Source organism: Cimex lectularius, unplaced genomic scaffold (assembly GCF_000648675.2).
Source record: "Cimex lectularius strain Harlan isolate CLEC.00 unplaced genomic scaffold, Clec_2.1 scaffold122, whole genome shotgun sequence".
Lineage (NCBI taxonomy): Eukaryota > Metazoa > Arthropoda > Insecta > Hemiptera > Cimicidae > Cimex > Cimex lectularius.
In genome coordinates this window covers 37,669-181,847 of record NW_019392735.1, presented here as the reverse complement: position 1 = coordinate 181,847, position 144,179 = coordinate 37,669, and the positions used below count along the sequence as shown (strand labels likewise).

At 36.0% G+C, this 144,179-nt stretch overlaps 2 protein-coding genes across 5 annotated transcripts in view; one reads left to right on the top strand and one right to left on the bottom strand.

The window, feature by feature from the left end:
* Nucleotides 1-35,687, top strand: part of LOC106662279 (rap1 GTPase-activating protein 1) — a 378,158-nt gene extending 342,471 nt beyond the window's left edge. For all 4 annotated transcript variants that reach the window (XM_014386258.2, XM_014386257.2, XM_014386256.2 and 1 more), the window contains 10 exons: nt 10,170-10,376; nt 19,542-19,706; nt 21,879-22,117; nt 26,256-26,407; nt 29,594-29,720; nt 32,042-32,207; nt 32,703-32,963; nt 33,073-33,173; nt 34,378-34,570; nt 34,646-35,687. In XM_014386258.2, coding sequence (XP_014241744.1) covers nt 10,170-10,376; nt 19,542-19,706; nt 21,879-22,117; nt 26,256-26,407; nt 29,594-29,720; nt 32,042-32,207; nt 32,703-32,963; nt 33,073-33,173; nt 34,378-34,570; nt 34,646-34,786 — 1,752 coding nt within the window. In that variant the 3' untranslated portion in view covers nt 34,787-35,687. The remainder of the gene's footprint in view (nt 1-10,169; nt 10,377-19,541; nt 19,707-21,878; nt 22,118-26,255; nt 26,408-29,593; nt 29,721-32,041; nt 32,208-32,702; nt 32,964-33,072; nt 33,174-34,377; nt 34,571-34,645) is intronic.
* Nucleotides 35,688-42,470: 6,783 nt separating this feature from the next.
* On the bottom strand, nt 42,471-138,374 carry LOC106662224 (cGMP-dependent protein kinase, isozyme 2 forms cD5/T2). Its single transcript, XM_014386124.2, has 14 exons — nt 137,947-138,374; nt 57,152-57,265; nt 56,912-57,017; nt 56,341-56,404; nt 55,731-55,808; nt 55,568-55,662; nt 55,349-55,495; nt 52,319-52,466; nt 52,098-52,261; nt 51,849-52,026; nt 48,222-48,351; nt 43,640-43,766; nt 43,502-43,564; nt 42,471-42,919 (listed from the first exon to the last, which is right to left on the bottom strand). Exons 1-14 carry the CDS (start codon nt 138,296-138,298, stop codon nt 42,754-42,756), a joined length of 1,932 nt encoding a protein of 643 aa, XP_014241610.1. The 5' UTR covers nt 138,299-138,374; the 3' UTR covers nt 42,471-42,753.
* Between the last annotated feature and the right edge of the window lie 5,805 nt (nt 138,375-144,179).

The window sequence follows — 144,179 nt, the reverse complement described above, 5'->3', positions numbered from 1 at the left end:
TTTTTATGCAAATTTCAGCACTCGATGAATCGTCAAAAGTTAAAAAGTCAAATCTGAGCCTTCGGGCATATTCAGACCTTTGAAGTGTCAAACCCACGAGTTGTAACATTTTTGACTGAGAATTATTTCTTTTTTAAACTTTTTCTCCAGGAGAATTCCATTTCGAATTTTCATGGCCAGCGATTCTCCTCGGTGCTATCATTTAGAATTGGAAAAAAATCGTAATTGCAGGGGTGTCGCCGAGCCGAATTGAGAACAATTTTGGATCGGTCCTTCGTCCTGTGCAGAATCCTTTAATGGAGAACCGTCAAAATAATGCCAATTGACACATGCAGTCAATTGTTCACTTATTGGACTGGCGGCGGTTTTCAAATACATGTCACCACGAGGCTTCGCAGGATGCTCTAATTACACAAATCTATTCGCCGAGACGGTTTCCTTCGGTATGCGCATTGTTACGAGAGAAAGCAGGCCGTTGCCTCATTTCTAATTACAAAATCAAAACAAATTACTCGAACAATTGAAACAGCCGGCGAAAAGTTTCTAGACCCGATTTAGCTGTCAGCATTTCAAGCAGAATTGTCGGCTGTTATTCTGCTCATTTCTTCAGGGCATTGCTTTAAATCATGGCGAACTGAGGGCGAACAGCGATAACAGGCGGACCAGAAATTGCCAATTTTGACTAACGGCGTATCGATTTCATCCATCGTGATTTCCCTCAACCTATCATCACATTAATCGCCAAAGGTAATTATTGAAACGCAAATTATTAAATGTACCTATTTTTATCTTGGATCGGTTGGATGAACAGTGAAAAGCGATCGGTTTGGATCAGTTTAATATGCAATGTTGCAAAGTAGTTAATTAAATAAATCATTACAGTGAAAAAAATTAAACGTCATAACCGACAATCAAGGATTAGTCATGTCTAACACAGGGCAAATGATTAGAACCAATCTTTATACAATGACTTAATAAAAAAAAAGTAAAGCTTATATAATACCAGATTAACAATATCTAACGAGTGAAGTGTAAAATGCCTTAAAAAAATAAAAATCGTTTACTGGAGTAATTAAAATCAATGCTATAGAGTGTTTATGTTGGTAATAAGGATTTCGCAGTTATAAGGAAGTAATTTATAAGAATTTATAGTTTTTTAAATAGATTTTATCCAAATCCATATTTATATCAATAATACTTCATTATTGTAGACCTGAAATTTTGTTATTACCGATTATTTTAGTCTGTATTTCGCCGTGTTCAGTGTGTTTTATTGTTTCGGTTTTTTATTTTTAATTAGTTTAATGTTTTGAATGATTTAAACTATGTATACAAGCTGTTGTTAATTGCATGTTTATGAGCTTTTTAATGTTTTGCATTTGTCACGATTATATATTTCCAAGTGTGGTAGTATCGTCATTTTTCGTCCTTTTTGTACCCTTTGCAGTATTTGTCCCTACCTGTGTTGTTGAGGGTTTGTGATGTTTTTTTGTGAGGTGAGTTGCGTAGTCCGATTTTACTCATGTACACAAAGGATCTGTGACCTTTTTATATTACTTTTATTTTTCGACCTAACTGCCCGTTGTATTTGTATATTTTTATGAAATGGGTTCCTTTTGTCAATCTTTCTCTCGGAAGTTTTCCAACAGTGTATATGTGGCGTCAGGGTTATAAACAGGGCGAGGCAAGGCGCTCCATTTTGACGAAATCGGCCGTTGTCCAATAAGTGTTGTTGTGTCATGTGAACAAACACATGAGGTTAACAAAATAAAGTTGCCCTAACATCAAGAAATAAAATTGTACGTAGGTTTCAAAGTGCCGTTCTTTTAATATTAAATACAACACGGCGTCAGGGTATAAACGGGGCGAGGCAAGGCGTTTCATTTCGACGAAATTGCCGTGCGCCCAACGCGAACACAGGTTGAAATTATAAAGTTGCTCCATCAAGAACTTGAATTGTGAAATGTTTTGAGTGTATAGTTTTTTCAATATTAAATACACCGCGGCGTCTGGGTTATAAGCAAGGAGATTCATGACGACGGAATTATCTCTGTTGTAACGAAGTTCAAATTCTGACTGGAAATTAATTAGTGCGGCTTTTTCAATGTCCTTTTTTCAAAATAGCTGTCATTGACCGTAAAAATTCATAGATGGTGCGACTTTAGGGTGTTAAGCCGGGCGAGGCGAGACTCCATTTTTTTTATTTCTTGCAAAGTGTACCATTGTCAAACATGAACAGAGCGACGGTGTTTTAATGAAAAGTTAAGAATTATTAAAGTAATAAGAATTAATATTGTGCAGTATAACGAGATATCAAATAGTCAGAAAGTTATCATATTAGCTGGAAGTAGTTTTGAATCTTCAGTGTAAATGTTGGAAATAAATTTATCTATTCTGTCACAAATGCTGTGAACAATCACTATTTAGTGGGAAATGAAATTCGCAAAATCTTATTACACCTTACCACTAAGAAAAACTAACGAACCTCTATCGGGAGTTCCGTATGGAGATTGGCTATTGCTAAGTAGGACGATATTTCTTTGTTATAGTCATGACCCAGATAAGACCACGCCTATGTGTCGTGACCCATAGTTGGATTGCCTTGTTAACAAGGGGGTGAGTTCGGCCAGGGGTTGAAATGTGAGGGGAGGCACGAAGAAACCGGCCGTGATTACGGCTTGCGGCCTAAGCAAAAAGACGTTGGCCGAGATAACCGATAGCCTCGCCTGTCATCCCGTCCTCCCGACTTTTATTTTCACCTCATGACATGATTCCATTCAATTAAGCAATAAAGCAATGAAGAAGAGCAATTTCATGCCTTGATGAATTAGCCCGAGCCGATTTTAACCGTCCAATAGGACATTTTTTAATCATTTTTTATTTATGATATAAAATGTTTCTTTCATTTCCTATCAACCTTCTTAATAAAACAGAAGCAAAAATGTTGTGAAAAACTACTAAATAAGTACCAAAGTACCACAGTTTGATCGTTCATCATTCCGACCGATTTTAGTCCGCTAATCCGTTTTGGTATGTCCAGAACACTGGCTAGAAAAGTCTTCCTATTATTTCACTTGAGCGAAAAAAGGACAAACCCCGTACACACTACGCAGACATCTCATGGAGAGTCACATTCTGTTCGGTTTGAAAGACCTCCAGTCAACAACGGTTGAAAAAAAAAAAAGGTTGGCCAATCATGTCGATCGGCCGACTTTTATTTCAACACAGGACAAATTTGCTTTCATTCTTTCTGCCTGTTAAATTAAGAGTGAGATCCAGGGGCCATGGCTATTTTGTTCAGACCGGTTTTTATCTGAACTTTCAGCTTACTGTACCCATTAAGGCTTCAAAACATTTAAAATACTAATTGTCATTATTTTAATACAAATTGGCATTCCAACACGTCAAAAATCAATTTAACATTCAAATCTATGAAAACTCTGACGCCCTCTCTCTCTTTCTCTCTCTCTCTCTCTCTCTCTCTCTCTCTCTCTCTCTCTCTCTTTCTCTCTCACCTCCTCTTTATCATCCTCTATCTATAAAATTTCTTTTTCACTTTCTGTTTGGCTGGATGTCTATCATTTTCTCTCTCTACCCCTCTCTCCTTAAGTTTCTCTCTATATTTATATATCTACCTCTTCCCATTCTCTTTCACTTTCTGTCTACCATTATTTTTCTTTCTCTCTTTCTCTCACACACATGCACACCCACACACACTCTCTCTCTTATACTCGCTCTCTCACTCCCTGTTCACCACCTTCTCTCTTACGTCTCTATTTCTTTCATTTTTTGTCCGCCTGACTGTCTACCATTCTCTCTCTCTCTCTCTCTCTCTCTCTCTCTCGTTTATCATCCTATATCTACAATTTCTTTCTTTCGAACTCTGGCTGACTGAAAAAAGTATAATTAATTAAAATAATTAGTAGGGACAATTATGACTACTAAATACACTTATGGATTATAATTAAACTTGTTATATACATTTCTTCTTACTCACTTACACAACAAGCTTTGGTTTCATTTGAATAAGCCAATTTATTCTCTTTTCATAATATTTCTGTACAGTGGAAAAGGTCGGGAGGCCGTTATAATCAAGGGTGGATTGCCGCGTTTGAATACATATCTAATAATATAACACACACCTAACGACTTGTCGTCAACCGTATTTGGAAGCAAGGAAGAAAAAACATCCAATGATGCATGCCGACTGTTTTAAAAAATACATAACCATTTATTATTGAGCTGGTTGGTCGTTGGAATTCATTGATTTGATGTACTACAAGTGGCCTATATAATTTATGCAAGAAAAAATCTTCAACGTAACGGTATACTATGGACATCCAGTAGTTAAATTTTATAGAAAGATAAACTTCAAAATAAATTTTTGTTTAATTTAAGTGTACACATAGATATATGGTGGTTTGGACTTTTTATAGCCTAAAGGGTAAAAGTTTTTTAACATGACGATGAGTAAGATAGTCATCATAGCTTAGATCATCAATTTGCATAACTTTCTTCACTTCCATTTAACCAGGACGAAACCGCAAGGCACTCAATTCTTGACGATTAACTGCCGTCCGGTGTGCCTCTCATTTGTCCTTTTTTTATTTAGACCAGAGTTTCTCTCCAGTCCCGCGTCACATTAATGAGATTTCGATCACGGAAAAGACTTATGAAATCGTAAGACACGAAAACCCAGCGAGGGAACAAAGGCTCAACCCAGAAACGGGAACTAAAAAAAGGACTAGAATTTTAAAAATTACCCTGGAATCTGTTTAAAAAAGAAACGTGACTTCTGACAACAATGCAAAGAGCGCTGCTTGTTATAAATAAAATGTGCGAATGCTGAGGAGAACGGGCTCGTGATGTGAGCCGAACGTGTCGAGACCTTTCAGAAAACTTTCACTGGAACGAAGGCCGAGTCGGTCAACCTGCGATGTAAACCGTTTCGGTTTTCTCTCCTGCAAGACAAAATCGAAACGCCGATTCAACTTTTCAATTACTTTTATCCGTCCGTTAACTTGGATTTCCTGTCGGGCTGACTGCTGTTCGAACAAAATTCGTTGGAGACTTTTGCCAAAATGCCATAATTTCAATGTTGTGTCAAAGCATCAATGACGTAACGGCTGTAACTTTTGCCAATAAAGGAATACCTAAGTACAATTGTTCACTTACACTGCTGAGTTTTTGGATCTTATGTGGGCAGAACAAAGGTTTTTGTCGTCCCGTTAACTGCTTAAGAAAAGAATAGCGTCCGGGTGTTGCATGGCATCCCACGCTTTTTAATGCTCTTTTTGGATCATAGCCTCATACGAAGCTGAATGGAAAATGTTCATGACTTTCCAAGGTTATGAATAAGAAAGTGCGTCAATATTAAAAAGTCCAATTTGGAACTTACAGGTCATCTCTGTTAGGAAATCAATCTGAAATGTTCTGTACCTGTCGGCAGAACCTTTTGGGGAAAAATAATGTAACGCGAAACCAATTTTCAAAAGCGTGAATAAAAAAAATTCAAGTATCCAGATGTTACTGACCGAGTGATAGTACGTCCGACTCGTGTTTCCACGCTAGTGGTTCTGGGTTCGAATCCCGGCATAGCCCAAGATTTTTTATAGAAAAAAATATGAAATACGTATTGTAAATGGTTTGACCTGTCGTCAGCGGCCCCCAACGGGTAGTTGGACATTAAACCCTCCTATATAAGAGAAATTGTTAGAAATATTTTATATTAGGTATAATATATTTAGAACCCATTGTGAAACTACAGATTTGATTATCTCCGACCATGCCGGTTATTTTCATCACATTGTTTTTCAGAATTTCTCCATATTCAGTGGCCACCACTGGCCAATAGACAAGTTGGTAGATAATAATATATTTTAGGAAAATTAATAATCCTAACTAAGAAATTAAATGGTTCTCTGTGATTTTAAGTTACCGTAAGTTGTGAGATGCTGTACGCCGGGGTTTAGAAAAGACGATTGTAAAGGCTTACCAATTAAATAATTTAATGACACCAATAATTACAGCCGTGTTACAAATTTGCAGAAATGCTTCGGTAGACCACTGTCGAGACTACAAGCTCGTTAAACCAGAATCGTATTTTCTTTTTGCGTTACCGCTCGAATAAAGATAACGATCCGTTTCTCGGGCAAGGGATGAAAATTGCATTCTCTGGCCTGTGTTAGTGAATAGAAATGGACCTGATTTTTCCTCTATGACAATGCAAGGCATCGTATTTCCCCGAGTGAGTGGCAAAAGGTGGCACTTGGGCTGGGATGTTATCTCACCCTCCATAATTCCATATTCGTCGGGATTATCGGCTTCGGATCAATATTCCGGCTGAGATAAATTATTTAAATAAAAATCGACAAGGGTAGTCCGCGTGGTTGATTATCTCCGTTCGTTTTGCCTGGACTTATCCGTAACCACCCGTCCTAGTCCTTCAGATTGCCTCCGGATAAAATGAAAATAAATAAATGACGCCGAAAGATTAAAAACTCAATCTACGCCTTATTTTACAAACGAAAGACCCTGAAGATGGTGCACAAAGTCCTGGCAGAAAAGGTCGAAGAGAATCAACTAAGGCACCCTGGGAAAATTTTATTGACAGTTTCTCACGATAACATGAATTCGAAACGCGTCCGAGATGATAATTATGCTGAAGGGGTTAACACTATCGAAACGTCTGAACCAGTCAAAAGTGTTCCTCAAATAAATAAACAGTGTCAATAAATGCTGATGACCTCTTGTTTCTCAGTCCTTAGTCTACTTCATAAAAATGATTCCAGCAATTCTTCTGGCACCTTTTTTTGTTTTTGGCATAGTAAAATGTCTTCCACATTCCGATCAAACGCCGTGATTGTTGGTTGTTGGTTTAGGCTGTATAGGTTGGTGACACCTTCTGTGGTAACTAGATAACAGATGATCAGGCATCAATTTGACCTTTTAAAACCTGATTGGCTATAACTAAAGAACTAGATAATGATATGCGAATGTAAAAATCTAAAACCTTTTCGCATAAGCAGAGATGATCATGATGATGATGCTAAGAGGATAGCGGGAGTTTGGCATTATCCAAGGACTACAGCCTTCTGGCTTATTGTAGTTTTCGTAGTATAAGTTCCATAGTCTAGTTCAATCGAATCGATCTTTCTTTAAAGAAGAAGATACCATTGACTGTCATTATTACCATTTTCCCTCCGAGTCTTCTTGCTACTCAAGGTTATGTCTACATTGAGCTGATGCTTCGCATTCGAACATGCTGTATATTCAGGGATTTAAATTACTCAACTTTAGTTTTAGCAATTTAGCCCTGAACCCACAACATCGTTGGGAATGCCTGAACGAAGGAGTTTCCCCGCAAAACCACCTCAACCCTCGACAAAACTTTAAAATTGTTGGTGGCACTTTCTCAGATACTATTTATTGATCGGTGTCCTTAATACTTTCAGTTTTTACCCAGTCTAACCGTAGAAATGTGCTTGCCTGGTTTGGTTAGGTTTAATCATGATTTTACTATGTCTGGCGCCTATTAGTTTTTGTAGACCCATTCTGAGATGGAGTATGTTTCATGTTGTTTCAATTATAGGTTCAGCGGCTATTATGACCTTCCAGTCCCTTCTCGGGCCAGTTCGTTGGCTCGTCCATTACCCGAAATTCTTTTGTGCCTGACCAAAATGTCTGGTTGTTATCCCAGGACATGGAGATTTTGAATGCATTCACTGACTATTATGGTGTAACGTTTTATAAGCTGATGCAATTTAGGGCTGCGTGGCTGTCTGTTCGCATAAGGATTTTTGACCATATAACCTCCTGTAAGATTAAGGCGCAAGCAATGATGTATTTTTTGAAAGACAGACATGTATTTTCCTACTGAGTTTGGTTGCTCTTGTATTGGGGCTTGCGCAGGATGATTTCCCCCTGACTAGTATGACAATAACAACTGCTTCCAGATTCCACTTCTAAATATTAGCATATCTAGCCATCCACAATACGTATGAGAGAAACAAATGGCAAACAATCAATTCAAAATGTGTTTATCAAAACTCAATTTATTTTAGGTGTTGTGTTTGTATTCTTCAGGACAAAATAGAAGACTAAATTCACGGTAATACTTTGTAACTTTATGGTAGTTTTCCCGGTTCCATACTACAGGTTAATCACCTCGCAGTCCCCTAAGAGTAAGCTTACATTTGATCAAGATTAGTTTATAATACTGTCAGATTTCCATTTGATCTTTAACATGTGTTTGTAAAGTTCTAAATGAAGACCTTAAGATATGTATATATGGTAATTTCACGTGTTTTCTACTAAAGCACACGTTATTTCACACTAATTCTGATTTTTTAGAGTATACTGCTGAATACCTCCATTGTATTTAATCCTTATAGCGTAGAAAATTGCCAAGGAAAACAATGGTGGTTTGGTTTCATTAGGCCTCGAACTACAACATACCGACCCTTGTTTAAATTTGAATAATTATAAAAGGTTCTCAACTAGTCAGAAAAACCCCAGTTAAACGACATACGGTGGCTTATAATGTCGACTCATTCGTACCTGAGGATGTGAATTCAAATAAACCCACTTTCCGCCAGCCCTGTGTATTTTCATCCGGTGGAAAATGAGGGGGTAAGAAATCCTATTATTCGGCTTTAAAGTCCCTTTCCCTTCATTTAGAAATAAAAGTGACGCCGGGGGCATAGCTTTTTCCGTGCATAAAACTTTCCTTTTCCTTCCCTTTTTTCTCCCAGTACCGAGGAATATTTTTATACGATTAATTCAAGAAGAAAAATTGAACTATATAAACTTTACTGTTTCATGTTTCATCAAAAATTGAAATGAAAATTACTAATGGTGTTAATAAATTTTCTTTTTTATTTTAAGTGATTAGTTTTCTTTCGCGTGACACTTAGGGTAGAAATGAGCCTGAGATTCGCAACATTTTCTATGTAATAAAAATTACACATTTACAACCGTCTATTATGACCACTGTGTTGGTAAACAATCACATTTTCGAATCGTAAGTGGGTCAGGTGCACGAGTAAAATCCGTCCAAAGGAAAGTGTTCCCTTCTAGGCACACGAATGATGGATTAGTAAGTAACGGTGAGAGCGAGTGCAGTCAGAGCAACAATAAATAGCCTAATATTAGCCCGGGCGGTTTTAAAAGAGAAACCAGAAGTTTTATTTTTGAAAGCGGGCACTCGGCCAAAAACGCCGCGATGTCAAGAACTTTTTCCGGGTTGAGGGCGCGCATCTTGGCCACATAAAAAAACACCATCGAGAGTAACCTTTGAAATGAATGAACTCCTAAAAATCTATAATGAAATTCTTTTTACGTTTTAAATGTAATTCATGCGTCACGCACGCAAATGGAGGAACAAAAGATATACACAACCGTGATTAATTTGCCCATCGCGATGTTCTTGAAGTGGTCGTTCATCCTGTAAACAGCCTCCTTTTAAGGCCATCGTCGATCGGCTCATTGAATATCCTTGAATTTGTTTAAAACTAAAATGGAATTTAAATAAAATGCGCTGAATGAGCAAAGAATAAAATTACGTTAAATAACTTATACACCATATTTGGACCGCGGAGTGTTTAGGGCGATTGATTCTTATTTGCCAAGCTAACGGTTCTGGGTTCGAATCCTGGCATAGCCTTTTAATTGAGAATAAAATAGAAAAAAACCGTTGTGAAGAACCTTTCTTCCGCGACACCCAGTGGTAGTTGTAGCTGGAAGTAGATGGTATGACAGGAGTTACTTTTACTTTTCTAAATTATTATTGGGTAATCCTATTTTTATTGTTGATGCCATGTCACTCATTATGATCATGATATAGACAAATAATTCCTGAATAGAACTAAATTTGGGATGATAAAAAAAATTACTGAACCAAACTTTAATCAATTCTAAAAATGAAATATAAAACATGTGATACTAGTTGCCTAAGTAGAAATTAATTGAAGTGCCATACCGTTCTTGTTGAGGGGGCATCGACATGAAAGAAAAACCAGTACGTGAAGGAACGCGGAATGAAACTATCTTAAAGATGGTAGTCAGATTGTGCTAGATATGCAACCTGAAAGTTTATAACACACCTATTTACAAGCAACAATTGAATAAAAAAAATGGTTTTAATTTATTTTATCTGTTTTATGTTTTAGAGTTGCAGATCGGAAGAACGTCGGGAAAGGACGACAGAGGGGAGCAGGGAGTTGCTCGAGAGGGTCCTGGAAGGTCCTGGCCCTTATCCTTCCGTGGTCCTTCCGAACGGGGGTGGCTACTGGGTAGATTCCGGAGACACCCCTCAGACGTTACCACCTTCGACAGACCACCAACCTAAATATTACAGGCACCACTTCCTAGGCCAGGTAAGAACTAGTAATTTTCTCATTTGTACCAAGGTGATGACTGTTGTCTGAAATGTCAAGAGGGTGAAGAGAATTGACCTTCAACATGTAAATCTATTATCTGTTTCTTTAATGTCAGGAGGGGCCGGAAATTAAAAAACAAATTTCAGACTCTTCGTTTCGGTACGAAATACCACCAAGTTTTAACAACAATCGATTGACTAGTAAGGCTTGTAACAACTGCTTTTCCCCCACCGGACATCGAGTTCGTTGAGAAGCCATAACGGTTGCGGTGTGCTGAAGCCAATTTTGGAAGTAGCAAGCACCACTGACCACAGCAAAACAATGCTAGCATTTTTAGGTTTAGTGTGATATCGAATTACTTTAATGGTCAATGTGTTAATTATATTTTATATGGCGGAGTAATAAAAATAATACCGAGTTCAAATCCTCCAATTCTTCAATGTTTTATTTATTACGTAAGGCGATTAGAAGTATTGTCTAATCACCACATAATAATAATAATTTGTATTGTTAACAAACTTTACCTTAGCGTCCACTAATCGTTTAAGAACTTTATAAATTGTATTTTGTTAAAATTGCCAGAGGGTAATTTTTTATACTTATATATATTTATGTGAGACATTCAATGATTGATCTGTAAATCGCCAAAATTCGACTGCTGTTATAGTAATTAAACTAAAGAATTTGAAAAGTCCTAAATCTAAACATTCAAAATATTAGTAGATATTGAGTGTAGTATTATTTAAAGCTAGATTTTTTTATATAATAATACACAAAACGTAAAAACTTGTTTCCCCATCCACTATACCGATGCCGCTGTTCTGCTAGGCTACATCCTTGGCGCCATTCTTTATTCAATATACATTACATACATTCAATTCCAGTCAATTCTTATATCAACTCCTCACATACGTAGATGATATGGACACATATGTAGATGATATCCTCTCAGCTAATGCAGATCCAGTAATAGCCTATAGAACCTCCAGGGCCATCTCTGAAGAATGGTTCAAGAAATTAAAGATCAAAGTGACTAAAACCAAATCCCAGCAAATTACCTTTGCACTTATCTACCCCAGTTTACTACAATTATGTTCCTCTCCCAGTGATCAATTTCGTTCACTGTTTCGGATTTTATTAAATTGACAAAAGACTTACTTGGACCTCATATTTGACTCAAAAAAGTAAAACTAAACCGAAGATATAAATTATTCAAAAGACTAATTGATAACGGTTTCAAATACTTATGGCAAAATAACCTCTTCTTTGCGCATTACTATAACCAATCTGGACAGAATTGAACTGTGGTGTTCAACCAAGCATTCGAACCTCCAAAGAACCGAGTTCCAACCTCTTCACATGATATGTGGACGATACCGCCATCCTCTCAGGTAACCGCACCCAACAGTGGCCTTCATAAAGCTCCAGGACAATGGATCAGACTCAGTGAAACCTAATCCTAGCAAATCACTTCCCTTTCGCCGTGTCACTTCTTTTCCTAACTATTACAACTTAGTTGCTCTCCCAGCCACCAATATCATCCGCCATTACAACCAACCAACCGCCCTTTCCTACATCCAACAAATCCAGTCGTTCTTTCAATTTCACACATATTATGTGGACGTAACGCCTTTCTCTTAGCTATCCGATACCTTCAGAAATCTCAACGACCATCTCTACTGTTAGGCAGAATGGTTATAAAATGGAGGATCAAAATGAACGAAACTTAATCCCAGTTCACCCCTAGCTGTATCGCCTTCAATCTATTACAACTCTGTTCTCTTCCAAGGGGCTAATGTTGTCCGCTATTACATCCAATCTGTTTGTATGGAAGTGGTTACTCTTAGCTGTTCAATTTTTACGTAATAATTAAATATTATATGCAATAACATGAAAAAATAGCAAACATAAAACTTAAGTTAAAACTGTAGAAAAACCGGTAATGAATAAAAAAATGGTCAACATTATTCGTCAACTACTTCTTTTATGGTGTATAAATATGCTTAAATATTAATGCCCTCCTGTTCATTCAGTGATTTACAAATCTGTCACACCAATAAGTATTTTACGTAAGGAAACAAAATATAAAATTGTTGAACATTTTAATATGAGTATAGGGATGGGTGTTCACGTTTTTAGTCCAGCTTAAACAACTTTGCTCTGCCTCGCTTGTTTTGTAACTCTTATTGTTCTCCCGTTGGGCAAGAGTGTGCTTTAATAATTCATTGTTATTCAGAGCAACTGAAGAGCTGAGGGCTTTTAGGGAAATGCAAACTGGGCCAATCCGCCAACCTACATCGCAACGACGATCCGCTTGAACGAAACTGGGCCAATTTGTAACAAAAGTAACATAATAAATACCGGAGCGATTTCATCTTAAAACCTTTTTCCAATCGTAGGTTTTACAACAAAATATATTGTGCATACTATTTATGTTGGTGTTGAATTATATCGCAGGCTCTAGGACTAAAAGCAATTTAAACTATTTTATCTAGGACAGTCTACAAACATGGAATCAAGGATAATAGTAAAACTTTTTTTGTGATTATGGATTAAAATATTAGACAAGTGTCTCGGACCCTGAGTTGAGATATTTTTTAGCTAATTTACGTATATATTTTTTCTAAATGTGGGTTTCTGTCTGTGTGTATTTCCACGTTACTATATACTAATCAATTCTTTTTTTTAAAATTATTTAGAGAATCGTAACTATATCAATAAACTTTGGGGGAGGGGAAGCATTAGCGAATGCACGGTGCAGCGATGGTTTCAGTGATTTCGTCTTGGAGATTTTGATCTAGGTCGCGGTAGGTCTTCTGTTGGGGAGGACGACCAACTCAAAACTCTGATTGAAGAAAATTCACGTTAGACAACACGGGGAATTGCGAAAGAGGTTCACCGTTCAACCTTCGTTGATTGTTGTTGACCAAATTGTTAAAAAAAAGAAGCTCGACAAGTGGGGACCGAACGAACTAATAGAAGCCCACAGAAATCGTCGCTTTGAAAACTGCACGTCTCCTCTGTTGCGCCACCAAAATGATACATTTCTGGAGAGAAGAGAAATAGATTCTGTACGATAACAGGAGGCGTACAGGTCAGTGGTTGGACAAGGGTGAAGCGCCAAAACACTTTCCGAAACCAAATGTACTCCCAAATAAGGTTATAGTGCCAGTTAAGTGTACTGGTGGGGTTGTTCACTGTAATTTCCTGAATTATGGTGAAACTATCACAGCAGAAATATTGCCAAGAAATTGACAAAATGCATGAGAAACTGCAACGTCTTTGTCGAGCATTGGTAAACCGTAAGGGGCCGATTCTTCATCTCGATAACGGCAGGCCACATGACGCACTGCCAGCCCTACGGAAACTTAAAGACTTAGGATATGAAACCTTACCGCACCCTCCATATATTCACCTGACCTCTCGCCTATTGACTTCCACTTTTTTGGGCATTTTCATCACTTGTTGAAGGATACAATTTTTGGAGAACGGGGAAAAGCCGAAAATGCCATCCAAGACTTTATTTTCAGTCGAAATAAGGGGGGCCACTTTGTTGTCGCCGATGAGCGGCGTTCCAATTAAAAATTCATAATACTCTGGATTGACTCTCCACGATATTGTAACTATCGGGTTGTCCGGAAAATAATGCAGGATTTTAAGTTTTCATTAAAAAAAATCTATATAAAATATTCTGTTTACGTTTACAGGATTACTCATTTGTATGAATGTNGATGTAGGTTTCAGAAAAACATTTTCTTTATCGTGCCAACGTTTCGATCTTTAATGAGATCATCTTCAGGGATCAAAGTGTTTGTCTTCTGTGTAATTGTGCCATTCTTGCGTGTCGTGTTGAGAGCACACTTTGATCCCTGAAGATGATCTCATTAAAGATCGAAACGTTGGCACGATAAAGAAAATGTTTTTCTGAAACCTACATCACACCAGACCGCATCTCACGATTTCGGAATAATTATCGATTAACGTTCACTAATAATCACTACACATTTCTACACGAGATATTATAACTGTTGGAAAGCTGCATTTTGCTTCTTTCAATCTTTGGGATTTTATATAATTATGAGAGAAAAAATAGGAACGTAATCAACAAAAAATTTTCCAAACGTTTTATTTTATATCTCCGGTTCTAAATTATTTACAAGGGCAAATTTATGCTATTATGTGCAGTTTATAAGTTAAAAACGCCATCAAATTGCCTGTAGATCAGCGGATGTTTTTTGCAAAATTATCACAGTTTTGTGATTTTTGAAAAACTTATAGACCTAAAGAGCACGAAAAATTGCAACGAAAAAAAAAGGATTTTTTTTATTTTCCCCAAAAACATGTATTCAGAGGTTTATATGTTGCAGAAAACGGCTCTTAATTGAATTGTTTGCTTAAAAGAATATTTTAACCTGCTTTGTTACTTCGCTCGGTCATTATGTATTGAATTTTAATAGATAGGTCGAATTTGTTTTCACAGATTGGTTAGATTCGTTTCGTGCTTTTGTAAAGTAGGTTTTTGACGTAGAATCACCAAACAAGATTTCATTGAAATCAGTGTTCCCACCTCCATAGCCTCTCCTTGTAAGTATTGCTTACTTACTATCTTGATCAAACTTGGACTACAGTAAAATATTATAAATTGTTCATAATAAAACTTTCTTGTGAGGAATGGGAGAATAGACTGGTCGAAGGCCATTGTGTAAAAAGTACAAATTTCAGAATCACGTTCTGAACTGTAAGTAAGAATGGGTTTAAATTACGGTGGACGTGAACTCCCTTCGTGATAAAATGTTCAACTTAAATTTTTCTAAATGGATTTTGAAGTTCTTTTATTTTTTCTGGACTGAAAACATTTTGATAACAAAATGATCCTGGTCAAAATATTCAAGTTGATGTTCTAAACAAAGTTGAATATTTTCGTTTTTGATGTTGATGTTGTAAACAAAGTTGGATTGTATTTAATCAACAAAAATAGATTTGTGTTTAATTTATTTTTCTTTGGGTAATTAAGAAGCACTAACCGTTTTTACAGACCTCCTTGGTTGAAGACTATTAATTCGGTTGAGACCCCATACCGTGACAACTGGTTTTATGTCTACCTCCTGCTTTGTTGTAAAATGCTTCTATAACAACTTGAACAGTGGTCACGTATGTAAGATTTTCAGAATGTAAAATTGACTGGACGTGGTAATAACTTTACTTCTTTAAATTTTGGATTGATGTGGAAAGATAATACATGGTTCTGAGAGAGAAAAAAATCATATGCTGCGATCAAGCGTTGGTGTTTGCTGGCATGCAATGTGATTTAAACCGCAAAGTCTAATTTCCAGTGTAAGTGCATATCAGATCTGATTGTTATCTTGTTCTCACAACGCACTAGTCAAAAGTTAAGATGGGCAAGCCAACTCGTTATGAATAACAGGCTGGAGAGAAAAATAAAAAAAGAAGATCCGGGCCATACTTAGATGTTGGTGCAATTGACCGTTCTTAGTCTAGAAATTGATCGCCACCTCGGCTGGGACTTCTCCCACAATTGTTCAGCCTGGATCTCGGTCCCACGAACGGTTTTATCTACGCCAGGATTGTTCTGGCGTTTCTCACCGGGTAACGAACCCGGCCTCTTCACGGGTGGGAACAGTTCCGCGTCTTGGCCAACGTTTGAATTTATGGAGAAGAGTAAGCCGGTGGTCTTTTACGGGGAGAAAGTCGGCCCGCTTTTGAAAACGAGGGGTATATTGGGGGTTGGGATTCATCCCAGGGATTAGTTCTAAGGTCTAATTTTAGAAATGCATTACAACCATAATGTAAAAACAGATGTCATTAGTGAAGACAAAGCTTTAAATTTTTTTAACTAGACTCTAGACTCTGTGCCAGTTTTGTCTATAAAAGAAAAAATAATATCAAGAATAATCTGAAAACCCGTATTTCATTTCTCTAACTTTCTATATCGCGCTATCTCATCTACCTAAAAGTTTCTATTTATGTGATTGTCTCTCCGCATTCTATCTTCTCTCATTTCTGCATGCTTCACATTACAATATTACATGAAAACACAGATTTGTACATTGTTTAATTTCACTATTTATATCTACTAGTGTACAATTATTGTACACAACTAGCAGAATGGATTGCTGAAAATGGTACACAATTCACATGTCACTCAATATAACACTTTTGTCTGGAGGACCCACCTGCCTTGGTGGGTATGCTTCTCGATAGAATATCTCGGAGAAAGAAGCTCATCTATTGTCAAAGAGTTCATACTGGAACAGGATTGCATGTCTGCCATTTTACACCATCAAATGGCAAACCGGATCCTGTAGTTTTGTAATCACGGGGATATACTCTGTTCCATCCATGGCCTAGTTCATGGGTCATCCTGTAGAACAAAATTGCACTTAATTATCGAGGCTAGGGGAAAAATGCCTTTGTGCGATGATGACCCCTTTCAGCAAGCGACCAACATCGTTCTCACCCCTTTAACTATCAAACAATGACAAAGCTGTCTTCAAATTAATTCAGTACCAATCTTTAGATATTGGTAGACTAATATCTTCAGAAGTTACTTGCGCTAGCATATGCGTTCAACTTACCCAAGAATATACTGCCACAAAACATGTTATCTGCAATTATGGTCAATTCCACGTCACTACCCTTATAATTGTATACCTTTTGTGTATTACTCCCATCTTTATCCCTACTGGAGGGATACTGGCAATAGCGCAGGGTCCCTTAGAACTAGATAATAAGATGCTGGGAAAAAGGAGAACTTTCTTTGTCATAGATGATACACTGGATATGAACTTAAGTCTGGTATGTTACACCAACACAAGAAAAAAATCCTGTAGTACTTTGAATCTATGAAGATATACTCGTTGCCGATTGAAGATATACCTGAATTCCCTGGTCTGAAAAACTTGGGACAAACAAGACACTTAATTCTGGAGGTTATGGTGAGGGAAAACTCTATTGCGTGTTGACATTTCAGCAAGCGACCACCATCGTCCCACCCCTGTCGCATCCATACGTCATCAAGACATCCCTAGTGGACTCCAGTTCAAATTCCTCGTCAATACAACTTGCTATACCGCACACTAACACGCCACTTGATCCGCAGACTGGGAATCCGTTGAATATTCTGAGAAAGAAGAGTCTCTGAACTCTGAGGATTAATTTCATATTGTCCTTTTTGTTTAGCCCATTGTACCAAACTGGAAGATTGTAAGCACTATCATATAATACGTGTAAAGCTTCATCTCTCACTCTCTCTCCCATCTCTCTTTCATCTCTTTTTTGTATCCCTTCAAGATCGTACACTCTCCATTTCTCTCTCTTTCTTTCTCTGACCCCCTCCCAATTCGTGTATGTGTGTATGTTGTTTTCGTTCTAATGAAACATGAAATTATACGAACTTTAACCGTATTTATTTACTTTAAAAATATATAACTGAATACTAATAAATTTTATTACTAACTAGGACTATTATTGACCCTACATACTGATACAACCATCGTGACACACCATATCGCCAGCTCTTTCCCCAGATTTATGTTAACTCTAGTAGGTAATGTGAAGTCATGGTAAATTGCAAAACTTATTTATAACTTAGACGTTGCAACAGACTTGTTGGAAATGACGGTAAATGAGTCTCACGCGAATATATAACATGAACCGGGTCATCAGCCTTCTAACCAGACACGACGGCAATCTTATTACTTTTCTGAGACAGAATACACAAGTCATCTTCTGTAATTATTTTTTTAAAGTTATATTTATTGTAGATATTCTAAAATAAGACAGATAAGCAACGATCTCAAATTTATATCGATTAACTAAGATATGAAGCTACTTTAAATCACAGAAACTGGCCAAGCAATTTTTACGCAACAAAGCTGTTATGAGGGAGTTCGTTGTTGACAAAAAAAATTCGTTTGATGGAGAAGTGGTGAAACAATCGGCAACTGGCCGTTTTGCTTCGGCCGGCACCTGCGATGGAGTGCAGCTGGTGATCGTTTAGCCAGGCTGTTTGAACCCAAGAAGGACAGATGGAGCCGAAAGCTAAAAAGCCCTAAATCGGGCGTCCCGAATTCAGAAAAAGGAGACAGGACAAATCGTGAACTACACCCCACCCCATTCCCTATTTCGTTTTCGATTTAACACTATTTGTGCAGCGGTTGCAAAAGGATTCGTGACGGGTGGGACAAACGCGGGTACGAAATCACAATTTCTCGGGTCGGTGTCGTTGCAATCTCGACACCCGGGAAATCGGTCACTGCTCGATTTCTATCTAATGGGTGGCTTGCCTTCGGTTTCATATGCTGGAAGCCTAAACCAATAAACGAGCGGTTGGAAAGATCCATCAGTTCTGGAAAACGAAGGCCGATTAATAAGAAAATTAGATCAATAAGTTTCAAATGTAGCTGAAGGTTAAAAGTTGTTTCTGTTAAAACTAGCTAGAACTAAAAAAAGTTAGTGGTTATTACGTAGGTTAACAGAACTTTATTTCCCAAGTAAATCGACTACGTGTTCGCAGTCCCATATAATATTTCCACATGTTGATAGGTTTTCAATTTATTTATATCCTTTCTGGCAGTTGGTCTTGTATGTTAATAAATATACTTTCAGAACAAATAACATTTAGATATAATACGGAACTGGCAAAGAATTTCGTTGAAATTTCGTTCCCAGTTCAGTATGGAAATATTTTATGCTTTAATGATTCAAGAGGTCCGAACTTAACACACTCCAACATAGAAAGAGTACTTAACATCTATTGAACAGCAGGGGAAACGGGATTAAAGGATGATAGCCAACTACTTCTATCGTGAGGTTATGTCCATAACAATGAAATTTAGCATTTAGTAAAAATTGAAAAGGGTTTTGAACGCAATGGTATCTTGAAAAAAAGAAGGTATCGTCTGTCACCAATGTTAAATTTAAATATAATTATTAAACTTCTTATAGACCTGGTAATGGTTATATTTAAGTATTTTAATGACAGTAGTTTTGATAATAAAACGATTTACATGCTTTATCCCATTATTTTCAAATCGGACAATTGTATATTTAACTTGTTCTTATATTTTCCATAATATATTGTCTTTTTTATTCCAATTTATATAATGTGGGTTGAATTTATAACGTTTTTTTTTCTTTCAGGAACATATTAACCTGACGGGATGGGATGACGTCCACGGTCCAGTATTGGTCTCGGTCAAATACGAGACCATCGAAGACCAGACAAGGATAGTTCTTAGGCTGAAGACCGGCACTGTCCAACACCTCCTATCGTCCACAAACTCACCACCTCTCAACGTCGTGAAGGTAAATTAAATTTAACCCGTTTTTCCTTTCATATGTGCGGTTTTTGTCCGGTTAAAATGAAAAATTTCATCCTTTTATTCGCCCTTGTAAATCAGGTGGTTTTAATACGGTACTACATTGTAGTACGAATGCCGTAAAAAGTTGGATGTTTCATTAGCTCGGCGTTATTAAGAAGAACAAAAATCGGCGAGGGCAAAATGAACCTTGGAGGAGAATAATTACGGCGTCGTTACGAAACGTTCTTGAAGGATATCTTGCATTCCGTGTCAAACAAGATCTTTTTACGATCCTCGACTCATAAACGATTGGGCTGTTTTGCAATTTGTCAACTGTACGATTTAAAACTCTGGAGGATACGCTGTGGTGGGTATTGGAAATTTTAAACAGCGTCTTGGGATTTCTTTCTCATAATGAAAAGCCGCCTGTCCAAACGAGCGTTCAAATACAGAAAAATTAAATAAAAGCGTGGGAAAAAGGTAATGGCGTAATCTTTAAACGAGCTTTATTTGAACAACTTTCTAGACAAAATATCTTCAGGCGGTTTAATGTGTACGTTTAAAGATACGTCAACAATGCTTTAAATTCTCTCAAGATTCTCAGTCTTTAGTTAATCAGTCGCATTTATATTGTGTTGGTGCAAAATTAATGCAGATTTTGAAAATTTGTTTTATTTTCGCAGGTTGTCAAATAAACAAAGCTAAATCATCAAATCTAATTTATGGATTATAATAAATACTTTTAACTGGTAGCTTTTATACAAAACATTTTAGTAAATATTGAATTTTATAAGAGTGAGGACCTGCGGAATTAAATTTGTCCTAAATTGATTTTCGTCAAATTTATTCGTACGAATTTAAGCTTGGTCAAATAAGTTTGGGAAGAGGAAAACATTAACGAATGCACAGTGCAGCGATGGTTTCAGAGATTTCGTCTTGGAGTTTGAATCTCGAAGACTGGGAAGGCCTTCCGTTGTGGACGACAACCAACTAAAAACGTTGATTGAAGAAAATTCACGTTAGACAACTCGGGGAATTGCGGAAGAGCTTAGTGTTGATCGCTCAACCGTTGTTCGCCATCTGGAGTAAATTGGTAAAGTAAAGAAGCACGAAAAGTGAGTACGGCACGAACGGACGGAAGCCCTAAGAAAGTGACGCTTTGAAATTTGCATCTCTTCTGTTGCGCCACCAAAATGATCCATATCTCGATCAAAACATCAGGTACGATGAGATATGGATTATGTACGATAGCAGGAGGCGTGCAGGTCAGTGGTTGGACATGGATAAAGCGCCAAAACACTGCCCGAAACCATATCTGCCCTCAAAAAAGGTTATGGTGGGGTTGTGCACTATAAATTCCTGAATTATGGTGAAACTATCACAGCAGAAAAATATCGTCAAGAAATTGACAAAATGCATGTGAAACTGCAACGTCTTTGACCAGCATTGGTAAACCGTAAGGGACCGATCCTTCTTCACGGTGACGATAAGTCACATGTCGCACTGCCAGACCTGCGGAAACTTAACGACTTAGGATTTGAAACCTTACGTACCCTACTTACTCACCTGACCTCTCGCCTATGGACTTTCACTTTTTTAGGCATTTTGATCACTTCTTGAGGGCTAAAATTTTTAGAGCGATAAAGCCGAAAACGCCTTTATTGTTTGCCGAAATAATGATTTTTATGTCGATTAAAAGAGCTAATTATACGTTAGCAAAGATGTATAGATTGTTATTGAAAATATTTCGAAAAAATTTTCTTTATTTTATAAAAATTAACAATACTTTTGACTGTTTTCAAAACCTGCATTATTTTTGCACCACCCCAATATCAAGAAAGAACACCACAGACCGCAAAATTACACATTGGAATTACAATTACATGTTAGATTTGATGATTCACTGTAATAGATAAGAATATTGCATCTATACTTTAGTCGTTTGTAATTATTTTGCCTTGTCAGACACGTTTCCTTACTGAAGTTGGTGTGCAGCAAAAAAAAGTATGGGCGAAAATAAATTCATATAGTTAAGAGATCGGATTCGAACAGACCAAAATTAGCCAATGTTAGATTTGAGATAGCTATTTGTGGATTCCAGAGAATTCTTATATTTTATTACATTCCTTGATATCTGACCAAGTTCTTGTCTCACATGTTCAACTTTTTTTTTCAGGCGGTAAACAGGGATTTGAGCCTGGCGTGCCTCGAGCCCGTAATGTGCCCAAGGGCATCCCACCTCATCGCCGCGTACGACGAACACGTCCTAGTCTCACAGTACAAGTTCGGTGTGCTATACCAAAGGTTCGGCCAGACGGCGGAGGAGCAGCTTTTCTCAAACAGGGCCTCCAGCCCGGCCTTCGACGAATTCCTCTCCTGCCTCGGGCATAGGATCAACCTCAAATACCACAAAGGGTAAGCGTTTCAGAATTCGCTTTGCATATTTCGATTCATAACTGGAATACCAGCCTACTTTACCTTATTTATTTCCAAATTAGTCTGTTTACAAAAGTAGATGAATTTTTAAATTCACTACATACTTTATTTATAAAACAAAATATCATAAAATAGACAAAAGGTAGAAAATTAAATGATCTTTGTGATATTACAATATTATAGGTAAACAGTGCTGTTTGTTGTACGTCGCGTTTCGTTTCAACCTTAACGAAATTGGGAAGATTTTACAGTAAACCCTCTCTCTTATCATAAGATCAATAATGACCACGTGATACCAGCGATAACCGAAAATATAAGCCACAGCAGTGCAGACACGAAAGTTGATTATTTATTTAACTATACCTTTTTAAACCTCAGCAGTTGAAATATTGCACAAGTATTGCAGTAAAATATTATGAATAATCAAGGATTTGTTAATTCATTTTAGCCATCGAGAGGAAAATATGGTGTTTTAGTATTATGACAGCATTATTTCCTTAAGGGGGATTATCTAATAATTCAATGATCTGGAGGGAATTTGGAGTAATGGCAAAACTCAACTCAGGAATTGCATTGCGTAATAATACAAAAAGGGTCTTGTTATTTTTTCTGTTTGAAGCAGTAAACTTTATTTCAATATCACAAAAAACTGTAAATGCTTAGATCTGATCACTACCTGGCTGATATGATATGACAGTTGTTTGTATGTACTCTCAGTTCAGATCCTATTGAGTTCCTTGAAGCTCCTTTACCTCCATACGTCCCAACTCCTACGATCCGACGATGTACCATCGTATTGTACCCCCTTTGACTGTGGGTTTTTTTTCACCATTCTTTCTGTTGCTTACGTTAGTCTGGATATAAGGAATGTATCTGACAAAAGCTACATGACATATATTTTAAACAAATAATAAAGTATTTTTTTTATTCGGTTAAGCAGAAAAATCCTGAATCTGTTCATTAAATTTGTAGAAAAAAATTCAGGATTTTATGTTTACTTGCTAAAGGTTCTCAGTTCTATCTGTGTTTTCCCTTACACGTGCGGTTTTTGTTTTTTTATATCCTTTATATTCTGAAACGTATTGAAAAGAGATAAATCGTACTGTCGAGGCAAGGGCCCATTTCCTCAATAGTGCACACGTTGTACGTTGTTACGTTAATAAAATATAAATTTACTAGAGGATCAATTTAAGGCTCTACCGGCAGGCTTATGTGGCAATAGCGGGGAACCCTTATTAACATTTCACTGTAAATAAACGCCCACCGTCTTAGAGGGCTTTTCTCATATGTCCTCAATGTGCCTTCACTAACTTCAGTTGGCTTTGTCGTTGAACAAACTTTTCCCGACGGGCTGGGAATATTTTAACCGTTTATACGAAAATTGCTTAATGGGAGGGAAAGGTGTTGCTCTTGACTTGTGTAAAACGAGTACGAAATTGTTTGAGTGTCTTCACCTAAGATTGATATAAGTACGAGGATCCTGTAAATAAATTTTCTTTAAACCGAATGAATCTACAAAAAACATTGTATTTATCGTGCCAACGTTTCGATCTTTATTGAGATCATCTTTAGGGCTCAAAGTGTTTGTCTTCTGTGTAATTGTGTCATTCTTGCGTGTCGTGTTGAGAGTGCGAATTCTGAATAATTATCGATTAACGGTCACTAATCACCACGGACTATAAAAAAACAGTTCGATTTTCACGTTTTCGAAAGCATTACTAGAGCTAAAACAATTTAAAACAACTTAGCATAGGATTTTTTAAAATAAATTATTTATTTGTAGAAGACATGCCGTCATTATTCCTGTACTAGTGAACGCGGAGGACACAGGTTAAGAGAAGCCAGCAAGCATTAATATGAGTTACTAAGGGGCGAGCAGATCTCATGGATGTCGTTTATTAAGGCTTGGGCAGTACGCTGAGTAGGAGTCCGCAAGCTTGCTGTATAACATTCGGAAGCGAAATCGGATCAGTTCATTGGCAGTGAAATATTGAAGTCATTATGAATCTAATGACATTTGATTGGAAGGTTTGATATATAATAGATATTTGATGATTTGGTGGAACCCCTCAATCCCCCCCTATCTGAAGTGCTCGCAGTAATGTCTTGTATAGGGTTAGTCGAGTTTTGATGGTCAAAACATATTTCGAGCCTTGGTCTTGTGGCTGTTCTTTGTAGTTGTCCAAGTCTTCTGTTAGGTTGTTGTCTTTCTCTCTTGTCTGCTGTCTAGTATAGTCCTAAGTATCTGACTTGAACAAAAGTCAGTAGCTCATTGTACTTAATGTACAATAGAGGGCAGGAATGTTTTTTAAATGTACAGGAATAACTGTATTCTTAGGAAGTTGGAAGGAATCTAGGAGGGTGGAGGGTGCAGTCGGGATATCAGAGATAAAGTTGAGGTATAAGAATTGCCTGAGCACACTGCCCTGTGGCACTCCCCCTCCCATATAGGGCAATATTCGGAATAGTCCGATCTTCTGCGAACTCGGATGAATCGTTCTGTAAAGAGGCGCGAAGAATTAGGTACAAGGTGGAAGGACATGTTTTAATTTGTATTGTACATCCTCATGTCACACGCGATCACACGTTTGTCTCACGTCAAAGCAGTATTGTTTACAAGGGTGATAATATGTGGTCCACCACGCGTTCACCTGCTAGGTTGTGGAATGTTGATGACGAAAGCCGAACCGGTGATCTAGGAGAATTCTGAGTTTAGTGTAGGGATCAATCTTTTCAAATATTTTTAAGAAAGGAAGTAGGCTGGACGTTAGGACAGGTTGGACTGTAGAAAGAAACTTTATGAATGGGTTTACCGGATTTTGGAAAAAGGATGGGATTGGAGTTCCAGAGGAAAGGGAAGTGAGTGAGTGGTGCGTAATATACTATTATAGAGATATGTTAGTAGGTTGATAGCATTTTTGGGGAATTCACGGAGGATTCGGGTCGTGATGATGCGTAATTTAATAACACCAAAAAATTATTAAAACAATAATGCAAATAGTAAGCCCTAACTAATTATTGATCTTATTTACAAATAGACGTGCCAGCAACTTTACAATTATGTTTACAATGGAAAAATATTATGATAACAGAATATTCACGGAATTAGTAAGGCCAAAAGTTTTCAGAACCTAGAAGAATTACCTAATCAAATGAGCATAAAAAACATGCTGTGAATAAATTATACGAGTATCCAGCAGCTAATAAAAGTTAATAATAAAGCTAGGAAATCAGGGATGAAGCTATGAAGGTTGTTGAAACTTGTTGGCTGATGTCGAGCGGTGTTTGTCGCCTTCCCCAGGACTTAGAAAACTTATTTCAAAAAACTTTATGATTAGCCCGGACATGTGGTCCGAGTAGAAGGTACCGGACAACTCAACCTTGGATCCCTGATCTCTCCTATCTTTATTTTTATCATTGAAGGCCTTTACTATACTCAACGATAATAAAAGTTAAAAGTTTACAAACAAAAACAAAATAAGTCGGAATTTTTGAGCGAATACATCTTAACAACAAAATTAGTAGGGCCAAAAGATAGCTAAAACCGAAAGAGGCACAGAATTGTGAGCCCAATGGTAGCCAAACTTGACCTGAAGCAGCTTTATATTCAGGTTTAAAAAGGAAAAATATTCTGCTTATTAAGGACCAAACGATTCTCAAGATGGACAAATCAGGAATGAATGAATATGAAAACATAAAATTAGTATAGCGAAAAGAGACTAACTGATGAATTATTCAACATTCCTAAAATCTGTTAAAATAGGATACACATTCTAATCACAAATATCTGCGGAATAAGTCTGGCTAAAAGTTTTTAAAAATTAAGTAGAGAGAACAAACTTAAAACAGCCAGCATTTTAACGAATATTCTTTTTGTTTCAATTATTCTTTGTCCTGATAAATGGTTGTGTCGTTTCTAAAACAACCAAGCAAGATTGTATAATGTTTTAAAGAGTCGTTACAAAATTCCAAGCCATGGCAATACAATGGGTGGGTTACGATGGCCGGGTTGCAAAGATCAATTACGAATTCCACAAATGGGACGACGCTGGATTCAAGATTGCGATTTTCTTTTCGTTCAAATTTTCTATATTACAATTGTATTTTTATATTTTAGATATCGAGGAGGTTTGGATACCCAGTTCGGACAAACGGGCGAAGAAGCCGTTTACCAAGTGTACAAAGAAAGCGAAATAATTTTTCACGTCTCAACCCTTCTTCCGTACACCGACAACGATCCTCAGCAACTCCAAAGAAAAAGGCATATCGGTGAGTAAACAATGATAAATATCGGTTCATGGGTTTTATTGGTTTGCAATAAAGCCTGGCAGTATTTATTTTTAAATAATATAACTTCAGAAACTTTATATTGCACCTGAGATCTCTTAAGAAAAGACATTTTAGAATTTAATATCCCAGAAATGAGATATGTGTTGTATGTCTTTTAAACTTATTAAAAAGTAAATTGCACTTTTTTTAACCTAATCAACGATTCCTGTTATTCAACAGGAGTATGTTCTTGCTTTTGTACACTACTCAAGATGTGAGATTTTTCCATTACGTCTCCGGGTTGTTGTGATCCTGCAGTTTTGCCGATCATTTTGGTTTGCCTATCCTTTCGCAGGTTTGGCCTGTCGTCTAACAAGTTTTGTTTGCAAAATGTTCGGGTGTTGGTTGAACAATGTTGAATAATCTCATCAAGCCTTACTTGAAATTTCGCCAATAGTCGTAGCCACATTTCAAAATTTGCAAGTTGTAAAGTAAAATTATCATGGGACAAACCGGCGTTTAAGCTATAGAGAAAATCAACTTAAATAAGTAACGTTCACTCACCGCTCTACGTCTTAAAATACGGCCCCTCAGAGACACGTATAGCTTGTCCCACGGCATTACTAAAATTGCACAATTTGCCGTTTATGGAAAAGCACGTTCGAAACATGCACAAAGTAGGGCAAAGGTCTTAAAAAAAACGAACACCAAAAACGACCAAATGTTCGATTTCTTTAATTACAAAAAAAATAAAGTCGTGTTTTTTTAATTATTCGACCAGTCAAATCTTGCCGAAGAAATACAGTAGAAAACGACTGAAGAAATAAGTCTTCTGAGGTGCTTGTTGAGGTTGCCTTTCACCTAGGAAGCGAGAGAGACAATAGCACTTTGACTTTTGCTCCAATGACAAAATACCAAATACCAAGGCCGCCACAGCCCCGATCTTAAAAGGGAACACTACTCCTTTCGCCTAGGGGGGTTTACATTTGATGAGTTAAAGGCCATGGTGTGTCGGCCGATCAAGACTTTTATAGACAATTGATAACACGTGCTCGAAAAGACCATAATCGCCTGAGGCTTCCTACTTGTTGAACCCTTCTGAGCTAAATAAACCTTTGCCCTTTCGAGTATTACAGACCCTATACGTTGGATGAATCAGTGAACCTATTGCTGAACAGAAACGATAATATTTTCAAACGTCAATTTTAAATAAGACAATGAAGGTGTAGAGAGGAAATAATAATACGCTCTTATCACAAAAATCAAAATGATTTCAAATATCTTACCGTAATCACTCCCTTCGTACTATGGTGCAAAACATGGCTCATAAGAATTGATGCAAATAAGTAATATGCCTGAAGTGGAAACCTACCAATACTTGTTTTGGTTTTTCAAGCACCTTTTGGAAAAGCAAACACTAGGACTTTGTGGGCAGAAGGAAAAAAGCACAAGGTATCTGTCGGCCGGCAACCCTTCCTTTGAGTTGATGATGAAGATGAAGATAAATACTCTATTATTTTTTTGGAATATGTAAAATTTATAGAAGTCAAAAAGTTCAGAAAGCTAGCACGTTAGCATAGAGTAAAAATAAATATTTTAAATTAATTTATATAAAAATATACCCAGGACCAGCATAATTTGCTGCATCGCATTTCGGATGGTTTAACAGAATGAGTTGAACCTTGTGATAAGAAAAGGGCCCGGGCGATAACCTGGAATGTAGTGTCGCACTACTAGACACCCGCTAGTCAGAATGCACCGCTCAGATATGGTACGGTCTCTTGACTTCCACACGAACCTAGGCTTCTTTCCTCAAAAAACGAACCACAATGATTCAACCCAAGATTGAGAAGAAACGAACGAAAATTTGACGACTACAATGTCTGAACCTGGAACATCTTTATGGAATGGCGCAATGAGGGGGTAAACCTGATTTTTTGAATTTGCAAATTGAAGGTGCAAACGAAAATCCACGTGACATAGAGAAAGGCTTGGTTACCACAGATGCATCAGGACGTACAAGTACAAAACGGGACTGTCATCACAGTTATAGTGCATACCCGAGGTTCTGCCAGTTCTGCGGCTACAGGGCGAGGCAAAAAAACACATGTACGAACAACTGCGAAACCAAATCCTCTGTTTTAAAAATGCTATTATTTCCTCCTCCTTGATAACATACAAAATTATGATTTTTTAATTTTTCTTCAAGATTATAAGACGTTCTTGGAAGGAAGACAAAAGATTCTTACCCAAATCAGTTTGACAATACTTCCGATTAACATATAACCCTTAAGCACACGAAGGGACTTTTATGTAAACTGCTATGGCCTAGTAGACAATCATCTTACCATTTTCAAGACCATTATCTGGACTTAGAGACTTGAAATTTAGAGTAGTGTAGAGCGATATAAATCGAAACATTTCAAAAACATTCAAAGCAGGGGGAAACTCAAATAAAGATTCCAACCTTTTCTCCACTGCTATCTATATACCCTCTACCTAGAAAAGTGCACTTTTTCCCACATTCCCCCTCATAGCTGCTGCTTGTGTCCATTGCTTGAGGTTTTTCTTTCTCAATGTTTTTCTAGCTCCAACTTTAGCACATGGTGCCTCTAGTTGTGGTTCCGGTTCAATGTGTAAGAGGTCTGCCTCTTTTTTGGTTATTTGATCAGCTTCTTGGTTTCCTCAAGGTAACCTTGTGCTTTTCTAGGGCTATTAAGCAATTTTAGCCTCCCCAGACTAGTTTGGCGATAAAAGCATATCCATTTTGGGAGCTGCCTGTCCAGAAGTATGTAAATCCGTCCACCTTTCATTTCCCTCTTTACAACTCCTGTGCACAGAGTTGGATTCGATGGACGTCGCTTGGTATATTGCTGGGACAAGTCCAAGTGGTTTTGATAAATAGTAACTTTAATAAGCTTTGATTTATCAGTATACTATATTACTTTCCTGAACCTAGGGTTGCCTTTCTTGGACTCTTTTTATCTCTATGACCCCTCGGAAAGGTTTCTCTAAGTTGAGATTCCTCTCATTATGTCAGGTACCGTTATACCGTTTTCATTTATTTAAATCTCTCCAGTATTATTTGATAGCTTCTCCCTAGATCTGGTTGTATTTCTTTGAAACTCACTTTCAATCAAAGCACTTCTTAATTTAATATTTAATTAAATGTTACTTTATTTACAGGCAACGACATAGTGGCGATAGTTTTCCAAGAGAAGAATACGCCGTTCTCGCCGGATATGATCGCATCCCATTTCCTCCACGCTTTCATCGTAGTACAAGCTATTGAGCCGAACACTCCTAACACGAGGTGAGTCAAACAACGTCTCATCCCGCCGGGAAAGTATTTAAGTGAAAATTTCCGCAGATTAAGTTTTAACGACGGACTTTTTTTAAAGACTTTTTTCTTCTAATTTTCAGACAGTAGCAATCGGCTCGGGAGATTAAACGTGGGAGAGGATCCCGTCCATTGATTAAAAACTTAATTAGGCTTTAAATGTCTCAATTAAGTCCCGATACGATTAATAATAATAACAAACGCGCTGGGCGATTTGAAAAGGGCGGAAGTCCCTGTACAATAAGCCGTCTGTTGCGGGCGAAATTGCTTTATTTTATGGAGTATTTCACCAGCTCCCTCTCGATACCGCCTTGGATTCTTTTCCCTCCCAACTATGTGCTCCTTGGTTTGGTTTCATTAGTGGAAATTAAATTCCTTCCTTGGAAGAGCATTGAATGAATTAAAACCAAGCGGGAAAAGGTTTTAAAATTAAAAAGTTTTCCCATCGTTATTTATTCCTTCCTGCTGTGGCTTTTCCCAGGGTGAAGGCGAGGCTTAGATAATTTACCAAGATTTTTTAAGATAAGTTAATAAATGTTATAGCCTCGTCTCATTCTGTACCATTTCAAACTGAAATTAATGCATGGTAAAAGAAAAAAATCAACCCTTAGGGCAATCAGATTTGTATTAAGTACCGCATATTTTCTGTCAGATGCGGAAAAACGCTTCTTCAAACGAGACGTTTTTGAGCTAATAATAAGTACGACGAGAAATAAAAACGTTGCAATAGACAAAATAATGAAATTCATATATGAATAAGTAAAGTACGTACAGAACAGGAGAAGCAATTCTTGAATGACGAAGTATGCTGTCAATGTTATACATAAAAGATAATAACACGAATGTAGTTCTGATAAATATTTGTCAGACGCGCTTCGGTGGCTGGTTTGTCTGTTATGTTCTCAATTGTCCAAGAAAGAATTGAAAATCCTCGGGGAAGGAGTCAGCCCCTTGCTTTTCCCTCCTTATAACCCCGATCATTTTTCCTACCTTACCAGCAATTGGTAAAATAACGCACAACTGGGAATAGCGAGAAGCCTAAACGAGCCTGACAGACCAAAACAGAGAGGTAAAATTACCAAACTACAGGATCTTCAGTCCTGTAGTCCACAGACTACAAAGATAAATGTTTGAATTTTGTTTATATATATCATTGGGTAAATTTTAAATATAACACGTCTACCACTGCAACTAAGAAATAATAAAGACAGGAATGAATTTTAACAACAAACAATAGAAAGAATATGAAAATTTGACGATTCTAACTTCTTCGTTGGGTCAGTTTTTCAGGCAGTTTTGGGCAAAAAGCTCACATTTTTAAAATAATTTTCTGTCTAAACATAACATGTCTACCATTGTGAAAAAAATATATTAAAGAGAGAATTTTAAGAAATGTCCCGACCCTCTTCATTGGGCCAGTAATTCTGACAATTTAGGTCAAAATAATCACATTTGTACTGCAAAACATGTTTTGAAATGGTTTTAACTATAAACATAACACGCCTACCACAGCTAAAAATTAATAATTAATAAAATAATGGAAAGAAGTGAATTTTAACAATTAAAAACTGAAGAGTACGATAAAATCTTTTAAGATAGTACTTAACCTCTTCGTTGTGTTATTATTTCTGACAATTTAGGTCAAAATAATCACATTTTCTTTGAAAACATTTCTGAAAGGTTTTTTTATCGTTAATTTATAAACTATTAAATCAAATGCTGAACTATTTCATAAAAACTGCAAATGAATAATAGGATTTTTTCTGTCAGTAATAGGACAACCTCAACAACCTTCAGGACATTGCTATTTCACATACAGATGGTATATTGTATATTAAATGTATCTCTCAAACTCAGAAAGAGTTGCCAGAAAGAGAGATTTTGTTGTTTTTGAATTGATACGCACTGGGGTTTCATGGTCCACTGTTCCTACAGTTCTTTGCCCTTCGTCCAACTTGCTTACTTATCGCAGATCGCTCAAGCAAAAATCGTTGATAGCAATTATCATCATCTATACGTTGAAGAATTGGAAATTTGTTTATTTTAACAGATTGCTTGAAACTTCGTTATGATACTGAAATATTCGATGAAAAATACCTGCAGTTGATCGTAAATTGCTTTCTAAGCAATCTTTATTGTAAGAAAGTAAATCATTTAAATATACTCTGCCTAAATTTATTTATCTACCTTAGATTCAGTACAGTTTTTATTTTATATAATATTGTCTTAATTAGACCAGTGCTCTTGTTGGATTTTTCGTAAATGAATCTTTTAAATATGCTTGTTTGTTCCAGGTATAAGATCAGCGTGACCGCAAGGGACGATGTGCCGATGTTCGGCCCTGTCCTTCCCAATCCCCCGATATTCCGGAAAGGGCCCGAAGTCAGGGAATTCCTCCTGGACAAGCTCATCGCCGCAGAATCAGCCTGTTACAAGGCGAACAAGTTCGCTCAGCTGGAGGTGGGTATTTTGATAAATCGGCATTCTTTCGAGTAAAAGTTTCGCCCGATAGCAACGACCATCCATTCCAATAAGTCTTATTAACGGAATTACTGGCCAAGAAACACCGTTTATACCAATTAGGGCTAAATCCCAAGCCTCAAATGGAATTAATGTCGCCGAGTCCCTTCTCCTGCAACTTTTGCCTTTTAATCTAATTTATGTAAGTTGGCCTGGATAAATTTGTTTATTCTACATGCTGGAGTGAAAGGAAGGAACAATCCTCAAGTCTATCCCACGGCTGAATGTATTTTTTTCATTAAATCCCAGCTTATAACTTAAAACTTGGTGATATAATACTTCAGAATGTTCATGCACTTAGAAAACCCGAGTGAATGTTGTTTCCCTAATTAAAAAAAAAAAAATCAAAACGGAAATGAAATTATCTCCCATAATAAAATAGCTATGTGATTTTTTTTTCATAATATATTAATCAAAATTAAATATTTCTTTCAGCTTCGCACTAGGTCAAGCTTGCTCGAGTCGCTGGTAACCGATCTCCGCGAGAAGTCGCGAGAATTTCTTGGATCAACGCCGGATTCTCCGACTGACTTTCCTGACACGCCCAAATCTGAGTCAGGCCCTGGATCCAGGTTCATAGACACCGTTAGGAAAGCGTTGATTGCTAGGGTGAGGAGCCAGGAGAGCAACAACAACAATAATAACAATAACAACAAAAAGCAAACGAATGGGCACTCTGACAATGAACCAAGCCAAGTAAGCACATCAATTTAAAAAAAAATATTGAAAACTAAGTAACTGTTAGTTGATTTATTAATTGACTATTGATCAATAAGCTAAAAATTAATGTATTTTTCTCTCTCAGGGAGGGAGTAACCCAGCTTCAAGGAGCAGCACTTTTGGCAAAAAGAGCTCACCTTCTTCTCCAGTATCCAGTCCAGACATTCATACACAAAGGATTACGAGGTAATAAGCTTATTAAAAAAACAAATAAATACGCCACAGGGAGTTTTAAGAGTGATCTCAATGATGTTTAAAAATAACATTCAAGAGGGAGGCAAAGAGAGTACAGCTTTTTGTAGCTTGATATATGGTCACTTCAAACCAAATGGCTCTTGATAGAAAGAAAAGAAAATTGCAGTTCAAATATATTTTATAACTTTTGAGATAATATCCAAGAACACCTTAAATTTAACAAATCCTAACCATCCCTAAACACAACAACCTCAACATCACGTATCAAGAATACTGTCGAAGGGTGGCCCTCAGAGGATCTGACTCATAAAAGAAGTTTCATCCTCAACCGATTAAGAATAGGGGGCTTCCTTTTGGGCCAAAGCCTATGAGTGCCTCACCTAATTGAACGGGGCAATTGCTTGGCTCCGTACAGAGAGTGCCGCACAGGAATGCCAGCTGATATGAGAATTGTGCTTGAGCATGGCAGCGATCTTTGGGTCCTCTGTTCTGATCCTTGAAGAAATGGGGTTGTTCTATTGTATATAGTAAATAATAGTTGTGTATACCTAGTTTGTGATGAGAGTGAATGTATTTATTAGCACGAGGTGTGATGTGAGAGGGTCGATGGCGGAATCACCCCATCAACCCTCAATTCGTATATATGTAAAGCTTGCATGAGAGTGATTGTATTTATTAGCATAAATGCATTATGTCGGTAAATGACAATGCTTCAAGACCTCACCTTAATCGGTCATAATTGTGTACGCTCTTATGAAATTGCTCAACCTTCTGATCTTTACCCCTAAATATAGAAGTATTGTGTTCAGTAATTTCTTACTCATTCATGTCTCCATTGTATGGAACCCCTTCCTTACTTGGTACCAAAGTTTTTTAATTGCCCCTTTAATTTAATATTGATAGTAGAACATTTTCACATTATAAATATATGTACTTTTGTGTATATACATCTTTGTATAGCCTTATTAGGCTGGAATCTGTGTAATGTGTTTTATTCATTTTTTCTTTCATATTGACGGCCAATGTTGGCTGATTTCTCTTAACATTTGTCCTTTGAGTACAGTGCTATAGTGACAGTGTGTTGTGTTGACCAAGAGCTAATAACAAAGAAATTAGTTATTTAAAAAAAAACTGATGATTAAGATTGTTAACAATTATATTGTTTAGTTATTTTTTGGTTTGTTTTTTATTTCAGTCGTGTATCAGAAAGTGATTGTTCGTCATTGAACAGTGTCGAGATGGAAAACGGAGGCGATAGTGACACAGGCCTTGAAAGCATGTCGTCATCAGAAAACAAAACATGTTCGCTTTGTCTTGAACCAGGAGATCTCACAGCTGAAGTAACAAGGCTGAAATGTGATAAACTTCACCTTTTACGGCAGAATGTGGTAAGTTTGTCTTCCATTTAGACAATAATTAAGTTCAATAAAAAGCACAGATTTAAACATTTTGTGTTGTTACAGACATGCCAGAGGGAGATAAAGAGGCTGCGAGAAAAGGAACTAGGACTTCAGTCGGAACTTGCTGCTGCGAGCAGAGAGATCCTTAGATTGCGGGAGCTCCTTAAAGACTACACTACTAAGGACAACACGTCGACAATTTGAAATGGGTCTCATCCAAAACCATTCTTTAACAACCTTCTTCTTGTAAATAGCTTAAATCCTCCTTCACCTCTGCAAGATATAAAATTATAGCAAAAAACAATAAAAGCCAAGAAAGTAGTAATTTTATTGAATAGAATGGATATGATAAAAAGACACGGTTAATGATTGAAGCATGAGGGAATTGATTGTACTGGGAAATTTTGTAAAATTTGCAACCTTTTGTTGTAAATGAGTGTCGTTACCATCTTGTAAATAGCAGTTTGGCTTTTCCCAGGTTTACAGGTTATTTGTAAAGTGTACATTTTTAAAAAATAATATTAAAATTTAAAAAAAATCACATATATCTTCACAGAAATCTGTCTAAAAAATATTTAAGCAAATAGAAGCTGTCTGTGATTCTAAAAAAATATAAAAACTAACATTAACAAGAAAGATGAATGAGCAATAATCGAAGAGTTGCGAAAGTTATTTTTCCTTTCTTTCTCTCTTCTATCTACCATGAGTATATTATATGTATTGTTAGATAGTATATTTAGAAAAAAAATATGTTAACAGTTAGTAATTAATATAGTTTATCTTCACTATTGATGTTATGCACAAAATTTACTGTAGTTATTTTCACAACACCCTTCCCCTGAAAAATCACAAACTCGTCTATACCAAAGTTATATATAATATTTGTTTAAAAGAGTTTTAATAACATTATTATTTGTTTTTGCTTGATGTAATGTATAAAGTATCAACTTAAAACTATTTTTTTATTAATTTCTCTTTATTTGTATTTTGTAAATATTTAATTTAACATTATTAGCTTATAAGTCAAAAAGAGAAAATTAGGTTTAATTTAGTGTTCATTTGCAAAGAATAATAGTAATAATTAAATAATTACTGTCAAGGCAACGTTGTATTCAATCAAAACCTTAAATCCTCTACGCTTGAATATATCAAAAAGCTTTTAAAAATAAGCCAACTTTAAACACTGAAACATTTCAATTCTATTGAGATCTACGAGGTGTAGCGAATTGGTCAATCATCTTAAATCATCCAGGTCTAACTATTCTCATTAGTTTTTATCCAAGAACAGGACCTGCAGCAATTTTCAATAATTCAATTTTATTCCCTTATGTGTTTTGAAGCAATGTTCATTTAGTCATTATTGTTTTACACGCTACAAAAACAATTAGTTGAGGCGTTTTTATTTGTCAGTTTTGTTTAAAATTTCATCCTTTTACTAGATGCCTTCCTAATTTAAAATGGAGGAAAATTAGCAACCAGAAATTGACATTTTTGAAGCCATCTTTAATCAATTCTGAAGGGCCGATTCTATTATACGACTCAGCTCCGTGTCTTACATGTGACAACATGAAAAATGTTTGATCTTGGTTGTTCAGCCTCACTCCTCCTATTCTACTGACCTCTTGCCTACCATTTTTTTCAGACACCTGGACAATGTTTTACAAGAATTTATTGATCAAAATTCATTTGAGACTCAAAATTCTATTCAGAGGGTAGAGAGAACTTGCTATCTCGGGAGAAATGTGTTGAGAGTGATGAAGGGTATTTTAATTTAAAAATGTTTAAAATCATTTATTTAATTTTTTTTATTTTATAACCATAAAGCTGCATTATTTCCTGGACAACCCAATACATAAACTGATCTAAACATTTATACTTTGAGTGCAGAAATTTACTGATTTTTAAAAATGCCTTGGTATATGAGGGTGTGGATAAGCATTAGCTGTGTGCATTAACCAATTATGGGACTTTCTTTTATGTAATTCATTTTAAAGGCAGAAATAAAGAATATTGTATGTGCCCAGGATGAGAGCTGAACATCAATGCCTAATTTGAAAAGTAAATAAGGAGACTCAATCTGACCATTCACAAGTTTATAAGGAAATTTAAGGTTGAGATAAACACTTCTCTTATCCAAAGTTAGGATATCAAAGGAATCAAAAATATTAAAGTAGTTTCTGTACAGGCCAGAAAATTTTCAGTTTGTAAGCTAATCTTAGAATTTATTCTAAATCAATGGTTGAATTTGTTTATCGAATAACACAGGAATAGCCAAGATCTAACATGGGAACAATAAAAAAATTTGAGGGTTTTTGTGTCGGCGAATTTACTGGTTAGCTGGATGATGCCCCCGAGAGCTCGACAGGATGGATTTGTGACACGGGGTGAGAATAGAAATTCAATTTACTATTGAAAATAATAGTGTATAACTAATACAAATAAATTTTTCTGTGGCTCATGGGCCCAGGAGCAAAATCACAACTTCAGATGGTACAAACAACCAAAACAATGTTAGAAATGATATCATGCATGCCATGGTTTTTACATAAAACAGGACTCCATTCTGACCTTAAAATGCCAACTATTACCATCCTAATCAAATAAGCCTATAAGAAGCATCACATTGTATTGACAAACCATGCTACACCTACATGAGGCAAGGCTGCAAATGGGCTTCCACCGCTGCTAGAAGGCTTAAAAAAACCTTTACTGGATAGCTAATCTCAAATAGAGTTTGAGCATTCAGTTTCTAATTCCTATAAATAAATATTTATTTAAAAATGTATGTTTGTGTAAAATTCTAGTTAGGGGCAGACATTGAGTTTGTACCCTAACATGAACACCATATTACTAGAGCCATCATTAGCTTCTAATGACATATCGTTATTGTAAGCTATATTTTGTTTCATTTTCGTAAATAAAAGTTATCTTGTTCATTAAAAAATTAAATATTATAAATTTAATTAGGTGAGATTAATAACAATATAAACCATAAAATAATGCTTACCCTAATAATGTTCAGTTTTTCACTTGAGAAGGCACCTGAGGATATGCAATACTACAAGAATTTTGAGATAATGGCCTAAGATTAACCTATATTCAGGACCATTGGCCAGCCTTTGCTGTGAGTGGCAGCCTAAACTTCAGAGAGAGAGTAGCTTACTGTGATTACCTATGGTGTGCTCCTCAAAATTTCCCAAAGGAATACCAAACCAAAACTCCACTATGTTCAAAATAAAAATTATTTTTAACTGAGAACGAATTAAGTTAAAGCGGGGCTTCCCATACTCTGGTCCGCTGACCCTAACTAAGGCATCTGTGGCGAACTTTGAGAAAAATTAATAATGAAAATAAACATAGAATGAATAAATAAAATTACAAAAACTAGTAACAATGAGTAGTGAAAACAAAAGTTTTTTATTTTGCAGCAGCAGTAATTGTGTTTTCCACAGACAAGCATTAGCTATTAAGCAAATGCCAGCCTCATTCAAAAAAGTTAAGGATGAGTCTTAATTATATCGTGGCATTGAAGACTTTTCTCAATACTGTGTCGATATGGGAAGCCTTCAACATCCCCTGCTACACCGCACAGAAGCGAAATGTCTGTCTTTGGGAAAGTATTGTCAAAATTACAGGAATTACATTCTGAATGAAGTCTCATCTTTGTTGATAGACCACAATGTCAAATTGACCAACGATTTCAATGATGAGAAATGGCAATGTATACTGTCGTATTTATCAGATATTTCCATTAAAATGAATGAGATGAGTCTATCTTTGCATGGGAAGAGTACCACAACTTTCGATGCTAATGGCAAAGTTCGCACCTTCAAAGAAAAATCCAGTCTTGGGTTGAGTCTTTTGAGAAGGAAGATGTGGAATGTTTTCCTGTGTTGAATCATTTTTATAAGCAAACAAACTGGAGCTTGTGAACAATTTTGATGGAAGAAATATGTGGACACCTTCGAAGTTTGGACATGTCCTTTGAGCGCTACTTCCCAACAGCTTGAGATACAATGCTGCAAGACACCATGAATGGGTGGTCGAACTGTTTTCAATTTCGACAAAGCCAACCAGTCTAACTTCGTGTGAATATGAATGTTTAAAAGCCATTACTTCAAAATTCACCTTGAAATCTACTTCCAAGTTCGAAACTTACCCACGTTTTTGACTCTGTCTGGGAGACAAAAAATTTCAATGCGCACTGTAAAAACAAAAAATTTTCTTCTTCAATTTGCCACCTATGCCAATGCAGAATTTATATCCGTACAGCAACCAAAACAAAATACCAAAGCCGTCTAGATGCTGGACCCGACATTGTCTCCAGCTATCAAAAATTAAACCCAACAGGCCCAAATTTTGCAGGCATAACCTCACTCTTCCAATTATTTTGTTGATCATTAATGTTAATAATTTTGAAATTGACTCGAGTTTTACATACCTATTGATTTCGTTCTGTCCGATATGGTTCCTGTGTTCCGGATTTTGTACATAAAGCTGAATATGTCAATCTAATCTTTTAATAGTGGTCATCTCCATCGCCTAATCTGGCTAATTTATAAAACTTTAATTTACTACTTACTACTTTGCTATAAGTATCTAATTGTAATTACTTGAATGCGAAATGCCCTGTAATTTGTATCTGTGAAAGGGTCTGCTAGTTTGGGAAGCCCTGAAGATGTGAGTAGGTCAAGTTATACAAAAACAAAACTATGAATAGAACCATCATTTACAAAAAGTTGTGGTGATTTATAAAGGATCGGGAAGCAAGTGTGTGGGTTGAGAAAAACTTGAGAGCTTATTATTACCATTTTACAAGGCTATTAGTAATTATATGTACAGGGTACTTATGTGGGACGACGGAAAAAATTCAAAGACTTCCTACCTTTCTGAGGGTGCCAGGTCGTCTCTCCGGGTCCTTAAGTCGAGTCGCCAAGAAAAACAAACAGCGTTTTCCATTATTTAGCACCAAAAAAGTCACAGTCAAAACAGTCAAGAGACGGAGAGCATCCGTCATTCTTCCCGGGCCTACATCCATTTCTCCCACTCCCGAGGGCTTGGGTTTCCATTGGCCGATCCAGCCGGGGAAGGGACACGCACAATGGATCGGCCGATTGTGGTGCTCTCTGGGTCACCACAGATTCTCCATCTAACGTGTGGTGAAATTCGGCCGGGTTTCTGGAAATCCTCCAGCAGTCCGCCCCCTAAAAAGGTGTACGAGCTGAATTTCCACAGGCCAGTGGGAGACCAGGGTCAATCCCGAAGCTGGATGTTCCGCATGCCACATGTCGCCAGGATCCGTTGACTGTCCTAGCCGAGACCTGAACACCGCCCCGGATATCTGCGAAACAGGAAAATCTCGGAAACCCGGGTCAGATCGGTATGTATGTTTATACGTAAAATTTCTAGCAACTCTATACACTACTAATATGCTATAGGGCTGGTGCAAAAATAATGCAGGTTTTGAAAAGGCAGGCAAAACTATTTTTAATTTTTATAAAATAAAGAAATATTTTTCATCACAAGCTAAACACCTTTTCCAACGTGTAATAAGCGCTCTTGACCCCCCCCCCCCTTGACATAAAACTCTTAATTTCGATTCTTGGAAGAAGTTTTCGATTTCACCACGTTCTCCAAAAATGTTACCCCTCAAGAAGTGATTAAAATACCTAAAAACGTGTAAGTCCGTCCGTAGGCGAAAGGTCCGATGAATTTGGAGGGTGCGGTAAGGTTTCATGTCTTAAGTCCTTAAATTTCCGCAGGGTTGAAATTGCGACATATGGCCCGGCGTTATCGTGATGAAGAATCTGCATCTTACGGTTTACCAATGCTGGACAAGACGTTGCAATTTCCCGCGCATTTTCTCAATTTCTTGGCAATATTTCTTTGCTGTGATAGTTTCACCATAATTCCGGAAATTATAGTGAACAACCTGAGCAGTACACCACCAAACAGTCACCATAACCTTTTTGGGCGGCAAATTTGGTGTCGAGAAGTATTTTGGCGCCCTTTAAAAGCTATTGTTTCCGTTCTGTACTTAAAGCATATCGGTAAGTCCTAGTTCTTGAAGGAACATGATTAGTAGGTCCGGTTTCAGTGGTTGAATCTCTTCTAAGGTTACGTTGTATGCCCCAAAATACTTCCTCCTGCGGGCAAGTGTAGCACCACAGTTTGCTAGTAGGTGTGTTAGTGTCTCCTCGGCAGAATCATCATGTGCCGTGTTGGGTTATGTCACGTCTTCAGATGACCATTTAGTTTGCAGTGTCCTGTTCAGAATCGTGTTACGATTCGTTGCTTTCTCTAATACATTCTGTTACCTCTTGCCTTTCAAAGTTTGTTAGGAAGTTCTTGGATTTTTAGTGTTCAATGGGTGAGTTCCATTGTGTTCCCTCATTTTCTTTTATCCTTCTGGTCATTGATAGTATGCATTCCTATGCCACATAAGAGCTCTAGTCCTATCAGCTGTATAGCAGCCCTTCTTCTTGCAAGGGCTTCCGCTTTCTCGTTGTCTTCTATTCCCTCATGTTCTGGGGCCCAATTTTTTTACTTTTGGTTTTGCACTTCAGCACCATCTTTGAACGCTTTGATCTATCTGACATGATAGCTACATTCTTTTTGTTTTTGTACCCTTTATTCAGATTAAATTGGGTGAATACTCTCGAAAGGTCCAGTGTAGAAGTCCCTAAGGACTAAGCTAACTTCTCCCGTTTGCTACTTCCGAGGGGATCGGTCGACATCGTATACCCGACCGTGTGCCGCATAGCATTGGACAACCAGTCACTACGGACTGAAATTCATCAGTCAGGTTTCCGGCTTACTACCTAGAGAGATAACTGGGAATGTGGAGGATAACGGCATCACCGAACAACATGGTCAACTCTAAGTGCCCGCCAGAAGTCTCCCCACTAAGCCACTAAGATTCCATTCCCACGTAGCGCGCTACCTGGCTTGTAACTTGGAACATTGCACTACCCCTTAGTTCAGTTGTTTATGCACCCCCCCCTTCTTTGCAGACAGAATCTGGTACCCTAACCCATCTGAGCTACCGATACCGCTCTGAGTACCCGCTGTCCGCCTGCTGACATATAGCCAACAAGCAAATACAGCTTGTGCTTTAGAGAGTTCACCAGCTACACCTTTCTGCTTTGCCTGGAAACCCCCTTGCATTCAGGGTCTTAAAGAAAAAAGCGATGGGACCTGGATTGAGAAAGGGAATGCCCGAGAACGCGAGGCTCACCTTTTCAGGTTGCGCCCCACGCCCCGGGCATAATATACCACCCTTTGGCGTCGTTCCTAATTAACAAAAGCCGTCTATATATCTTTCTCATAGACCGGTAATAATAAAGTAAAATTAAATTGATAAAACGTCTTCCACGTCTTAACCGCTAAAAAATGGCATCCAGAGTATATTCCTTAAAATCATGTGCGCCCATTCCACTATAGCACTATATTTTGTAATGACTACTATTTTTTTATATACGGTCCCTTCACCAAAACTCAATACCAGCCTGAAGAAGCCACTGTTAGCTCAGATTAGTTCAATGTTATATTCCTTAAAATTATTAACCCTCATTCCACTTTATCAATTTATTTATTTATTTTTTATATACGGTCCCTTCACCCTCAACGAAATACCAGCCTGAAGAAGCTACTGTTAGCTCAGATTAGGACAATGTTTCATATGAGGAAAATACAAGACTGCAACTTAATTTAAACAATATTTCATTTATTGAGAATGAATTTATTTCTTGTATAAATATACTTAGAATTTTATTTATAATCTAAATATTTTTACAATAATCATACAATTAGTCATGAAAAAATACTTTTTACAATTGTCAACTTATATCAAAAAACAATTTTTTTATTCATAACCTTTAACAATAATAAAATTGAAAAAATTGATAAGACAACAACATAAAATGGGCAAGACAAAAAAAGAAAAAAAAAAAAGAAAAAAAGAAGGGAGGTTTTACACGTATTATTTACAGGGAGGGGGAGAGGCTGAGGCTTAACAATCGGTGAAAATGGGAAATGTTTTAAACACTACTATTGATTCACAATTAAAAACAGTATAAAAAAATTATTTACAATATTCCTCGGGCGTTTTCAAACTTAATTTGAAAGGGGAAATTAATGTGATTAACGGGACGGTGTAAACACTTTTGTTTTTAAAAATCGGCATCCCATCCGGTGATGTCGTCTGGCGGTGGGCCATCAGCATCCGGAGGATAATCGTCAAAATTTGATGTGTCAGTGACACTCCTCACTTTAGGCGCGAGTGGAGGAGTCAAAGTTCTAGATCGCAATCCTTCCCAGTTAAAACCATCAAACCATCTAGAAAAAGTAATAATTATATAAGTTGGATCATAAGATATATGTGTAATGACTACTTGACTATCAAATAAATTACATTTTTCAATTAATATTTATGAAAGGTATTGGCTAAGATAAAAAACGTCAGTGTCACGAGCGGGATTCGAACCCACGACCTTCGGCTAAATACGCAGCTACTCTACCACTTGAGCTATCGTGACTTCGATCCGAGCCACTAAATTCCCTCTTCAACCCCACCTTTTGAATTTTCCCTTCTTTTTGCCATTTTTCAAATGTCGTGCAATCTATTTGATTCTCGGCGACAAATGAAATGGCCACGGAGAGCTTTAGTGAAGTATACTTCATTTTGCTCACTTCCATCCTCTCTCCGAAGTCACGATAGCTCAAATGGTAGAGTAGCAGCGTATTTAGCCGAAGGTCATGGGTTCGAATCCCGCTCGTGATACTGACTTTTTTATTTAAACCAATACCTTTCATAAATATTAATTAATTGAAAAATGTTAATTGGTCAAACGGACCATGAACTGTAATGGATAAATTACATTGTTAATATTATTTACATTTTCTTTAAAAAAAACTCACTTGTGTTTTTGAATTTCGCTTATGCCACCTTTCTGATATCCTAGTCGCTCTGCTGGGTTGTCCCTGAGAAAAATGAACCGTTCAATAAATATTTTAAACAATATAACTTCAATTTATTAGTAATAACAATTTTCTTACCTGCAAAGCTTTTTGATTAAAACATTCGCATTTCTCGTTATATTTCTAGGAAATTCTATGGCATCAATGCCCTTAAGAATTATGTTATAAGTTTTCATCGGATCAGCTCCAGTGAATGGAGGTGTACCTAAATTAACATAAAGAAAACCCAAAGTTAATAAATATTAATATATGTCAGTTATTGAATTTAGGATAATAGAAAGTTTAGAATGGCATAATTTCTAAACAAAAGAAATTTTTGTCATACAGCAGGGCTTGGACTTCCAACTACCATTAGGTGTCACCAACAAGTGATCAGAGCCATTTTCATATTATGGATTTTCAATTAAAAAGCTAAGCTGGGATTTGAACCCAGAACCGCCTGGGCCCCTACTATAAATTAAAAAAATATCCTTACATGATCATTAAAGATCATTAAAATGAAAAATCCTACTGTAATATAACAATGACATTGTAATGAGAATTAACAAGGTTTTACAAACTAATTTCCAGGTAGGTCATTGATGTTCCTCGGGGTGACTGGAGAAGAAACCCCTCTATTCATGCTAATAAATTACATTTGTAGACTTCGTTCGTACTGGCCCAGAGTGCTCCTCACATTTATTCCTCATGAGCTTTTACTCTGGCACTACTAAATTACATTTACAGTACATTGATAAAATAAGAACTGTTTCTCGTTCACTCTTTTCATTGTAGCAAATAAATGGATACAATACAGATCTCACTCGTTCCAGCCCGACTTCTCGATATTCCTCGAGGAACAAGTGGTCTGGACCCTCCATTCTGGCTAATAAATACATTTATTCTAATACGAGCAGACAATCATAGATAATACTATATATTTATGACCCCTCAGTATTGATTACATTCTTTGCAAATCAATTCTACAGGGTATCCTGTTTAGATGGCCCGGCTGAATTTTTCTTGAACCAATGACGCTATTTAAAAAAAAGTTTAATATTTTTAGTATAGTTTTAAATGTTTACCTTTTTTTGGAAAAAAATTATGCAGGCTACCTCAGGCCCATTACAAATTCAAAATTTCAGATACAACCCTATAAATCCTGACACATCATTTTACTGGATTTTTTAGACTGAAAACATGATACAATCGGATTTTAAAATGGCCAAAAAATGACTAAGTTGAGGCAAAAAGTTTGGGAAAAAAAGTTGTTTGGTTTGCTATTTATTAATCACATTTCATGTTCGAACTGTCTGTCTGCCTTGTGTAAAGTTTCAGTTTTGCTCTTTTTAACCACTCTTCACCGGTGCTCAGAGCGATAGAGTCTGGAGAGATGGATTGACAAGAATTTTCAACCCTTTGCCGCAGTTCTTCAACTGAGGATGCTGGGTTACGATTGGCGTAGATACTGTTTTTTTAAATGGCCACAACAGAAAATAGTAAAGTGGAGTTAAATCTAGTGACTGAGGAGGCCTACAGATCGGGCCTTGATATCCTATCCTCCCATCCTGGAAGGGAGGTTTCAAATAACGTCTCACCTGCAAAGAATTATGTGCTGGAGAATTTATGTATTTATTTTATAATTTTGCTCTAAAAAAAGGTAAAAATTTGAACTAGACTGAAAAATAGTAAACACACTTTTTTCTTTTTTTTAAACGTCATTGGCTCAAGAGAAATTAAGCCGGGCTATCTAAAAAGGACATAAAATTGCATGTAATTCGTTATATGAATCAATATATCCATATATGTATTTAGTTTTCATAATTGACCGAATGAGTTATTTTAATTAATTATACTTTTAATCTAAGGTCTTGGTTAAGATGAAAAAGCAAGTGTCACAAGCGGGATTCGAACCCTCGACCTTCGACTCAATTCACCGATGCTCTAACCACTTGAGCTATTGTGACTTCTTCCATCCATTGGGTTCGAATCCAGCTCGTGACACTTGCCTTTTCATCAAAACCTAGACCTTAGATTAAAAGGGCAATTAATTAAAATAATTAATATGGTTAATTATGACTACTAAATACACATATGGATTCATATAACAATTACAGAATTACTTCGCTAACAGCTTCAACAATACGTAAGTCGGTTTTTTGTTAGTAAAGCCGGCAAACCTATCGAATGATCCGATGTGCTAAGATTGCTCCAGTGAATTGATTGTTAAAGATTAATTGAATGTCAGGTTTCAGCTTAGCTTTTCTACGTTTCTTGTGTAAGGAGAAGTTGTTCACACTTAACGGTGGCAAACCCAATTCGTTTGACAGTTGAGCTTTTTGTAGGATCGGCCTCGATCACGTCTCTTAGAGGTCCTTTTTTCACTAGTTGTTCACCAATGAATGTTTTGTAATTTCTCTTCGGTGTCACCTGGACAAAACTGTAAACCGTTTTTCAGTATCTGATTTATTTTCAAAGCACGCTCCTTACCGCTCCTTAGAAGATGAAATAACTGTGGGAAAGCGACCGCATTTCTACTTTCAAAGTGGTAAGATAATGATCTTTTTTTTTGTAATGGATTTATCGTTTGTTCCGTACAACAATGAACTGAAGATAAATGAATGATCCATTAACAAACCTTTAAAGGGCAATGATTTTCTTCATATGAAGAGCGGAATTTTTGGGGGATAATCGAATTTTTCTGACAGGAAAAGTTGTTAAAATAGAAATTCCATGATTTTCTGTAATGTCAGTCAAAGCATCAGGTTTAGTTGGTGACGCGGCCAAATTTGTTCCTGTACTGGAACAACCTCACTATATTTACATGACAAGCCTTCAGATTATCCTCGGCTTCCTTCCCGTGTAAAATTAATTAAACAAAACCCTTAATTGTAGTAATTTTGGAAAAATACTCCAAAAGCTTTGTGAGGATGGTATATAGGTTAAAACAGTTGAGGGCATATACGACCGGCGTTTCTGATCGACTTTTCTATTTCCTCCTTTATTCTTCGATGTAAGAGTCTCGGGTCACGAAATAGTCGTAAAAGAGAACAAGTTTGGACCGAGCGACCATGAGTTGGTACAATAAAGCTAAAATTAAATCTCGCCTCACGACGTCATTGTGAGAAAACTTTGTAAAAACGTCCAGACGCAGCATAAATACGCGGATCCGTTGAAACATGGGATCGCATAAAACCGACGGACCTTGAAAAAGGTAAGCTACAGACAAGTTTCCCCACAAGTTCGCCTTGGTTTTGCAACACTTAAGCAAACATCAGGTCAATTTCATCAGATTGATTGTAATAATTTATATTTTTAGATTTCCTTTTGGGGCCTGCGGGGTTATGAGCTTATATTTTCGTTGTTTCCCGTCATTTTGGTCTATCTACAAGCCTATTTTGGCCTATCATACTTTTCTTTTCTAACAGACTTGTCGTTTAGCTGTCGGGTTTTCTACTGGGAGGTCTTCATGTTAAGGCATTGATCGGAGATATTAAAATTTGGCCAAACCGACACACAAAAATACCGCCGACAAACGCACCCCACGAACTTATAAATTTGTATAATTTGTCTGGTTTTTTGATTGGAACATGCGGTGGATGTTGGACTTTGGATTTAATCGAACACCACGGTTCTACTCCGGATGTCCAGAGCAGTGGCAGTAATGCCTTGTACAGAGTTAGTTAAGTTTTGACTGTCTTGATTGTTCTCTAAGTCTTTTATTATATTGTTTCTTAAGTCTTGCGGGATTCTGCGTCTTTCTGCTATCTAGGTTATTTATTATCAGACTGGACTGGTAGTTGGTAAATCTTTACCACAACACATACAATGGGGAGAAACACTGTGCACATTTTCCTCATTCATCAGTCTTCTCCTCCACTTCTGCACCAGTTTGATAAACTCAAGGTGTCCTTGGATGTTGGAAGTTGCTCGGATAGGATTCTATTTAGAAGAAAGGATTTCAATATCATCTGCATCGTTAGGTGATATTACGGTGTATAGGAAAAAGCATGAGACCAAGTGAGCTGCCGATTGTACAAAAATAATAACTGTGTGAGGCTCAATAATCAAGATCGTTCAGAAACGACGGCAGGTAGTTTTATTTCCCGAAAAATTTAAGATTTATAAGAATTCTATCGCCCGTATTTTGTTTTAGTCAATCCTGTCTAATACTAATTTAGCATTTAGGTTAGAAACAATTTAAAATCTGTGCTGTAAAATACATGTCGTTAACAATATAATAATCTATTAGTTTTATAATCATATATTAACAAAAAGAGGGTGGTTAATGTCTAACGGATAACAGAACAAAACTTTAATTTTTATGATTATTAGTTATCTACTACACCTACAGAAACTTTAAGTATTACATTAAATTTATCGATCTAGGTTACAATAACATGTACAGCACAGTCTGTTAACGAAGTAATATTGTATTTATAATTTATTCGGGATAAATTATATCCCAATCATAGTTGGGGGGGCATAATGGTTAGGGTGTTCTAGGTTCGAACCCAGGCGTAGCACAAGGAATTTTTATTAAAAAAAATTAAAATAGAATGTAAAAAGTTTCGTAGTTTTATGTCCCCTCATCCGCGTGGCTCAAAGGGTAGTTGGATGTTAAGCCTTCCTGTATCACATCAATTATTTTTTAAATTGTTGGTAAAAAAAGTTTACTCACCAGTAAGAAGTTCGAACATGAGTACTCCCAAAGACCAGTAATCTGCGCTAATATCGTGACCACGGTTCAAAATGACTTCAGGTGCGACGTATTCGGGCGTACCACAAAACGTCCACGTTTTTCGTCCGTGCTAAAAATAAAACAAGCAATAATAATATAATAACCCATTCTTGTGTGGCAAAAGTTATAATACAATAATTGATTGCTTAATAATATAAAAATAGTAGAACCTAGGGCCACACTGTGGCTGTCCCACGGCATATTACTAAGCCAACTCGTATTAATAATAATTAAAAGGAGCAATTAAAGCTTCGGGAGGAATACAAGCAAACAGGATTCTAGGGATGTTGACGCCACGAATATTGCAATATTCACATTTGATAAGAAATTTTAAATTAAAATACTGGATAGAGCAGAGAATGAGAAAGGTTTCCCCGTGCATTTCCTATGTAGTGCACATAAGTCATAATGTAACCGCACCACTCAACCAAATACGGAACCTTGCGTTCTGCTTGGACAGCTTACATGGAACCAACTCACTAAACTTAAAAAGACTCTCAACCAAATATACGGACAACTCAGACCTAAATAAAATAAGTGCGCACAACGAACTAACGTTAATAAAACCGATTTGGACATAACGAAGTCGAGCTTAGAGCTCACCTAGACCTTCCAACATTCAAAAAATCCAATCATTTTATTTAAAAGTCCTCCGTCGTATTCTCAATGCTACCTTCAATGTCATCAACCAAACCATCCGCACAGAAATAGACATTCGTTTCATTTCCACTCCAAACTCTTCTTTAACGCACCAAAATAGTCCTCTACGCCACCTAAGAAGCCAGTGGCATCTTGACCTAACACAACCCACAACGAACCATCCTAAATTCAAGGAGTTCCTGCAACTGCCAGCTCCTGGCAGATGTTTATTTCTATTGTTTTGTATTTGTGCAGAAAGCAATTTATAAATAGAATTTAAAAAATAGCTTATTATTGAACTTGAATTTTTACAATGGTCAATAATTTTAGCCAAACTTACAAGGGGACGACCAGGTTGGTGCGACACGGATTTGGACCAAACTTTTTTTTACACTCCAAAATATTGGACACGTATATCCGCCACTTCTTGTGAATAGGCTATGGTTTCGACAATAATTTTTTTGAAAGTTGAAATTTTCCTTTTTTAATATTTTTTATTTCGCTTTTCCACTTCATCAAATCTACTATCTGAATATAACATTTTGCAGAATTTTTTATCAATAACCAAACAATTTCTAACCACACAACACTACCATATTCAAGGGTTTTAAGAAGTCGTTACCGGAATATTTGTTTTAAGTAGATATAATTCTAAAAGGGTTAAAAGGATTTGAACGTTAAATATACCATTTGAAAGAAGAGAAGCGTAGCGTTTTAACAACGTATGTACCATAAAAATATATCAAAAATTTCTTAAGGAAATTCACAAAGTAGGAAAATTATTTGTCAGAAATTAACCTCGTTTTTGTAAATGGAAATAATAGTCCAATTTTAATGTTTGATACAGTTATAAAATATACTTGAAAATATTTTTAAAACGAATTATCAACCATGAAAATCGGTCTCTAGGTATTGAGAAAAATGATGTTAGATCTTGAACTAGGAATGTCAGTGAATGCAGTTCGTTGAAATTATCAGTCAAAAAATTAATTCACACTGATTTTCGCAAGTCGGTATTTAAGGATATTATAATACTAGAATCACGACAATGAGGTCAAATCAAAGATTTGACCATTTTCTGACCTACTTTGTTTAAAGAATATTTTTTAAAATCTTCAAAAAAGGAGTGTTTTGTTGATTTATCTTTTGAAATCATACCAAATTAGAATATTCTGCGTCATAAAACAGTTTTGTTTTTATGTTAACCAACAAGGACATAAATAATATTTTTTTAATCTATAAATAACCATTGCTGCTCATTTAATTAAATATATTTTATACTTATATTAATGACTGCTTATATTTATCATTTTTGTGAATTATTCAGAAATCGTGAGATGCGGTCTGGTGTGATCTAGGTTTCAGAAAAACATTTTCCTTTATCGTGCCAACGTTCGAAATTCAGAGATCATCTTCAGGGCCTGGGATTTACAAACATTGTTTAAATTTAACAAATACATGTAGGATGTAGAAAAAAGTGAATTTACACAATGCAAAAAATATATATTTTTTTGCATTGTATAAATTCACTTTTTCCCACATCCTACATGCATTTGTTAAATTTAAACTATGTTTGTAAATCCCAGGCCCAGAAGATGATCTCAATAAAGACTGAAACGTTGGCACGATAAATGAAAATGTTTTGCTGAAACCTGCATCTCACGATTTCTGAATAATTATCGACTAACGGTCACTAATCACCACACATTTTTGTTAATATTTTAATTTATACAGTACAAATAAATTCATTCAACAGAATTATATTTGGACCTTTCTGTTTCTGAATTATAGCTGTTTAAATCAGATATTCCTATAACGATTTCTTGAACTCGAAAAAAATTAGGAATAAAAAATAGATAAATTTAAATTCAAACAAAAATTTATATTTAGGGGTCTCTAGAGGTGCTAAAACATAATTTCATATTAATTTCACGAAAACAAAATTTTATGACCCAATTTACTTGAAAAAGATTTCGTTTTTATAGCTAGTTTTATAGCTTTTACTATATTTTTATTGTAATCTACATAAAAAAGCTGTAAAATGATATATTCCCATAGTTTATTTGAGTAATTATTGTAGAACGGCAAAACAAAAATATTAAAAAAAGGAAAATTTCAACTTTCAAATATTTTTTGGCGAAACTAGGACGTATTCACACAAGAAATGGCGGATAAGTGTCCAATATTTTGAAGTGTAAAATCACAAAAAAATCATCCATGTCACATCAACTTGGTTGTTAAAATAAATGTTAAAATAACATTGTCAATTTTAAATCTAAACTGAATTGTTATTATAAAAATATGAGTACGCATAAAAATGGAGATTGAAAAAAAAGCGTATGTGATAATAATCATAACATTATTACTAGTACAAAATGTCCAAGTTGAACTCTAAATCCTCGGGTTTTGTGAAATAGTATACACTTGTAACTTAACTTTTACTACACTTCCTGTTAAATTAAAGATAGCCGATTTGTTTGCTAACAAGACTGTGATAACTGTTATTGATTTCATTAACAAATTTTGTCGGAATCCATTTTGTACGATGTAAACAGCGAAAATTGCTTTACGTAATTAAACCAACAAGCTTCTTTAATAGGATTTCCGCTTTATCGCATAGGCGATAAAGACGAGATCTTGTGTTAATAAATTTCACTACTCAAATTTGGGCAGATTTTGCGATGACCAGTCAGGGGATAAATATACCACATCATCATCAATAAATCCATCCTTTCAGGCAGAGATCGGCGAACGTCCGATAAGAGGCTCCGATCCGGTTTTTCTCGAACGGTTCCCACCACGGCCGGGTGCAGGAAACCTCGGATAAACGAGATACGCATCAAATCTGTTAGGTGTAACGCGGGATAACGGGACCCGTCGACCCGACTAATCCAGCAGGTCGATAATTAACGCAAATTAACAACTTACGGTGAGTTTTTTTGCGAAGCCGAAATCAACTAGTTTCACGTATCCGCTAACGTCCAGCAACAGATTTTCAGGCTTGAGATCACGGTATATTATGTTCCGGGAATGTAGATAGTCGAACGCTTCGATGACACATGCCGTGTAGAAACGAGTTGTATGATCGTCGAAGAACCCCTTATCCCTGGAGGAGAAGATATATTATTATTTATCCAAAACAGAAGACCAAGCTAGTCATTTTACTTTACTACTCACCTAAGTATCGTCCAAAGTTCGCCTCCAAGGCAGGATTCCATCAACATGTAAAGATACTTGCGGTCCTTGAAAGTTTTATACAGTTTGACTATAAATTCACTGTTCGCCTCTCCCATTATTTCCTTCTCGGACATAATGTGCTGCTGTTGTCTCGTTTCGACAATCTGCAAAGTATTCCATGCTATATTTTCAACCGAAAGTAAAAAAGTTAATCCACTAACCTGACTCTTTTTCATTTGCTTCAACGCAAACGATCTCGTCGGATCATGTGCGATCTGTACAAGTTCGACTCTACCGAATCCACCGACGCCCAACGTGGCCAAAACTCTCAGTTCGCTCAGTCTCAGCCCCTCGAACTCCTCGTTGAGCCTGGCAGAAAAAAACACTATTTCTAAATCATATCGACAGAGAGTTAGCTTTGTACTAAATGAACACACGCATCCATAAAATACTCACTCCTTCCATAAAAATTTTACATAAATTCCAAATGAGTATGCATTGATTCTCAAGCAATTACAATTGCGAGACTTCATCTTTCCTTTCACTTCCATTCACTTACCTCTATTGTCCACAACCACACTGAACCAGCAGTAAACAGAAAATAAACGATAGCGTCAATCTTCAGATTAGATTAGTAAGAACAAAGATGCATTTTAGTTTAAGGGATGCATGGGTGGGGGTGGTGGAAAAATTTAAAGGTGATTTCGATAACACCGATTAGTACAATGATGAAATTCTATCAAATGTGACAGCATGCAACAACGTTCATAAAAAAATCGTGATTTTTGTCTAAATCTCCATTTTTAGATTGTAGTGTTAATAGTTTTTTTTTATCTACTTAAGGATTTTTAATTGACATCTTGGCTACTGCTTTGCGTAAAAAATGCGTCTCTAGTAAATTATTTAAAACAAAAGTAACCTCGTACTAGAAATGATGAAGGTGGGATATAGAGATAATTATGTAAGTAGAACAATCATTCACAAAAAGTGAAACTGTAACCAGGATTATGTTTTACAATTAATTAATTTTTATATAAGGTATTGGTTGAGATAAAAAAGTCAGTGTCACGAGCGGGATTCGAACCCACGACCTTCGGCTCAATACGCCACTGCGCTACCACTTCAGGCATCGTGACTTCGATCCACTTGGACACCAACTTCCCATCTCAACCAACCTTTCGAATTTTTTTTCTTTTTGTCATTTTTCAAATGTTGGGTAATCTATTTGAGTCTCGGCGACAAATTAAATGGCCATGGAGAGCTTGCAATTGGAGCGTAAAATAAGTCCGTAGGCAATTTTTAATAGCAAATTCAATGAAAATTTCAAGTACAACAGCCTACTTCCAAAAATTGTTTTGTAATTCCGTCCTCCCAGAACTTTTCGAGTTTTCCAGCGATCCTCGACGTGTTTTCTGCAGTTCTCAATTTAAGCAGGTTATCCCATTTTTAAAGTTTATCAAAGCACGGAAATATTAAAATATGATGTGGCATGTCAGGCGAATAGGCAGGTTGGGGAAGCACATCCCAGCCAAGCTCAACGCCAAACGATTAGCTAGCTAATGCTGGTAGTTTTTGTCAATTGATGACTTTAATCCAATTATGTGTAGTATACAATAAAATTAACGGTTTTGATGGGCGGAAGAAGCTCATAATAAAGTGCCGCCTTGCAACCCCACCAAATTGGGGATGATTTCTTGGGAATTGTGAACGGTAGGACAGCGCGTTTCCCCCAGGATTTTCCTCTCTGTACATTATTACAAAACTTTTCATCCCAGGTTATCAAACGTTTTTAAAAAAAGGGTCGTTTACATTGAGTTTTAAGAGCGAATCGCCGTCAAAGATGAGGCTCAATAAATTATTCTCAGCCAGAATCCAGGAGATGCGTTGAAACTCTTGTGATATGCTATGGATTTCTGAGATATCTTGTGTTGTTGAGTGTGGGTTATTTGTCACAAAAGCGTGAATTTTGTCATCATCAACAGTCGAAAGAGAACCGCTTTCAGGTCTTCCAAATAAACTCTGAACTGAGCAAACATTTATGACGATACTTTCTCCTAAAACATCGTACACCGCACAAATTTTCCTAGCAATCTGAACTGCGATTTTGCCTTCGCAGTAATAAAAAAACCCATTAAATGTCGAAAATGTACTACTATTGGGTTAATTATTTTAAATTTAAAATTATCAAAACTATAAAAGCAATTTGTAAAAACAAGAAATTTCTAACGAAACCGATGGATAAAAACACTTTAACTAATTTTCTTATTACCTCATTATTTAATTCTTTTTTCATTGCTTTAACTAAATTTCATACTGTGTTAAGAATAATGAATTCAATAAATACTGCCTCAAAAACACAATAGGAAGAAAATAAAATAATTGAAAAAAGCTAAGAATTCAACCCAATAAACAAAATGGCAATTATTACTATTATAAGAAGTGAGAATGTTCATAAACGTTTTAAACGAGTCACAAAAGTATTAATAAAAATTTATAAAAAGAAATTATGAATGTTCAAAAGCGCAGAATTGTACTTTATGAGTGTGAACGCGTCGTTTATCCTTAAATTATTATGAATTAAAATTTTTATGTAAGGTTTTGGTTGAAATGAAAAAGTTAGTGTCACGGGCGGGATTCGAGCCCACGACCTTCGGCTCAGTACGCCGTCACGATAGCTCAAGTGGTTAGAGCAGCGGCGTATTGGGCCGAAGGTCGTGGGTTCGAATCCAGCTCGTGACACTAACTTTTTTCATTTCAACCAAAACCTTGCATAAAAATATTAATTAATTGAAAGAAGTAATTTGGTTAATCAGACACTAAATAGAACGGATTTATTAAATTATTATATTTAACGATCATTTCTGTTTCATGACATATCATTCACGTTGAAATGACACATTGAATATGTAATTAAAAAAGAATAAATTCAAAAATCACAAGGATTTATGTATTATTCTGAAACTATTTGAAAAAATAATGCAATGTCGTAGTTCTGTTTGATTTTCACCAACAGAGCAAATGTGAACGTTTTTAATTTTGTATCATATTAGTATGTATTCTACACCTGCACAAACCTGCACAAATACGCAAGTTTTTTTTTGTTTAATTTTTAGAACGTTGTTTTAAAGTTTTAAAAGTTGAAACCTTTCGAGAAAAGCCCAGTGTCGTTGACATTTGCATACTCAAACCGTTACGTATAATTTTCGTCTCGAGAACTGGGCGAATTAGGACTAGAATGAAAACTCCCTTACCTTTTCCTGTCTATAAGCTCGTCTTTGTATCTCGTCCTGACTTCGTCCAGGCCGGAAATCAACTGGTTGAACGTCTCCCTGTCGATGACGAGGCAGGAGACACCTTCCGGATCATCGGCAATGATATTAGCTGTTCGGAGGTCATCACTAAACCATTTTTAAACATTAGAATATGCTGACAAGGATGTTGATTTCTTTATATTTAAAAACGGTTCTCACCCCTGTAACGCCTTCTCGCCGAAGAAATCACCTTTCGTCAATGTCCTGATGAATTTTTCTTCGACCGAGGTTGGCTGTTTCATGGTCACTTTGACCTACATCATAATAAAATATCCAATTTAACATTTTTTGTTGCAAAATTAGCAAAACAAATCCTGCTTACCTGCCCTTTGCTGATGATGAAAAAGGTATCACCTCGCGCTCCTTGTCGTATTATGTAATCTCCTTCGTTGTAATATGTCTGAAAATGTACAATATATTTAAATATTTGAATTGTATTGAACTGCAAAATTGCATTTAGTCGTTTTTCTATATTTTTTACTTTATTATTTATTCTTTTTTTACTGCCTACACACATTATAAATAATCAAATTAAAGGAGTATTAAGTGAAATTTCGTAGAAAATTTTATATCTTTTCACTGAAGAGCTTTCCTCGTTTTTATGATAACATGAAAATTTAACGAAATGTTATGAAATGTTAACGGACAGTGTAATTAACTATTACTGTATCAATTACATTTTTTCAAAAATAGACTCAACAGACAGGGAAATCGTGTTTTGAAGAACAAAACCTTTTAAAAGGTCGCGTTTCACTAAACTGTGGAGTTTGAAATTCTCCGTTGTTTTCATTAACCCCCCACTTTTTCCCCGGTGATTCAATTACAATATTAAATCCCTCCCTGACATCTAGGATGTACGATTTTCCTCCCCTCAAAGCAAATCGTTTTTCCAATTTCACGTGAAAACCGAAAAGGAAATTTGACCAACTCACCTCCTCCAACACGTCAGAAATTTTAATAAGCGTCTCCTCCGGGAGATTCTTGAAGATTGGTACGCTGCAACAGACAAACAGGCTCTTTGTTGTATTTTTAAACCAGGTTGCGTCACATATGTTGTACAGATAGCATCTAACTATTGTATTCTGTGCTAATATCAAAACGATCGGCCAATTGTCTTTGTAATGTCACTAATTTTGTGACCCTGATCAGTAAATTAAGAAAGGGCAATTATAGATTAAAATAACCTCTGAGGGCTTCTGGATCACCTAATAGGACTTCTATGCCTGGAAGCATAAACATTCATTTTTAATGAACCTGAAGGACAGGTTCGCTTTCCCACGAAGCAGTTAGGAGAATTCGACATAACAAATATTTTTAAAAAATCAAGTCAAAAAATTGACATAAATTTTGTCCATGTTTTAAACTATCGGATACCTCAAAATTGATAGAACTTTGAATCGTGAACCATTTGTTTGAAAACTGTAAGAAGTATTGAAAGCGATTGCCGGATAATTAGCACAGTTGAAAATTGTAGGTTAAAGTGTCGCATGTGTGCTGTCTCACCTCTTGAGGAAGTCTGTGTATTCTGTTTGCCTAATCAGGCCGGTCCTCATCATAATAGTCTGAAAGCATTGTCTTTCGATTGCCCATAGCTTGCAATCGCTCGCGGCTGAAAAGTACAAACAAGGACATTACAAAAAGTATAAGGGATTTTTAAATTCAGTTCATTTTTCCCTCCCAATTTTAGGATTGAAATAAAATATTACGTAGAACATGTGTTTTTTCATAACAGTTAAAAGTTACCCTTGATAGTAGCTGTCCTCTTGCAGTTGTACAGAATCGCCAGCTCTCCAAAAACCTCTCCGGACGCCAGCGTTCTGAGGTATTTGTTCTCTCTGGACGCCTCGACGCGCCCCTCTGGAAAAAAACAAAGAATGACTGGTGAGAATTTACAGTCTAGACATGACAATTTGTCTTTAATCGATGGTAGGAGTCTCGCTCTGAGTCAGAAACGGAAAGGATGGGATCTCTTAAGTAATCTTTCGTTTAAGCACAATAACCTTTTAAGCAACCGTGAGTCCGCTTCATATTAAGCAAAATTGCCTAAATAAATACAAAGGAGTCACGTCTCTATTGTCTTCTATTATCTAAAATAATTTCATTAGAGTTGAAAACATTCCTAAGAGTGGAAACGCTGCTATATCTGATCAACAGCGTTCTATCAACCTGCAAAACCCACCTAGCACAAACACTATAATAATTGTCCGAAATGCTTTACATTCAGAACTGTATTAAGAGATAAAGAAGAACACATCCAAACGATTCAAAGATCTAATTATCAATCCCAACTGATTTTTGTAATTACCTCAATATCGATTCAGAACAAAGAGATCTAGAAAGCTTTGGCTTTTATAACATTCTTTGTGAGAAATTTGAATTTCAAACACTTTCATTCATTGAAATATGTTAAATAAAGGTTAACGAAAGGACTTAGTCATAACTCAATTATGAGTCGATCAAACAGATTTGTATATCACAAAATAAATGAGCGTTCATACAATGCGAGTCAAAGAGTTGGGTAGCCCCCACGGTGCAAAGAAACCGTTAAAAGCAACAGTTAATTGTGATTTCATGGCGAAAGATATTCTGAAATGGGAAGATTGACAAACTACAAAACTTTTTTCCCTTCCACCTCTTGTGAACAGTTAAAGTAATAAATGGATAATACTTTTATAACACATCCTTGGCAATGTTACCAAAACTGCTCCAAAGCTAATTGTCCATTTCTCTCTTAGCAGTTATGAAATTATACTAGTGGGATCGAGATTTAGATGTCATCGTTTGCAAAACGTTCTGACATACAAGTTTTGATTATGACAGTATCATGCATTTCCATAAGACGGTTTAAGACAAATTTTTGTAGATTTCCATCATAAAATCATGACACGCTCTTGGCGGCATGTGATCTTCATGATGTTAGGTACTATCCACCGTTGAATCTTATGGATAAACCACTTTTCGATAGAGACAAAACGATACACGTTCCTTGTAGACATTCCGTCTACAAAGACCAAAAGGAGCGTCGGTGGCTGCAACGGTTTTGGCGTTGATACGGCGCTCATCACTGTAAGGTAAAGGTCCCGGGTTCGAATCTAGCGGCCCTGTATTCGAACCCGACTCTGATGTTGTAACGACATATGCACTTACAAATAGGCTTTTTTTTGTCAAAAACACCGACAACCCGAGAGTTGAAAAAAAGGCCCAAAAGCTATTTTCATTAAGTGAATGGCAGAAAAGAAATGATATAACATTTTTCTCTCTCGCCCTTTTTTTTATTAAACCTTGCTCTATATCTCCTTTACCCTTCACTCCCATTCATTATGTTTATTCCTCTCTAGCTCTCTCTCTTTCTTTCTCTCTCTCTCTCTCTCTCTCTCTCTCTCTCTCTCTCTCTCTTTATTTCTCTATCTATCTTTCTATGTATCTCCTCTTTCTCCTCTTCCTCTATTTATTTTAATCTCTCTTTCACTGCTTTATACTCTCACTCTCTTCTCTCCTCTCTTTTTCTCTTTCTATGTCTCTATCTATCTATTTATCCTCTTCCTCTATTTCTTTCAATCTCTCTCTTTCTCACTCTCTATTTCTGTATGTTTGTTCCTCTCTCTCTCTTTCTATCTCCCAGCCACAATCTCACTCTTTCTTATTTCATTTTCTCCCTCATTTTCCCTCTCGCAAATCTCTCTTTCTATCTATTTCTTATTCGATCTATTTCTCTTTTCATTTGTTTTCCCTTATTCAGTAGCTTCGTTATCTCTCTCTCTCTCTCTCTCTCTCTCTCTCTTTCACTCTCACTTACTCTCTCTCACTCTCACTTACTCTCTCTCACTCTCACTTACTCTCTCTCTCTCTCTCCCTCTCTTTCTTTCTCTCCTACTTACTCACTCACTCACTCACTCACTCTCTCTCTCTCTCTCTCTCTCTCTCTCTTCCAATCTCTATCTCAACACCTCTTTCTTTTTCTCTATTACCCTGTCATGCTAACTGTCCCTTCTGTATTCTCGATATTCTCTGTCTTACCGTAAATTGTAAATCGTTCCCAACCAAAATTTGCGGGATTATAGAAATAAAATGATACTCATTCAGTCATTCTTTTTATCTTCCATTGCCTCTCTCTTCATTCTTTCCAATACACATACACGCACGCACGTTCCTTGGACGTGATTTTTAAATCTATGTAGAAATATAAATGCTAACTACAGTATATACAATGCAGTATTGTAGTTTATAAAATGTTGGATGATTGGCCAATACACTTCTTTTTCGTTCAGATCTCTTCATTTTATTGGCAATGAGTCAGGTTTTGTAAACTTTCACTTGTATAAGCACGTCTAAGGTCCTTAACGACAAGCGTATTAGATGAAATTAATTCTCATGGTGAAATTACACGGATTTTTCGTGATTATCTTCTTATAATAACACCATTTCTGGTAGGCCATTTGCCAGGGCGCTCCTGCTTATCCATGAGTCACAAAATTCGCCGTTCTCTTAGTCAGTCTTTTGAAATTCATTTTAATTCTATTGAACATTTTGTACGCGTCGTATGACTCACGGATTTATTTCAGTCGGGAAAGCTGTTTATTGAAAAATCATTGGGCAAGCATACTCGGCCGAGTTTTGACCGAGGTGGGGAGGTTACTGACTGACCTATTACAAAAATTAGTCACGATTGTACTCATCGGAATATCTTGATCGACCACTTCAACAATTCTTTAATGACGCACACTTCGAATTGAAAAATTCTCTAAAATATCTAAATGATCTTTTGGTTTGAATTGAAGCAGTTCGACAAACATTTGTGTGACGTTTCCAACTGGAGATTGCAAAACCTGAATGGCTTGTTCGGCTGGTCAAGGGCCACAGCTTAGAAAATGTCTCAGAACCAATTTCAAATTATATTGGTTTTTCCAAGGATTTTGTCGGTAACCACTGTTTGTGCACGTATTAGCAATTATCTAGTTAATCATTTTGTTTGTAAACACTTTCTCTGTAATTTGAATCTGTTATATTTTTTTTCTTCTGGAAAGTTTTTCGTGTGTGATTGTTCTATTTTTATTTTTAAAACAAGAAGAAATTCCTACAATGCTTCTGCTGCAATTAAGGCGGCCGACAAGACAAATACAGTGAAAATTGAAAACTGCGAAAACAAAACTAACAGTACTGTTCTGTCCTCATTTTTGAATCAGAAAAACTGGTCTAATTGCTAAAATAAATGAGGGGAACGGAGTATGTGGAAAAACAGTAGATCGAAAGCCCAGTGGGAAGAAACATACATACAAAACGATATAAAAAGGGAAGGCCAATAGGTTGGGTTAAAAGGTTTTATAGAAAAATAGCGTCGCTGCATACAACAAACAATTAGAATTAGCATCGAAAGTTTAAAACTTAAAATGCGATGACTAGGTTGTTGAGTCACGGATTTGGACCAATTTTTTTTGGTGATTTTATACTCCAAAATAAGGGACATGTATTCGCCACTTCTTGTGCATAGGCTCTGTTTTCGCCAATTTTTTTTTTTTTTTTGAAGTCGAAATTTTCCGTTTTTAATATTTTTATTTCGCCGTTCTACTTACTCAAATCAACTACATTATCTATCGTTTTTATATCTATCATACTTATCATCTTCTATCATTTTACAACATTTTTTAAGTAGATTGCATTAAAAATAAATGGAAAGCTATCAAAGTTTATCAATAACCAAAATATTTTTTAAAATCAAATATTTTTCAAGTAAAGTAGGTAACAAATATTTTTTTCGTGAAACATTTATATTTCGCCAAAAATTTTTTTTTAAAGTTTAAATTTTCCATTTTTTAAATATTTTTATTTCGCCGTTCTACTTGCTCAGATGTACTATGTGAATATATATATCATTTTGCAGTTTTTTTATTTAGATTGCAATAAAAAATACAGTAAAAGCTATTAAATTTATCAATAACCAAAACATTTCTAAAAACAAAATATTTTTCGAGTAAATTAGGTCATAATTTTTTTTTCGTGAAACTAATATGACATTTCGCCAAAAAAGTTTTTTGAAAGTAAATTTTTCATTTTTTTAATATTTTTATTTCGCCGTTCTACTTGATCATATCTACTATGGAAATATGTCATTTTACAGCATTTTTATTTACATTGCAACATTAAAAGATCAGTTTATAAATAACCAAAACATTTCTAAAACCCAATTATTTTTCAAGTAAACTTGGTCATAAATTTTTTCGCGAAACGACATTTCGTCAAAAAAAATTTTGTTTAAGTTTAAATTTTCATTTTTTTAGTATTTTTATTTCGCCGTTCTACTTGATCATATCTACTATGGAAATATGTCATTTTACAGCATTTTTATTTACATTGCAACATTAAAAGTTATCAGTTTATAAATAACCAAAACATTTCTAAAACCCAATTATTTTTCAAGTAAACTTGGTCATAAATTTTTTTCGCGAAATGACATTTCGCCAAAAAAATTTTGTTTAAGTTTAAATGTTCATTTTTTTAGTATTTTTATTTCGCCGTTCTACTTGATCAAATCTACTACTATATGAATGTATCATTTTACACCATGTTTTAGATTGCAAAAGTATAAGCTATCAAAGTTTATCATTAACCAAAACATTTCTAAAAACCAAATATTTTTCAAGTAAACTAGGTGATAATTTTTTTTCGTGAAACTAATATGAGATTTCGCCTAAAAAAATTTGTTTGAATTTATATTTGTCGATTTTTTGACCCCTAAATTTTTCCGAATTTTTAGAAGTCGTCCTCGGAATAACTGAAACTGCAATGATTGCAAAACGAACAAAAGGATTTTAACGTCAAATATACCAGAAGAGAAACGTAGCTTTTAACGACATATAAACCATAAAAATATATAAAAGATTTCTATGAAAAAATCTATATAATAAGAAATTCAGAAATTAACTTCGTTTTTTAAATGGAAATAATATTCAGATATTATGTTTGACATGGTTATAAAATGCAATGACAACTTAGTTCAGACGAAATATCAACCATGAAAATCGGTCTCCTTGGTATTGAAAAAAACAATGCTTGCACTAGGATGTCAGTCATAAGGTCGTCGTCGAAATTATAAGTCAAAAAATTAATTTACACAAATTTCCACGAAAGTCGGTATTTTTAAGGGTTTTATAACGCTAGAATCACGGCAATGACTTTTGACCATTTTCTGACATAATTTGCTTACAAAATGTTTATTAAAATATGCAGAGCAGTATTTTGTTGATTTATCTTTTTAAAACATACCCAATTAGAATATTTTCTGTTTTTATCTTATCCAACAGTGAAGTTAATGCACGAAAACTAAGTAATGATTTATGATAATTTAATTGCGACTAAAATTAGTTTTTGAAAAACCTGATTACGTCGATTTATATTAAGAACTCCCTTAAGACTATTTGATTGAAGCATTAAATGTGCAGGATATCGTAACGATGAAGAAAAAAAGTCTATTTGATAGCTTTTACTATATTTTTATTGCAACCTACATAACAAATGCTATAAAATGATTTATTCACATAGTTTATTTGAGTAATTATAGTAGAACGGCGAAACAAAAATATTCAAAAAACGGAAAATGCAATTTCAAATTTTTTTGGCAAAACAAGCGAAACCAGATTTATTCACAAGAAATGGGGGTATTGGTCCGATATTTTTGAGTGTAGAATCACCAACAAAAGGTTTAGTCCAAATCGCACCAACTTAGCCAAGTCTAAGTAACTACTTTTATTCTTTCTAATCTCCGGTTCTCATTGCTACTTTTTATTATGATGTGTATATTTTGTCAATAATTTCTTTACGAAATATTGTATAAGGAAATATACACGGATTGTCAAAGCGTTTAACGGTAAGGCCTTCTAAAGGGAGGGTAAAAAAAAGCCTTAATAACCTTGATTAAGCAAGGAAGTTGTAAAATACAAGGTCGCGGTAACGCCCAGCCCAGATCAAAACTGCTATGCATATCTTTCGCCACTCGCGGAAATAGACGCGGAAGGAAGACGGATAGACCGTAAGCTTTCAAAACCTTGGGGGTTGTAATTGGAAAACAAAATTAATCCACGGTGACTAAAAATCATCCGAGATTCGGCGGATCGTGATCACGTACGATTGCAACAGGACCGTCGTGGGGCTGAGCATGACTGATACACGAAAAAAAGATTTCACAATAGGGCGCACAGATGATGAGAGATCACCGGGGATTTTTGTCTTCTATCTGCTCTTGAAAATCGACTTGGCTATAGATGCCATTTTTATTCTAATTTTTCCCCTCTGCTGAATAGGACTGATGATAAAGGAGAAAAAACCGCAAATATAACAGTGTCCACAGCTGAGAGGGCTTTTCACATCCGTCACGCATGAGGGAAAACTCAATTTTCCTCTCTGGAGGCACACCTCGACAGATATGTATCTACGTTTTCAGCAGTCCGGAACCTTCACGAAACAATAAAAAAACGTCTTTCTTTCTCAATAAAGTCTTTAATTTCGATAATAACATAAAGCTGCCTCCACCTCTAGGACCAGCAACCTTGGTCTCGCATCTTGTGAAATAATCAGTGGATTCAACGTTGTAATAACAAGAACAGCTGTTCCACAAGCGATATTTTCGAAAAGAAAACCAATTTTTAAGTGAAAGTGCACCCGCTCCTGTCGCACGGCCTTGCTCAATCAAAACTGGCGTACGTGCCCCGAATTCCCGCTACTCTTTCGGAATAAAAAGCCCTGCAAGCTTTTTCTTCGACTATCATTCGTGACAAGCAAGTCTTATTTATAAGACATTGTAATGTGTCTATAGCCATCCTTATAATTGCAATTGACGGGTACTTATGACCCATTTTAAAAATGGTACTCAACAATGTCAATCAAATACTCATTCCTATTTTGCAATTTTATTTAGGTTTAATCAACCCTATTTCAAAGCCTGCAATTAAACAGACTTATATTATTACATATTTATTGCTCATAAATGTAGCTAGATAGTGATAGAAAGGTTTAAAGCAGTCCTCTCAGTACTAAACAAGGTTCATTTTGTAATATCTTTCATGGAAATTGCCAGAAACTTGAGATTTTTAATGAAGCCAACTCTGGAAGAGGCTTGATGGTAGGTGAGATAGTCTTACCCTAGTTGCCAGAATATGTTTCCTCGCAGTTGCAAAGGTCTGGTGATGTTTCAGAATCTTTTTTTTTGCCCCTTTTTCTTCAGCCGGACAATGTCCTCGCCACTCACGTTTGGCGAGTAGAATTTAACCTAGATCGTCGACTATGCAAGATTGAAAATCTGAGGCCAATTAAAAAGCGGTTGTTAGACTAAGACGCAAGAAAATGAAGTGGGATTAAAGAGAATGCAAAGATAAAACTAAATAAATTATAAACTACAGAAAAAGAATCTTTTGGATCAGATCATCTCGTGAAAATTGTCACCAAGACACGATTATAGAAGGCTGGGTGACGCAAATATTGAATTATTTATCGGCATTGGTCGGCAACATTGCTGGAATAAATTGACTGATTTTTCAGAGAGGAAAATACCATTCAATCTCTGGGCTGTAACAGCAAATATAAGCAAGATTTTGTTAAGTAATAGCTGTTTTATTATATTCTTAATTTCCTCGATGTTCAGTTCAGCAGATTTTGAGGGTTGAATACAATCGTGTTTTTAATGTCTTGTTCGTGTTAATGCACATGTAGGTTGGAACGGACTCAGAAATGTCCAACAGTCCAACATAAAATCCAAAGCGAGTGACACAGGTTGGGATATTTGTCTAATTTATCTCTATCGCGTAGGAATTTTCTTCATACATATTATAAATCAATTTTAGCAATAAGGTTCGTTTACTTCACCAGAACCAAAGACAAGGACTCAACAAAGGGCGAAAAAGCAAAAACCATCCGATATAAACATTCAGCGAATAAAAGTGGCCAGAATGAAGAACAAGAGCCATCATGGTAGATGCCCAAGGAAAAATTTTACTCAGACTTATTCCAAACTTGTCGACTTAAGTTCACTTAAAAAGGATGAGCATACATCAGCTGGAGGAAAAGAAAAAAAATTATAAAAGATTAATCTTGACTACTTTAAAAAAATACGACTGCAAGAAATAGTTTACAGGCATCCACTGGAGAAATGAAAATCTGACTAATACGGGATTATGTGGACAAAGTCTGACGTTATGAATATTCAGAGTTTAGGTAATAGATAGGTAGGTCATTGCCAATAAAAATAAGTGATTCCCTGTATATCGTCCATAGGGCTATAAAAAGGACAATGGAAGAAAAAAATTCTCAAACAATTTACCATAAATGATCAATGTGCTGGTATATGTTAGAAAAATCAAAACCTACAAAATAAGCTCACATTCACTAGATGTGGAGAATCGTCAAAACACTTCTGATCATTCGTGTCATGATGGAATCCGAGTATGCATGAAACTGCATATAATAGAACGATCATCTCAATGGACTTTCACCAGACCTACAAAATGACAACGCACAGTCATCCGCTGAAGATGCTAACCTTTTTAAAATAAGTCTGTATTAACATTGAACATTTGAAAAATCTAATATGACAGACCAACGTTGTATTAACTGTAAAGAAAATTGAAAAGATGTGTATAGAGGAAAAATAATTCACATGAAATCTTGGCAAGTTTTTTTAGTAAAAATTCTATGATTAGTCATTTGTCACCGTCAAATTTTATAAAATACTTGTGAGATTTTAATAATAGCCCTGGCTTGCATTTAGGTAATTAAACCATTATTGATAAAAAAAATTATGTTCAATGTTCAGAAATAACAAAAACACGACTAAAGTCTCGATGAATGTGAAGGATCAAGAGTAAACGAACACATGTTGAGTCATGTGAGTCCAGATAGGAGAAAAACAAGCTAATTGATTTTTTAATAATACAAATCACAAATTAATAATATCTATAAAAAAAAAGTAAAATGAAAATGCCTGGATACATAAATTATTTAGCTGTACAACATTGCGTCCACCGATGTAAAAACATAAAGCTTTATGAAATCATTTATTTCTTTTCGTTAAAAAAAATGTTAAGGCTTCAATTCCAAAACGCTCAGACTGTTTAGGGAAACTTTCAAAATTATTAATATTAATCAAATAATTACTCTTCGTTAAGGGTCTCCAGGGTCAGACTGGCTGGACTGAGAGTTTATCAATAAAGTAACGTGGCAGGTTAATATACTTATGACAAGGCAGGACAAGATTAGGAAAAGTTTAAGAAGAATGTGTAATTGTTATAACGTTAAACTTGTCCTGTCCTTCCAGGCTTAATTGAAAATTTATTAAATATCTTTCAATAAAGTTTTTCTTTTACAAACTAAATCGGATTTTCCAACTTACCTCAGCGATTTAACAAAAACCCGTCTTCACTAGGGGCGAACATAAACTAAAAGATAAATTACAACTATCACAACTTACTATGGAGCTGGATTTGATAGCAAAGCATTCTCGGTCAATATTTGATTCCTTTCGCTTATTTACGTCCGAATAACTCAGAGGCCAACACAGTACTGTTTAAGGTTTACAAACTAGCTATATTTAACCTCTTATCCAAAGATTGGACCAAAGAGGAAGTGGGTTGTTTACACATAGGATTAATCCTCGCATCTTTGTCGAAATCCCACCAACCGGCAGTTTTTCTATACAAGTGGACTGGAAAATTAAACCTTTTGTAGAACTAGGAGCTAATTTACTTACACCAAGTCGAGGAATGGTCATTATAAGTTTGTCAACTTCCAACTAACCTAGAAACAAAAAACAAATCATTAATACAATGAAACAACAAGAAATAAAAAATAAGTATTACAAAATAAATTCAAATCAAAAATAACACTTCGATGCGAATTTTCAAACTAATGGCATAAATACTGGAGAAACTGAATCAAAATACTATGTAACAGCTGTTCCAACCTTCAAAAGCAATCTGGAATAAGCCAGAAAAAGTGGGCAATAATAAGCATAATAAAAGTCTCGATACTTTAAATAAATAATATTGAATAATAAATATATAACACAATTGTTAGAAGGTTGTCTAACTTTTCAAGTTTGGTTTTGAATTTCTCACATTGATGTGTAGATTGATATTGCTTAAATATTTGCACATAATATAATACATATTACATATTTAATATTTTTAATAATTTTAAGTTTTTTAAGTTAAGTCATAAAGTCAAGTTTTTTAATAATAACTAAAAAAATTTGATTGTCTGCTGTAAAAATTTTTATTAAATTGTTTATATTATTGTTATGAAATTTAATATAAGTAATTTTTAAAATTTTGTTTACGAAACTATATAATATATATTATTATGTATGTATATTTGAAAAATATACATACACACACGTGCCCCAGCGGTCTTGACAAATGGGCCGAAGAGCCAAGAAACCCAACCATATTTCACATAATTTATGTAAAATTTTTAAGTAGTTTTCCGCCTTTGTGTCTGAATTTCATGTTTATTCTATATCAGTGGCTTGGCTTTTTTTCCCCTTAACGTAGAATAAGAAACTAATATCAGGATTTTATTAAATAGATAATTAAAATAGGGCAAAAAATTTGTTTTATTTTTAAAGAAAAGCAATCCAGGTTCTTTTTAATTACATATAACCCCTTCGAATTCTTATAGTAATCAAAAATTAAGCATTTTTTGGCTGGATTTGCCGACCCACAATGTCCTCAGTATTACAACAATTGGAAAACTTAATTTTTCTCAACTCAAAATTTGGTTTTTATCCCATTTTAAGTGAGAAAACTATGGAATCAACCAAACACTATGCATAGATAAAAATCATAAATTACGTGTACCGTGTGATAGTTATTCTGTAAATATTCTGTAAAATTTCTTGTGGATCGATGAAGTCGTATTAAACTAACACATTTTTTGTGATTTTTGACAGAAAAATCTAAGGCATTTTTTTTGCACCAAAACCATTCTTTTCAGAATTTTTGGGGGTGCAGAAAAATAACATATTTTCTCTTGCTATATATATTTACTTTGCTACGTCACTTAGTTAGAAAATCAATTATTACAAATGTAATAATAATAAATTATTACTATTATTGTAAATTTTTCAATATAGGAATTTGCTTGTTATATTGATTCATTTTGTATTTACACAAAATAGGTAAAAATATTTTTCTTTTTCCTCACCAAAAAAACAACCCTGAATATAATTTTTATACAAATACAAATACAATTTTTCTCTGTCAAATTATTCACCTTCGGTTTTACCCCGAACATCACAAAAGTGATACCTTCGAAAAAAGCGACACCGTCGATATACAGAAAACATTAAAACCATATAAACTCCACGTATAAACATAACTTAGTCCTACGTAAATAAATGAGAATTTGAGACAAAAATAAAACTTCGAATAGTTCCGGTTGATATTAGCCTCATTTTCTCACTTATAATGTCATTAAAACTAAATATTGTTTATCTAGACAAAAAAAAGGGATTAAACTTTCCAACGATTGTCATAACATTGAATTTGGACAAAATTCAGCGGTCTTATGAAATGGAAACAACAGCGAGAAAAAAATGCATTACGAATTGAGCGAAATAGGTATTTTTGGTTTGCTATAAAATTTGTGTTCTAGGGTTTTAAAGGGTGCTTAAAACGAATCCTAATTGTTTAGTTCAGAAACAATTTCTTTTAATTTTTATATCTTAAATCTCGTTTAATACAATGCTCTATATTATTTTCTTATACTACGGAAAATCGAGTGAACATATACATAACAAATCAGACACCCATATAAAATAATGATAATAAAAAAATAAAATTCTTTAATATTTTTGCCTCCTACGCCCATTGATAAAAATGCTCGGACACGTGGCTAATATTTTTCGACCTATTATCAACAAAACAGTTTTGGTAATATCGGTGATCATACGTCTGTAGCCTCTTCTTGTAAGCTGGACGACTGAACAATTTTTCCGAACCTTTTTTTCGATTATCACATGTTTAGACGCTTTAGAATAAAGCCCCCAAGAATCGGGATGCATCCAATCTTATATTAGATTGATATAAAAGAAAACTAGACTCACATATATTGAGTGTGACCATAATTGATTGGATTGACCGAACTGTTGATAACTGTTGCATTGGCCAATGAAGAGCCAACTTTGAACAAAGTTTTCCATTCGAAAGGATTAATGGATAACCATTTGGCTTTCTCCGTGGTCGCCTTTATCGCCGTGTAAACTATCTTCTTATAGAGAAAATAATTTTCATCTCCGGCCATAATCGTCTAAGAAAGTTGGGACAAGAAACAAAGAAAAGCTCACAGTACTAGCTCTTCAATTACTTTTACAATACCATACTTTTACTTTTCCTGCTTTTACGATTTATTAGACATGAGAGCTTTTTTATTGTAACGAAAAAATGGCGTTATCCAGTCTTCAAATTAAGTGGTTTTAGATTATATTTATGTTAGGGGACCAAACATAAAATATAAACAAGCATTATGTACTTCGAATGAGGACAATATTATTAGAAATATATATAGAAATGAAAATGAATATTTAATATCCTTCTGCCTATAAACCTCTCAAATAATAGTTGATCCGGTTGGACATCAGTTAGAATTGATTATGTTTTAGTCAACAATTAAAAAATCTTAAAAAAAAAAGCAAGCACACAGATTAAGCACTATTTAAAGTTTTCAAATTCCTGAAAAACCCATGGTACCCTGAAAACGAGAAAGCTAATAAAATCAGAATTTTTCGGATGGTAGCATTTTTCCTCGTTGATCATCGTTTTGTCCAAACTTTAAAATCAGAAATAGTTTGTCACAGCAGCTGACGAAGAGCATCAAAATAAAATTTCACAACCTTGTTTGGCATTGTTTTCCATTGGGGCAAAATTACTTTCACGATTACCAGAATTAACAACCTAAACATTATATTTTCAAAAAATGTCGCAAAGAAGTCGAGTTAAGAAGACAAAATTGCGGTATCATCCGCAAAGGTGATAATGATAGTGTGGAACAGGCAAGTAGACAGTATAAACGGCAAACAGAATGGGACTGAGATTGCGCCCTTGTGAGACGCTGGCTTGTATCAGTCTGATACCTGAATACTCGTTGCCGCATCTCACTCTAAAGCCTCAAAGGAGTGGTCGTAAGAGTCTAAGTTTATACTAGATACCTGATGCCAAATCCTATCAACGCCTGAGGCCCATCCAGGAACGCACCCAAGTAATATTCCCGGTAATATTATCCGGTATCCATATAAAACTAGACTTTTTGAATTCACGCTATTCTGAATATTCGTATGAGCATAAATTATGCAATTTTATCTTACACATAAATTCTCTTGAGCAAATTTTTTACAGCCTTGAGCTCCAGTCGAATCTTAATAGTTCGCGGCTCATAAAAACTTGTGATTTAGTCATATTGTTTGACTGAAGTTTGTTTTATTTTAACGTCTTGTCAAGATGTATAAAGTCGGCATTTTGTACGTTATCACACTAACTTAGCATTAATATTGTTCCCAGAGTAAAATAGTAACGGATCTTCACACCATACGTTTTTTACAATTTGTGGACGAGGGCAACATAGGACAATAAAACTTCTGTATGAACGGAGTGTCAAGGCTTGTCTTTGACCCGTTTAAACATTAAGAAACAGCTGGGCCGTTCGGAACCGTCATAAAGAAGCCTCTTATGGCTTCTGTGCTTATGTTGTTCATCTTCGTATGAGACATGCGATATCCGTTCTTTTAATTTCTTCAGAAAAAGAATTTGTGAGGAAAACACGTTTAATTGTTTATAAAGTTTGGCGATGAGTTTTAAATATGTTTATCATTATTTAAATTAAAATACACCGAATTTAAAAATATCCTTAAACATAATTAAAAAACTATTAGTAAAATTATTTTCTTCCTCTCGGAAATCTGTTTTTGTACTGTTTTGCTTATGAAAGGTCTATATAATTTAACGATGATTGATTTAAAAATGTTTTCCTTGTTAACAAGCTTAGTTTCTCTTGTTTATTTGTTATTGGAAACTTCGACAAATTTTAGGCATCGGGACGTTTTATTATGCGGGGAAAGATAAAAACGTTTCTCTTCCTGTCAAACCACTTGGCCATGGATGAATCTCTGAAGTTTTACGCAACTTTTCATTTTAAATATCTCCTCAGACCGGACTTTCTCGCTTTTATTATACAAGCGCGGAGATTAGCGTTGGAAATTTTCCCAAACGAAGGAACACTTCGTTTCGTAATGAACCGTCAGGTCGTTTTTTTCGAAAATAATCTTTTAAACGGCTATCGTTCTTTAATGGATTAGTCTGTCTACTGGATATGTTTCCGATGGGTCCAAAAGTTAAAATTTTGATGAGAAATGTCGAAAAGTGGGTCTATCGGCACAACTTTTAAAGCTAAGAATAGTACTATTATATGAATATATGCGAGATGATGAGCATAATCATGTCCATGTCCGATCATTCCAATTGTAGCATTTCGCAAAAGAAAATCGTTAAATTACGAATAATATAAAGTAAATATTTACGTACACAAAGAAAACAATATCATACCAACCTCTGAACCCTCACCAATTCAGATAAATTTAGCAATAATACGTAAATCAGAAGAAAAAAAGGAAAACTTAAATGCACGGGTATAACATAAACTAAATTTATTCAAAGATGACTTATTCAGATCGAAGATAAACCCAATATCCTTTTTATATTTTAGTATGCTTAAGAAAAGGACACCACTAAAAAATAACACACAGATTAACCTACTATTAATGTAAAATTGGCAAAGCATCTGACAAACAAAACCAGCGAAAATAAGCTAATTTACTGTCATAGTCGATAGTGTTACATATTTAACACTTAGCTTGTATTTTAAAACCAACCTGGGTGTATTCACCAAATAAAAAGTTATCAAAGTTGAACATAAAACCACAGCAAAGTCATTTTAAAAGAAAAAAATATAGTACTGTGATAATTGCTGACAGAAAAAATCCTGATTGATACTTTTTTAGTTATAACGGTTATTTACATTTTACCTGTCATCCATTCGGCAAACGGATACTTTTTTCCGTCATACGGGATATCATCTATGCCGTATCATGTAACATGAAATAAGTCTTTAAATTCAAAAGCTTACTTTACTGGGCATTTCTGCCTAAGGAAAAATACCCGAAAAAATCCAAAAATATTGATATCGAAAGCTGAAAGGTGAGACTACTGAGAGAGAGAACTTCCAGTTTGGGTTTGCTCATTTCACTCCACCAAACATCCCAACACTCCAAACAACAGGTGGATCGCGTTGTGGAACTTTTATCCTCTTTTGAACAGAAAAACTTTTGTTCGTGGTGTATTTTTCTATGTAGCTCAACTATGATATGTTGGGGAAGCTCGAGGGGCTTCCTCCTTTTCACATACCTTTAAATACTTAAAAATGACAGAACGGTATTGCCTTCTACCAAACCTTATAAGATCTCTGCTTGCTGGCGGCACATCATAATCCTGACCGTTCTCTAGCTAGCATAAGATTCAACATCCTACGTCTTCCCTGCCATAGGCAAAAAGCTCTTCCTTCCTATTAACCTAAACTGCTAATATCCAACCTCACCACCATTTTGCTTTACACTAATTAGTCTCCATTATTTAAAAGACTCATAGCGTTGTGATAGCGTTGTGGACACTAACATCCTCTCTAAAGCAGAACCGTACTGTTCGGGTGTCTTTCTCGATAAGGCTCAACCGTATATATGGCACCGTGGTTTGTTATGGTACCTACTCTTTTAATATTTAAATCATATTGATTGCCCCATCTCTCAAGGGACTGCTTTTTTTAAGCGTGTGTCCACCAGGGGAGCATACTAGGACCCTGCCTACTCACAATATACACAGCCGACATTCCTGTTACCCCTAACAATATCATAAACACTTTTTCTAACGACCTGTCATATTATCATGATCCTTCACTTGATAGTCATAGCAACCAAATTAATGAAAATAAATCCACTCACGTTACCTTTAATCCTGGAAAATTCACTTGTACCAAAGATCTAACTTACACCTCAATAACAAAGTTATTTACAAGGCCCTCCTGACACCGATATGGTCAAAGGGAATGTAAGTTTGTGGATAAACACAAAAATCAAATAACTACAAAATTCAATTCATTCAAAAAATTAATTTCTCCTTTGTACGTTTCAAACCAATAAAATGACCTTATCCTATTTGCAATTGGTATTATTAAATTCTGATATAATAACTTCAACAAAAATGAAAACCTTCACCCCAATGTCTATTAAAGTCGCAACGTTCCTGAAAATCCCACTCGTCGTTTGAAGCGTTTATGGCCGAGAGGTCTCTTGACAAATTGACAAACATAATATAAGGGTATGCGAAAATAATATGCAAGATAAAATTTACAACCAACAAATACAATTATTATTAAAACAGGACATTCTCTTAAACTTATACAATTGCCAACGTCCACAAAAATGATCAAAATATATAATAAAATGATAAATTATTAAAAACGATCAGCATAAGTTGCGGGGCAATTATGACCCTTGGTGGTTCCTGCCACCATAAACAAATTAAATGATACATTTAAAAAAGAGTGAGCTTTCGGCAATTTATTTTTTATTCTTCGTATTTTTAATGAATTAATCCTCAAAAGTACCTATTTCTACACTATTTTAATGATTTTTTATTTCACAATTATAAGCCGTACTAAGAGGTGACTGACAAAACCAGGAAAATGTGGAGATGACCAAAACAGCTTCCTAACTTCGCAGACCTTATACCTTAAAAAGTAGTACATTTTAAGTTGACAATAATTTTAATAATCAGTTGTATAACCGAGGACTCGTTCATACAGGTTTTTGCTTTTTATGGAACGGATACTGCTGTGCTGTCATAGCAAGTTGGAAAAAGGTCGGTTGAACATTTACTGGACCCGATTAACATACGGATACACCATGCCCATAGGGTCAAACACCTCCACAATCCGTAGATCCGCCGCGTTTAAATTCAGCGTTCTTTCCATTTAACAAAAGTCATCTCTCCCAAATGTTGGAACAATACGATGCCGCGATACAGTTTCTGTTTGATAAATGACCCATTGCTTAACACTGCAAACAAAGACTGAGCTCCATTATCTCTGTACGGGTTTATCATGTCGTTAGCATTCAGTAAAAAAAAAACTTTCTGTCTGTCTTTCAAGGTCACAAATAAACGATTTTTTGAACGCCACTACTTTCCCAGCAAACATTGTGGATACTTTCTGCGTTTTGGGTTTTTAGGACTCGAAAGAGCTATTGTTAGCCTTTCAAATAAAGTACAAGGAGTTTTGGCCTTTTGTAAACAGATTGAGCAAGCCCAGAGAGAACTACCGTTTGTTTTTCGTTTTCGCACGTGTTTCTCTTACAATTGACTAAATAAACGGACGAGCGATATCGGTAGCTTTTACGTGACTTCAAATCAATTGTTTTCCATTTTTAAATGCAACTCGTTTCAAACAATAAACTTCCGCCTCAAATAAGCCTCTATAAAGTAAATATAAAACCTGATAAAATAAACAGAAAAAATCACGAATGGAGAGGAAAACGTACACGCTAAAATTTACAATCCCGATAAAAACCAAAATTTAATATAACAAGCAAGTTAATCAATATTTTTAAAATTCCGGCATTGATAATAAACCAGATTGTTCTTTACAGTGACACGCAACTACATATTTCCAAATTGGTCTATCATGGGGGATGGGAACTCCTGTACGTTGCCTATGATTAACCTTTTTTCCTTTCTTTTAAACATCGTCCAGAAAAACATTTTAGAGGGTGAAGTGTTTTTTATTTATTTATTTTTTTTGTAAAGGGCCGACTGTACTTTTTTCCAAAACATCTACACCTAAGATTGTTAAGGCTTTAATTTGTCCGGAGGATGTATTTTATATTTCTTTAATTTTTTAAAAATAATTTTCAACACGAGATGATTAACGGTCTTTTCAGCCCTGACCGAAACTATGAAGTATCAATTTAGAAATAACTGTGAATATAAATAAAATTTTATTGTTGTCATGCTATCAATTCTTGTGCGGTAGAAAATCCTAAAAGAGGTCTCATTGACTAAAAATCCTCATTATTTCAGACAACCAAGCAATCCTAAAAGCATCAATATGTAAAACATACACCCAAAAAGTCAGTGAATGCATCCAAAACGCAAAGGAGTTCTTTTGAGAAATGAATAAAGCAAACTGGCCATAGGAAGATTTGGAAGTCCATATGCTGGGGGTTCGGCTACTCGTGTTTCAAACTTTGCCGATAGATTCTACATTTAAAATGAAACCCAAAAGTCCTAATTAACTATGGTCCGAATCTCAACAGTTTCGGAGTTATTCCACTTTTTCTGATTTTTTAGGATTCGCGACTTTGCTACAAATATACAAGGATAACAACAAAATTACACGGTTTTGGATAAAAAAAACCATTTAATACTACGTTAAATTTCCAGTAAGATGTGATCAATACTAAATTTGTAAATGCTGGTGGAATAAGCGTTTTAGTAGCCAGAACATTAAAAAAAAAGTTTCAATGTTGAAAAAGTTACTATGGTGATTCTGAACTACTATTTCCAAGCTTATAGACCAGCAAATTTCAGAAAACGTACTCCATTTAATATTCTTTTTTGTGGTGTAATTGCGTTTTAATTACTTTTTTCGAATATGAAGAAATTAATGAAGTAAAGGAAAAAACCGTGGTTGACGGTATGGTAAGGTGGAAAGATTTAAAAAAACTTAGAGAAATTTTTAATGAATGAATTAAAAACGTTTTGAATCCTAAAATCTTTTTTGTTCTGGGGAATAATAATACAATAATCCTTTAATCAAAGTGGCAGACGTGTTGGTAAATAAGTAAACAATGACACTATTTTGGTTTCTAACTCAAATTGAAAAACGTTTAATAAATTCATTCAAAATTTCCTTAAGTTTTTTTTTAATCTTTCCACCTTACCATACCGTCAACCACGGTTTTTTCCTTTACTTCATCAATTTCTTCATATTCGAAAAAAGTAATTAAAAAAGTAATTACATCACTGAATGTAATATATGGATATTAAGAGTTATGGAGTACATTTTCTGAAATTTGCTTGTCTCTATGCTTGGAAATAGTAGTTCAGAATCACCATAGTAGGTTTTTCAACATTGAAAAAAAAATTAACTTCTGGCTATTAAAATGCTTATTTCGCCGATGTTTACAAGTTAATATTAACATCTCTTTGGAAATTTGACGTAGTTTTCAGTGGTATCGGATTTGCCCAAAACCTTTTAGTTTTGGTGTCACCATTGATTATTTGAAGCAAAGTCGTGAAATCTTAAAAAATCAGAAAAAATGGAATAACTCCGAAACTGTTGGGATTTGGGGCCATAGTTAATCAGGACTTTTGTGTTCCATTTGAAATGTAGAGTCTACTGGCAAATCTTCCTCTGGCCAGTTTCGTTCATTCAATACTCAAAAGAACACCTTTGTCCCCTGGTACCCCATATATTGTCAGGTTATTATGTTTTCCTAAGTCTGGCATATAAAGAACCCATTAAACAAGAATATAAAGTAGTGTCTGCTATAACTCTCTTTATCAGCGATAGAAAACCTACCTGGGAGGAACAAAATTAGCAAAGTATTTCTAAATTACGTAGGCTTTGTTATTGAGTGTTGTTTTTTCAGTCTCTTTTCAAAATATATAGATATAATGGAACCTTTCTTATCAAAAGGTCAAATAAGTGAAAACGATATATGAAAGTTTTATTTATCGTCTGGGATGATATAACGTCTGCGTGGACTGTTGATCGACGATTATATCCCAGTTTGATCCGATACTGTTGGAGAAGAAAAAGCTTGGTCGAAAAGTTACAAAAGTGCGATTCAAGGTAGTCGGCGTTTCTACAAAGCCACGACACTAGAAAATGCCACAAAAGTGTCATTGTAACGGCTTTTTCGCAATTTTTGGGGCGAAAGGAAAGAATTTCAATTGGTTTTAAATCTGAATGGGATTCTTTTAAAAAGTCAAAGTGTCCGGCCGTTGGATTATTTATTTTGTTCTTGTAGAATAATGTAAGAACAGGTGAATGCTATCTGTCACAAATAATTTAAATTAAACGAATTTTTAGCAAAAAACCAACAACAATATAGTAACATTTAAATATAGATAAGGTGTAAGGCAAGTTCCTCATTGACAAGAGACCCTTGGTTGTTAACACCTTAGTTAATAATAGTCCTTAGACTCTGTAATTTTTTTTCTTTTAAAACAGCAATGATCCAGTCCTTAGAAAAATCAGTTGTTCAATTTCATTAAGGCCTATACATAATGACATACGCCAAAATAAATCTACTACCCAATTTGGGAAAACTTTTAGAAAAGGTCCTATTAAAAATAATCCCTCCGATCCTAAATTCTCAAAATATAATTCCAGACCATCCAATTGGTTTTCGCAACTACCACCCAAATGCCAACAATCATCTCATTCCGGACATTATCTCTTCCTGTCTTCTGTTTGGCATGTTCTAAGGCCTTCCTTGTGGTGTGTAGAGTTTTGAATCAAATTTGGCATTCGTCCCTTCAGCAGGATCTCAAACTTCACAGCTCCTGACAGGTTTTCCGGTATTTGAAGGTCATTCCATCTCCGCTTATCATATCCATCCTGGTGTTCCTCAGGGTAGAGTTCTAGCCCCCATATTTTACCAGGCTGACATACAAATTACCAGCAAACCTGACAAGTAACCGATTCAGTCGTTTCGACTCGAAATCATCAACAACATCACACTCAACTAGATTTTACTTAAAAAAGACGAATAATTTTAGTACATAAAAATCCACCGATATAACCATCACTCTGTACACAAAGATCCCTCACCATGTTTACTTCATTAATATCCCCATGCCAACTGCTGACAAGGTGCGGTACTTGGGACATTGTGTGTGCAATCCTTAAGGACACACACAGGGCTCGCTCTCATAAATGTAAGACTAATTTATAAGAGATTGATATATAATTTATACTAATTATATGTTATTTATTATAACATCTTAGTGAAAGACTAGAAGTGTGGGGTCCAATCAAACATGCCAATATCCACTGCATCCAAACTGCTAATCCATAATCTTAAGAGAAATCCTTGATCGTCTATTCATCTGTCCCATTAAACTACCCTACAGAACTAATTATTCCCTTTGCACACGTTACTTATTACTACTTAAGATATAAGAAAACATGCGAGAACTGGCTGGTCCAGACCAGACGAACCGTCACTCAATTCAAAACCATTGGCAAACTAGAATTCAATGTCTTTTGCCTAATTTTTTTAAAAATCGTAGGTATTGTTGGAAAGTACCGGAAATTTTATATACAAATGGCTTCATCTTCTTTATAAGGTTATAGGTCTTCTTTATAAAGGTTCTGTATAAGGTTCTTCAAACAAACAAAAAATTGCTATTTTATTTGGATAGAAAAAAGAAACAACCAAGGACCCTCGCGAATTATTGCTTGCGTTTATTATGACTTGAAAGGAGTATCTTGCACCACCCTGCTTATATCCTTGATGCAGGCTACTACCTCGTTAACGGCAGTTGCACATTTTTAAATGCATCACTTTGAAAACTACTCGTAAAATGTAGTAAAATGATATTGCTAAGTGTTTCAATCGAAATGACATGAGTAACACCAACAATAATCATTTCTAGGATAAAATACGGCTAGCATTCTTTAACAAAAATTGCTCATAACAACCCATAAATTAAATTGTGCTTATATTCAATTTTTTTTCTTTCTCACACTGAACATTTGTATTAAATTGTTAACCTATTAGTCCATGACTAACATCTTAAGGATATATTTTGTAAACGCATGTAACCCTTTTATAGACGTGGTTCGATTTCTTTCACATCCTGTATGTACGACGTAGTAATACGAAGAAATACAACCAATTTAGTTTATTTAAGCCTACGCTAAAAAAGAGTTGACATGTCACAAATCAAATTTTATCCGATTTTAGTTAATAAAAATGTTCCACATTAAATGATTATATGTATAAAATAGCCGTGTTTATAATTTACGTAGAGAAAATGATTAAAGATATGTTGTAAGATTGAATTTGAAAGATGAGAGGTGCATCTTAGCCAAGGACGATGTTGTGAAAGAATAAAAAGGAGTTTGTAGATTAGAGCGACCTATAGGAAAATAATGTCGCGACCTTTTATTAAAAAGTTCGATACGCTTTTTTCGCATTGCCAATGATGACCACTGGTGACATTCACAATCGTGCCAGGCCAATTTTCCAACCCGGGGGCAACTAAAATCAACAAACGTTTGTATTGTCGCAGCCAAGTTGTTAAAACGCAGTGCGACCCTTTTATCTTTTCGCCACATCCAAGACCGTGTAATGTTCCGAGCGTGACTGAGGAAAATCATAATACTAATTAAGAACATGGAATCCAGTTACTTCACATTTAATTTTTTTTTTAAAGGGGCTTCGGTGGGTGCAACAGTTTAGGCGTTGACATGACGCTCATCACTGTAAGGTAATGGCCCCGGGTTCGAATCCAGCGGCCCTGCATTCAAACCCGACATACTTTTTCAAAAACACCGGCACCCTGAGGGTTTATACGGCCTCTGCTGTTGCGAACCCTCGTAAAAAAAAATTAAATGAAGTCCAGTCGATGGTCCGAGCGTAATTATAAACAATGGGAGGTTACGAACGTGAACTTGAATTTTTTCTTTTTTATTATTTTTTAAACAATTACAACCGTAAAAATGTTATCAGAATAAAATTTACATGAAAAACATGTTATGAGAAATCACATTTTCAAATCAAAAGTGGTGAAGCAGCCTCCTTTAGAAAAAATAAATATGACATCAATTTTCTTCGTCACTTATGGCCCCACGTGGCCATCGGCGTCTCAGTCGACGAGGAGGAATATCTGGGATGATTGTGGAACTGAGCTGACAGGTCAAGGCATTGGATAGGTGAAAAGGGACTGATGGAATTTTTCGTAATTGCTTTTCGCTACTTCTATGACAAAGGAAATATTAAGGTGTATGGTGAAGTTTGATACATAATAAGGGGAGTTAATAATTTTTCTTAGGACTTTTGATTGTAATCTTTGCATGCGTGGGCAGTTGGAATGCTTGGTTGACCCCAGGGTTAGATACCATAAGTCCACATAGGTATGAGAACCATGGTATACATTAATCTTTTGTAATTCATTTGAAGTTTTGATAGAATAGTGGTGATAACCTTTTTTATCGTCACTTAAGTTCGTTTCGTTGGCCGGGTTCTAAATAATCGTTGGTCCAGGTAGAATCCCAAGTAATGTGCGTGTTCGACAGGGGATAGTAATATCCCAATAAAGTAAATAAGGAGTAGCGTTATACGTCTGAGTGAGCAGTTAATGTATGGGCTCTTCGATGGATTTGTTTTAATATTCCACTTTTTCGACCAAATGTCGAGGCACGTCAAATGGTTTTGAAGGTTTCTGTATGAGGTGACTAGATCTTTATGCGGGGAAAGGATTGCTGCATCTTGAGCAAAACTGGAGGGAATTGTTCCTGGGAAGGTAGAAATGTCAGCAGTAAATAATATCGTGTAAAGGAGAGATCCAAGAATGCTTCCTTGTGGGATGCCAGCTTGGGTAGGATAGATAGAGGATATCGCTGTGCCCTGACTAACTCTGAAGTAACGACTAGACAGGAACGATTTTCGGATAATGTAGTAGGTATTGGGTACATGGTACTTGAATTTAATGTAACATATCGGAGCCTTCTTGCCAATCGATGTTTTTATGTATGATAAGAAAATAATAAGCACGATAGTTTTAAGTGGGGTTCGAAATATCAAACTTTACAAAAATAGAAAAGCTGTCTGTTAAGTACTATTTTTGGACATACAAATTTGGATTTGTTTTAAAACCTTTCAAATCCTTAAATACGAATTTTTATATCAAACCAAAAAAAAAATATTTTTGGGCTCTTAGCGGTGTTCCACTTCACAATTCATAACTCCTCTGGGCCTGATCAAAATTCAACATCATTCCAACTATATCTATGGAAGGTATTGGTTGAGATAAAAAAGTCAGTGTCACGAACGGGATTCGAACCCACGACCTTCGGCTAAATATGCCGCTGCTCTACCACTTGAGCTATCATGTCTTCGATCCGCTCGGACACTAACTTCGCATCTCAACCTCACCTCTCGAATTTTCCCTCTTTTTTGCCTTTTTTCAAATGTCATGTAATCTATTTGATTCTCGGCGACAAATGAAGCCGAAGGTCGTGGGTTCGAATCCCGCTCGTGACACTGACTTTTTTATCTCAACCAACACCTTCCATAAATATTAATTAATTGAAAAATGTAAATTGGTCAATCGAACCAGGAACTGCAATGGATTTAATTATTCCAACTTATGGAAAGCTTCTTTTAGGCTGCGACAACAAGTTTCGATTTTAAGTCATTGTAAGTGAGAAAATCAACAAAAACTTCTTAAAGTTTTATTTGATATCCCCGGTTTTGATTTACGGATTTACTGCAAGCAGGTTTGTGCCATTAACAAATGAAATGTTGAAACTAAAGTTTTATGATTACATAACGAACGATTAATAATTTAAGCAGTTAGTATTTAAAAAGATTAATGATACTGATTATTACTTTACAATTACTTATGATAATTTATCTATGTGATATTTTGGTGAATTATTTGATAGTTGTATAATCTTTCCAATGCTTCATAAACAGTAATATCCGGTCGAACGAGGAATTTGTAAGTTCTAACTGTCTAAAAAAAGTTTTCCGACGAAAGTAATTTTCTATTGTTTGTTGGTGGGTGTTTCAGTAAGAGGCGTCGCCCTACTAGACTACAAGACTAGACGAACCACATTCACCGACCATGAAACCACATACGAAAACAATTATTACTATTTTCCGCTGTGGCATTAATTAAGGTGAAATTTTTTAAAATAAATCCTCCTTATCCATAAACAAACAGGCCTAAACGTTTTACAGGTTTTCACATTAGAAAGTATATTATTTTAGGATTATTTGATAGCGTGTCAAAATGTCTTGTCGAGGGGGTTGTTGCATAATAATATTAAACATATCATTACGGATCTCGAAAAAAGAATAGAAAGCAACTATTTTGGAATATTGTACAGGCAGTGGGAAAGCTGGCAGGAAGGGTAGGTCGAGGTTTTTGACTCACGTGGGTGTCTACTTCCCACGGTCCCTTTCAATTCATCCGATCTTTTGAAGAAAAACGCTGGATTATCATGCTGGAAAAGATTATCTACCCTGCATGGCTAGTCGAGGCCAAATGAAACGAAATCATTGTACAAACAAACGCTAATAAGAATTTACAGGAAAAAATAGATACTTCCGTTATCGTATTTTGAATTTTCACTAATAAATGTAAACATTTTATTAACAAGTTGGTAATGTTCGTTGGTTTACATTTTATTGATATAACTTTACCACTGTAAAAACTTTACAATTCTAATTTATTGAGACTTTGGTGATGGCGTTAAGCCGTATTAGTATGGATCTAGTTATCAACTTTTTATTAACAGTTCTACTAGACTAATCCAAAATTAAACAAATATTTGACCATTATATAAATGAAATTTGTAATAAAATATTTAAATTTTTGAATCTGATAGAAATTTTATGATCTACAGATGTAACGTTAACACTATATTTTTTAATTTATCTTAAAATATTAAAAGGATGAAATTATGATCTTTAAAAAAATTACCCATTCGTTATATAATTTGGTTACAATTTTTATTATGTTCTTTAACTGATAGGATTATGAAACATTTAATCAATTCAAAGGAATATAAATAAAATATCAGCGAGACCCGATTGTATTATTTAATGGCCTTACGCTTTACTTTTGAGGATAAACAGTTTAGAAATGTGCTTGTTTAAACGTTCCTAATTACCTTCTAATTACGTCTTTTTGTAAACACTTTCACATGTTGTTTGTGTCGTTTTTACTTCTGTAGGGGAATTAGACAAAAAATAACACGAAGAATCTCGTGGTGATATGTTCAGATGTTCAGGAAATAGCGGAATATGCGAGATTTCCTCTTAAGATCTGCATCTGCAGGATACTAAACCTGCAATTTGGTAGTTTCTGTTCATTTTGGTCTTGGTCTCTCACAAGTTAGGTAAGGGGAGGCTTCGAACGTGGGATTACCGACTTTTATGAAACTTTTTTTTGGTGATAATAGGCCAAAAAATATTAACCACATGTACAATTGGCGCTAGCAGACCAGAAACAAATATTAAGTAATTTACATAGAATTTTGAAATATGTTTTTCTGCCCTTTTTTGCATGTATCTCAATTTTTTAAATCTAGGAAGGAAGAATAGAATCTAGGAAAATAATTCGCAAGGTCATATCTGAGCTTAGATATATGAAAAGATACAAAGACAAAAATAAGCAATCAGTAAAGTTGGTTAAAAGAATTTTTTTTAAAAACCAATAGGTTTTTGTTTTTTATGCACCTTTTTTGTTTTGTACGTACACGGTCTGTGTGGAATATCGAGTACCCACATACCTGTCGAACAAATTAGGTTAACTTTGAATAGTGAAAGATTTTGACTGTGTGGAAGTATTTATTGGCGTGAATGAAGGAAGGGCGTTAATAAGTGTAGGTTTAGGTTGAACTTAATTTTAGCATAGTTGTTGGGGTCTCAGCGGTATTTCGGGAGCTTTGTGACCCGCCAAAGATAGATTGGGAAATCGCTTTAATAGAATGAATTTTAATTGACTTGGGACATTTTATTGACGTTTAGAAGGTTGAATCATTAAAGATAGAGGTAATTAAAAAATGCAAGCTAGACAAAACGTGAGATGCTGGCAATGGACCTAGCAAGTAGCCGGCCGGGAAAATCAAGGCAAAAAGATTTGCCAGCTAGTTTTTATAAAATTAAACCTGGCTTTATATTATCTTTATATATATCTTATCAGAATATATGTTAAAAATAAACTGAAAAAAATTTGTTCTTTCTTTTTTTATATATTTGTTTCAACAATATGAGAGGTTTGGCTTTATAAACTAAATAACAACTGCGATAAAAAATAGGAAGATAAAAGGCATTGAAAGTTATATTTAGAGCTTTTAACTTTAAATCAAAAGGTTCATTGTTGAAGATCCGCGACGATCTTCCTAAGGCTGAACAATACGAACCATTGAACACCGTAATTGCTGTCTTTCAATACGTATATTTATTTAAAAGTCCTTGCAAGATAGCGAGTTCATTCCAAGCCTATGTGAAGTTGTTAATGCGGTTTGAAGGTAGGGTAGTGAAGAATGAAAATTGATATTTCGCAAACTGGGATATCAGGTTTCAAAATTGTTTTCCTGCGGCATTCCTCGTGTTCGTTTACAACATTGAGTTTTCAAGTTATTCTCATCTGTATTGTAAAGACGTTTTTATGCTGTGTATGTTTAACCCCTTTCTCATGATCGACTGTGTAGTTCACGAACACGTGGACAATGAAGAAAAGAACTGTGATGAAAGCTCAGCCACCGGGACGGTGTTTTGTGCCACGGCGTGGTGAAAGTGACCTACAAGGACGAAATAGCGAAACGGAAAGGGATTTTGTAGGTCCCATGCAAATCGGACAGGGGTCCGTTCGCTTTCGTTGCGCAGCCACCTATCCAAATTTATAATAAACATCCGACTTTTACGTTATAAACGTTCCACGTTGTCAAATCCGTATTAAAAATCCTAATTTACTTGATTTGTGTTGACCTGAAACTTTCTAAAATTTTAGGTTTTTATACCCCTTGAAAACACTATTGTGTAATTTAAGGTTTCTTCCCATATAAAGTTTTATTGAATCGAAAACGCCATAACTATCATAAAAATTACGACTTTTATATCTACATAGCATGCCTTAAATTCACGCCTCTTTGCATCTCATCTGCATATTGCGTACTTAAAATTGACGAAATACTTCTGTTCTTCGAATCGCAAGTTAATTTTTTTAAGTTAAGTAACAGCTCATTCTTTTGGAATCTGGTATTTCATTATTTCCGCCGTATTTTCACTTTTGTTATAATACGTTATATTTCGTGGTCCGATTGACCAAATAACTTCTTTCAATTAATTAACCAACCAAGGTATTGATTGAAATGTTTGTTATAATATAAAGATCCCCTGAAAGCCATCGACGTTTTTTGCTCCGTAAGAATTGGATTGATTAGCAAACAAAATAGGAATTTTCTTCGTGATTCGGGATCAATAAACTAGAAAATCGAATTGCTCACGAATTACTAATTATCTTTTCGATTTATTATTGCTATTAACGCAAATTGATAATTATTTATTAAACACTTCAGTTGAAATATGATAGTTGTTTTTTGCCCCACAACATTGCCAGTTTATCTAAGATAACTCTCAATTCTTCAACATTTCAAAAGTTCCATCCAACCAAAGAAAATCTATTGTGAAATGTCTTTTGGTATCTGCATCTTGATGAATTTTTAGCTTCTGTAGTCTGTTTATCTTAGCATTTTTGGTATGTCAGACGCGTTTTCGGCTCTTTGCCATCTAAAGGTTTCGATTTGTATATTTTCTTGGGTTTTTAATTTAACAGTTTTAATTAGCTGCCTGTAGTTTATGCCACATTTTGGCATTTATTGTGTATGTTATGCCGAAAGTACTTTTTATCTTGATGAAGTTGAATATATTGTTCATTAAACTTTTTCCGGAATTGCCCCATTTTGTTATGATATATATTTTTTTTAATATACAGATCGACAGTTGAACATGCCGAAAAGTCGAAAAATGCCTAAAAACCAAAACAGCGAATGTAGCCCAACAAGAAAATGGTATTCTAAAATGTTCTCGAGCACCAAATCAGAATATTTGTGTTCTATGCCCGATAAATAACAAATGTGAATGTATTTCTGTTTTTTTCTTCGATTTTCTGTTTATGATTGTTAAATAGAAGAAAGATAAATATGCCTGATTGTTCAGGGGACAAAACAGCTGCGATCATGAGAAACATAAATGTACATTCGTATATATGTTTTTACATCTATGAGGTTTCGTTTTCATCACGATAGTTCAAGTGGTACAGCAGCGGCGTATTTAGTCGAAGTTCGTGTGTTCGAATCCCGCTCGTGGCACTGGCTTTTTTATCTCAACCAAAACCTTAATTCAAGATTAATTAATTGAAAAAAATTTATTTGGTCAATCGGACCACGAAACCTCATAGATGTAATAAGCAAAATGAAGTATACTTCACTAAAGCTCTCTGTGGCCACTTCATTTGACCCGAGAATCAAATAGATAGGACACGACATTAGAAAAATGGCAAAAAGGAGGGAAAATTCAATATATGTTTTTAGTCGTCCGTTGTTTACCAAAGTGAGTATTAAATTGATTTATAATTTTTTTGTAAAGTGTGGTTGAGATGAAAAATTAGTGTCATGAACAAGACTCGAACCCACGACCTTCGGTTCGATACGCCGCTGCTCTAACCACTTGAGCTATCATGACTTCGATTCCCGGGACACCAACCAGCCGAAGGTCGTGGGCTGGAATTCCGCTCGTGACACTAATTTTTCCTCTCAACCACACTTTTTTACGAAAACTATAATGAATTTAAACCATTACATCCGTTAAACAGGACAACTAAAATAAATATGGCGTATATATTTAAAACTCTACATTGAAAATGATAGTCTAAAAAAAGTCTGTGTAGGTGTAAAGTACGAAGAGGGAAGTTGGGAATCTGATGTGATAAGTAGCTACCTCTTATCTGTCAAGTTAAAGCCCCGGACGATCAAAAAGGATGACAACATCTACCTATGGTTCATTGAAAAAACATACATACCTCTCTCTATACAGTAATATTAAAGTTATAAAGTTCTCTCGTAATTTCTATTTAACAGTGGGCAAGAATTTTAAGATACTTAATTTCTCTTCGAGATTTTCTCTTTTCAAGACAACAATCTATTTACTTGACATGACGTCAAGAAAAATGGATCTCTGTAACAATCAGCTTTGATATGGGAGAAAGCTTAATGAACCTTATTTATCGTGAAGGAGGACTTTGGCCGAAGAAAACGAATGAATCCGTTCAAATAAAAATGTCATCAATAATAGTATAACAATGTAGTAAAGTAGGTTAATCTACTAACTCATAAAAAAGTATAGACTTTAAAGGGTTTGGAGCTATGAACCTATGAAATACAAATTAATGTATATTCCTTAAGATAAGAGAGTCTCTTAAACATTTGCTTGAAAGTTTTACAAGTCTTTAAAAAAATATATCAAATGTTATATCCAGCATACTAAATTTACACGCTCAGAAAAGTCCATAAACCCTTTTAAAGAAGTGTACTGTTATTCCTTTCTGTACACTCGAGATGATGACTACTTTCTGTATTTGTAACGTCATCTGAGATAATTCCTCCCCTTTATCTTATTATGGAGGTCAACAAAATCAGGATGGACACCATCAAAAAATTCTGACATTGTGACAAAATCCTGCCAAATCATCTAGGGAATTATTACTAATTCAAGGTGCCACTTAGGTTGATTAATAAAAGGAACTGTTCCTAAATCAGATAAGAATAATTATTATTAAGGAAATAATGAAAGTACGTTATGAAGAGGAGTCTCTTTCAAGTATATCAAGGTTAAAACCCTTCGCAATATTATTTTTTTAAATTCCAACGGACCTGCATTCGAACCCGGGAACACGCCAACTTACGCAGTATTATTACAAAACTGTTTTGGGTTCTTATTATGTTACTTACTCTATTATGCTGTTTTTATAATTAATAAAGATAATAAATGCCGGGGCATGATTAGCCAACTCTAGTTTGTACATGAAATCGTGATATCGTTATGAAATGACTTTTAAATCTGCAACAAGCTCTAATGAATACTGTTCATAATGGGGTTTTATGAATTGACATTACACGGAGCCTGTACTGGTTCCTTGTTTAGACATCCAAAATCAAAAGCGAAACGATGTTCGCCATCCGTTTCACAACAGCCTACACATCCCTTCAAAGAGACGTGACGTGTGCGATTTTAAAATCCGCTTCCGGGTTTTCACTTGTCATCCCTTTTTTCGATTTTTTTTCTTTACCGTCATGGGGGGGCGAGTGTTTTTTTCTCTTTTTCGGACCGTGTGTAATTCCGTTTTCACTGAACGTGCCGCGAGGGGCTGTTGGAAATCGGCCGATCCCAATTATACTTGTGAAGATTAGGATCTTCGGGTGTGTTCAAGTCGGTCCGGGGCTGAGATAATAGGATGTAAACTAGCGACAGCTCAAATTTGAATAAGTCAAATTATCGTCAATGACTTTCGACTGACAGCAGAAAGTTGCAGTTTAATTTTTTGCACGAACCAGGAGAAAGTTGCATGAATAAATAAAACAGTTAATACGTTTACATCACTTATAAATATGAAATGCAATTCTGTAACCGCTGCATTAAAAAAAAAAAAAATCAGGGTAGATTTCATCAACTGAAACATCTCCTGAAAGAGACAAAAATTCTGCCATTTAATATCAATATAGGCACCTACAAGATAATCCTCTCCAACTCGCAAATCAATTGAATTCAGGTCTTCCAAACATATTATGTGAGTTCTATGATTCATCCATACTTCTTTTCTTTATAAAGCCATTAATGCAATTATGTTCCTTACTGTTTGTTTTTCTACTACAAGCCCTACCAAAACCGAATCAGCATCCAATGCGAACCCTCCCTCAAAACGTGGTGAAAGACTCAAAAATGAAAGACAGTGACATAGATAGCTCTTCCAAATGTGTTTTACTTTGTTTTATAAATTTAGCTTTGGAATTTAGAATGAAAATCTTGTTTGATCTTCTACTGTTTCATATTTACTTGAGTAAAATCTTGTTTTTAGGGTTTTTTTTCTATGAAAAGCACTTATTTTTGTCAATATTTCTTTATAAAACTTTAAAATTCAGTTTATTTAGAAATGCTTATACAGTTTTTGTACTAGGTTGACACCTATTTTATTTGTTAATTTATTTATGTTAATTTTACACTATAAACGTATATAAGCTCATAATATAAATTATTTGTATTAAAATTTTTATTAGCACACTATGAGAACAAATTTACACGGAAATCTGAAAGTCTTCACACATGCGTTAAGTGGAATGTTTTAGATTAGATGTTTGTAGTAACTTAGTTTCAGTAAGTTGTTTGATACATGCCAAGCAATCAAGTACGACCGGTTGGTTTCACAAGGTCTTCACATAATTATTGTGAACGCCGGAGATCTTAAAAGTCGTGATTATGCTATTTTTAGGCGTTTTACAATGGCGTTAATGCTAATGAGGCGGAGAAATAGTTTACACGTTTAGCAAAAGACGAGAGTTAAATTTTCGAGACAACGTTCTACACAAAATATGCTGATTTTTAACATATAAGTTCGTGATTATTATAGGAATTAGGACGTGATTTTTTTAAAACCTATAATATTACCATAGAAATTAGGAGACCGGGTGCTTATATTCGACAAAATAATACAGTAATCGTGAAAAAACGAATTAAATCATGGCAATTTAGACCTAAATTCCTGAAGAAAATAAAATAATAATCCTTTGCAACCTAAACTAGCATTACTATTAAGTATATTATTAACTTAAAAGCTAAAAGAAAATCGTGGATAAGTTTCTGTGAAGGGATGGACAAGCTTCCCACTGCGACAAGGACACAGATATTTCCAACAAAAGGACGCTCAGCCAATTCTGGCCTTATTTTAAAAGGAATGGGAGTAGAACCGAAGACGAGAAAAGCATCCTGGAAGAAATGATTGCGGTCCGCTTACCAAGGGCTACCGTGTGGTTGGCAAAGGGGAGACCTCGAATGAACCGAGTAACAACTGCCAATTGCTCAAACAGGCAGGGAGTCTTTCAGGTAAAATATTTTCTCCCAACAAAGTTAAATGGGAAATAGGCACATTTTACCCCTACAAATCACCAGGATGGGACTATATTTTACCCACGATATTACAACAAGGACTGGAATCCCTGTTACCAATGCCAGGTTTGAACTAGCCTATATCCTAAGGATATGGAGACCCAAAAGGTTTGTCTTTGTGCCGAAAGGAAGAAGTCAAGCACCTCAGATTAGGCAAAAGCAGTACGACCCATAAGCCTAACTTCTTTTGTCCAGAAGACAATGGAGAACATTATAGGCCAAGAAATTAAGGACAATTATCTTGTCAAAAATCGCCTTCATGATCAGCAGTATACATACCAAAAGGGTAAATTCACAGACACGGCCCTAAATAAGTTGGTAGAGTATGTTGACAAATCATTGGCAGATAGGGAAATAGCACTCTACTGCTTCATGGATATAGAGGGAGCTTTTACAACGACACCCAATGAAATGTGTCACAAGAATGACAATAGTTCGTTCAAAGCCATTGAAACAGCTGTCAAAAAAAAGACCTCCCGACTACAAATTGTATGGTCAGCAATGATAAGAAGTCGGATAATAAGCACTGAACTTCGTCATGGACTATACAAATTGCACCTACACCTGAACAAAAAGGTTAACCCCAAAGAGGCCCAAGGCATTAAGCATTGGCCAATGACTATGCAGTAAAAATTAATAATAAACCCCAAAATGGCGTACTGGTTATGCACCACAACAGTAAGCCCCTTGGTCACAGCTTAAGCTCTAGTATGGTGGCCAAATACACCAAGGAGACACAGACCAAACTACAACGTCTATAAAGACTAGCGTGTCTCAATATTACAGCAATGCATACCTGCCCCAATTCAGCAATGGAAACTGCACACAACTTCCCTCCCGTTCATGCACAAAAGGTGGCTTTTGAGATTGCTACCAGACTCCTTAGATATAAACAAATAAAACCAGATCTAAGAAGTAGCAACCATAAAATTATATAAAACATTAAAATAAATGAGATGGCTACAACGGTCTCTGACAAAATGAGAGAAAGCTAAACTTTGACAGACCCTCCCAAGTAGACATAGACGATAGACGGAAGAAAGGTGGACCTAAGTTTCAAGAAAGGGCCACTAATGGGGCAACACAGATGGATGAAAGATGGAACAGGGAATAGAAGTAAGGATGAAGGGCCGAATTACACCTAAGCGAAACCCCTTGAACTAACTCCAACGATTTTCCAAGCTGAAGTCCATATAATACAACTATATGCACACGAGCTAATAAAGAAAAATATGAAAGGTGCACAGATATACTTCAGACAGCCAGGCAGCCATAAGGGCACTAAATACATATGCTTTCATCTCCAAACTTGTCTGGGAATGCCTAAACTGCCTAATGACTCTGGGAAAGCAAAATAAGATAACCTTAAAGAGAAATGAAGGCATAAAAGTAAATTAACAGGCTGATCAACAGGCCAAAGAAAGGAGTAACCCTCTCAACCATGGGATCAGAACGACAACTAAGTACTCCGGAGTGTGTGCTTCAGTTGGAACCAGAAAAATGGATTGAGAAATAAAAACAACATTGGAAATACATACCAGGTAAGAGATTTATCAACATCTCAAAACATGGAATATGGATATTGGAATCAACATGGAAAACGAAAGAATTACTCTCTCTCAGCAGGCAGGATTTGAGGAGGATTGTAGGCCTTTATACCGGCCACTGCCATATTAACTATCACCTTAAGAAGATGAGGCAGGCTGAGACGGAAAAATGTTGGCTCTGCCAGGAGGAACTAGAGACGTAGGCACATATCATGTGGGACTGTAAAGAGTTAGCCCATTTCAGCCATTTCGTTAGGATATTTTTCCAAAGAGATCCACGAAGAGGTACCAAGGAAAGCGCTCAGTTTTATAAGGAATAGCGCACTTTCCAAGGTATGGCTATAAGCTATAGAGGTTCCACAATAGACATGTTTAGGTCGCAGTGGAGGAAGACTTGTATTCAATCACCCCCCCCCCCAAAAAAAAAGACATCCTTTGCAACCCAGCATTATTTTATTTTGTCCTCTAAAAATATCGAACATCGGTTACACAATTATAATACAATCGCTTTTATTTCTTTGACAATAGAAGTTTTTGTTATGATTTTTTATTGACAAAACATAGATTTTTCTAAAAGAAAATCGCCTTTATTCTTTTACGTCCTTCATCTCGTTCATGCCGTAAAAACGTTGTCGTGCTATTCGTGTTCTGGTATTATTATCTTGTTTCATCAATCATCATCCGGTCATTCATGTTGTCACTATGACGACACTGGGTTTTCTACATTGACACAGGAATTGCGTTGTTTAAATACAGTCATTTATGTGCAGGGTCGCTGGTGTGAGAATTGTTCGGATTTAACGGAGAAAACCGCTTTCTTATTCGGCCGGTCGCAATGAGAAAGAGTCGTATGCTACAGTGGCGTTCCCACAAGGAGAATAACGGGCGGAGAAGACGCGGGTTGAATCTCAATAACACAATATCTCCTTTTTTTAAATAAGCAAATTCACATCGCGTAGATGAAGAAAAACTCTCAAGTCGCTTTCTTCTGGAACATGAATAAATATTTTTTTGCGTTTTCTAGATTACTTTGTTGTTTGCTTCCTTTGGCTACCGTGAAAGTAATTTTGATCAAATGCCTTCGGCTGCTGGTGAGTTCAATGATTGATTCTATTCCGAGCAATCAAGATAACCGTCGGTTCGCATCGGAAAGATGTTTCCCTACCGAGGCTTTCACCATGCACACCTATATAATTTTCAAGCAAAGGAAACATGAAATACGACGGGTTTTTTTATGTCATAACGACTGACAACGGAACAAACTGCAATGTCTCTTTTTCGCAATAAACTTAAGGGCCTGAAATACATTGCGAAAAAACAAAAATAGAAAATTAAAGCGATGAAAATAAAGTAGTGACAACTTAAACAGGCCTAGTTTAGGAAAAACGATGATTTTTTTACTATTAACTATTACTATAAACTTTTTTTTCATGGCTTTATGTTTCCTGTAAGCCAGAGAACGGTATATATTTGATATTTGGCGATGTATTAATGTAGGGTAATGGTAGCGTGAAAAAAGTACAGGGGCGACGGTGGGAATTGAACCCACGACAGCGGGGTCTACGACCAGATTCCATGTCGACCACCCGGCTACCGGAGTCCCAAGGAATTTTGGCGAAAATTTGTCTCAGGACGTTTAATTGCAAGGATTGGGTGTACAATGGATGTCATGGCAAAACCAGGATGTCTAGGTCTTTGTCCGAAGTGGTCGTTAATAAAGTAAGGTTAGTTTTTATGTCAAAACTGATTTCAATTTAGGTTCTCGTCATCGTCGAACACTTCTGCCAAGTTATTTCTAAAGGGTTTTTTTTTAGGGGGGTCAGACGAGTCTGCTGTCTAAGCACAATCCGAATTATCCTGTAGTTCTGTCTTTACCGATTATTAAGATCTGCCAATACTCTACGAGTGGGTCTGTCTGTCGCGTTTCAATGAGCATTTAGCCATCTTCGGTGCCGGACTTGGTAGTTAAAGGTGAATAAAAAACCTAAGTCCCAACGGGTAAAACAAATAACGAATTAATGATAGAAGTGATGAAATCAACGAATGAGCACAACGTAAGCCGAATGATTGAAAAAACGCCATAACTTTTAATCATGAACCATTTTTTTGGATTCAAAATTATAATTATTAAAACTAGTAAAGGTCTGACATTTCTACAAAGCGCACAAGGTGAGAAACGCATCAAGTTAAAATATAGTTAAAAAGGTCCCTTTTTACACACATAATGGTAGGCTGATGTTTTGAAGGTCCTTCAGCAATTTCCAGCCCTGACTGTTAGGCCAGACTAGTTTTCATAGACTAGTTTCGAAATTGTTTTCGGAGGCTTTTATTGTCTAAAGAACGTGATAATTGTTATTTGCTCGCTCGGCACGGAGATTAGGAATAACAGCAATAAACACCGATATATGTAACGTTTACTGTAATAATGAGCCAATTGCATAATCTATGTTTATAAAACAATACTTGAGGTTGTAAGAAACAAGGGAAAGTTTTAAAAAATTTGTCGTGGCGAGGATACGCAATTATCTTTGGCGTATGTTGATCCGACCTTTCATTTTGTCATTCCATTACAAATAAATGGTTATAGAACTATTAAATAATTAATATTTTAATATAATATTTTTTTAATACAGTTATTTGTAATATTATTTATATTATGTTTTTACGAGGGTTCGCAACAGCAGAGGCTATATTAACCCTCAGGGTGCCGGTGTTTTTGGTATGTCGGGTTGGAATGCAGGGCCGCTGGATTTGAACCCGGGTCCTTTACCTTACAGTGATGAGCGCCGTGTCAACGCCTATCCCGTTGCGTCCACTGACGCCCCCCTGTAATATTATTATATCAGTTGTTTGAAACGGCGAGGGGGGTTGTTCAGAAAAAGAAATATATTGCACTAAGCCTTAGAAATTTATTATGCTTTTTAAAAGCTCTACATTATAAGAAAAAATTGTTAGTGATATTTATCCCTAGGGTCTGCGGGTTGATGAACCTGAAATTTGACCGAATCAAACAGACCAAGTTTGGGTCCATTGTTTCGACTTGTCATCTTCAGTACTGGGCCAGACTGAACAGACCAGATACCAAAATTAAATTATTAATGTAATAAAATACCCATCAATAAATATTTGGCGAGAAGCAATCAAAATAATCGTTAACGACCAAATTACAAATAATAGTTTAGGTTCTTCACCGCGCAGATCAGGTTCCGAGGAAATGTGGAGAACATAAGCATAAATGTTTATATTTGGCTGGTGCAAAAGTAATATAGGTTTTAAAAAGGCAGTCAATCTTTGCCAACTTTAATAAGCGCTTTTATTTCACTGACATAAATTTTTTTATTTCGACTCACAATAAAGTCTTGGAAGGAGTTTTTCTCTTCAACGCGTTCTCTAACAATTTTATGACTAAAAAAGTGAAGTAGGCTAGAGGTCGGTGAATTTGGAGGATGCGGTAAGGTATCATAGCCTAAGTCGTTAAGTTTCCGCGGGGTTGGCACTGCAAATGTGGCCCGGCGTTATCGTGAAGAAGAATCGGCCCCTTACGGTTTACCAAGGGTTTTTGTCGATTTTTGGGCAATATTAATTTACAATGATAGTTTCACCATCATTCCTGAAATTATAGTGAGCACCTCCATCTCCCCCAGCATTTCACCATCAAAGTCACCACAACCTTTTTGTGGGTACAAATTTGGTTAGAGAGATAGATGTATTAGTCGGAGTGTATCCTGCGCCCTTTAAGAGCTATTGTATCTCCGGTTCTGTGCTTAAAACGCACCGGTAAGTCTTAGTTCATCAAGGAACTAGATTAGCCGGCCTAGTTTCTCATACATTTTGTCGAATTTCTTGGCAACATTTCTTGCCTTCTTGTTAGAATTCAGGAAATTATAGTGAACAAACCCAGCAGTACACCACCAAACAGACACCATACCTTTCTTGGGTGAATATTTGGCTAGAAAGATAGATGTATTAGTCGGGTTGTACATTATACTACGCCCTTTAAGAGCTTTTGTTTCCGTACTATACTTAAAGCATATCCGTAAGTCCTAGTACATCAAGGAACTTGATTAGTAGGGCCGGTTTCAGGGGTTGAATATCTTCTAACGTTATGTTGTATATCCCAAAATACTTCCTCCTGCGGGCAAGTGTACCTCCATAGTTTGGTAGTAGGTATGTTGGTGACAACAATGCTTCATTGCAGTATCTGCACGTGCCTTGTTGTGTTGTGCCAATCTATTTCAGATGTCAATTCGGTTTGCACTGTCCTGTAAGAATCCTGTTAGGATTCGCAGTTTTTTCCTGCTTTCTAAAATAATACATTCTGTTACCTCTTGTCTTCCAAAGTTTGTTAGGAGGTTCTTGGATTGTTTGCGTCCAACGAATGAGTTCCATTGTGTTTCCTCTCCTTCTTTTTATCCTGCTGTCTGAAGTGCTCATTGGTAGTGTGCATTCCTATGCCACAGAATAGCTCGAATCCTATCAGCTGTATGGCAGCTCCTCTTCTTGCATCCGCTTTCTCTTTGCCTTCTACTCCCACATGTCCAGGGACCCAGCAAAAATTGTTTATTTTGGGTTCGCAATTCAGCCACTATGTATGAGTTTAGGGTTTTGAAGTTAGCGCTTTGATGGCTGCCGCCATATGATTTGATTGGGTGCATCTTTCGATTGCATGAACAACACTTGGGAGATATTACCCTCGGTGCATTTTCCAACGAGTTCGCAAATTTGGTTTCGGAAAGTGTTTTGGTGCTTCATCATTGTCCAACCAGCTTCTTAGTTCGTCCGGTACCTACTTGTCGAGCTTCTTTTCTTCAATCAAAGTTTTGAGTTGGTTGTCGTCCACAACGGACGGCCTACCGAGGACCTTCCCTGTCTACGAGATCGAATGCTTATGCTTCCCTCCCCCCAAACTGTATGGATCTTACGCGCGGTTTAGGCCGCGCATCGCCCAATTTTAAACTGGTATAAATAAATTTTACGAAAATTTAGTTTGGACATATTTAATTTCACTCTTATAAAATTCTATAAACTAAAATGTTTTCTATAAAAGATAATAGTTGAAAGTATCTATTGTAATCAATAAATGCGATCTTAGGGTTTAGCTTTGTTTACATGACAATGACCTGCAAAAATAAAACAAATTTTCAAATACTTCATTAATTTTGCACCAACCCAATATTATGGTCGTTATTGAAAAGCTAGGGTCCGATGCATTTGAACAAAATGAACTCTACTCCTGGTAACTAATTGACCTCATTGAACCTAATATACAAGTGGAGCAAGTCTGCGCGGGCCGGAGGCGACTCACGCTGCTTTTTTTTCCGTCTTGACCGGGCCAATTATTTTCCAGTCCCGGAGGGATTTAAAAGTTCACGCGTGAGAGATAGAATTTTCGACTTTGGCATAAGCCGAACACGAGGCCTGAATCCGTTCGTTGTCCGGGTTGCCGTCGACCTTGGGCCCCGGTTTAGAACGGCGGCTCGCCGCCCGACAAAGGTCAAGGAGTCACAGTTTCCTTATGCACTCCGGTCCGGTTGCTCCCTCCTCCGGAATTCAGACCCGGGAGGCGTGCTGAACCGGCATAATGACAGCAGACCATTTCTCCGAACAACCGGGTAGGAGGGATATGAGATTAATGAAAGCATAACGACATGGGATAATCACACACTTTGAACTAATCCAGATGTACTGGGAAGAACCGTCGTTACACATTCTAAATAGTTTTTATAACCAAGGTTACTCTGAACATTGCACCAATGACAATGACGATTCAAATTTCCCCAAAGAAATTATCTAACTTTCTATATTAAAAGCTTAGACATCTCGTGGTTGAGTACAACATTCTTGGGTCCGCCTACGCTCGCTGAACGTTTAACTCTCAAACTACGTGTCATCTCTCGTGAGTAACTATGATAGTGAGAGTAGGCGGATCAGTAACAGTCAACCTTACCTAACAATCTCTGGATGTCCTCGAGTTTTTTAAAAGCTAAAAGAAAGAAAAATAATTTTGTCTGTGATATATAACCAAGACTGAGGTTCAAAAATGTCTTCTCTTATTTATTGTTTGCTTTTTCATTCAATTACCTAATACCTCAAAACCGGCATTGGAGTAAAAAAAATGCTCTTACTACTTGCAGAATTTTATATTCTTCTAGAATAAAATTATTCTAACCCTAAGAGTGTAGTTTGGTCGTTTCTCATAATTTTCTGTCGGGTGATTTTTCGGCATGTTGCATTGAATTCGGCCATAAACCAACTACAGGTTCATCATCCCAGTGGGAGAAACAAAGAACAAATAAAAGATACAAGGGGAAGAATGAAATCACCGGATGAGGTTTCACGGTTGCCAGGTGTGCACCGTCGGCCGAATGGTTGAGAAAACGCCACAACTTCAATCCTCAACCATTTCTTCTTAAATTCAGCCTAACATTTTTTTTAAATAGCTAGTATCTCTGAATTTGGTCATTTCTGATCACTTTGGTCTGTCTATTCTCGCCGGGACGGTTTTTCAAACGTTTCGCCATTTCGAAATAGACACACTGAATATGGCGAAATGATCCTCTGAACCCGGTCTTCGAGGTGAGGAACTCGTAGTTCAGCAGTTTCTGAACATCTTGGGAGATCTACCCCATCTTCATTGGTGATTCTTTGATTTGATTTATAGTCTGTTCAATTTGAATTGCAAGTGTACCGCTTTTGACAGATAAGAACAGTGAAGATAGGCAGACCAAAATGGTCGAAAACTCAACTAAAAGTAATGGTAGTTGGTCCAATCTTGTGGCTTAATTAGAATAATAATTTAATAAAACTATTTTATGAAAAAAACAGTAACTTCGTATTTTCATCCACCTTTGCAAAAGCATACAAGTTTCCAGTTATTCTCATTTCTGGCAGAAATTTTAAATGTTACTTTGTATTTTCTAAGTGATCCGTGAGTTTGGAGTATAAAGTTTAAATAAACGGCCAATAATGTAGCAATCATTCAGTAAACATGAAAATTTTATAGGTCAGGCGTTAATTGATTCTTCTGGATTTCTTGTGGTTTAGAACTTTAACCATTCATGATTTCATGAAAATACATGCTTTAGAAAATACTAGCTGAATATATTACGATAGATCCTGTAAATTCTTTAATTTGTACCTTATTCTGTTTTATATGTACAAAGTTCCTAATGGTATTTTTTTAAAGTATGATTTATTATTTGGAATTATTTATTAATTGGAAATTTGGTCGTTATCGATCATTTTGGTATCCTCCCTGGGTTGGTCTACGCGATTTTACATTACATATACTGTTATTTCAATCCAACCTTAATTTTTGTCATTTCGTTACCAATATTATTATGATTATCATACTGTTAAATAAATATTAATATTTTTATAGATGATTTCAGTTTTTTTTTCCAGTTGTGCTTAATATATGAATATCAGTTATTTTTTGTATCTTCAGGATGTGATCATCAAAAACAAATGGACTATGTATTTAAAGTATTTATTATGCATTTTTCAGGGCTCTTAATTATAAGAAACAATTAGTGAGGTTAATCCGTGAGGTCTGCGGGTTGATGTACCTGAAATTCGTCGTTACTGATCATTTTAATCTGCGTATCCTCGCAAGAGGGTCGGTCTGTCAAGAGTTTCGGCATTTTTCTTCAGTATGTCTGTTTGATTCAGTGAAGTCATAATTTGGTCGTTGATGATCATTTTGGTATGAATATCCTCGCTGGGTTGGTCTATCAGCTAAATATTATATGAAAAGGATTGTAACTTCGAATTTTTGACCATCTATAAACTCAGACACATTTCCGACTGACATGCCATATCTCGCAGAATTTTTCAATACTTCTTTGTATTTGCAAACGTTATATCATTAAGATCTGCCATTTTATGCAATAACGATGAGGATTTTATAGCTGCCAGACGTCAGCATATTCTGAATCTTCAGGATTTCTCGTGGTTTAGAGCCGACTTTGACCACTCGGGATCTCTTGAAAATGCACGGTTGGGAAAAACAATCTGAATATTGTAAAATGGCGTAGATGTGGAAAAATGTTTAGTAATTATAGAATAGCTCTAGATTTCCTCAGACCCAGCACTGAAAAGAGGAAATGAGTCTGGGAGGTCAAAATGTTCGGAAATGACCAAACTTCATGTTCGGGTTACCGCTGACCGCATAGAGAACAAAATAGCTAAACATTTCGAACTGATAGCCATTAATCAATTTCCTGGGTGTAAGATACAGTTACACCAGTTTAAGAGCAAGGCCATCTTAGGGAAAAAACCGTGAAGCAGAAACGCTAAAAAGTGAAACTTAACGAACTAACGAAAATAGACGGACCCAGTAAAGCGACCCGTGTCGATCCGTTCAACATGAGCTCTCATCTATTCACAGCCCAACCAATACCAACCGACCATAACTAAATAGCTATCGTAAATCTGAAAAAAGTTGAATTTTTTCGTTTCATTTCTTGGTTGTTTATCCAAAAAGGCAAATTTAAAATAAAAAAATTAATTACTTGAACTGTTTATCTCTTTATAAAGTTCTTATAAATTCAAGAGGTGTCGATTGAAATTCTCCTATTGAGCCAAAGGTCATCGGAAAAATTTGGGAATACGACAATTAGCATATCTTTCAGAAAGATTTTCATCCAATTTTTTTTCAAATCGATACAAAATCAGACAAAAATTGTTCAATTATATTGAGAATTTATTATTGCTTCAAAATTGAATACATAATAATAAATTGAATAATGTCAATTGTGATGTAGAAAGACAATCTTTTAGGGTTAAAATTATATTCTAACTTTATTTTAACAAGTAAAACTTAGTCATATAAATACAGAACTAAGGGCAAGATTTTATATAAACAAAACATACCAGTTTAAAATTAAAAAAGCCAGTACAATTTTTAGAACCGATTAGTTTGATCGGCCTACGGGTGATTTACGTTTCTGAACAATTAGACCCCCCCAGGGGGGTAAACAGTCAACAGAAGAGTAAAAGGAGCGTAACGAGAAAGTACAACCGTAATCGAGAGTAACTGAAGTCATTTGACGCCCTCCCCCCCGCCATCGCCATATGATTCCAAATCATTTTCAGTTTCTCTCTTCGGTTTAAAGTCAATTTTCGTCTCGGGCGAATCACTGTCGAAAGTGAAGTACGGACGGGGAATCAGGATCCTGAAGAAGTGTGTCATTAGGGGTCAGCCAGCTGCAGGAGAAACAGCTGCACTCTATTGAGGCCTTACTTTCGTTGGCATTGTCAGTTTCTTTTCACTTTAAAAACATAAGAGGATCGCTTGTTGGTTTGAAATGAAAATTTCGTTTTACGGCCATCGGCTTATTTGGTTCTTGTTCAAATAATCATCAAGGATCATCATGACATTGCTCGTTGGAGGAAAAAAGGTTAATTGCACTGTGAAACAGCAAATTACCAAGTTGTGTTATTTCATTACGCTTCAAACTATCAAAGATAACGAAAAACAGGTAAAAATATATGTTATATCTTCGAAAATATAACAATTCCAACTAAAACAAGCTGGTATAAAATTACGCTTATGTTGTTCTCCCTTGTTTGAGACAAATGACATAATTCATTACTTCGTTTAATTAATTATTCTTTCTATGTACGGTCTTGGTTGAGATAAAAAAGTCAGTGTCACGAGCGGGATTAGAACCCACGACCTTCGGCTAAATATGCCGCTAGTCTACCACTTAAGCTATTGTGACTTCGATCGTCTCGGACACCAACTTCCCATCTGAACCTACCTTTCGAATTTTCCCTTCTTTTTGCCATTTTTAATTACGTTATTAATCTGTAGTTTTGGTCGTTACCGATCACTTTGGTCAGCCAATTCTCGCTGGGTTTGTAAGCCAGACGCTTTTCGACATTTCCCCAATTTCAGTGCTCGGTCTGGTAGATATCAAAACCAGGACTCAACTGACATAATAACACTGCAGGATATTTAGGACTGCCCCTGGGTCCTTAAGTCTTCAGAGTCAACTTAACACGAGAATTAAAGAACTACGAAGACCTCTAAGAAGGAAATCAATTATGAGAAGTGATCGTTTTATAAAAATAAGTATGGAAGGAAATAAAAGTTTAATTGTAATTAATTTATATTTGAAAACTAAATAGGTCTGCAGGATACACATCATATGTATCGCCATATTCAGTGTTTAAATTCTAACATCATTACCCCTTCAATCCTTCATGTACTGCCAACCAAGGCATAGTTTTCCTAACCAGATTTGATAATTCATTCCATTACTGAATACCATAAGATTTGGACATCATCGCATCCTCTCTTGAGAGGAGAATGCTGCTCGGGGAGGGAGGCCTTCCTTGGTGTCGAACAGGCATTCGATCGAGTCTGACACTTGGGTTTACTCTGGAAATTCAAGAGCATTTCACACTATACACACCTCAGCATCAAGTCCAAACTGGCCGACGGTACTTTAGAATATGCGGCTGATCCTATCACCCACACTCTCCTTTGTACAAGGAGGACGCGGCGTTACTCAGGGTTACGTTCTCGGTCCGTTATTGTACTCAATATACACTCCTTATATCCCGTCCCATCGCGATACAATACATACTGTTGACACTGCCATTAACCAAACCCTGGAGACACACCTACATTTAATTGAACAACGTTTCAACAAATGGCGAATCAATATCGCAAAGTCCATAAAGCGGCATAAAATTACATACTGCTCCAATATATGATTACCGCTACCGTATTCGTACCTGAACCTTTGTTGATTGGCCTAGAACCTATGTCTATCCATTTGTCATTTTGTACGTTAACTTGTAGTAACGGAAATTAGGGCTGTCATAGGAAATAGCAACAGACAACGATAGTGGATATATATGTATGTGAAACTTAATCAATTCGTTTCGACCATTTTGTCTTCCCTTTCCTCGCTGTGTTGGTCTGTCAGACGTTTTGGAATTTCGCGATCTTCAGATTGGCCTGTGCACTGTTATGCATAAACGTCAAAACATGAAAGAAATAATTTTTTTTATCTTCTCGCACTCTTCCGTGGTAGGCATTCTTAATATTTCGCGCCTTGGATTGTCAATTTTAACCTCTTTCTCGCTCTGTTTTTGTATAATCAAATCCAATAAGCCAAACTCAAAAGTTAACACGGTCAAACTGGAAAAGTAGGATGACTGAAGGGGCAGCTTAATTAGATTTAAGAAACCTAACAGTAAGTGACAAAAAGCGCACAAAAATGACTAGAAACGAAGATAATTCGGATAGGTCCACATGATCTTCCAATTTAATTAGTTAAGGTCTGATAAAAGTCGACCCTATAGTTTAACAAACGCCGAGAAAAAGTTGAAATATTAAGAATGTATTTAAGAACAAAATTACTGACTTCATTATTTTAAAAATTGTTTAATAATAAACATTTTGAATAGTAAATTTAAGCATCTTTCTCATCTTATTTTCGAAAAATCGAATTCAAAAACAGCCTAACTCGTTCATTAGAAATGTTAATCGGCTGAAGGTTGCGGCCTCGATTCGATAAACGACACCGTGGAAACGAGCGAAGCGGAATCTCGAAGAAAGCGGAAGTAAAAGTGGAACAACAAAGATGTTCAGATGTTGCGAGACGCCCGATCGTGGCTTTCGGATCTAGTGACGCCAGAGTTCCAGTTACCTCGCACCGTGGAAAAGCCACGGTTTTTGTGGTCGATTGGGAAACTGTCGACGCAATCGGATAACACCGGATTTAAGTTAAACTTCGACTATTTCTTATACGGAGACAGTTATAATTTAACACACTCCAACGCACACGCCTGGTCTGCGTGCCTTGGTTTCACAAATTGCCTTTCCTTACTATTAGATATAATTTTCTAAATTAGGGGGTGTTTAACTTCGAAACCTACTATACCATGAACAAATATCGGCCCCTTTGAAAAATCTTTATGCGCCTGAAAGTTTTTTTCTTTTTATCTTTAAAAAAATCAAGCTCTGTTTCTTCCTCTAGTTCGGGGCTTCCCCCTAAGTAGAGTGTCCGCGGCGAATTTTGAGAATCATTGATGTTTACAAAAATAATAACCTACGGATCACTAATCTGGTGGAACAAACTCAATAAAAAGTAGCTACCCAAACATTAGGCAGCATACAAAGACTAGCAAACCTATGTATCACAGGGGCGATGAGAACAACCCCTACAAACGCATTAGAAACCTTGCTACCTCCACTAGAAATATTCATACAAGGAGAGGCCAGGAAAAGCTCATTTAGGCTCCAGAAACAATTAAATTGGAAAGGAACTAAACAATTCGGGCATACAACCATAACCAACAAAATCAGACACCCATTATTAGAAATGGGGACTGACTACATGATCGCGGAAACATTCTTCACAACTTCCTATAAAGTCTCAACAAACTATAAAGGAGAGGAAAAACACAGGAGAGCATGAGATACAATGATATGGTACACAGATGGCTCCAAAACAAACGAAGGAACCGGATCAGGCATTTTCTGTACAAACCCAAAATATGAGCAATTAAACTCATTAGAGAAGTATACTTCGGTCTTTCAAGCGGAAATACATGCCATCAATGCTTGTGCCCTGGAAAATCTCAGAAGAGGTTACACTATCAAAAAAATCCTCATAAGATCAGACAGCCAAGCAGCTATTAAAGCTTTACCATATAAAATAATTACATCAAAACTAGTCAGTGAATGCATCCAAAATCTCCAAAACCTGGGAAAACACAACAACCTGATGATATCTTGGGTGCCAGGGCACAGGGGAATTTTAGGTAACGAGGAAGTAGACAAACTGGCCAGAGGAGGATCTGCAAGACCATACATAGGCCCCGAACCTATCCTTGGGATAACAAAAACAAACAAATCCTCCATCGCAGAATGGATCCAAGCAAAACAAAAAGAGAAGTGGATAAACTCTAGCGGTGCTAGACACAGTAAACTTATGATGAAACAACCCTCACCAAGATTGGCAAAAACACTGCTGCAATTGAAGAGGGCAAAACTCAGAGGAGTGGTCGGACTACTAACCGGTCACTGGTATCTGAGAAAACATCTACACAACATGGGCATATACAACGATGATCCCATCTACAGATTATGTAATGAGGAGGAGGAAACAGCAACCCATATCATCTTCGAATGCGAAACAACAGCTCAATGGAGGTTTAATCTAACGTACGAAAAGACTTAGGGAATCAAATTGCAGCAACAATAGTCAATGACCTGATACTTCTAAGAAGAAGAATTGAGTCTATTGACTGTACTAAGGAACTAGGAAGGTACAATAAGCCAGAAGACTGCAGTGCCTGGGGAATACAAAACCCGCTTCCTAGTATCCTTTCCACCATACCATACCATTCCAAAAATAAACGTACAATGATTAAATAAGATTTAAAAAATTAATAAAAATGAGTCTGAAAACGAAAGTTTTATTTTACAACAGTAATCATTGTTTTCCAAGGAGATGCTTTAGCTATTCAAAGCCCGCCATTTTTAGGAAAGTTTGGGACGAGTCTGTTCAAATTCGTCTTCAAAGTCGCGGTCATTGAAGTTAAGACTTTTCACAATACTATGTTACGATATAGGAATCCTTCATCATTCCCTGATTCTCCATACAAAAGTGAGGGGGCTGTCTCTCGATTACAGGTATTACGTTCTGAAGCTTATCTTGTTAATGGACCACAATGTCAAATTGACCAATGTTTCGAATGATAAAAAAACGCAATATATACTGTCGTATTTATCAGAAATTCCATTAAAATGGATGAGTCTTTCAAGGTAAGAGTATCACAATTTTCGATGCAAATGACAAAGATAGCGCCTTGAAAAATCCAGTTTTTGGTTTAATCTGTTGAGTGTTTTCCTGTGTTAAATGACTTTTTGAAGAAAAACTGAAGCTTACGAATTACACGTTGATTGATGAAATATGAGAACACCTTCCAAGTTGGGAGGTGTCCTTTGAGCCCCACTTCCCAACAACTCGAGATACAATGCTGCAAGACCATGAATGGGTGGTCAAACCGTTTTCAATTTCGACAAACGAACTAAATCTTCAAGTGAATACGAATGTTTGATACACATTACTTCAGACTCTACCTTGAAATCTACTTTCGTGTCCAATTTGATTATGACTGTCATAATCGGAGCACCGAAGTTCCTGGACAAGATGAGAGCTATACGGCTTAAAATTGTAAGTCCAGAGTGCATCTATAATTTTATTTTACAAATCTAAAACTCTTCTAACATTTCGGAGAGAGAAATTTGGATTTTCGCGAACATAATCTTAATATCCAGCTCCACGTCGAAATTTAAGATGTCCTTTGAGCACTTCCTAGCAGCTTGAGATACAATGTGGCAAGACCATGAATGGGTGGTCAAACCGTTTTCAGTTTGGACAAAGCCACTTTGAAATCTATTTTCGAGTCCGGTACTTACCCACATTTTTGATTGATGGAAGACAATTCATTCGTTCGTTGAAAAGGCCATAACTAAACACCGAAGCTGTCCAGAAGCTGAACCGGACATCCGTCTCCAGCCATCAAAAATTAAAACTAAATATCTAAATTAAGCAGGCTGAAACAACCACATTCTTCCAATTAATTTATTAATCATTCATGTTCAAATTATTACTTTTGAATTTGGCTCGAGTTTTACATAACTATTGATTCCATTCTCTTCAATATTCCGGATTTTGTATATAAAGTTAAGTATGTCAATTAAAGGTTTGTTTTCATAGTGATATCCCCCTCTATCACCTAATTAGGAATGGACTGGCTAATTTATTAAACTTTAATTTACTATATACTGTAAGTATCTAATTTTAAATATTTGAAGGGAAGGGGTCCGCTGGCTAAAACGTTTGGGAAGCCCTGCTCTAGTTTGGTCGTTTCCCAAAATTTGAAACGGTCTGACAGACCCACCACTGCGAAATGATTTGTTTGTCTCAAAAACTTCAAATATTTCCTTATTTTTTCGGATATTCTGAATATCTGAAATGAAGAAACCTGTCTGACTGGCCAAAATTGGCAAACCAGAAAGAACGGAAACGATCGAAATACACACACACCAGACAGAAAATCTCAAAATCACTTTGTTCCCTGGAATCACCAAGCCTAATAAACATCTATTAAAAACAATAAACACAGGCTAATTAGGCTTGTATAATCAAATATTACAGCTGGTTCTAATGGCTAATGAATATTTAATACATCAGTGTTGTTTTTATTATCAAGACTGTTGAAATAGTCCATAATATTGATCGTAATTCAAATTAACACTAAACTATATAAAATATTGATAATTCTCAACTTTTTTGGTTGGAACTTCTAAAAAATCTAATCTAATCTACTAAAACCTGTGGGAATTCCCCAATGCAGAGTCCAATTGAGGTCGTGGGAGTTCCAAACATTAATAACTCTTAGGAATTTGCGTTTTATAAACTAATATTTTCCCTAATTAAAAAAAAAACCATTAATCAAAAATTTAAAAAATGAAATAACAATATAACAGATTTTAAACTAGCTTGATTAGATTATTTTTTAAGCTATAAAACTTACCGAACTATTTTTTCTTGGTTATTAGCTACTTGTTTAAATAGAGTTGTTTCTTTCCTCGGGAGAGTTTTTTCCTTGATTTAAATTAAAAACAAACAAAATAACAAACCGCCCCAGATAAGGATTATCAATTTTAAGATTGTCATCAGCTAATCTACAGCCCAACTCCTTCAGTCATTTAAATCCTCATTCCATTAATCTCTTGGCGAAATTCCAAAGGCTTGCTTATCTGTGTTAAATAAAGTTAAAAAACCGTCTTCTGAGTAAAAACGGCTGAAGTCAAGGATCACGATATCTGCTGCTGACGATCACAAAGAAAAGCCAGGTTCAATCGACGTTTATCAATGCAGTAACTCTTCAATAAATAATTTCATACATTATATTGCTACTTAATCTCTCTTATCTTTTAACATAAAAAATATATAAAGGAATTTTAAAAAAATGTATCATTTAAACAATTATTTTATTTATCAATTTGAGAGTGTCATCCAAAGTAATTAATATTCCAAGAAGTGTATTGCAAGAGTAATCCTCCGAAAGACATAAAGAGGGAATTTAGGATTTTTCCTGCCAGTTGAGGGGATAGGCAGGGATGAATTTTAAGCTCTACCCTTTTTTCCTTTTCCATTGATGGCCTTCCCTGTGAACTTGGGTGGTTTTGGGATTGGCAATTAAAGCATTGTGATGGCAATTTTAAAATTGATAATTCTTATCTGTAGAGGTTTGTTATTCCGTTATTAATTTAAATAAAACTTCAAGGAAAGAACTCTCACGAGGAAAAAACAAATCTATTTATAATTAGTTCTCAGTGATAAATGTTTCGATATATTCACGAACCGACTTCAACAGGCAATCAACACCATCAGTGTCTGGATAGACACTTGAAAAATGAAAATAATAGATAATAATCTGGAATAAAATCCGTACATGTCAAATTAACAAATAGAAAATTAATAGACAAACCAATTCAACAGTACAGTGGTATATCCCAGAATTTAGTAGAATAATTAGGCATGAAGCTAAGTGACTAATTAAATTTGAAAGAACACGTCAAAAAGAAAAGGAATGAACTGTCAAAAACTGACAACTTTATTGTCCATCCACAACAATAAAAAAAATCAAGATAAAGATGTAAGGTATACAACTCTGGGGTTGAGCCAACATAAGTGATACTAACATAATAGAATTGTTTCAAAATAAAGTACAACGAAGTATGGTAGATGCACCTTGGTATGCTCGCAATAGTGACTGCTGAAATAACTACACCTTCAAAGTCACCTCAACAGTGAGGCCAGTAGTCTTCTAAAGAGTTAGCACGTTGTAAGACAACTGAAGAGGACTAAGCTGTTTGAGATCGTTCTTGAAAATTACGAAGTTGGCTAGGCTGGTTAAACTTTGGCACTAGTGAGTCGACCTAAGTGTATTTATTATTATTACACTGATTAGCCAATGTAACATTAATAGATGGCCGCATTTGATCAGTTTTAACAGATACTGTACTGGGCAAAAATGTACAATGATGTAGTTTGCAATCGTATAAGTTTACGGAGGAATAACTAGGTTAACCCCACAAAATCTACAGTGGTACTTTTTTTAAAAGAATGGCAGACTTGCGCGTACTAGACATTATTCTTATTTAATCACCTGGTGAAATTGTTAAATATTACAAATATCTTGAAGTTACACTATGCCTCGTTTGACTTAGGTGAAGTAGGTGTCATCCGCAGCAAGGATAGTACAATGCGGTCTGGTTTTATGGTTAAATAATAATGTCCCACTAATAACTAAATTCACTTTTTTATTCTGCTTCAACAAAACTATGCAGAGATTTTTCAACAAAAAGCCATCTTGTCTCCCCTACCCAGCTCCGTCGTCCGTATGTCCTTAATCTCCCCGATGCCTGACTTCTAAAAATTATATCACTTGAGTTAGTACAAAGCAATACTTTCTCATTCACATTGGTATATTTAGCAAATAATATCCCCGAATGGAAACAATTTTTGTCTTCTTTTAAAAATCTCCGAGCGACATCAAGTTGGATAAGCCGTAGCAGTACTTTCTTCCGGACTGGTTGTTTAAAATGAAATGGGACTTAATGTTGTTAAATTACACCCGCTGGATGGAAATACCTCACTTGTACTGTCTATGTAACTAGAATCAGAGAAGATGAGGTCGCTTCTTCGCTGTATGCTTTTTGTTAAAAGAATGGTCCCCTCCAACTAACCCACAGTTTCCGGTCTGGAAGTGAATAATTCACCGAGCTATAACTCTGAAGCCGTCCCAATTATAAAACAGCATTAAATGTATGAGTTTACTGACGAACTTAAACTTTGACGTTTCAAAATTTTTCAATTTTTGTTTTCGAATTGTTCTTTAATTTAATTTTTTTACTATTGTTTTCTTAATTTTAACTTTTTATTTGCTTATGTTGTAAAGTTATCCTTTTATTTGAACTGTTGAAAAATTGTGTGTATTCTCATTTTTTTTGTTATTGTTCTGGTTTACATTGGATTCTAAACGTAAAAAAAATTAAGAAACACTTGTGTACAAAAGACTAATTAATCAAAGAACTAATCCAAACATAGACAAACATTCCCAAACTAACTACTTGTTTGGTCGACTGTGTCAGATAAAAATCAAACTAAAGCTTTCTCTAGGCCTCAATCAAATTCCGGTTATCAAGTTTTAGGGAAATCTCAAATCTTAATTATATTTTTTAATTGAAGACTATCAGTGGAATTATTGGTGAAAGGGTATCAATTAGTTCATATTCTCTATTAAGCAATTAAAAACGTGCAATTTAACAAATATAAGTCACTAATACGATAAAGATGATATTCGACGGCTCGAAATGTATTTTTAAAATTATGAGAAAAAATCTGTTGATATTTTTTTGATGGTGTACATCCTGATTTTATGAAACTCCATAATAAGATGATGGGTAGGAAATAATTTTTTTCCACAATAGATATTTATTTCGTTAGGCGCTTTTCAGTCTAATATAGACCATCTTCAGTGACTTTTTTTTTGTATCGTCTACTGTATATTAAGTCAAGGAAAATAAATATATAAAAAAGAAAGCCACATCAACATTTAAGAAGATGGGTAAAAAAAATTGTCTTTTCCACGGTAGGCATTTATTTCGTCAGCGTTTCGGTCTAATATAGACCATCTTCAGTGACTTTTTTTTTGTATCGTCTACTGTATATTAAGTCAAGGAAAATAAATATATAAAAAAGAAAGCCATATCAACATTTAAGAAGATGGGTAAAAAAAATGGTCTTTTCCACGGTAGGCATTTATTTCGTCAGCGTTTCGGTCTAATATAGACCATCTTCAGTGACTTTTTTTTGTATCGTCTACTGTATATTAAGTCACTGAAGATGGTCTATATTAGACCGAAACGTGTCTGACGAAATAAATGCCTACCGTGGAAAAGATAATTTTTTTTTACCCATCATCTTAAATGTTGATATGGCTTTCTTTTTTATGCATTTATTTTCCTTGATGTTTTTCACTTATGGATTAATGATTGTGTAGATTTACTTAAATAACAAAATTTAACAAAAACTTTCTAGACTAAAACAACCAAAAGTTCGGGTTGCAAAATGGTCAATATGTTACAGAGACCAAATTTATCACAGACCAAAAAAAAACCTTACCGATAACTTTTAATTTATTCCAATCGTATCTTCGCGTAAAATCTCCCGTTAGTTTAATGTCCAGCTGTGAAACCCAGCGGGGTTCAGAATGTCAAGCAAATTGTGAAACGACGCCGGGGTCGATGAAATTTTAATATCATGCCGGCCAAAATTGGTCTCGCGGGTCCGCCTTTTTTCTTGTTCTTTCCTCTTATCGGCTAGACGCATGATGTCAACAATAAAAAGTAATCTATTTTTAGCCCTCATTCGCCTCAACAAACAAGGAAATTAGACAAGAAATAAGAATTTCTTTTACTCAGCACTCCAACGGCAAAACGCATTATTTCATTTCTCTTTATTATTAATCTACAACTGCATAAATTTATTCAAAAACGAAACGGGTTACAAGGAAACTTCATAAATTGCGTGCTAAGTTTGATTGAGAGCAACACGACCAACAGATGGATGGCTCTATGTGGGCTCCTGGAGAGATTTGGATAAGATTTGCATAATTTGGAGTGGAATTTAGGTGCCGAGATTTGGCTACTTTTTGACTGGTGGTTTGATTTTTTTAGCCGCCTCGTACAGTTCCAGGCCGTGAACATATAATAGCTGGAAGGGCTGAGTAAATTATTTTACTTATTTTTGCATAGCAAGTCCTGAGCGTATTTCTAGCAGTTTTTTTTAGTAGTCATGTACCTAGGAAGATCTCGCGGATGTGGTTTCTGTGTCAACCTTTTTTTCTATATACTTTATCAAGTATTTTACGCAATGTTCCGATGGAAGTGACTTTGTTTCAGATGAACGAGATAAAGAAGTTTGCATTTGAGGATAAAGGCCACACATTTTCCTCCATTTAATGAACCATGGTTCGAAGGTATGCGGGTGGTTTTGAAGTGATAGAACTGCTAGTACACAATCTGAGTTTACAAGTTTAAATATCATCATGAAAGTTTGAGTGTGTTAAGATGATGAGGGAAGTCTGCGTGTATATTGTGGAAAGAAATGGACGTAATATGCTTCCTTGAGGAATGTATAAATCAAAGAAGTTAAGGTGTGGTAGGTAAAAATGGAAGAAATGATCACACAGCTTTCAGTAAGTTTCAGCAATAGATCAACGATGAATACCTAAGGGGCGCAGAAATGATAGAATGGATCGGTTTGTTAGGTAACATGGAAGATACGATCAGAAGGGTAGATTATAGGATGGCATATCATGTACTATAAAGGAAGGATTTGAGTTTCAGCAGCAGAACCTAGTGCCAGACCATGGATCGAACGTCCATGAGCTTAGAAAGACTCCAGGGCAGAACTGCTTACGTTACGTGGTAATTGCTGTAGCAAATTTGGTCGTCGGGAATAATGATGTTTTTCATCACGTTGGAAGTGAGGTACTTGCACTAGAATCCGACCAGAAAAGCTGGTTGTCACAGAAAGTAGCTTTTTGATTCGTGTCATACAGGCTTTGGGCAGGAAAGAAAGTAAATTTTCGAACTAGTCTTGCGGTAAGCATTTCTTGCAGGTTCAATTGGACTAGCTTGTTAAGTTATGCGGTGAGAGGTATACTTGTAGGACGTTTTAGGAAACTCAGTTGGTTTTTAAGCTTTCAGATCATTCTGACGGAAGAAAATTTCGTTAGGGAAGAGAAGTGAGTGGTACTAAGGATAGTGTTATAAATGGTAGTGATCAGTACTATTGTCTTGTGAGGAAGTTGATTAAGAATTATGGATGTTATTACGACAGGGTTCGGACTCTTGTTTCTGAGAAGGTTGAGATTGATCTTTTTACTACCAGTATTAATCATGCAGATGTTCCCAAACGATCGGATTCACATGTGCAAATCACGTTGGACATGACGAACTTGCACTAGAATCCATCCAGAAGTGCTTGTTGCTACTAAATGTAGCTTTTGATTCGTGTCACACAGACTTTGTACGGAAAATAAAGGAAATATTTGAACTTGCTGTGCGGCAAGTGAACAAGAATATTCTTGAAGTTTTTTAAAGAGGAAGAATGTAAACTTAACAATACTCGTCGGAGATAGTCGAAATCGTCTTAATTGTTATGTTCATAGTGGTTTTACTCTGACCAATCTTAAAAAACTTTCTGCTCTTTTGGATACGACGTCAAAACAGTTGAATAAAAGTCTCTTCAATTGTTCTGCTGTATAGATTCAGACGTCACATTTCAATGAATTCGCTGTAAAAATGTAAGAGATTTTTTTGGACCAGCTGGCAAACGGGGCAAAATCACCAGCCTGTATCTCGCCGCGGCGGACCGTGCATATCCAGATAACAATCCTCAATTTAAAACCGGAAAAAAGATTGGATTTCTGCGGATTTTCCCTGTGGTTTATGCTCGAAATTCCAATGACGAATTCGTTGCGTCATAAAAAAACACTATAAAATATAAGATGCGATCTGGTTCAGTTATGAAAATGGGTCCTAATTCAGTTTACGTTTTCTATTTGTGATCGGGTTAACGAAGCTGGTGGGGCTGCTACACCGCTGATAGGACCCGAGCACTTCTGCAGCATAGAAATCTACCCTAACAAAGAGCAGCTCAGACAGAAGGATATAAAGAACATGAGGGAAAAATGGAACTCACTCAATGGACATATACAATCCAACTGCATGTGCAGATTCTGCAAAGTGGCAGAGGAAATACCAATAAATTGTGGTCTAAGTTGCCAGCAGGAGGAAGTGTTTTGGGATGGATTTAAAAACAGTCATTAACTAATTGGTAATCTATATGGTCATAGTTAATTCCATACAAAAATGAAGTCAGTGGTTTGCGGTCTTTAACTTGGGCGAATTTCTAATTTTCCAAATATTTGAATGTAACTTTAATTTTTATTTACATCATTTTTTTCTATTTGTAAAAAGGTTTAACGGGCTAGATTAATTACGATGGGTCGAGGATGTCAATTTCGATTCGAACTTTTCTCTTTCACGGTTCGGTAACTGGGTCACTGCGGTCTCTTCTTCAGGAACCTTGATGTCCTCCTTCCCGTTTTCATTCCGCAAGAAATAAATTTATAAAAGCGAGCACATTTCAAGGACCGTGTTATCGTTTTCCGACCAAATTAGCTGGTTCAAATAGAAACTTTCTAGATGTTGAGATATACATGAAACTATCGGTTGAATTCGTGTTTGTCTGGGAGAATTTTCGTCCAGTTATCGTATAAGATAAGCAGATGGACCAGTCATAATTTCCACGTTTAACCCATAGCCATTAAGGAGGTCTGCTAGTTCCTTAGACTCGTTATCAGTTGATCTGTACCATCGAAATACCGACAGATATTAAATAATAGATTTTCAACGGGTCGCTTTCAAGGATAGGCTAAGTTCATTTTAATGGTACTTTTTTTATAAAAACGTTTATGTGGTCGAACAAAATCGTACATTCGTTCACTCAAATTGTTAAGTTGGAAAAATATTGAAATGATTCTTCTTGATTTTCATACCGGTGCAATTCGTCAAGTCATCAAATTTACGAGCGTCACTTTACGAGCCGAACCCGGAACCGTAGGGTGAGAAATGCGGTTTCGAGTAACATTTTTACGACCTCGTCCATTTCTCGCCGCCAAGACAAAGGATCCAGGCTGTTTTATTCGAAATGAGCGTGGGCGAAAGTCCCGGCTTTCAAAACGATGTTAATTAGGCCCTCCTAATTGCAATGGGCGTGCTTTATACGGTAGTCACCTATGTATTAAAAAAAAGGAGAAAGTAGACCGTTGCTTTTTGGTACTTATTCGGACACTATTGTCTTCAAAGAGGCAAAATGGAAAAATCGAAGGCACCCATTTTCCCTTTGGTTCCCAGACCAATCCTTATAAAACTCATTCCAAGATTATATTAAAAGACATAAAAGCACAATAAACTCTCTACGGAATATTACATGTTCGGTCACTTTTTGTTTCGAGCGGTGAAAGTCTGGCTGGAGGGCGACAAGTCCTTGGCTTTTACCAGGATTGTAAATCTCCTGCCAAGCCCTATTTAACAAAGACCGGTTGAAGTCTAAGTCGCCAAACAAGGAAATTTTCATTGAAATACAAACCAAGATATCCAATTATGAGGTCTGTTTCATAATTAAATTCATTACACATCTCTCCCTTTTTGATTTTGAAACTGCACAAATTTTTGTTAAATTAAAGTTTTCGATCTTTGTCTAAGAACAATTGAACATTTCAAACAATAAAAAATCATAAATATTGCAAGAAAAAGGAGCTAATAACACCTACCAACCATAAGCCTAGGTATAATAAATATGGCAAGCATGGCACCATTCTTTATGCACTTAGTGTGAATAACATGGCCTCCATCTAATTTTCTATTTATTGAAGAACTTATATTGATTATGCTTTGTTCTATCTGTTCACTATTGCCCTAACACGCCAATCTCGATTAGAAGATCGTCAGAAGAATCGTTAGATTTGCTAGGTAAATTGTTTATCGTAAATAATGAGAGTATAGAGCCTAGCACATCTGGGTATCCCTGAAAATGCTGTTCCCTTTACCAAGGTATATATAAAAATAGATATGAGATAAGATATAAAACTAACGATGTTTTAGAAAGGAAAACATGATTTATGATGGACCCTATAGGGTCATGCACTTGCAGTTTAGACGTTTCGATTATTTTTATCTAGTCTGTCATCAAGAAAGACCAATCTGGATGTGGAGAAATTGAGCAGATCTAATGGATTTTTGGCACAAATGGAATGATTGCGGAGCGGAACCGATCGGAGCCAACCGGGCATGTTGGGAGCATCATCCCCGACGGACGTCTTTTGCAGGACTATAACGGCGGCTCGGAATGAAAGTATTCGGATTGCTAATGGTTCCTTGAATGCTATGAATGATGATCGCAGTTGATAATGAACCGTGTCATCCGAGTCGTGAAGCTCTCGCTACCAATGGGGAAAGCTAAAAAAAAAACTGTAAAATCATAGTGAAACCTCTAGCTACCAGATCATGGGATGCATCATTTCTATGACGCCTAATCGAAATTATAGAGAACTAAGCCACTTAAGTGTCCAGCTTGTAAAAAGATCTTGATATTTGCTAACTTTGTAAATAATGAAGTATAGTTAATAAGTTCTAAAGAAGGGGATATATTTCTTCCTTAGCTCAACAAAAAAATTAGAGCTTTCTTTCGAATTAACCTTATTCCAGATTTTGCATATAAAATTATAAGATACAAAGTTTCTGTTCAACATAATATTACAGATCGACAACAATTTTAGCTAGAGCTACGCTCAATTTTTGGGATTCACTCAACCACCATAATTAGTTTTATTCGTATTAATTAGATTCACTAATTTCGTGGTCCGCTTGACCAATTAATATATTACAATTAATTAAGGTTTTTAGTTGAGATAAAAAAGCCAGTGTCACAAGCGGGATTCGAACCCACGATCTTCGGCTAGATACGCCGCTGCTCTACCACTTGAGCTATCGTGACTTCGATCACCTCGAGCAATAACTTCCCATCTCAACCCCACCATTTGAATTTTCCCTCCTTTTTGCCATTTTTCAATTTTTGACAATTTCATTTGTCGTCGAAAATCCAATCCGATTACACGACATTTAAAAAATGGCAAAAAGGAGGGAAAATTCAAAAGGTGGGGTTGAGATGGGAAGTTAGTGTCTGAGTGGACTCTGGCCGAAGATCGTGGGTTCGAATCCCGCTCGTGCCATTGACTTTTTTATCTCAACTAAAAACCTTAATTAATTGTAATATATTAATTGGTCAAGCGGACCACGAAATTAGTGAAGTTAAGGTTAACTTTTTAACATCTCAAAACTTTGTGCAAGACTCCAATGGCCATGGCTTTTCCTCAAACAGAAAGGCATGTCTCCCTTCGTACCAACAAAATGTATGTTTAACTGCTTCTTCTTCTATCTTATCTCAGAGGCATGCATCTGCTGCTACCAGACGTTTGCAACCAGAGCCTGCAGAGTCGTCAGCAGTCCTATCATTCTAGTTTTATGCCCGAGGTTTAGTATTTGATGTTAGTTTCTGCAAGTTCCCTTGATAATCTCTTATGATTTAATGATCGTATTCTGAATCCATTGTCTGATGGATGTACCTGTTTGGCAATTTGGTACTCCATCAGATCATCAGGGAAGATAGGTCTTGTGATTGACTTTCCTCGGCGAATTTATCAGCCTCCTCATCGTCCCATGCCCCGTATGCCCTGGTATCAGAACAAGGATAATTTTGTTGTTTTCCACAATGTCGGACGCAAACCCAAACATCTTTAAACTTTACAATTTTAAGTAGTTGCTTTTAGTGCTGCGTCGACGTCGGAGCTGATGATATCAAAGACAGTGGCATATTGCTTATATGGATTCTAATCCTTGGTTTATTCCCATAGATACCAGTTCCTGTCTCATACTCGGTCTTGGAGATATCTACCATGTGTCTTATCGATATTAGTAGATTTCTATTTTGTAATACGTATAGTAAGAAGGAAAACACATTCTGCACAATGTAGGTTCGCAGCAATAATGAGTTAAAAAGCTGAACTGAAGTTTAGTGATTCACACCCACGTTACATCTAATCAAAATATTAATAGCTAGCCATTTCTAAGGGTCATTAGTCAAAGATGGAAGGAAAATTATGATATCCGAAACTGAAATCAAACAAATTAAGATAAAGCATTTCTTTTTGTCCTTTCGGAGGTCCAAGTCATTTATTTTTTTAAGATTAGTCTTTAATCTAAGCATTTAAACAAACGCCAAATAAGCCTGTATTTTATTCTATGGGTGATTAACCAAAAATTTGTTTATTTGGATCAGTGGACCGTCAAATTACTAAGTTCATCAAGTTAAAACCTTTTGTTGGGTTTATGTTACCATATTACCCATGACTTCAAGTTAAAACTTACATCATCACATTTAGGCAGCGGCCATGAACTTCCATTACTATTAACCTAAAAAGAGTGCAGAGTTCAACCAAAGAACGACGTATGCATTGCGTATTCTTGGGAGGGATGCCAATATGAACTATTTCCTGACACGACTATCAACATTCCTTATTATAAAAAGACAAAAAATAGGAAAACAATGTTGAATTTGAAGTGTCTCACAAACATTGGTACTTGCATAGCCCGCATGTTAACTAGCCATGCTCGCGTCCGTTCGAAATATAAACTTTAAAGCATGAAAGGAAATCTTGTCGGATATTTTTGTACATAAGGGTCAGAAAGTATGTCGAAATTATGGCTGCGGCGGGATATAAAAAAAGCGAGATCCTCGTTCTTCGCTTTTACGAGGACGGAGGATCGGCCTGGGCTTCACTTCCATCAGCAAATCAAATCTAATTCACGTTTAAATATAAACTCTTGAAATGCACGAATGAAAGTTTTTTTTTATCTTTCCCCTCGTATTCTTCTTTCTAATGATCAACAATGTTCCTCAGCCGGCCTATAATCCGTGGGATCATTGTCTTAATTGGCGTAAAGAATACGTGCAACTATTCAATACACTTTTTTCTCAAAGCCTTCTCTGATCAAACTGTACAGTTTTGTACCTTCAGTTTCAATTCTATTGTAAATGCATATTGAAAAATAAAATAGTTACACTATTTGTCTAAAATATACGAAGAATCCGATACAAGTGCATAGTAAGAAAAACCTGAACTGACTTTGCACTCTTACTATTTTATTATACAAATACTTAAAAAACAATCTTTACATCAACATTTTTGACAAAATGTAAAATTAAAACGGTCCATTATTTACCACAAAGTTACGTAAACCAAATCCAAAAACGACAGAACTATCAATTAGAGAAGAAAAATGCAGAATATCATCGAATTAGCTTCATAAAAAATCATAATCATCAAACTAAAATGAATTACTTTACAGCCGGGAAAAATTGTCTAGATAAGAACAATACGTAACACAAAAGAATATCACGCGTTATGAATTTCACGAAGCATGCACTTGAAATGCAAAATAAACAAATATCAAATTGACAAATCGACCATAAAAAAAGTATTTGTACATTCAGGCAGCACAGAAAATGCAAGCAGTTAGTATGATAATATAGCAAATAACCAAATGGAATGATAGAAAATTAAAAAAAAAAATCAATATAAACAAGCAACACCTACGATAAGATTTCACATGCCATAGCTAATATTAACAATAATATAATAATTTCTAACATAAAAACATAAAAACCTCATTCACAAAATAAAGAAATAATCAGGTCGAGAAGGGTTTGCATACAGTATTCAAGGTTGGTATTCGATCGTTTTAATTATTAAGTAGGTCTTCGTTCCTAATCATAATTATCATGCTTGAAGAGTTCTTTTAAGTGTGGCAAGTAATAATTAAAGTACTCGTATGTTTATGTTTTTCGTGCACATTTACTGCCCTACAGAGCATCATGTACACACAACATGCCTATAAATTTGGGAAAAATTATGTTTCAACAATCGCTATAGAAAGTACAGTCATACAGACTTCATCATGGTAGCAACGACCAATGGTGGAATGGTAGCAACGACTTTCAATGACCTAGTGAATTTTTTTTTCTCCCTGAGCAGTGCAGCTGAGCTGTACAGCTTATTGTACTTTATCCCTGGCTCCATATTTTGGGGGAGGGCTCGCACCTCAAATGTGAACTTGAGCCCCCGTTGTGCTGGTGTTCTTCCATCGAAGAAACTCATTTTGGAAGGGGGTTGGGACCAAATTCAAGGTCGCTGAGATCCGATCCCGCCCCTTCAATTGATGAGTGTCGTGTCAATTTCTTTCAATTGCGGCCACCGATCCCGTTAGGCGTCAGAAAAGTCCAGAGGCGACGGTGAGGATCGAAGCCACGACCGCGGGATCTACTAGCCGAGAGTCTGACGCCTTAACCACTCAGCTACCGCGGCCCCCTTAAAAAAAAAGGTTTAAATCGACAGACTCTAATAAGGAACTAGAAAAGTACAATAAGCCTTCAATGCTTGGAGAAAAAACTTCCTAGTATCCTACATCATCATCAAGGATAAATGAAAGCTAATTTAATCATTATTAAAGATCCAAACACAAATGAAGGGAGTTTTCCTTGATGCAGTGGTACAAAGCCATCACAAGAAGAGACCTCTAAATATCCGACCTCGTGACTTTGATTGTTTTGACTATTTCGTTGATGGGCAGAGATTGTAAGAGGTTGACACTATCTCCGACCTTGGTGTCGTTTTCAGCAGAAAGGGTGATTTCAGTGACCATATCAAACAGATTCGAGGTAAGGCTGTACGCAATCTTGGCTTTATTACTAAGTTTTCTAGGGATTTTAAAAACATCTTGGCAGTTAAAATATTATATCAATCCCTCGTTCGTAGCCATCTGGAATATGCAAGTGTCGTGTGGTCCCTTTACTACGTTGGTGAGATTAGCGACTAGGAAAAAGTACAAAAGAAAGCAACCAGGATAATGGCCTTCAGGTTTGGTCTTGCACACCTGAATTATTTGGAAAGACTGAACTGGCTTGATCTTGAGTCGCTTAGCTCCCGCCGTATTTTTGCCGATCTCATTTGGGGTTGGAAATTGTAGAATGGGGCCATTGATATCCTGAACTTACATTTATCGCTATGTGTGCCTCAGCGACCACTTAGGAACCATAATTTGTTCTTTGTTCCACACTACAAAACAGAATATGTATTATTCTAATGAAATAGATGTATTTCGCGATTCCTTGAATTCAGTTAAAGTTAAATTAAAATGTTTACTTGCCTTGAATCATTAAGCCTTGTGTTTTTGTTATTATTGCTTAATTGTTCATTTGTTCTTTTTGTTATTATGTGCCTTTTTTTTTACTACTCTTGTAGATTCTTTCTGTTGGAGTTATAAGAAATAAATATATCATGAATGACGGAGTCATGAGCTATGTTAGTAAACTGAAGTAAGTGACTAGAAAAGGTTGGTTGAGACATTGAATTCGATTCTTTCTGACTATGGGATTTCCTTGTTTAAGGCTAATACAGGAAAGAATACACTGTGAAAGATGGTAGGAATTTACATAGCAAGTCAAATTTATGAATTATGGCTCTGAAATAGTCATACCAGCAAATAATGATTATTACGTAACATAATGATTACGAAAGATTAATTAATTGAAAGAAGTTATTTGTGATGTTTGTTGATCGACCTGCAGATAATCTGTGCGGAGTTACAATCTTCATGGAGGTCATTGACAGGTGAAGAAAGAAGAAGACTAATAGTTGGGTTCACCAAGCTTTCGGCAACTTATAGTGCCATCATCAGGGCTTTCCCAAGAGTGCAGAAAGCGATTAACATGGAAAAACTATTGTAAAAGCGTCTTGGGTTTAAGGTTATGAAGCACATGGCCAGCATACTACATTTAACGCGGTGAAAATAGTCATCTCGCTAATAAAAATCCATATGACTATTGTTCCACAATTTTGTTCTGACTAGCAATTTCTTATAGGTAACATTTATGATCACAGAGTATTTTGACTAAAATTATAGCTATTTATAAAGACTATGTACACAGGATTAACATTAATGAGAGAGAGAGAGAGAGAGAGAGAGAGAGAGAGAGAGAGAGAGAGAAGAGAAGAGAAGGAGAAGGAGAAGGAGAAGAGAAGAGAGAGAGAGAAGAGAGTGAGAGAGAGAAGAGAGTGAGAGAGAGTGAGTGAGTGAGTGAGTGAGTGAGTGAGTGAGTGAGAGAAGAGAGTGAGAGAGAGTGAGTGAGTGAGTGAGTGAGTGAGTGAGTGAGTGAGTGAGAGAGAGAGAGAGAGAGAGAGAGAGAGAGAGAGAGAGAGAGGGTGAGAGAGAGATACAACACCGTCGCCTCAGGTTGGACTGTCATGGTTAGCTAAGCTTAGTGAAGCTTGGTGAACCCAGCAATTAGTCTACTTCTTTCTTCACCTGTCTAATGACCTCCATGAAAATTGTAACTCCACATAGAAGTTATTTGGTCGGACCAGGTAATACAATGGATTGTTTTATTTATTAAAGCTGCCAGTAGCTTACTTCTACAATCCTCACATTTGAGATCGAGTTTTAAATCGATCAAATCCCCGTCCTAGGGTTTACAAAGCACGTTTGAACTAAGAATTGAAAAAGAAAATTTAAAACGGAAAGCTTTTTCAGTCAAGCGTGCGGGGTTTCTTTTGAAAACCGTACAGGAATTCAGGTATACAGGGTGTCTCAGGTGACCAAGAAGCGTACTTCCTCCGTGCCTGGGCCGTACTCGAGTCCAGTACGCTATATTAAAAGGTCATTTTACACTTTCACCTCAAGACCTCGATACTTCAAAAAAATACTCCGATTCAACATTCACTTCGACGTTCAAGGAGAGTTGAAAAATCTGTTGAAAATTATCTTACGTATACTGATACTCACGGAAAAAATTCTCTATTAAACGCTCACCTGTAAAAAAATAAAAAAATGAATTAGTCGACAGTTTATTGTTTTTAAGGAAGGATTTTGTGTCTTTGTAGTGGTAATGTGTCTGGTGTCCGAGAGGAGAAAACAGCCCTGCAATTATGGTCGTGTTACGTGAACAAGGGTCTCCAATTATTCCCAATCATTTATGAAGCAATGCTCATGAAGATTTCTCGGACTTGGTGGAAAACAAATCAAAAACCAAAGCAACGTTATAAATTTTTTCTAATATTTCAACAAATTCTGAAGCAATACAAAAAATAATTGCAAAAATTGGGTCACTTTCTTGTGTAAAATACGAGCATTTGAATATCCCGTGTCTTTCAATTTTTTGATGATTAGACTTACGCTCTACTTAGGTTCCGGTTTCTTTTCTAGATAAAAATATCCTATTTATTCAAAATTGGGCAAACTAAATCACTACTATAAATCACCACTGTTTAATATTCAAATATATCAAGTTGAATGATTCATATTCGCCTATATTTCGTAGAATAGCACAGAATAAAAATAAACAAATTTGGGGAAACCTTAAAATGATAAATGTGGGACGTGACAACTTTTATCATTTCTGACGTCCGTTTATATAAAAAAAGGAAATGAGGTCAAGCTGTTAATCCGACCTTTCGTCTTAGCCTTTGAAAAGTCACGTAAAGAAGTGGATTGCTCTATGTAAAAATATAGCATGTTTTTCTTGATCTTTATCCACATTACTTTCATTGTTCGTACTAAAAAAAAATTCCACTTTAGAGGAATCTTAATCTTGCATCATCCGGTTTGTTGCGAGGGAGCTTTCACGATTAATCTCGTTTCGTACAGAACAATTGATAAACAATAGAACGGTCGGGTAATTTCCCATCGACCGTTTAGTTTCGTCAGTTTAAAATATGTAGGTTAATATTTTCCGAGACGAAAACTTATTCATACACCTCCCAGGGGATTGCTTAAACGCCGACTTAGCGGGCAGAACGCCACTGGTAGACACAAGGAAGCAAATCTTTTCCTAAAGGGAACAATAGTCACAATGGGGGCCGACGAATCCATCTTGGTACAATGGAAGTACAATCGTCCCCGATCCCGGGAGCAGAACGGGCCGATTTCTCAATCCCGATCACGAAGGTTCATCCTCCGCTTGAGCAACCCTGATCCCCCACGGCTCGAGTAAATTATCGACGATTGAGATTAACTGGTCTTAAAGTAAAAGTAAGGCCTGATATTGCATTCCTTGCTTACACAACATTTATAGCTATTTTTAAACGAATTATTATGAGTAAATAAAGATCTGACAAAAGGTGAGCGAGATGGAGAGTTGGTGAGCGAGAGCATCGAAGTAACGATAGCTCAAGAGGTAGAGCAGCGGCGTATTTAGCCGAAGGTCGTGGGTTCGAATCCCGCTTGTGACACTGGCTTTTTCATCTCAACCAAGACCTTACATAGAAAGAATAATTAATTAATTGAAAGAAATAACTTGGTCAATCAACCACGATAACGTAAATGGATAAATAGTTATGCCCTCCCACCAACACTGACCACAATTTTTAGTCTAAATGATTCAGAACTGGGATGAGAGGCCTTTCTTTACACCTGATAAAATCAGGAGGCTTCATTCTTAACCAGGCCTGGGCCGATTTCGCCTTGTATGCTGGAGCTGAATCCTGCTGGAATATCCAGTGTACTCCTCCATTAAATGTGGTATCATGGAGTTACCATTTTATCAAAGAAACTTCGTGTCAGAACGTGTAACAAGAGTAGGTATATTAATTATCAGTAATATAAGAAAAAGAAATGACAATGGTCGGATGGTCAATAATTAATTACAAGTCGTTAGTTCTCAATTTTTTAGAGCGGCACGGCTAGAACTGGGCTTGGAAAGAACGGAACTCCAATAACTCTTCGTTATTTTATTACAATGCGCAATGGAATTATCAAGGAGGGCACAGGGTGTAATCGACATCGACACGTCCTCCTCCAAGCTCACTGGAGAAACTTTGATTTTTATGTTTGGATCCAGCCCAAACCGACCGACACCGAAGATACGGATGGGTGCCTGCACATGGAACAAGAATTGAGGGATATAAAAATGGCATTTTACCTTTAAGTTGTTAAGAAATTTAAATTGCTTTTATTGATGTTCAGTTATTGTTTAGTATGAAGAGGAGGTATTTAGGGATTTGGTGGTGAGTTCTGGCATAGTTGAATTAAGGACAATCAACTATGATGTTGGATATAGTGGTGATAGGATTCATGGTTTAAGGGTTCTTCCGAAGATGGAATTAGGGGTGAGTCGGGTTTGACCGATTCAAGCCTGGTTATAAGGGTTTCTTTTTTAGAGGGGAGAAGATCTGAAGAAACAGTCACATTGTTTAATATTTTTTATTGCAAGGAGCTTGTTTTCTCTGTAGGCTTCCCATTCTGGCCTCCAGGGTTCCCAATTTCCCAAACGAGCTGCCTGAAGTGGCGGAAGAGATCACTGAAGGGAACCACATCCGGAGGAATACCAGCTGAGACTGCTTTGCCATTCTGCTGCCTTTTCGTTCACGATTAGTCCAGCGTGGCCAAGAATCCATTTGAACGTTTTGATATTTTGGTCTTAATACTGATTTAATTTTATACGGATATCCTTTATGTATGAATTTGGGGAGATATTCTCTTGTGTAGTAAGTACTCCAAGAAAATCGAATTTGAAGGTAATTGCCAAGAGATCCACAGACAACAGCAGATCCTGTACAATATTCAGTTCTGGATCCGACAGTAAAACCAAATGCTTCTCCGGAATGCCCAAATCCGGGCTTGAGAAGTTCACCCTTGAATATCTGATTTGAAATGATATCCTTGATTTAAGTGGAAAGTGAGAGGCGAAGGGAAGAAGTGAAGTTTTTAGACGTGAAAGACGATGAAATGCTAGGACGCTGAGTACTCCCCAAACACTGCAGCAGGTTTAGCATTAGGTTAATGCTTAATTTTGCGTGCCATTGGACATAGGCTACATCAATAGTTCAAAAAATATTTATCTATCTTGCTGTTGATTTGTTATAATGTTAGTACTATTATATTTGCTAAAACCGATACAAGAAACCTACCATTGAAGATGGCGAGGGGCCAAAACGCGCCTGACAAACCAAAAGAGCGCTAAGTCGGACTAAGATTATCGAAAACCACAGATAAATTTAATGTTTTAATTAAAGTTTGTGAAGTTCCAGATGTTGAAGTATCACCAAAAACTCGGCATTAAAATAAATTCCATTACACCACCTAACCATTCCTCGTTGTATTTACAATGATAAACTGTACGAGGCTGATTGTGGGATCATTTTTGAAAATTATTATAAATTATATATCCCTTTTGGGGGCAAAGTTAACAGTTTTACGCTACAATTTCATTCTATTTTGAAGATCCCTACTGATATTTCTTCCTATGATAAAAACGGAGCTAAAATAAATTAAAAATTTAGAAGACGGAAGCAATTTAGTTTGAATTTCTGATTTACCACAAGACGTTCAATATGATACCGTTGGCAACTCGATACAGGGTATCGAATTAAAACCGGAATTTTCTCAGGCATTGGATACAGGATGAAGGAAGATTGTTTGCCAGTGTTTACTGACATTAAAAAAGTCAAAAGCATTCCAATTTTTAGCATGTATTAAAAATTGTAATAATAAAGTTGTCGGATAAACGTAAAATTCAATACAATTAATTAAGGTTTTTAGTTGAGATAAAAAAGTCAATGGCACGAGCGGGATTCGAACCCACGATCTTCGGCTTGATACGCCGCTGCTCTACCACTTGAGCTATCGTGACCTCGATCCACTCGGACACCAACTTCCCATCTCAACCCGACCTTTTGAATTTTCCCTCCTTTTTGCCATTTTTCAAATGTGTAATCAATTTGATTCTTGGCGACAAATGAAACGGCCACGGAGAGCTTTAGTGAAGGATACTTCATTTTAAATTTATTAAATTCACTAGTTTCGTGGTCCGCTTGACCAATTAATATCATACAATTAATTAAGGTGGTTGGGAAGTTGGTGTCCGAGTGGATCGAGGTCACGATAGCTCAAGTGGTAGAGCAGCAGCCTATCAAGCCGAAGATCTTGGGTTCGAATCCCGCTCGTGCCATTGACTTTTTTATCTCAACTAAAAACCCTAATTAATTGTACGATATTAATTGGTCAAGCGGACCACGAAACTAGTGAATTTAAGTTAATTTCAATGTTAATTATAAACTATGGGTAAAATTTTTACAGATTATTCCAAATAAAAATAGCAACAAGTGATGTTTGGAATATGGGAAACTAACAGGTGGCTTATTATGGTAAACCAATGGTTCTAAAATTGAAGGGTTGTCAAAAGTCCAAATTTTGGCCTTGCAAAAACCTCTTCACCCTACACCATCAATCTTCCAATGTGAGATCTATGAAATGACAAGAAACACTAAAAAAAGTATTAAAATGTGCAGATATATATTTTTTTTTTTCAAACAGCAAACTAGCACTGAAGGCTTTAGACTCTCCACCCAAGGCTTCAACCTTCAATCCAGAGACACTGATTGGGAATAACATAACTCTCCTGCTTGAACGAAATCAGGTATCTTGATGACGTGTCAAGACACGGGGGGATTAAAAACAACGACGAGACAAACCAACAACAACAGTTGCAGTCTTTAAACCTGTGGAGCATAACCGAAAATTAGTACGCCCAGAAGCAGCATGCTAAAAGCGGAACTGATCTAAGCATATGAAGAAAGAAATTACATGAGAATGGTTGAATTGAATGAGCAAAACAATCAAAGTACCTCAATATCTCAACCAGGAAAACAAATCAGCCCATTTCCTATACAATTAATATTTTCAATTGGAAAAACTGAGACAGAATCCTGTGTGTGAATGAAGAGGCAGAAACATCGGAACATGTCGAATGTGACTGCAAAGTAAACGGAAACAGTATGGCTTAAATAAATAAGCAAAGAACTTCGAAAAATGCTAATAGACTAAAACCAATGACTGCTAAATCAATTAACATGGTTTACATTCTGCCAATTACGGTAAATTTATAATTTGTATCCTTCAGTAGGTGTCCCAGCCCCCAGGCCGAATTGAAAGTGAGCCCTTTTTCTGCCCTTTCGGTTCTTTATTACGTTTTGCAACCAGGGGTATTTTTCGACAAAGGGCTACGCCGATTCTCGGTATGACCTGGTCGCCCGTGATTGGAACCGTTATGCATTTGTAAACGATTCTGTGGACAGTTAGGCCCCTCTTCTTTATTTTCAGTGAAAACCACCTCGTGTGAGATGTCATCGACCCGGTTCGTGAAATACACTGCCCACAAAAATAAAAAACCGACCACGTGGTTTTTGAACGAAAAAACGGCCAACTTTGAAAATGCATGTTTTCTCAGCCTTTTAAGTCACAGACCTACGCTAGGTCTCATTTTTTTTGGACAATTTTACGCTGAACTTTAATTTTTTCCGAGCTTCAGTCTTTCATAAGTAAATTAAAAAATTCTGAACTGTGTCAATTTTTGCACTTTTTACGAAAACTTCAAATTTATCTTTGAACCAGGAAATCGTCCTGGAGCGACCCCTATTAGCAATCGATACGAAATTAATAAGCTTTCAATTCAATTCCACCTTCCACTTTGGCAGATTTCTCGACCGTTTTCGAATTATTCGCGATCATTGGGCAAAAAACGTGGTTTTTTACCTGCTCATGGAACAAACCGGTCTCTCGCTCCCGATTTTCAGAAAGCATAAATTTAGAAGAGATATTTTCGCAAATTTTACGCTCGACAACTTGTACCGAGGACATTTTCAAAAAATGACCAGGGAAGCTAAAATTCTCAGTTTTTCTTAACTTGACCTTTTGGGATGCGGAATGCTTCTGATGCCGATAACCACTTGTCTTCCACATCACGGAAATTTAACTTTTCCTTCTCATTTCACAGGCGTTGTATGACAGTTTGGCTTCGAATAACGTATTAAAACAATAGGTTTATGTATAGTAAAATCGGGAGAGAGAGAGTGATCGGTTTTTTTCAATTGCAGCCTGAGTCAGCGAGGACCAGCCGTTGGGGATGGTATGGTAAAAAAGGACATTAGGAAGCGAGGTTTGTGTTCCCCAGGCACTGCAGCCTTCTGGCTTATTGTACCTTCCTAGTTCCTTAGTTCAGTGCAACAGACTCAATCCTTCTCCTTATTAGTACCAGGTCATTGACTGTCGCTGCTACAATTTGATTCCGTAAGTTTTTTCCGTACGTTAGGTTAAATCTCCATTGAGCTGAAGCTTCGCACTCGAAGATGATATGGGTTGCTGTTTCCTCCTCATCATTACACAATCTACAGAGGGGATAATCATTGTATATGCCCATGTTGTGTAGATGTTTTCTCAGATGCCAATGACCGGTTAGTAGTCCTATCACTCCTCTGAGTCTAGCCTCTCCAATTGCAGCAGTGTTTTTGCCAATCTTGTTTCATCATAAGTTTACTGTCCATAGCGCCGCAAGAGATTATCCACTTCTCCTTTTGTTTTGTTTGGATCCATTCTGCGATGGAGGATTCTACATTTGTTTTTGTTGTCCCAAGTAGGTTCGGGGCTCTTGCAGATCATCCTCTGGCCAGTGTGTCTGGGCGCTGGGGATGCTATGGACGCTAATTGTGGCGAGATCGTTTGTGGTAAGACCCTGTGTTAATAGATTCATCCCAGATTTAGAGTTGTGACTGACTTGTAAGATTAATTAATTAAGAGTTTGTGTTTGTTTCTGTACATTTAAAAATGTAATTGTTTTAAACTAATCTATGGCTCTACCTAATCTATGGTTTATTGAATTCTAGAACCTCACCATCACCTACACAAGAATAAACGAAGCTAGGGGCATCGGTGGCCGCAACGGTTTAGGCGTTGACACGGCGCTCATCACTGAAAGGTAAAGGTCCCGGGTTCGAATCCAGCGGCCCTGCATTCGAACCCAACACACTTACAAATGGGCTTTTTTTCAATAACACCGGCACCTTTTGTGTTTATATGACCTCTGCTGTTAAAAAAAAGAAGTAAAAAAGCTAAGCGCTTACCTCCCCGACTACTCTCTTTTCGCTTAGAGAAAAGCCAGTAAACATAAGAGAAATTTTTTAAAAGGCCGTCGAGAAGTCGCCGCTTAGAACCACAAAAACGACCTTTCCAAATAAAAATTGCTAGTGTATCTTGTTACAGTTCTTCTTCTAATTGAAATGTGGGTATAAAGCAAGGATACAGCATGCCGTGCATACGTAATTCTTTAAAGAAAAATCATTAATCCTTAATAATTTGCATATAATACAAACCAAATAGAAGTGGGGGAGCTCTAAATTACCTTAGCTAAGCCCAGGAAGTTTTCTATTCAATAAGCGCTAATAAATCATTTCTAGGTCTGATTTGCCTTCCCCAGCCATCTTTCTTATAGGTGCCTACAAGTGAAAAAGTAAACCGGAAACTTGGCTTTTTTAACCTGCGCCTCTTCGGAACGGAAGCAGTCCATTATCGTGAACCCAGAAACCAGAGAGGATCGGAATTATCTCGAGTGCACTTTCCTCGGCCGGGAAAAAAACCCAACCAGCCTTCACAAACGTCTAATTGACGATTGCACAGCCCGCATAACTTAAGCTTGATTTAATGCTTGTCAGATAGCGGCTTATGAAGTCCTCGTCTTCATTACGACCCTTTGTAATAAAATTCCAAGAAGATTATTATCGTTTAAAAGCCAGCCCGACAATGAGATTATCTACCAGTTCTAATTCGAGTCATGCTCCTTTGACAAAGGAAATAAAACTAACGCCCTTCCTGCTTCATGAAACGTGCCTCGAAAATCATTTGTTTTATTGGGATTTAATTGTCAACGACGTAGTCCTAACTTGTGATATATTTCTAAAGCATATGCTTTTTTATTACCTAAATTTTGTTTGCCAACCAACTATGAATCATCGTATCTTTGGCATTTCCATTTATATCGGCCCAATTAACGATTTCCTCTGAAAAGGATTTATAGCACGCAGAATCAACTAGAAATCTCACAACAGAAATGTTGGTAAAAATGATTAACCATCCTTTGGAAGGAAAGACCCTCGTCACAGTCAATGTGACACCTCTACAGACAAAGCATGTCTCATGTCCTCCATAATGCCCAAACAGCAATGGTAGGTGTATCAGGTTGATCGGAATCGTCCAAATTTAGGTTCATTACTCTGCAGACTTCACGAATCCCAGGTGGTTGCCAAAAATATTAAAGAAATACCGCTGTGTTTGAGATCTTAAGATGGCGAATGAAGGCGGACCAGGATGATCGGAAACATCAGCTTAGATGATACCTTGCACCTTAAGACTTCAACAAATCTCCAATGTTCATAGCAAAGTGTCATGTCAATTAGAAGAAACAGCTATAATGTTCTATAATTTGACCTGTACATGTTGAAAACCTTAATAGAACGCATCTAACTCGAAGAAACAAAAACTCAAGCAATAAACGACTCTGAATGTGGTACAAAACCGTACATCCCAACACAGGGAGGATGGACGAATCAGAATAAAATACGACCTGAACTAAAAAAAAAATTGTCCGTCGTTAACAATATTACCTGAGATTAGATTTATTTAATGATTATAAATTTATGGTAGTTAATATTTGAGCATGTATTCTACATCAGTGCAGCGGAGTCCCATTAGTCCGAATGTCAGTCGATTCTGGTCAAAATAGAGGAAAACGTTTTATTTGAAGAAAAAAAATTGTTTTTTTAAAGTATTACTGGGCAGTAATTTTGGCTTTACCAACACCAACCTTTACTACCAACTCGTTCGTTACACTTTTACCCAAAAATTGTGAACTCTATGTAATATTAACCTGCAGTTTGGTCCTTTCCTCACGTTCTGGTCTGTTAGACTCGTTGCGAGTTGCCTTCTTCTGTAGCGTGTTTAAACCAAAATTATTATTAAAAACTGAAGATAGAGAGAAGCCGGAGCGCACGCAACTAAGCCAAAACTGCCAGGATAGGCAGACCAAAACGTATTTTGGTCGGCCTATCATCCTTGTTCTGGTCTGTCAGACTAGTTACAAGTTGCTATCTTCAGTAGCGGTTTAAAACAAAATTATTATAAAAATCTATGATGTAGAGAAGTGGAAACGCTCCCGAAAAGTCGAAATTGCTATACAGACCAAAATGATCCGAAACGAATTAACTACCCTTGTCTTGTCCTGCTTGTTCTAAACTTCCAGCCTATTTTTCAACACATGTATGTCACCTATGTCGTGTCATCGAAACAATTATTCATCTTCAAAACTAGCTTAATTGCACCTTTACAATGAAAATAAATACAACAGGATAGAATGCTGAAACATCCTTCGCTGTACGGGCAACGAGCCTCCGGAAAGCAGTCGATTTGCGAGAAATTCAATCGGCCCTCAGGGTTAATAGAACAATGAGGACATGGGGGTCAAAGTTTCCGGGTTAAGGACATTGTTTTAAATTTCAAAGCGAGCCGGTAAATTAGTATAGAACGTTAAGACCGGAAAACGGCTTTAACGCGCTTCCGCAAATCAAGAAAAGGCATCTGCCAAAAGCGTCCAACCTCTGCTCCAGGCGGTTTAGGCCCGTTCCCATCCCGCATTGATGTCACGAGCCAGCGCCTAATGAGTCGAAGGATGTTTTCCACCAATGCCGTGTTGGGAAACAGTCGCGAAAAGAAGATAAGGATGCCGTTTCCTTTCCCGTCCGTGACTCCAGAATGGGACCTTGTTGGACCGTGAAGACCTCTCTCGTGGGAGGAACAGGAGTGCGGATTCGCTCGCGTATGACGGGCACAATAGGACTACGACCTCCCTTTCATTTCGACCCATCTCTGAAATCTCCCCAAAAGATAGTAACAAAAAAAGAAAAAATTCCATACAAACACGTCAAACTCAAGAAACTCTAAATGAAGAATTTGTTCGTTTAAAAGCCGATAAAATTTATAACTGAAAAAAAAAGAAAACGCTGTTGTCCTCTATAAAAAGCTGAATGAAACCATCTGATAACTATTTTGTGAATTGCATAATATCAATGCTTCCTTTTCCTCTGATTGTTACGCAGTGGACTAGATTTAAAGAACGAATCAAATCCGTTACTTGTTTTGTTACCATTTGCCATTCTCAGTAGTAAAACAATGCGGCGAGTCGATGAACTGTGGATAGTTGGATCTAATTTTCAATCTCTGGTCCGCTTCTCCTCGCTGTTACAATACCGGTGAAAACTCCCAAGTAGAATATATCGGTATCCTGAAATTACTTATGAAATAAACGAATTTTAATGTAAATTTTGAGTAGTGATTTTCTCTAAATTTTCCATGATAATTCTTTTGGCGAGTTACTTTTACGGAAATTGGGCTAGAATGTCCATTATTTTTTGCCTTACTCACTCCGTTCCATTATAAAGATCAGTTGTGATTGAAATATAAATCAAATTTCATTAGCCCTACGCATTTTTGACAAATACAAATATATAAACGGCGGCGAGTCGATTAACTGTTGAAAGTTGGATCTAATTTTCAATCTACGGTCCGCTTCTCCTCGCTGTTACAATACCGGTGAAAACACCCAAGAAGAATATATCGGTATCCTGGCATTATTTATGAAATAAACGATTTTAATATAAATTTTGAGTAGTCATTTTCTCTAAATTTTCCTTGATAATTCTATTGACCAACTTTAAAGAAATTGGGCTAGATTGTCCATTATTTTATACCTTACTCACTCCATTCCATTATGAAGACCAGTCGTGATTGAAATATTAATCAAATTTCATTAACCCTCAGCATTTTTGACAAATAAAAATATGTAAACGGATCACATCATATTATTAGATGATATTATTAGCATACACTAATGGCATATCGCATAGGTTTGTTTGATGTTTATACATAAAACTTTATATTTATATCATAAAAATGTTTTAAATATCCTCTTAAAAATAGCTTAAATAGACTTCTAAGAATAGTACTTAGTAAGCAGAAGGCAAACAGCATCATTAACCTTGCCTATCAAAAGCTATCAGCTCCGGCTTAATGCTTACTCTAAAAAAAAAAAAAAAAAAAAAAAACTCAAGATAGCATTATCAGGGCAGAAAGCCATAACAGGATTTAGAAATATGACCGGATTATCATTGCCGGCCGATGTGAGACCAAATGTAGCCAGCCATGCATAAATCTTATATGTCCCTCGAATAACTGAATTAATGAGAAAAGAAAAGTAACCCATGAATTAATTAGGCCAGAATAAAGTACAAGGCCGGAGTTCTTCACTTTCGCTGGATTATATACAAAATCGAGGGCAGCGTTTCTTTCATAAAATCCGAGAAGAATTTTAGTTTATTTTGGCAACTGCATTTTTGAACTACCATGCCTGAAGTGTCGTAGAACGGAACACGCCAGAATATAATTATTTCTCAATAAATTCAATGTTTATCTGACGTAGTTGTACAATTTTTCGCAACTTATCGGTCCCATTTCACCCCGTTTTCTCCGACCGTTACGACATCTCGTGGAAAATGTCAGCCCCGTGAAATAAATGATTTTCCGCGCCTAGAGGCGTTCCCTAGGCTCCCACGGGGTTTGTTTTCACTGCCTGGAGCGAATGTGTACAGAAAGGAAAATAGTAATGTTTTTGATAAAGTTGTTGTTTTCAATTGTTATATCAGAGCAATTCGTAATTAATTTGATAGCCGATAAATTCCCAATCTGTAAGCATTCTTAAAACGTTAAAGTTACTAATTGACAAACAACTTGTAAGTTGAGTATATCAACCGAATTATCATTATTCGTAAAAATTCTAAATGAGCGAAACACTTGAAAGATGAAATAACAATCGAAGACGTTCGATTATCTTTGTTTAAAAATAAAAAAATTCACATACTATGACTGTAGTTCAAATAGGATTAAATAATTGTAATTATCTGAAAGAAAACATTTAGTTGTATTTAGGTTATTAGGTTTAATTTATAAAAGATTGCGTTTTTTTTTTTTTTATTTAGGATAGGATGACCTAGTTTTAATTCCGAATTAGATTTAATATCAATTCTATCAAAAATGATCGAACCAAATTAAAATTAGCGTAATTCGAACTAAAATAATTCGCAAATGTAGAGGAATAAAATCAAAAATCTGTCATACTCAAAATAGACTAATCCCAATGAAATTGGTCCAAGGTTCAACTTTCTTTTTGCAATTTATTTTCAACGAATTGAAATTAAAAATTTCTACTTTCTTTTTCCAATTTTTACCCTGCTATTGTAATTACCTTAGCGGTTTATTTTTTCTTGTAACGACTTGAATTTTTTAAAATTTTACGCCCTATTTACTATCGATTGTTTACAAGACGCCGGGGTAGAAAATATGTGAGTAATAGAAGCGATTTTAAATTGTTGTGATCGAGAAGGTTCAGGATCATCAGCAAAGGTCATCCCTAGGTCGGCCTATGTTCGATTATGAAATGAAGACATACAAACCACTAACTCATAAAGGGGAAGAAGTGGGATCACCGATTTTTATTACACTTTTTTTGGCAATACTAAGTCGAAAAAATTTTAAAATTCATGTCAGCACTCTCACAGCGGGTTAAAATATTTTCTTAGATAGAATCCAAGTTTAACCAAGTTTATTGCACCTTAAAAAAACTGAATACAAATGTTTGGGAAATTCACATTTCAAACGATTTAGGAATAATGGAAACAGGCGTCTTATAAATAATTTTGAACTGTACATATAAAATAAAACAATTGAAGTGTTTTTATTGATTTTATCATTATTTTCCTCACTTACGTATAATGACAAAATATGAACGTCTTGTCATAACTAATATATGTATTTTCTAATCATAATTTACCGTATTAATTATTTTAATTAATTATACTTATTATCTAAGGTTGTGGTTGAAATGTAAAAGCTAGGGCCGAGCTTCTTGTCATATTGCTCAATTTGTACGAAATCTAGTTTGTGTGTTTGTGTATGTGTGTGTGTGTGTGTGTGTGTGTGTGTGTGTGTGTGTGTGTGTGTGTGNGAGATAGGAAGTTGATGTCCGAGTGGATCGAGGTCACGATAGCTCAAGTGGTAGAGCAGCGGGGTATCTAGCCGAAGATCGTGGGTTCGAATCCCGCTCGTGTCATTGACTTTTTTTACCTCAACTAAAAACCTTAATTAATTGTAATTTACTGATAACGGTTTTTTTGTTTTTGTAATTTTTCATATATATCTGGCCATAACCTTGGCCTCCGTAAATAAATGATAACAGGAGATATAAAATAAAATTTATGGAGGGTTTTGTTCATTTCATTCGTATTTTGCACATTTATAATTACATAAACCAATTGATATAAGCTGAAAGAAGAAAAATGTAGATTTCCGAAATTTAAAACATGTTTGCACCCTATCGTTCGGAGATATATTTTCAAAGAGTAGAAATTTAGCTATTCAAGTGATCAATAATAGCGTAAATATTGGATAAAATCCATAAGAGTTATTAATATTTAAGTGGAACACCGATCAGAGAAAAATATATCCCAATGATCCAGCCCAAAAATGGTTATTTTTTGCTATAAAAAGAGTCTTCAAGAACTTTAAACGACTTAAAACATATTTTCCATCTGCTATGCGTGAGTTATGTCTAGGGAGATTTTTGTCAGCAACTGTCGTATCGTGGCCAGAGAATTTTACAGCTGTGTCGTCCGTACAAATTGCAAGGTAGGTATATATAGATATGGACATCTGTGGTATAAGGATACTAAGGGGTGGTCAGCATCTTCCCCAGCCAGATAGCACTAGTCAGATTAATCAGATCTTTGTCGGATCCAAAAGAACTTCTCTCGTGGATCAAGGCAGTGGATTAATTAAGTTGGAAGTAACAGACCGTTTTGCTACGTCAAGAAAGAGTACCGTATTTTTTCCCCTAAAGGGAGATCGATATACGAACAACGTGACACTTGCTGGACTGTCCAATGGTTGAAACGAAAACATAAAAGATGAGATGATGTATCGATCTGCTTGTTGAACAACTTGAACAGAAGGATGTTCGGTGAGGTCACAACAGAAATGATAATTCTTTAAGTTTCTGCCGAGCTTTCGACGATTATATCTTCATCATCAGGGGCTATTTATTTTGGGAAAACATCGCAGTTAGAAACATCATGTATTTTGTTTTTTAAATGATATAACATGTTTCTAACTGCGATATTTTCCCAAAATAAATAGGCCCTGATGGTGACGATAACCGTCGAAAGCTCGGCAAAAACTTAAAGAATTGTCGTTTCTGTTGTGACCTCACCGAATATCCTTTTGTTCAAGTTAAAAGCATAACATCTAAACATTGCCACAATAGGCTGAAACAAGAAATATTCAGCTTTCCAAGATTGTAATAACGTTGAATTTGGATAAAATCTAGAGAAGTGATGAATTTTTAAGTGGCACACTGGCCACAGGAGAAAAATTGTCCCCAGCAAATTTTGTCTGCCATACATTTAATACGATCCTTCTTATTATTTTCTTATGCTACGTAACAATTATTACATAGGTTGAAACAAATAATATTCAGTTTTCAACCGTTGTGATAATGTTGAATTTGTTAATCATTGAAGATCTAGGTAAGTTATATGAATTTTTAAGTCGAACACTGGATATGGCAGAAAAATCGTCCCCGGCTACTTCAGCTCAAAAATATTTATTTTTTGTTACCTATCAAATTTTGTTTCTTTAATGGATAATTGAAACGAATCTGAATCGATATTGCAAAAAACAAAAAAATCTTTAGGCCTAATTTTCGTTTTTGCATTTTTAAGCTTCTAAACTCATGTAATACGATCCTGCTGTTTTTATCCTATATAAACTGATCGACTGATATGTAATGACTTTTAAATACATGATTAAGGCAGAAAACTTTAAGCGGGGCTCCTAGGGCCCATTGGCAAGAAAACTCCTAAGAAAGTACTAATTGCCAATGGGCCAGAACACCGTGTCTAAGTTTTTGGTGCATGTATACACATCTAATAATTGTAAATTTGTAATCAAATAAAATTCCATGGCAATAGAAAAAATTACATCACAAAGCCAATACATGGTAAGCAAAACAAATGATTTCTCAAAATAAAATATAGAATTATGGACCAATTTCTGCATACGAATGAGCAAGAGCATTAATCAACTATCATTAAAATTTAGTTTTGTACGTGTTTTATATGGAAGTGGACACGTTGTACTCGATCGCATAGAAGGCGTTATGAACGTGACGAATTTCAAAATTTTAATCAAACGTGTTGTACAGAGATTTTGTATAAAATTCAACTACCTGGGCAGGATTTGTTTTGAGTCCTGGACTGTTGAGATTTCTGCGGATGGTTGTCCCCGCTGCCGGATCTTCCAGACTGCAGGACCATCCCGGTCCTCCTCTTCCTGATTCCATACGTGTGCACTGGTACGAGAAGCTTAGGCCGGGGTATGCTGAACTCCTCATCCTCGAAGGAGACCGTCTTCCCTCTGGGGACGTATTCGAATGAAGAGGCGACAGTCGACGTGACTGAGATCGGCTCGTCGCGGCTGTTTTCCAAACGTTTGAAAGGGCTCCTCAGGCCGGCCCAGTTGGCCTCGTAGCTCAGGCCCATTGCTTCTACCGGCCTCCCGGGATACGATCTCACCTTCATCTAACACATGGCACAGCCGGATCGAACCTACACACCTGAGCGACCGAGCTCCACTGGCGAGTGGCAGCTCCCCCACCGGACGGACCGCTTCATGGCTCTCTTCTCGCCCTACCACCCAGCCACCACGATCACTACGAATGTCTACGGCAAAAACCGACCGTTTGACGACAATTTCGCTTTTTGATCTACCGTTTAGCCTTCCTAGACTTTAATTACAGAACGCTCTTTGATACCTTGGTTGTTCTTGCTACTATACAGGCTATACTTTTGAGATATATACTAATTTTCTATACTTATTAGATGGCCAGGTTGAATATCTCTTGAACCAATGACGCTACAAAAACAAAAATTGCTTGTTAATATTTTTAGTATAGTTTCAAATTTTTACCTATTTTTTGGACAACAAGGTACCCTGTATAACCTCAGGCCCAGTTCAACTTCAAAATTTTAAGTACGACCCTATGCATCCTGACATACCATTTTAAAGGTTTGTTTACGCTGAAACAAATGGTGCGATCGGATTTTGAACTGGTCAAAAAATTGCAATGATATGGCAAAAAGTTTTAAAAAACGCATTTCGTTTGTTTGGTTGTTAATCCCTATAATTGGCCTTAAGTTTACATTCTGTCATTGTTTGTCAAACTCGCATTACGAGAGCAAATTTTAATTACTGGAAGTAAATAAATTTTACAGTAGTACGTACGTTACGTCAGTATTCCATTCAAAATGAACCGAAGAGCACACTTTTCCGAACAGATGATAAGTACGACTGTTTTATTGATGGTGATGGTTTGACGCATCGTACCGTCGAGTTGTACTCCCAGAAACTCCCTGGTCACCTCTCACAGTAAACCACAAAACGTTTATTCGTGTTGCTGTTCCGTTACCAATTTACCAGCCGTAATTCTGAATTCATCTCTCCGTAATATTGGAAGGGTTTTCGGTTCTTCAAAAAATAAAATTAGAGGTGTACTCCGGACTTACAATTTTAAGCCAAATCGCTCCATCTTGTTCAGCTACTTCGGGACTCTGATTATGACAGGCGTCTATCGTTCCTTGCACAAATGTTCATTTGGCAGACTAAAGAAAACGTTATTCCATACATCCTATGGTCTGATGAATCCAAGTTCACCTCTAATGGCATAATAAACCGTTGAAATTTTCGAATGATGTCGGCAGAGGAAAATCTGACAATCTCATACTCTAGTCATATTTAGGTGGTCCAAAGTAAAAACGTTTGGTGTGGACTCGGAAATAATTTTTGAGGGAGATTTTATCATCACTATTAGATGATGTTCCTCTACAACAACGACATAGAATGATTCTCCAGCTTGACGGATGCCCCCACACAATTTATTGCAGGTGAGACGTTATTTGAATGGTCACTTCCAGGATGGGTGGATAGGACCTCATGGGCCGATCTATGAGCCTCCTCGGTCACTCGATTGAAGTCCACGTGTCTATTTTCTGTTGGAACATTAAAAAAACAGTGTCTACGACAATCATAATCCAGCACCTCAGTTAAAGAACTGCGGCAAGGATAGAAAATGCTTTTCAATCCATCTCCCCTGACTCTATCGCCCAGAGCACCAGTGAAGAGTGGTTAAAAAGAACAAATCTTTGCACCTTTAAGCAAATCAGGCAGTTCGAACATAAAATGTGATTAATAAATAGCAAACCAAAAGACATTTTTTTTCAAACTTTTTGCTTTAACTTTGTCATTTTTTGACCAATTTAAAATCCGATTGCACCATTCTTTTCAGCGTGAAAAATACTCTTTAAAAGAATATATAGGGTCTATTTGAAATTTTGAAGTTAAACTGAGCCTGAGGTACCTTGTAGAATTTTTCTATAAAAAAGGTAAACATTTGAAACTATACTAAAAAATATTAAACAGGTTTTTAAATTTTTTTTTTTTTTTTAATTTTGGTTATACCCTCATTGGCTCCAGAGAAATTTTGCCGGGACATCTAAAAAGGGCACCATGTATTTAAAGGGCATTAAAATTGCAATCTCATTTCACGTTTTGCTAGTTCTACATCCATCAATTCAATTACGAGCTATTTATTACATTATTATTTTTGGCATACACTATGTGTTAAAACCCTTAGATATTTCACGGCACAAACTTGGGCTTAAAGTTCAGGAGGTAAAAAAGACTAAAATTAACAAATGTCTAAATCTAGACAATTCTACTTTAGGAAAGATAAAATTAAAAACGAAACGCTCATACAGAAAACATTAACAGCACAAGTCACAGATGTAACAAGGAATGTGAAATGTATCTCGAAAGGATGGAGAGATAAGAAGACCAAAACATGTTTTAGTCAAAAAATCTAGCAAAAAAAGAAAAAACAAAAAATCGCGGAAGCAAAACAGCCTATCCTCTCCAAAGGGCCTAAGTTAGTATTTAAAAAAAAATTAAACTGTATTACATATTAAATTCATTTCAAAAATGAGAAAAAAATTACCTTTTTTATTACAATAAAAATATACGTTATTATTAAAACTATCGAATACTACTCGATAATAATGTTTACTTTATTTACCGGTTATCATAAATAATTAATATTACTTATAGTATTAAAATGTTTACGCTTAATGTTTTTGAAAATTTATGCACGATGAATCTATTACTTATATTATAATACAAAATCATTACAATTATTATCACGGTAACTTAACCTATTTATCATTTTATCATTTATCTTTTGGTCTTTTTTATCCGTTCATCCTGAAAATTTAAAAATCAATTCTTATTCCGCAATGGATTATTCACACATATAACCTGTTGAACTATTATTTATCCAAATATGAAAAATCTTTTTTAATATTAATAGTTGGCATAATAAACTATAAAATAGAAAAGAATCAATAGCTTATATTCATAAGCGATATTAAATATATTATATGCTATAATACTGATCATGTTTAAAATTTAGATTCTTCAAAATGGATAAACGCTGATTCTAAAAAACGGTTTAATAATATAAAAAAGTAAAAATAAAAAATATACAATTTAGGCAAAATAACTATCCTTGCCCTCTCACTCTCTCTCTCTCTCTCTCTCTCCCTTTCTTTTTCTTGTCAGTCTTTCTCTCCCTCTCTTTCATTTCCCTATCTCCCTCGTTTTCTCTCTCTCTATCTCACTCACTCTCTCTCTTTTTTCTTGTCAGTCTAGCTCTCTCCCTCTCTTTCATTTCCCTCTCTCTCTCTCTCTCTTCCATTTCCCTCTCCCACTCTTTTTTCTCTCTCTCTCTCTCTCTTTCATTTCCCTCTCTCCCTCTCTTCCATTTCCCTCTCCCTCTCTTTTTTTTCTCTCTCTCTCTCTTTCTTTTTCTTGTCAGTCTAGCTCTCTCCCTCTCTTTCATTTCCCTCTCTCCCTCGTTTCTCTCTCTCTCTCTCTCTCTCTCTCTCTCTCTTTCTTGTCAGTCTAGCTCTCTCCCTCGCTTTCATTCTCCCTCTCTTTCTCACCCTCTCTCCCTCGTTCGCTCTCTCTCACTCTCTCTCTCTCTCTCTCTCTCTCTCTCTCTCTCTCTCTCTCTCTCTCTCCTTTTCTCGTCAGCCTAGCTCTTTCCTTTTCTCGTCAGCCTAGCTCTTTCCTTCTCTTTCGCTCTCTCTCTCTCTTTCTTGTCAGTCCCTCCCTCTCTTTCTTTCCCTCACTCTTTTTTTTCACAAGAATGTGTATTTAAACCGTCATATCTTATCATCGCAATTTGCACATTTATCACTTACAAAGCAAAAAAACACTTTGTTGTTAGTTTAAAATTTTGTTGTGACGTTTCAGTTAGGTTCCCTGAATTGGAACCCAACTATTTACAAACGGCTTTTAAGAAAAACAAAATCAATTGCAATAGCATTTTGTTCTATCTCACTTGCTATTCGGCCAGATCCGAAATATTATTTATGAATTGGGGTTTTGCGTTATACAAGAGAGAAGTTGGTTAATAAAACTATATATTTTTCACAAAAGAGGAAACGGAAAAGGTCGTTACCGTTACACTATCTTCCAATCGGGAGGTCTTCTAGGACGAAAAAATCAGGCTGAATTACATGAAAACTCCACAGTTTACAATAACCTAAAGCGTATCTAATGAGTATTGCGTACAATTCCCAGGTTCCTTAAGGTAATTTCAATAATTCTAATGAAGTTTAAAGTTTAGGTTGCAATGAAAATACATAAATTATGTAACAAGCGCCACATTTCTAATTTTAACATGGATATGTTTTAGGGCTAGACAAATCTTTTGCGTGAATATTTTCATGTGATATTTCGCGTTAACGGGAAGTGGCATAGGTTCTGGTAGGTTAGGATTAGCTTAACGGTTAGGAAGGAATAGGTTAGGTTAAGTACGGTTATGATAGAGGTAGGTAGAGTTAAGGTTTAGGACAGGTTACGTATCCATCAATGTTTTTCTTGAAGGGGAGAAAATATGTATTTGGGAAGTCCTTCTGCTCATTAGGCTTTAACCATAAAGCATTTAGCAATTCCTTCCGGTTAAGAGATTTTCTTTCCGTTAGAAAGTCAAACAGTACAATTAGCGGTCAGAGGTTCAATGCAATGAATATTCCATTTGTCCCATGGTTAATCTGGCCTTCTGGGTGTTTTTCAACAAGAGCGCGTTGAAATATTTCAGCTTTGACGGAATAACAACAAATTCCGTGGATGTCATGTTTTCAACAACGCACATCGTACAACAGTTATTATAAGGAAATTTGGGCTTAACACATTCAGATTTATACGGTAAAACATTCAATACGAGTTTATTAAAAAAAACAAAGAAGCTTATCGTGGCAATTGAGAAAGCAGTATCGCTTATCGTTTTCCTGTTATAAGTCACATAAATTAGTACATATTTAAAAATAAATAATGTTTTAATTGAAGGAGGAAAAGTGCATGTTTTTCCAAGCCAATCACAATAAATAACTGCCAATAAACAATTAGAAGAGGCTAATAAATTAGTTTTTGTTATTATTTCGTTTCATAAAAAGAGAACAACTCGACTCCTTAAAAATCGTTTTCTTGTTAACATAAAATGATCACATTTTGTTGTTTACTTTCTTTCGTATCCATTATGAATCATTGTGATAATGTTAGACCTCTTTTTGAATTAACTGCTTAAGTATTGTATTATTAAGAAACAACTTTAGCCTTAACAAAAACCCAAATATATGTCACTAAAATAATTTAAGGTAATTTAAATACCTACGAATGTGTGGCGTTATTGACCGTTAGTCAATGATTATTTGGTGATCGTGAAGTGCGGTCTGGTGTGACGTAGGTTTTAGAAAAGCATTTTCTTTATCATGCCAACGTTTCGATCTTTATTTATTTAGAAATCGTGAGATACGGTCTGGTGTGATGGTTTCAGAAAAACATTTTCTTTATCGTGTCAACGTTTCGATCTTTATTGAGATCATCTTCAGGGCTCAATGTGGCACTCTCGACACGACAGACAAGAATGACATTTCTACATGGAAAACAAACACTTTGAGCACTGAAGATGATCTCAATAAAGCTTGAAACGTGGCATGATAAAGAAAATGTTTTTCTAAAACCTACGTCACACCAGACCGCACCTCACTATCTCCAAATAATTATATATGTACGTTAATTAAAATAAGTGTGAAAATCAAAGGTTGATTTTCTGTTTTATAATTGTTATATTCTTCCCATTTAGACACTATTCAACAAATATGTGTAAATTATAAAATTCGTTGAAAAATGCATAACTAAATGTTTTTTTAATGTACATATTTTTTTATTCGTATATTTGTTAAAAAGTAAATACAAATATATGTAAATATTTTATATTTTATTTCACATATAAACCGGTCCTTAATGTCCAAATTGCAGAATCAACAGTTGTCATACCACTGG

Coding starts and splice junctions, on each gene's coding strand:
- LOC106662224 (XM_014386124.2), bottom strand. CDS start 138,298: ATGAAGGTGAGATCGTATCCCGGGAGGCCGGTAGAAGCAATGGGCCTG. Junction 56,405..56,911: donor TACACAGACTTCCTCAAGAG/GTGAGACAGCAC, acceptor TGTCTGTTGCAG/CGTACCAATCTTCAAGAATC. Junction 42,920..43,501: donor AGCGAAATTCAAAAACACAA/GTGAGTTTTTTT, acceptor TACTTTTTCTAG/ATGGTTTGATGGTTTTAACT.